The 121,039-nt window shown below is 40.4% G+C and overlaps 4 protein-coding genes across 8 annotated transcripts in view; 2 read left to right on the top strand and 2 right to left on the bottom strand.

Annotated features, from left to right (window-relative positions):
• Positions 1 to 11,889, bottom strand: part of C5H3orf38 (chromosome 5 C3orf38 homolog) — a 12,879-nt gene extending 990 nt beyond the window's left edge. Inside the window, exons 1-4 of one of the 2 annotated variants that reach the window (XM_061628072.1) lie at positions 11,374 to 11,889; positions 8,742 to 8,962; positions 5,544 to 5,777; positions 1 to 1,229 (exon numbers count right to left, since the gene is read on the bottom strand). The exon at positions 1 to 1,229 is cut by the window's left edge and continues 990 nt beyond it. In XM_061628072.1, coding sequence (XP_061484056.1) covers positions 993 to 1,229; positions 5,544 to 5,777; positions 8,742 to 8,962; positions 11,374 to 11,512 — 831 coding nt within the window. In that variant the 5' untranslated portion in view covers positions 11,513 to 11,889 and the 3' untranslated portion in view covers positions 1 to 992. Of the gene's footprint in view, positions 1,230 to 4,112; positions 5,778 to 8,741; positions 8,963 to 11,373 lie in introns of those variants that run through there. The other variant, XM_061628071.1, reaches the window with a different exon arrangement.
• Positions 11,890 to 16,323: 4,434 nt separating this feature from the next.
• ZNF654 (zinc finger protein 654) lies at positions 16,324 to 45,993 on the bottom strand. Its single transcript, XM_061628073.1, has 9 exons — positions 45,670 to 45,993; positions 36,148 to 36,293; positions 34,369 to 34,450; positions 33,230 to 33,365; positions 30,334 to 30,536; positions 28,972 to 29,111; positions 26,748 to 26,889; positions 22,818 to 25,104; positions 16,324 to 21,152 (listed from the first exon to the last, which is right to left on the bottom strand). Exons 1-9 carry the CDS (start codon positions 45,799 to 45,801, stop codon positions 21,145 to 21,147), a joined length of 3,276 nt encoding a protein of 1,091 aa, XP_061484057.1. The 5' UTR covers positions 45,802 to 45,993; the 3' UTR covers positions 16,324 to 21,144.
• A 344-nt stretch (positions 45,994 to 46,337) lies between these two features.
• CGGBP1 (CGG triplet repeat binding protein 1) lies at positions 46,338 to 61,882 on the top strand. Of its 3 annotated transcripts, XM_061628074.1 has the most exons (3): positions 46,401 to 46,546; positions 54,860 to 55,000; positions 55,452 to 61,882. In XM_061628074.1, the coding sequence occupies exons 2-3, from the start codon at positions 54,995 to 54,997 to the stop codon at positions 55,968 to 55,970; spliced, it is 525 nt and encodes a 174-aa protein (XP_061484058.1). In that variant the 5' UTR covers positions 46,401 to 46,546; positions 54,860 to 54,994; the 3' UTR covers positions 55,971 to 61,882. The 3 variants fall into 3 exon arrangements, with proteins under 3 accessions (XP_061484060.1, XP_061484058.1, XP_061484059.1); XM_061628076.1 differs by lacking the exon at positions 54,860 to 55,000 and having other exon boundaries at positions 46,338 to 46,477; XM_061628075.1 differs by lacking the exon at positions 54,860 to 55,000.
• Positions 61,883 to 66,750: 4,868 nt separating this feature from the next.
• BTLA (B and T lymphocyte associated) lies at positions 66,751 to 97,617 on the top strand. 2 transcript variants are annotated; one of them, XM_061628077.1, is made up of 5 exons: positions 66,751 to 67,086; positions 77,894 to 78,208; positions 93,322 to 93,465; positions 94,059 to 94,102; positions 95,708 to 97,617. In XM_061628077.1, exons 1-5 carry the CDS (start codon positions 67,017 to 67,019, stop codon positions 95,975 to 95,977), a joined length of 843 nt encoding a protein of 280 aa, XP_061484061.1. In that variant the 5' UTR covers positions 66,751 to 67,016; the 3' UTR covers positions 95,978 to 97,617. The 2 variants fall into 2 exon arrangements, with proteins under 2 accessions (XP_061484061.1, XP_061484062.1); XM_061628078.1 differs by lacking the exon at positions 93,322 to 93,465.
• The last annotated feature ends 23,422 nt before the right edge of the window (positions 97,618 to 121,039 follow it).

Here is a 121,039-nt window from a genome sequence, read left to right on the forward strand (position 1 = left end):
CTAAGCCTACAGGGATCCTTACTCTCAGAAATGTGTTTGTTAACAAGTCAGTTGAAATTCTGTTGCTAGCCAGCCAACCAGCCAGCCAGCCCTCTCTCCGACAGCTGTCAAGGATAACATTTCCCTGCATGACCCCAGCAACAAGGCAGGCTTTTTTTAAACTTTGTTTTATATCACAACTTGACATTATTGACCAGCTTGGGAGAGGAGCAGATTTTGGAAAAAAGCAAGGATGAGTTCACATTTTTACCAATGCCAAGTGGATTGTCTCCAACTGTTCCATTTGATAGAGGTAATTGGGCCAGAGGAAATATTCAGCCTTTGCCTTATTGATGAGCTGAGGCAACACCAGCAGTTTTTGGCTTCCAAAGAGAAGCTTTATGCTTTTCTACACATCACATCTCTTTCCGCCCCCCCTTTAGTTAGTTTTCCTCCCATTCATTTCAGCACACTAAATTTAACAAGACTTGGCAATATACGGGTAGATAATAACTCCACACCAAAGCAAGCCCATGACTTTACCTAGAGTGCACTGGAACATTTTGATTGCTTGAAATTATATATTTGGAGGTGTGGAGAACCTTTGGCCCTTCAGTGCTTGCTGAACTACAACTCCCATCAGTCCCAGCAAGCATGACCAATGGTGAGGCATGATGAGAGCTGCAATTCTGCAACATCTGGAGAGCCAAAGGCTCTCCACACCTGACATATCGGATATTAGCTTAAGGCTCCCCTCTTGTCCTTGGGATCCATACATTACCACCCATTGAGGAAATGCAGGTGTTAGTCCTTCTGCACCAGCTTTTGGAATCCCAAGGAAGGAAACAAACTCCCTCACACCATCAATCCATAGAGGTGATGGCACAACAAGGTGGTTTGTAAGACTGGCTTACTTTGCAGCCAGTTTTCCAGAAAGGCAGCACTGTAAGATGAGATGGTCCCACACTGACTGGTAATAGCACAATATAAAATATTAGATAGATGTCTTGGGTTCAAATCCTACTGAGACATTGGGCCAGTATCTCTCTCTCTCTCTCTCTCTGCGAAGGTCCGAGTGTGAAGGCAGCAGTTTTCTCCTTCCCCTCTAGTGTTGCTGAGTAAAGCGAGAGTAAGTCAGCTTCACAACCTCTCCTTGTAGTCACATCTCTGGCAGCTGACCCAATGCTGACAGGTTGTCTTCCTCTCTGCCAGTGGGGGAAATCTTGTAGTTTTTTCTCTGCTTCAAGATCCTAATCACAATAAACAGTCCATTAAGAGCAGGCTATGCAGTAAAACACCCACTTGTATGTCAAATCAGTAGCTCTTACAGTTTTGAAAGGTTAAATACACGATGACACATTTTGATAACAGAAGCCTTCCTCACCTATTGGTTCTGGTTAGAACACAGAGCAGTATTATGTAATCACTGTAACAGAAATCACATGCAATCTTCCTGCAGTGGCATGTGAATCACAGACAAGTTTCATTTTGTTGCTATCCAGACCAGCATTCTTGCTGCCTTTTATTTTGAGCATACCAGTGTGTGTTTCTGGTTCATAAAATTTGCTCTGCAAGGAATTGCAGTCTGCATCTCCCCCTGCCAACACTATATTTGTGCAACCACACCTACACACTACTCCCCACCCAAGAAAGTTAATGCAGTTTGAAGAAGGGAACAAGGAAAACCCCCAGAAATGGATCACGTAGCTGTTTCATTTCTGCTTTTACAAAATAAACAGACAAAATTAACATGGTATCTATGGCAGCAGAAACAAAGATTCCAGAAACAAAGGGCTGGGGCGGGAGGAAATCAAGGAAGGCTGCAGTCCCCAACTTCTGCTTCACCTGGTAATGCCCAGCCCGTGGTCCATGAACCAGATCCAACCCCTGAGCCAATTTTATTCGGACCTGGATATCTTTACCAAATTTTAATCAAGGTATGGTAAAACATTTGCCCAAAGTCTCACAAAAAAAAAAAAGATATTCAAATGCAACATATATATAAAATGCCTCTAGATGGCACCAATCTCATGATAAACCCTTGATCACTCAGCATAATCAGCCCCTGCTTTCCGCAAGACTTTTACTACCTCTTCTCTGGTTGAATTATGCCCTGGATTTCATGCTGTGCTGACTGATCAGCAACTCATTCAACTGACTGGGAACTCTTATGTGCCTCACTGGTGAAACTGGAACTTCCACATTCCACAGAAATTCCTACAGAATCAGTTGAGGTGCAGGTGTTTGGGTGGTCAGTCTTGCAGCTCTGAATTTTCACTTGCTTATAAGGCAGGCTGTAATCCTAACCCTACTTACCTGGGAGTATGCCTGTGAATTCAGTGACTTACTTCTGAGTAGACATGTTAGGGATGAACACTAATCAAGCAATGCTATTACAGGGCTACAGTTGTGGCCCTATGTTAAGGGAGAGCTGGCTGAATCCCATTCCACTATTATGAGAAATTGGATGAGGGGAGCAGGTCCTAAAGCTTATAGTCAGTTCATTGAACCATTTTTTTTATTTGAAATGTAGAGGGTATGAGAGATACATCTGAGGTTGGTTCATGCTGAATTTGGGGTAGAAAGAATAAGAAATTGATTATTTTGAATGAGTAAAACATTTAATGAGAGATTTTTGGTGTGCATTTTTCTTCCATAGACTTTATTGGTTTTGGAGGAATGATTTCTACATCTTTGGCACACAATTTTAGTGTGTTCGGTCAAAGAGAGTGTCTGGTATGGGCCATTATGTGTCAGTTATATTAACATGTTTGCAGATCATTTTGTTTGTGTGTGTGTATGTGGCCAATGTTAGTCCATGCTCAGCACAAACCTGTTGTGAGAGATTAAGGGGGAGGGGTTGAATGGAATGCTGGGTGGAGCAGTAGAGAGGGTCAGTTGGAACGTAAGTGTGGCTGTGTGAGGGATAGAAAAGGAGGGTGGGGAGTGGAGGAGGTTTGAGAGAGTTATTAAAGTAAAGGTCTCAACCTTCAAGAGTCCAGGCAGGTAAAGAGATTAGAAGTTAGGTGTGAAAAGACATGGGGAGAAATCATAGGAGTAAAAATAGTTTGACAGACATGGGGGACGGAGGGGGAAATATCTGAGGTGCACAGCAGCTGGATTGCTGATGGGCAGCTTTTGAAGGCACAGGATAAATTTTAGGGGACAAGTATGTGATTGTGTGTGTTTTATCGGCTGAATTGCATATGTTTCTATTACAACCTTTAAAGGCTAGGCTTGTCAACTGACCTGAAAACCCCCAGTCAGGCCTGCTCCTCCACCTTTTACAACCATACATCATTCAGAAATCAGCCACGGTAATTGTAAGACATGGTAACCAACATAACTACTAGCTAATGCCGCCCATTGTTAAAGGCAAAGCAGCAGTGGCAGCCAGTAAAAGCTGGCAACCCCAATAAAGACACAGGAGTCTGTTTAGGAAAAAAGTTGACAACCATTATTTCTAACTGTAATTAATTAAGTGGCATGTGAATTCTGGCCCTTTTAAATGATGTGTGATTTCTAATAAATGAGAATATGTCTTCCGTTTTCCCTGCATTGTTAATGATAGCAAAGCACAACTACATATTATACTGGCCTTACAAAACCTTTTTACAAAATGAAATGTCCATCTGATTTAACAAGCATTTTTTTAATTTTGTCAACTGTATATGCAGTTTACATTTTTAGTTTCAAGGATGGCTGTTAATTTTCTTTTGTTTGGAAAAGGAGCTTCTTTCTGCAAAAGGCAAAGCAAAAAAGTCTTTGCTGTATAATTTCAAAAACAGTTCAGAAAATTTCAGGATTTTCAAATGCTGCCATTCATTTGTAAAAATAGTAGATTTTAACAAAAATCTAAGTATTAAAGTCTTATTGCTAAAAGTCAGTATTGTAATCCCCACTAATCTTCCACAATAATCTCAAGTAATAAGGAAGCTACTTGAAAATTACTGGAAAAACAATGAAAGTCAGTCATACTCAGAGCAGATCCATTGAAAGCAGTGCCCTATGCCCACGGATTTCAATGGTCTACTCTTGAGTAGGACTAATGTTGGCTGTCATCCAGTTAGTTTCAGGACTGGAGCGTGCATTGAGTTAAACAAAAAATTCAAAATGAATAAAAGCAGAAGCAATTTCATAGTTATCTCAAATCAGATTCATGTTTTCTCAGTTTCACAGCTGCATGTCTTTAGTATCCATGTTGCTATGTAAATAGTCACACAAAGAACTTGTTAGACACAAGAACTTGTGTAATGGGATAGATAAAACAATTTCAAAATTCACCACAGAAAAGTGAAATTAGACTGTTTTAACAACTTACCAATGTAAATCTCTTAAATTTAGCACTGCAGCTACAATTTTAGACAAAGGACTAAATATATGTCATACTGTAAAGCTCCTACGTTGCATCCAGTTTAATAAAATCATAAACATGATATACCATCTGCAAATTAAACACTTTGTTTTGTACAACCCTGAGATTTAGAATTCATGTGAAATTTTTGTGAGTTTGTTAAATTATTTCTTTAACTTAGCAAACTGCATTGAGATCAACATTTTAATTTTAACTTAGTTTCTTTTACATAAAAACTATTAAGTGACAAGTGCAAACTAAAAAAAGCAACAGAAACAATTTTCAACTAGTAGTACACGAATGGTGTCTTTGCCATTGTTAGGGTGTCTTTAAAGTGAGAGAAGTACCCTATGATAAGAGACCCTCATAGACCCAGTGACTTGTGTTATGTAATCTTTGGCAATAAGGCGATTCCTTATTGATCCATCTCCCCTCACCCCATCCCCACTTCCAAGAGATTATCAGGAAGCTACAGTCAAAATAATGATGCTTCTTCCCTAGTTTTGCATTCTTCTCATTTGTGCTTGCTTCTTTCTGCTTACCTCCCCATGTCTCACAGTAGGATAAAGGGAAGGCAGGAGAAAGAGCAGCAAGAGGAAGAGAATCTGAGAATCGTCTCACCATTCCTCCCTTCTCTTCTGAATTGGCAAATCATGTACCAGATTGTAACTTCAGAGGACTTGATTCAGCAAACAAAGACTAGTTGCCAACCCTTTGTTTAAGCAGTACTTTGGTTTGCCATCCAAGCAGAATGTCTGACTCCAGAAACAGAAGCAAACAACTTATTTGAATGCTCATGTGTTGTATTTTCCGAGGCCCACAAAAGTTTCTCGTTCATTCTGCAGAGCGCTCAGAATTTTTGAGAGTCCACCAAGGCAAGCTCCTTGGAAACATAGAATTCCTGGAGGTCTTCTTGCTCATATTTTATGCAAGGTCTTTCTAAATGGGTCTCAGGTTCCAGGGCATTCCGGCCAACAATCTTTAGATTCACAAACTTGATTTTCCACGTATTCTCCGTAAATGGGCAGCGGATGAGTCCAAAGATTTGTTCAAAGATGCCCATGCAACAAGTATTTCTATGAACTGTGCCAGCTACTGCCACAACAACTAACCCATGTCGTGTAACTGTGCACTTCAGGCCACCAGCATTCAAGTTGGGGTTCAGGAAGAGGTATTCTTCTTTCACTAATGACAGTAATCGAAGACTCACCAATTCTGCACCAAAGTACTCTTCTATGTTTTGTTCTGAAGTGTTGTAGCAAAACTTTAAGATTACATCATCCCAAAAATGTTGTGGCCCCCATTCTTCATGTGGTTCTCCAACTAATGGGTTCTGAGAGTTCAGAATTCCAAAGAACCACTGACAAAATTCCTCTCCCAGACTGTGACACCCTTTGTCATCATCTTGTTTGTCTCCTCCTTGCTTCCCTCCCTCTTCAGATTTCTGAAAAACAAAGCCAGGACTTTTACTTTAAGTAGCAACAAAATGTACTTGATGGTTTCCATACAGTAGCATTCAGCAAAGATGAAATAGTTCCTATGAATGCCACAGGGAAGGCAACAGTGAAGACAGGTGTAATCTTTCCTTTGAAAGTATTTAAAATTGTGCATACCAAATGAAGTGGTTGTCTAAAGATGCATGGTGTAGTCACTTTATTTGGATCCACTTTATTAATAAGTGTATATTTCTGTTTCATGCAAACCAGCATAATTTATTAGCCTTGGGTGTATCAAATGCTGCACAAGTGAACTGCTCACACAGCAGGACTTCCCTTTCCTCTCCTCCCCCTTGCAGCCCCCACTGCACCCTTCAAGTCTGCTTGAGGGTTCCACAGCACAATATGGGGGGGCACATGAGGGATGAGAAGAAGGCGAAATCCTGCTATGCTAGCAGAAGTCCACTTGTGCAGTGTTAGACACAGCTCCTCGTCTGTCATAGTATAGGACCCAAACAAGCTCTAGATTTGGATTTTATTATATAGTGGTTAGAGTGTCAGTCTTGGACCTTAAACACCAATGTTCAAATCCCCAACTGAACCAAGAAGCTCAGTGGGTGGCCTTGAGTCAGTCACCTTCTCTCAGTCTTCCTTATCTCACAGGGTTGTTGTGAGGATAAAATAGAGGAGAGCAAGAACCATGTATGCTGCTTTTCAACCAGTTTGGCTCCTTTTTGCCTTGTATAGATCATATCATGAGAATCAGATAGCATATCACTGCATTTGTGAAGATTTCCAACCAAGCTCAAGTTAAAGACAAATAAAAAAAGCTCAGAAATATAATTTGGAACAAGTCTGGTATCCAGTCACCAAGACTTCTACCACCAATGTTCCATCTATCCAAATCGGATATGATTTTCCCATGACATGGACATCTATTTGAGATATTTTGGTCACTTCCACACAAAATAAGACTCCTAGTAAGATGTATACATACCTCTAAAAACCCTTCACCAGACTGTTATAGTGGGAATTTTTCAAACAGAGACTATAACTGGATGAACTGAATCAACCCCTTAACTCTGAAAATTAGGAAGTGGTAGTAACGAGAAGATATAGTGAATTCTGCACAGCCAGACCCAGTGAGGTTCCCACTGCTCTGAAAACACAAAGTGCTGAGTTTTCCAAATGTGCTAATGTAGTTCCCCTTTCACAGCACTAAAGCCACTGCAAAAGATATGAAGAATTCCACCCCCCAAATAAACAGGAAAATCTAATTTTGAAAAAAAGACTTTTTTTGCAAGCATTCCATACTGTCAAAGGTCACAGTTAAAAATATGGAACACAGTGCTGCAGGAGTCCAGTGCCTTATCATGTATGTCAAACTTCAGTTGGTAAGACAGCTGCTGCCATTTCCGGATCAGGGTAGCCTAACCACTGTTGTCCATGTACTAGTAACCTTCAGGGTGGATTGCTGTAATGAGCTCTATGTGGGGCTGCCCTTGAGGTTGGTCCGGAAGCTGCAGCTGGTGCAAAATGCAGGGGCACGACTGCTCACTGGAACAGGGTATCACCAACAACTTATGCCGCTGCTGAAAGAATTGTACTGGCTGCCCATTAGATGCTGGGCCAAGTTCAAGGTGCTGGTTTTGGTAACAAAGGCCTATACAGCTTGGCATTAGGATACCTGAAACACCTTGTTACCCCTTATATACCCAGTCGATCACTGCGCTCTGCAGGTGAGGGCCTCCTGCAAATACCATCTTGTCAGGAGGTCTGTTCCATACAACATAGGAAGCAGACCTTTAGTGTTGTGGCACTTACCCTTTGGAATTCCCTCCCCTAAAATATGAGACATGCCCAATCTCTGTTATCTTTTTAGTGTCTATTGAAGACCTTCCTTTTTCCACAAGCCTTTTAAGTAGAGATCTTATCCCAGTCTGCGTCTGTGTAGGGATTTCTTTTTAAGATGATTTATTTTTAAAATGTTTTTAAGATTTTTGTTTTTGAGATGTTTTAAGATTTTTTAGTGTTTTGTTCTTTGTTTGCCACCTTTGGCTTCTTCTGGGAGGAAGGGCAGGATAGAAGCTTTAATTAAAGGGTAAAAAGCAGGGGACTTTTTCTAAAGCTTAATTCAACTGTATTGTATTGTTTCTATGTAAGTTACTCTAGGAGCCTTATTAGTTGAAGAGTGGTGTTAAACCATAATCAGTAAACTGTGATGTCCCCCAAAGTAATAGGATAACTGCTTCTTTTCATTTCTGTAAGGTTGCTAAAGTACTAAAACATTGCAAGCCTAATGCATGAACTCAGTTCACAATTTCTCAGCATCTGTCTCACAATACTTCTCCAACAGGAGGAGAAAGAGCTACTTCCAAGTATTTGTAGGCATCAAAAAATACTTATTGATACCTGTATATTTACTTGAAAAACTACTGAAAGCCACCAAGAAGTCAGTATTTGTAAATGAACAAAGAGGACTCCAACTGAGATCAGCTTTACCAGTAACTGTGAAAATGCTCGGATAGCTCTTCTGCACGGCTGAACCTCGGAGTGAGTAGTGGGGAATGTGTAGCCCTCCAGATGTTGTGGGAGCTGGCAGGAGATGAAGAGAGCTGGAATTTAACAACTTCTGGAGGGCCACAGGTTCCCCCATCCCTACCCTAAAGCATAGATGTTTCTATAAAGGGCTTCCAACATCTGTCAACTTTCTGTGGGAAACACTTACAGATGCCTCTCGTTTGGAAACTAATTATTCTACCATCTTCAAAACAGCAACAATGTGAGGGACAGAGACAGGAATGTCCTATAGTTCTGCTACACAAAAATTCTTACCACACTACATACTTCTAACAGAGGATATGCCCCATGCTAGTCCATAGCAGAAAAGTGCAAACACAAATGTAAACAAGCAGCTAGTTACTGAAAGGAATTCACTGAAATTCTTAAACATTTGCAACCATAAACCTTACCTGTACATCAGGCTTAGCAAATTTTTGCTCTGGGGCATAATCTTTCAGCTGTTCACACCAGTACTGCTTTGCACGATCAACAAGTTGGTGCTTTTCAGAAGAAGGTGGTACTATAACTCCTTTGGCTGCCAAATACTTGAAGATTATCTCTCGAAATACCTTCTTTCTCTTCAACAGCTCTTCAGCACTTTGACTGTATAGTAAGATGGCATGTATGGCTTCTGGAAATAAAGAAAATCAGAAACAGAGATGTTGCTTGAACCCAATGGTTCCCTTGCAAGAGAAAATTGGAACTTGAGTATTAAGGTAAATCACCTGAAACCCCTTGTGATGTCCCTGTATTTTAATATCTGTAAATATGGTAAGTGCGGGTTTATTATGTGATATACAGTGACTGAGTGAGAGGGGGGAGTACACGGGCTAGAATTCTGTATGATGATTGGCTGAGTATTTGAATGGCTGAAGGTATAAATGAGAGGATGACAGTTGAGTCTGGGGGAGTTGTTGGGGAATTGTGAGAGTCGTTAGTGGAGAGTTATTTGGATGAGTTGGTTGGCAGAGTTCTGAGGGAGGCTTGGATTGTATTTGGCTGATTATTTAGGCAAATTATATATGACCAGAAACATTGTATGGAACCATATGCTTCTTAAATCTACCTTACATAATCTTGTTATTTCCTGGTGTTTATAAATAAATATTTTATTGGTTTACGAAAAGCCTGATCCTTGGCTGGGGTTGATACAGACCAGAAGGGTGGGCAGGGTAATACCAAAGGCTGGAGGGAAACAGTATCAAATGGTGGCAGCTGTGAAGAGAGAGATCTTGTAACATCATCAAGCATATAGAGCAACCCAGGGCTGTATACCTTATAGACAAAGTACAGTGGGGTTGCGGTCTGCAAGGGCACTCAGACACATAGTAACAAGAAGCCAGAAGGAAACTAAAGGCGAAGTCTCAGGCAGTATTATTTACAGGAAGTGGCTGGTAGTGTTGCCTAGCAGTGGGATCTTGTGAGATCTGTGCTAGAGTGTGTGAGAGAACAAATAAAAACCGAGATCCTGACAGGTGGTGGCCCTGGTGAGAGTATCACAGGTAGAGGCAGCTGTGGGATCGTTACACCCCTCAAAGGATGTTTTTGAGCAATTAAAGGTAAAGGTGTCCCCGCACTTGTAGTGCGAGTCGTTTCCGACTCTTAGGATGACATCTTGCAACATTTACTAGGCAGACTGTATATATGGGGTGGGATTGCCAGTTCCTTCCCCGGCCTTTCTTTACCCCCCAGCATATGCCAGGTACTCATTTTACCGACCATGGATGGATGGAAGGCTGAGTGGACCTCGACCCCTTTTACCGGAGATTCGACTTCCTCCTTCCATTGGAATCGAACTCCGGCCGTGAGCAGAGCTTCAGCTGCGTTACCGCTGCTTACCACTCTGCGCCACAGAGGGTCTTAATAGCTTACAAAATGTAGATTCTATTTGTCTACGAAAGCAATCCCTCCCTAGAAAAATTTCCCTCCACACAGTCACATCTGGAAGAGAAGGAAGACAAACTCTGGGCCAGAAGGTCTGGCTGTTTCTGTTAAAAATTTCTTCCCTCAGACTTGATGGCAGTTGGAATCCTCACAGGATTTTTTAAGGTTGAAGCATTCATGCACACAATACTTTTGCAATGATGCCCTCTTAAAATAGTACAAAATGGAAGCCCAAAAAAGGGGTGTGTGCATGCCAGTCGAACTCTGCTTGCTGTTTTAGCTGTACTTCCATGTGTCAAAGAGACAAGTCACACTTTAAGCAGAATATCAGTTTGTTTCTGTAACAGGAGAACTTGCTGCAGCAAAACAGCATACAAACTTCTGCACTTAAAAAAAATCCTGACAGTGTTTAAGAAACATTCAAAGTTACAAAGAGAAACAGAAAATACAAACTTCTTTTTAAAAAAATAAAAAATACTAAAAGCAAACAAAAACCCCAACAACCCACAAACCTACCTTCCCTTCTCTGTTGGCCTCATCCTGTCTTTTATAAATACCAAAACTGAACAAAAACAGTATCTTTTAAATGGTGATCCACTGCATATATTTTTAACACAGTCAAGCCTTTGGTAGACGTTGTAGACCACACCAGCACATGTTTGGGGCTTGTTTTTCTGCAAACAGGAGCAGGGGACCCCCCCGGGGACCCCCCCGGGGACCCCCCCCCGGTTCAGTATGGGAGAACACATGTTAAACTTTAATGATATTTCAAAAGCAGCTTGGCAACACTACGGGAGGATCTGTTTGAAGGGGAGGGAAAAAAGAAGGCAGCACAAAAAATCGTTCGGTGCCTCATGCTTCAACGCGCTGAGGTCTATAGCACCTGGTTAACAGCATTACAGCTGCTTTCAAATGAGGCGAGCCATTAGGAAACGGCTTCTAGCCCACAGCCCCAGTAAAGGAAGAACAGCTTAAGGACACATTGTCACAGCAGGACGATGGGCCCTCTTGTCAGATCTCTGCATTTACTTGGCTGAACTAGGCGGTTCCAGTCCACTGTAGCGACTCAGGAGTTCGACCTCAAGGGCCAGAAGGCGACTACTAGACCTCTACCTTTTCCATTCCTTCCCCGCCCCCACTACAGGCCCTTCCACATACCTTGGCGATTGTCTGGGTGCACAAGGCGGTTGGTCACCGTGTCCGTCAGCGCCAGCAGGTCGTCGGTATGGAGCAGTTCCAACAGCTCCCGGCAGCCGTCCCGCTCGCGCTCGGTCAACCCCGCCCCAGCCGAAGCCATGGTGATGATCGGGGCGTTACTTCTTGGAGCGCGAGACCGGGAGCTCAGGCCACCACCACCCCCCCCCGAAACCCTGGCAACCGAACGGCACAAGGCGCGGCAACGCGCTTCCGCCTCTTATGCGTTACTCTAACCAGCTTCCACCCTGCCCACTGCACTTTGGCAACTCGTTAATTCGTCGCGATAGGAGTGCGGCCTAAAGCCGTTCGGCTTAGAACGGGTACGGCGTATATTGTTCCGTCGGCTTCCCAGATCCCTTCTGGTGTAGCTTGTGCGCTCCCCGTAGTGACTTCAGTGTGACGTTGTCCTAGGGACAGTTTTTGGCGTCGGAAGGGAATGTTTCGAGGAACTCTCAACCCATTTTTCTAAATTAAGAAGAGCACTGCTACCTGTCTCCCATAATACCGCCAAAGCGCACCGAGGGAAAGCTGGTGACTAAGCCCAGTGCATTAGTAGTACAAGTGAGGCCTGCAACAAAACGTTGCAACAAGAATACTCCTGTTTAGGGTTCCAGCCACACAACCATGCCCTTTTCCCCTTAGCCACAGGCACTGTGTTCGAGTTACTGAGCATACTCAGTCCTCATTGGGCTATCCCAGCGTTTTCCTAAAAAAAGTTTTTTTGTATTTCCTTATGTTTGGGCTCATCAAGCCTAATGCTATCTCTCCCTGTGGTGTACAGATGGTGCCACACTGGCTACATAAGAATTAGCACAAAGAGAATAAGGTTGCAATCCAGTGCCCAGTTACCTGCAGTAAATCCCACTGAACTCAATGGAGCTTACTTCTGAGTAGACATTATTGGTTTGCAGCCTAAGTTTACTATCAGTACAAAGCAGGAGTGAATAACCTGCAGACCTGTTCAATTTAATTTTTTTTAACCCCAAATCTACCAGAGTACAAAAACATAGAAGTGAAGAACAGAAAGCTTCTGAGCCCAATTTTTCATTACCAGAACTTAACTCTTACAATGAAGTCCACAGCTTTGTTAGCTTTATTTTAGTTACTGCTGCTCTGTTAAACATTTGGGAGTCAGAAACCTTGACCAATCTTCTGAAATCACCCAGAGAACCACTAGCAGATTGTGAATTACCTTCTGCTCATCACTGCTATATAGGATTTGATCTCTCTTGCCCATGCCTGGATACTACACACCTCAGGTTGAGATTGAGAGTATAGCTAAATGGAAATGAACTGTCTTCAAGTCGATCCCGACTTATGGCAACCCTATGAAAAGGGTAAGTGGTATTCAGAGGGGGTTTACCATTGCCTCCCTCTGAGGCTAGTCCTCCCCAGCTGGCTAGGTCCTGCTCAGCTTGCCACAGCTGCACAAGCCAGCCCCTTCCTTGTCCGCAACTGCCAGCTGGGGGGCAACTGGGCTCCTTGGGACTATGCAGCTTGCCCACGGCTGCACAGGTGGCAGGGCATGTAACCCCTGAGCCACTCTCTGTGGGGGTGATCTTTAGCTGGCCCTTTACACCCAGGAGACATGAGCGGGGATTTGAACTCAATAGACTCGACTTCCAGCCAGGCACTCCTCTCCACTGTGCTATACCAGCTATAACGAGAGTGTAGCTAGATAGACCTAATAGTCTGTTATAGCAAAAATAAGGCTGTATTTTATTTTAGAGATTAGTAGATTTCTTATCCCCCTCTAGGATGCACACCTTAATGTGGTGAGGGGGTTTGAGAGTGTTGAAGAAGCTGAGAGCAATGCCATCAGGCGTCTACACCAAGAAGCTAGACTCCTAGCAGGGACACCCAAGGCGGAATGGTCAAAGCTGAGACACCAGACTAAGATGCATCCAAACTCAGAGGAAGACAATGGTAAACTACCTCTGAATACTTCTTACCATGAAAACCCTATGAACAGAGTATCCAAAATGCAACATGAGACAGTGCTGGAAGTTGAGACTCCCAGGTCAGAAGGCACTCAACGAGCTACTGGGGAAGGACAAGTACGAGTAGCGCTGTGACTAATGATGCAGCTGGGTCAAAGCCGAAAGGAGGCCCAGAGGATGATGCGCACAGATGCGAAAGGAGAGTCTTGAGTTGTACGGCACACACACAATAGAAACATGGAATATGAGAAGCATGAACCAGGGAAGTTAGAAATTGTCAGGAAAGAAATTAAATGTATCAACATTACAATACTTGGCGTGAGTGAATTAAAATGGAGAGGAATGGGACATTCTCAATCGGAACTACAAAATATTTTATGCAGGAAATGAGAAATTAAGAAACAGGGTTGCTTTAATAGTAAGAAGTGATGTAGCCAAAACAATTAAAAGCTATAACGCAAGGTCTGAGTGAGTTATATCAATGAGATTTAACGGGAAACCAATTAACATAACCATCATCCAAGTCTACACTCCAACGGCAAATGCAGAAGAAGAGGAATTGGAGATTTTACGCAGAAATTCAGGAAGAAATTGATCACACACCCAAACAAGATGTTCTGATAATCATGGGGGACTGGAATGCAAAAGTAGGGAACAGAGAAGAACTGGGAATTGTAGGGAAATGGGGCTTAGGAGATAGAAAGGAAGCAGGAGAAAGACTTAATGAATTCTGTGAAGCCAGTAATTTGTTTCTTCCAAACGCATTTTTTCAGCAACCAAAAAGACTGTACACATTGACATCACCAAATGGTCAATATAGGAAACAAATTGATTATATAATTAGTAACAGAAGATGGAGACGTTCCATACTTTCTGCCCTGGGCTCCTGCTGGAAGGAAGGGCGGGGTATGTATGTATGTATAAATAAATAAATACATACATACATACATACAAACCAAGAGCAGACTGTGGTACCGATCATGAACTGGTCATATTGAAAATCAGAGTAAAGCTAAAGAAGAAGAACAAAGCAATCATAATGCCAAAATACAATTTAAATAACATCCCAGAAGAATATAAAGATCAAATACGGAACAGATTTGAGGCTTTAAACTTAGTTGACAGAGAACCAAAAGAACTATGGAGTGAAGTCAGAGACATTATCAGGGAAGAATGCAAAAAGCCAATATCTCTACTTAAAAAGAAAAAAAGACCTCAACAGATGACTGAAGGACCTTTTAAAATGGTTAAAAAGAGAAGGAAAGCAAAAGGAGATAGAAACACAGTTAGAACCCTAAATGCAAGAATAAAGCGACTAGTACGTAGGGGCAAAGAGAACTATTACAATGGTTATTGTATAGAAATAGAAGAGGACAACAAAAAGGGGAGAACAAGATCTATTCCAAAAGATTAGAAAAATTAAAGGGAAATTTAAACCAAAGGTAGGGATGTTGAATAATCAACAGGGGAACACACTGACTGACCAAGATAAAATAAAAGGAAGATGGAAGCAATACACTGAAGAACTCTATAAAAGAGATGCAAGCATGACATTCATTCACGGAGGAACTGTATGATGAAGAACCAGAAATGTTAGAATGAGGTGAAAGCTGCTCTTAAACTACATGGAAGAAACAAATCACCAGGGACAGATGGCATACCAAGAGTTGCTACAAGTTACTGAGACTGAATCTGTCCAACTTTTGACAAAAGTTTGTCAAGAAATATGGAAAACTAAACAATGGCCCACAGACTGGAAGTGTTCAATATACATCCCAATTCCAAAGATAGGGGATAGCAGAGAATGCAGTAATTATCAAACTATTCCCTCCTGCTCCCCGGGTGCATTCACTATAGCTGCCCAATTTCCCTGCTTTTTAAAGTTTAATAGAAATATATGTTGGCTATGAGTATGTTCTTGCACCACAAGGGTTTTTTTGCCTATTAGTGAATTTGTTTTTTAATCTGGGAGGTAAGAAATGGGATCCTAGAGAGAAATTTTGTTTCAAAATGCTTGGAGAAAAAAATGCAGCATAAACCTATAAGCACTACATTTGGCACTATCATCAGAATAGTACAAGATATGGCCAACTTTGAAGCTACAGATATTATGACAAAATGTAGCCTGCAAAATCAAGCCATTCCTGAAGCCCATCTGAGATGCTTCTGGAAGCAATAGAACTATCAGGGCCTGACAGTTTATCAGGAGGTGGACTTCAAGATCAGGTACCTTTATCTATCCTACATGGTATGACAGGAAACCTTATTAGCATAGTTCTGGATAAGATACACAGCTAACCATCAATGCATACTCGGAAAGACCAGCTGGGGGAAAAAAGGCTGGTACATGTGGACCAATGTCTGGAGATGCAGCCAAGAACGGTATTACAGAAAAAGGATAATATAAAACTCAGGGTTTCTGTATACATATTCCTCAAAAACAAGTTCACATGATTTTAAAAAGCAGGTACAGCATTTACTTAATACAAGATTTACCCCAAAGCCTTTTTTTTTTTTGGTGCTCATGATTAGCGCCCAACAGAAAATAGCACCAAGCTACATACAGGTTCTTATTAGACTGCCAAGTCTTTTGCAGATTCCTTGGTAATATCTATGTCAATGTCAAAGCTCTATGATAGATATATCAAAAACATCTAGTGGTAGTAATTGGAGTTTTAATTTAAAAAACCCTTTGTAGTATGTTACTCATGCCAAAGTAGTAAAGAAATGGGCTACAATCACAGTGACCCAACAGATAATACCAGTACAAAGATGCTGGTAGCAGCAGAACACAGACATCACTAAGATGTGTGGCTCTGTGGCTAAGGATGTAAGAGAATCTTAAAATACAGAAGTGTCCACTATTTGCTTCCCTATGCCAAGCGAGTTATCAATGCTGCCCAAACTCTGATCAACAAAAAAGCCAGTATAACTCTACAGTCCATCGATATCATCATGCTGCTTTGACACCTGGCATGTTAGTCATCTTTACTTAAACACATATTGCTAAATGATAATTTTGTATGGGTGCTATACAAAATACAACAACATGCTAGCAATTGTATAGCCATGATGTAACTACGGTTGTCAAGTGTTTCCTAGGTAAAACCCCAGGCATCATAGAAATCATCTTTAATAACAGACAATATTTTATTGAACAATTCTATTTACAATACAAAAAGTTTTAAATGGAAATACTACTGTTGATTTATTGCAGTTTGATGGCTCAGTTTTAATTTGTATTTATATAAAATGCAAAATGAAATAATTTAACATTCAAGAAGGAAGCACAAATTTCCTTTCTTGTTGATCCTGTAATAGCTTTTACAAATTAAACTTAGGAGTCCCAAAATGCACACACTGCATTTAATCAAAGTGTTATACAGTACAAAATAAATTAAAACACACACACCCCTTTTGTTTCATCCTACCCCATGGTGTTACACAAGGAGTATTGCTGAAACTTCTTGTTATACATGATCTGAACTATACAATTTCTAGATGTTTTAACAAATATGGCTAAATAACCAGAGTACCAGTGACCTTTCCCACATATAACCTATTTCCAACTTTTTCCTACAAAACTGGTTGTAGAGGCAGGTTACCCACAAGGTAAGGTAATTAGAGTTTTACCCAACCTTTAATATGAACCAAATTTATATAGTAAAGAACTTGACATCTTTTTTAAGTCTTTCAAATCCTAAAGAAATGATTTGGAAAACACTGTCAGCTGTTGGGCTAGTGCAGAATCCATTTTAGACACTAAGAGGTATCCTGAAACTTTTTAAAAGCCCTGAAAATGGGGGGGGAGTTGACTGAATAGAGGTGCTTGAAATAGTGGAGTTTTCCATATTATGCTGAATTTAGACATTGGGCATGTTGGCCATGCAATCTGCTATTTGTCTACCTATCTGGGGCAAGTAGCAATTGTTAACTAGAGACAAAGAGCCATGAGTTCAGCAGTAATACTACCATGGCTGTGGACACCCTTGTTTTCTTGACATTTGGGCAAGGGAGAGAGAAAAAGGACCAACCCCTTTTATAGTACATTTCTCTGACTGGGAAAATAGTTCACAACAACAGTCTCTTTTCTGCTATACCTCTTGGCCAATTGTTTGGAGGTGGTATGACCCGCTGGAGAAATACAGCAGAGGGAAGGACAGGTGGGATACCATCCCTTCAGAGCTATTCTAGGATTTGTTTTTCTTTCAATTACCCTAATCCAGACACTCTTAAAATCCAGACTCTTTACATTTAGACTAAATCCATGTATGATAGCTTTAAGCACAAAAACTTCAAAAATGTACACACAAATGCTTGGTTAAGATAAGGTTCACATCTCAACAACTGTGTCATTGTAGTATTCTCATGAGCAAATAGCCACTATCTGACAATCCTTGGGGCCAAAATCTGACCCAAGTCTGAACTGGACAATGAGGCATAAGGAGAAGAAAGGGGGCAGAGAAATCTAACCACTGTAACATAAGCTTAATTTTTAAAAACAGATTGGGGATGCAATTCTCGATTTCAAAACATTCCCATTTTAGGGTGCTTGAAACTCCAAACATTCATACCTGTGTGCCAGCAGTCCCATCCCTTTTTCAATACAAACTATCATGTTTTCTTAGTACTTCAACTTATCCAAAGCCCTTGTGTGGTGGCATAGCAGAGATCAGATAAAAACTTAAAATCATATTAATTTTAAAGGTTTCTCTTAAAATTGTTTGATAGAACAGGCAAAGCAAACTGGAAATAGTAAACATTTAATAGAAGGGTTAACTTTTCCTTTTTACAAAATGTTACCTACTGCTGTTTTGACTGATCTTACACTTTAGAAAATTCATCATCAACTTCAAAAACAAGTTATTCCTGAGGGAGTCAAACTTTGAAGCAGAGCTTGGAAAAGTTACTTTTTTTGAACTACAACTCCCATCAGCCCCAGCCAGCATGGCCACTGGATTGGGCTGATGGGAGTTGTAGTTCAAAAAAGTAACTTTTCCAAGCTCTGCTTGGAGGCCCAACAGATGGCAATGCACAGCAGCAGAAGTGCATTATAGACAATTTCAAGCTGACAGACAGTTGCTGTCCATTTCCAAAAAAACCCCAGAGCAGAACTGATAAGAAAGTATCACAGCTACAATATCCACACAAACTGAAAAATTGCACTGCAAAACCCAGTTGTCTTTTAAAGCAACTTGATCATATAGTGCATAAGAAAAAGCACACCATTTAGGGAAAAAAGTGGGTTTTTTTTACAATACTCATATGCAAGTGTGAATCTCCTGAAGCAAATTTCTAGGTTTTCAAACACAATGCTCATTTCTTTCATTTAAATGTAGTTCGAGCAATGAAACTAAAACGTGGCCAACACACAAGAGTCCATGAGTACCTGAATATGAATACTCTTGAAAACTGAAACAGTGCAATAGCTACCAGTCATGATGGCTATAAATTACCCTCCAGGATCAGAGGCAGTATGCTTCTGAATTATCAGCTGCTGGGGGAAAACTTCTCGTAGGCTCTTGTTATGTTCATCAGTTATTATCTGTATTTTGACAGAAATCCAACTGAACTTAACAGAACTATTTTACAACAATTAATATTAATTTATGCCATTTATTAGAACTTTCACTTTTAAGACACTAATTATAGGAAATATTAATCTGGCAATGTTATCAAGCAGATTCCAATTAAATCACAGTTAAAGACCAGTATTTGTCAATGACTCCCATTTAATGTAAACTATTAAATGATTATGGGTACAGGAGTACAAACAGGAAAAGGTTATCTTGGATCTTTAATGTCTCAAATGGTTAAAATGCAGAGAGCCAGGTACTAGGCTTGTGCAATATTGTGTTACCTCCATGCAAAGAAATACTCGATTTTCATGATTTATACAAGTCACAGAAATCTGCTGTTGTAATTTGGACTGAATTTTTGTATTTTAGCAGTCAAGCACAGCCTTAACAATGGGCAGGATACAAACTAAGTGTTCTACAAACAGACTCCTTCCATTCCCACTGACAGAAGGGCAAAGGGCAAGGAGTAAATTTTCACCAATCTCCTGCAGCCACCTACGCTCCCCAAGAATCTGGATCGAAGCCAATAACCTCAAACGCACAGGAAGGTTAAACACATACTTTGGCGTCCACCACATCAAACCACTTATACACATAGTTAAAGGATAGCTTTAAGGTACTGCAAGTGTGTGTATATTTATTTATTTTTATTATTTATTGAATTTATATCCCATCCTTCATCCCAGAGTATGTGAGTGTGTGAGAGAGAGATCATAGTTTCATACCTTGCTCTTTAGATGGAGTTGGTGATGGATGTTTTGTGTTTAACAGAACACTGAAATATCCTTGCTCTATATATATGAATGAGGTGAAATAACTACCTGATTTCAAATTAGGACTGATCAACAAATTGAAATTGATAATTCATATACCCACCATACATTTTATTTTATTTTTTTTTAAAAAAACACAACTCCTCCCTAATAAATGTATCCAAAACATCAGGGGTTAGCAAAATACATCTTAACATTTGCACATTGGTTTCTTCTCCCAGAAAATATTCATTTGGGTACTTTTTGTATTTGAATGCTGTCTTTACATATACCATGTTAAAAGTAAGGGGAGTGTTAAAGCTTCATGTCTCAAGGCAAAATGCGAGTTGTCCTTACAGGTATTCAGTTGGCTAAAGGAACTGTGTGTCCTAAATATTTTACCACAGATTTTGTGAAGAAATACATTTTAATAATCTTAAATGACAAAAAGCAACTGTTTCATAGTGAAAATTCAGTGCTATCTTCCTATAGTGATACAATTTGAATATACTTATTTTAAAAAAACATTTATATCGTGCTCTTTATCCAAGTATAAAGTTCCTTTGCCAAGTGCTTTTATTCCTAGGATTGACTGTCTACTTTGCATCTTTTGGATCTCTACAAAAGGTATTACTATATTTTTGTTTATAGTAACACACTTTATAGAAGAAACGCCTTTAAAGGTATCAGTCATACCAACTGAAAGAGAATAACTATATCTAAAACAAAAATTAGTTTTATATTCCAATTCAAGTTCAGCTGCCTTCACATTATATGCATTTACTGTTGAGTTTTAAATGGCCTGTTTAATATCCACCCCTGTACTTATATGGATTTTCATTATGCCTGCATTCTTTGTAGATGTCCTCTATGAGTCAGATATTGAAAAGAAGAATGTTGGTGGATTTTTTAAAAGTTTACTTGTTTTTAGAATCTTTTTGTATGCCTTAATATGTTTTTACCAGGATACTGCCAAGTTCTGATCTTTTGTTACATTCATTCAGTTTCCAAGGTACAAGATAACCCAAATGCCAATGCTAAGAATAAACAACCTCTACAAACAGATCAACGTTTACTTAATTGAGTTTTTATCATGTAGACAGGCTTCCTTTGACAATGCACAGCTAGAAAGAGACATGTACCACCTGCATTTCTCTCTAGGGCAAGTTACCACTTAGTAATTAACTGCACTTCAAGCTCACACTGGAACTTCACGTGGGACCTTGTGGCTTCTAGATTACTGGTACTTTGGGGGCTTTAACATAGTTTTTCTGGACTCAAATTCTGCACAGCTCCTACTATCATTTAGATCTGACCCAACTGTACTGTGAGCAATGTCATGATTTTCTTTAATAACTTCAGACTTCTTTATAATTAAGGCCAACAAGGAAAAGCAACTGATGCAGAATACTGTAGTGTTCCACCACACTATTCTTCACTGAGAAGTCTTCCCACATTTGATCAGGCACCTGTAAAAACAGATTACATTGGTCATATTCTGTATTCTTGTTCTGTACTGGAATTCTGTTACTTAACAAGTATGGAACATAGTCTAAAAAAGTACTTCCAACTAATTGTTGCTTGGCTACATCACATTCCTAATCTGACAGCTTATATTCAGTTTTTTTTCCCCTGAACAATAAAGTGGTCTGAAATAACTAGCCACTCAGAGAAAGCAGCAAAGTTCAGAAACACACAAGCACATAAATTAAATTCAGCTAAACCCCCTATCCATCACCACTTACAGAATATTTGCACTGTTCCCAAGTCATAAAAATGTGAGTTTATATTTCATTCTTGTTCTTCTGCACTTGTTTATAGACATGCATTTATACATGTACTTCCCCTCTTTTCAGTATGTGTGGCTGTACTTATAAGAACAAAGTAAACAAGTAGTAGTCTTTCAGAATCCATGGAATTTCCCCTAGGTGGAAAATCTTTATTAAAAAATATGCAACTCTCCATTGGGCTGTGTTTAGCTAACTATAGAAAATGATTAGACACAGAAAAGGTTAACCTGAAAGTAACTATGTAGCCACAAACAGTGGATAAAAATCATTTTGTACAGAGCCTAAATATTAAAGTGATCTGTAATCTATTTTGTACTTTTTAAAATGAATGTGATTTTATTAAAGATTTTGCTGTTTACCACATTTTTTCTTACTGTTGGCAGTATAGAATTTTCTGCAAATAAGATAGTAAAGGATGCCAATACTAATGCTGTAAGTCCTGATGTAGTATGATGCAATAGTAAACCGGCCAGAAGCACCAATCATCTTGTGCTACATGTGGGTATAGTGTCCCTTAGAACACAATGCTGAAATATTATAAGCAAAGGCATGTGACAAAATGGATCCTCCCTGCTCGGGGGAGCTGCAGAGAAGACGAAGCTAATTCACATTAATGCTGGCTATCACCCATGGATGATAGTTAAGGTTAAATCTGAAACGTTACAGCCTTTTCAACAGATAGAAATAGTGAACAATGGCCATAGCTTCCACATATGCCTGATCATTCAGGAGCAGTTCAGATTGCAAGCCTGAGTTACCAAGGTTGCAGTCAGCAAGTTAATGTACTCTTTCTAGGTCACAAGGCCAGCCAGTCACCATTACCTCAGCCATTTCAATAAGCTTGTTCACTTCCAACTCCAAATACAGGCAGAGAACCAAGAGTAAAATGTCAAAATCAAAAAGAAAAACTGTCCACATCAATATGCATGGAACATCTCAAAAAGATGAGATTAACCATTTTTCTCTGGAACCTCCATGGAAGAAAGGATAGAACTACTCAAAAATATGTCTGATCAATCAATAGTTTCGTCAACACTTTAGTTAACAGCATGAAAGGCGGCTAAAATTTCAAGTGAAATTAACAGGGTGCATTTAGTTTTGTCAAGCCCCAAATATAATTCCTAAAATGAACACACAACAATTCAGTACCATTCCACATATTAAATTCAGTACCATCCCACATATTTATTTGTGTGTGTGTTTATGTACCCTTTTTAGATGCATTTCTCCTTAAATGTATGTGCTGCATTTGTTTTCAATGTTCATCTGACACTTCATTGTGTGGGTCATATCTTGTCTACTATTTTTTAGAATTGTATGTGAACCTAGTATTCCAAGACTTACTTTCATCATCTGAATCAAATCCAAAGAGTGTCCGACATTTCTTTTGTGCAAGGTGAAGCTGAAGTGCTTCTGAGTTACAGTAGGTGGTCAGGCATTTGCTGCATCTTAACCTTTCTGATTTGCTACAGGTTTTATCTTGCTCTGAATGGGCATCTACTTTATCAGTCAAAGTTTTTCTACGTTTTGGCATGCTAATGTATCGTTCATCAAGGTAACTTGGAGGCAATGGTCTAACATAAGGCTTCATTAAAATTAAGCCGTATGAAGTATTTTCTGTTATCTGATTTGGTTTGGAAGGCGACTGAGAGACTGTAGCAACACTGTTTGATGGGATATCACAACAGTTCTGTAGAACAGGTAGAATAGATCCATTTTCTGTTCTTGTTTTGTCAGTCACACTTTCTGAATCAGTGTCCACTGATGTTGAAGAAGTCTGTTCCAGTTCACCATACCCATTAACTAGTTGGTCACTAACTTTACAGTTCTCTGAATTTGGCTCTACTGCATGTATCTTTTGGTCTATCAAGTTCACAACTGTAGCAGTACCACCGCATGCATTTTCACTACCATTCTGAATTACACTATTATTATTTTTCTCACTCTGGACGTAAGTCTTTGGTTCTGTAGAATCTTTCCTTGCTTTCCATGTTGGAATTGGCAGGTCTATTACAGCTTCCTTTTCATTATTACTACTTGCTTTTTCTGGGATGGTACACTGGGATTCCAAAGTAATATCTGAAGAATTATTTTCACTGACTTCTTCAGGAGGATCAGTTTTGTTTGAATAATGCTGAGCTTCATGCTCATACAGCAATGAAAGATCGTCAAAAAGCTTACAGCACTGTGCAAAGTTACACTGAGCTTTGAAGTCACTGTGGCTTTTTATGTGCTCTGTAAGTTCAGTGGATAGCTTAAATCTCTGATTACAGTTAAAATGTAAACAAAAATAAGCATTTGGATAAACATGTTGCTTTAAATGATCAATAAAATGTTGAGAATCTAAAAATTTTCTCTGACAAAAGCGACATTTTCCTTTATTAGACTTCATTATATGTTCTTGCACCTTCAGATCAGAGGGATGAGCTTTCCGTGCATGTTTATTCATAAACCGTATCTTTTTAAAGACTCTAATACACCCATTAGCAGGACACTTGAAGTTACCTGCTTGGTCTTTAACGTCCAAGTCATTTTGAGGGCATAACACACCATTTACTTTATGAAGTACAGGCAGCTCTTTATTCAGACTGCTATCACTTTCTGGTGATCCTTCTGTAGTGGCTATTTCAGGAGTGTTATTTGAACAGATGTCACTATTTTCAATGATGTTATCCTGACAGCTAACATGATTTTCAGTCATATCCAATGCAAGTTCAGAATTTTGCATCTCCTGATCTATATTCGGTATGACAACCTCTACTTTGTTATTTTTGCAGCTTTCCAACTTCCCATTTTCGATTGCGCCACCTGTATTGGAACTGTTTGTTTCATTCACATCAGGGGTTTCCTTTTTATGACAAATAATAGCAAGGTGACGTCTTGTCATTTTCTTGATGTGATTCTTTAAGTGCTTAAGCATTACTCCTTTTTGCCTGAATTTTCTGCGACACATTACACATGAAAAACTGCCTTTTTTCTGATGAGCTTGTGCGTGCCTCACAATATGACCACCAAGAAATTCCCTGTTACATAACACACAACGGTGCCTTGGTACATTGTGATCAACCTTCGATGAACCAGGAGGTACATAGTTCTTTTTGGAATTATGACATGTTAATTGTGCTCCAGAAGGTTTCACATGGTCTAGTTCTCCATTGTTTAAATCAGCTATACAGACTTGATCACCACGCAATGCTCGACGGGTCTTCGGTACATTTGCAGAAGAATGGTCGGGGGTACGTTTACTCAAATGAACTGATGGTTTATCCCTTAGCAATGCTAAACAGTTTTGCTTGATCATCAAAAAATTCCAGAACTCAGGATCAAAAAACAATCCCTTTTTCAAAATTGGAAGCAACTCAAAACGCACACGATTCTGAACAGAACTGGTTTGTTCATTATATTCTTCATCTGCACATTTATACAGATGTTCAACAGTGTAATACGATTCCAAGGTGCGCTCAAGAAAAAAGATAGAAAGAGCACATATTCTGACAATCTCCAAATCATTTGGCAAAAAGTGAGCAATGGTTTTGTATATGAGACACTTCATTTTTGGATCATCACGGAGATCCAACTGGAGAGCACTTCCACATATTTCAACACAAATCTGCAGGCCTTCCTTGCCAACCTATGGGGAAAAAATGACAGAGTATAATCTATCAAGAGTTTTTAAACCCAGAACATAAAGGCAATCCAATTTCCTGGGATCCTTCTACACATCATATTCTACTCTTAACCGATTACAGCCGATAGTTGAATAAACTGAACAAAACAGGCCTCAATTTGCTCTCCAAATACGCAGTTCAAAAAAGCAGTGGTCTTTCAAACAAGCTTCTGTTTAGCTCCAAGAGACAGTTTTTGTCATCTTATGTTTGTAACCAATAAACTAGGAACAATCATTTTCTATTATACCAGGACTATTATAAAAAGCATTCTGTTATATAAAGCATTCTTCATCTGTACAAGCCCTTCCGACAAGGAGAATGGCTGATGTAGCTGGTCTTGCTTGAATCTAACTAGACCAATGGTCTGATTCTGAGGCAGCTTCCTATGTTTACAAATATTATAGATTTGTAAAGGAAGAGTTCTTTGCAAGTGCCAACTTGGTTGTTCCCAAAATTTCATGTTTGCCTATCTTAAGTGCAACCCTGTATGTTAGGAGGAAATCATACTTCTTTGTACTCTCATGACAGGTGTACAAATATGGGAAGGACTTCTCTCCTCCACAGTGCAATACACAATCTTCAGGGCACATGTAATTTTTGCATCTTACTGAGAGCATGCCTATATTATAGTGTATTTAAAAGAGTAATAAGCTTGTCTTTGAAATGACACTTTATGGCACAAGCAACAAGGACAACGTAGTCAAGTGACAAGTAACTGGGAAGGTGTTTTTTTGTTTTTGTTTTTTAGAAAAAATGCACTTTCACTAATAAATGCAATTTACAGAACACAAAACTAATATGCTAGATGCAGGAAAAACAGTCTTCAAAGTTTCTTTTTAAACAATACTTGATCTTATGGCCCTATACAGACATAAGTACTGCAAACCACGGTTAAGGAATACTACTTACAGAATCACAGTTAAGACATAACTGCACAATAGGATGGGAAATGATTAAAGCTAATTTTGCAAGCCAGTTCACATTAATCATAGTTTAAAGCAGTTTCCTCTCTCCTTGCAAGATGGCAACCAGGTCTCCCTGATGCTACTGTGTACATTCCCTCTGGATGTATATATAGCTCTACAAGCTAAACCACGATTTCATAATATGTTTCGAATCATTATCAGAATTAAGTTTAACAAAACAATGGTTAGCTCTAACTATGGTTAAGCTTTATGGGGAGTATCCAACTCAACAGTTCCACTAGCACAAGGACTTTAGCTGTGCAACAGAACATCCCTACTCTCGTCTCTTCCCACATGCCCCCTACTCAGCCCCTGAATCTGTCCCAGAGGGTTGGGGGAATCCCCGTATCAGATTTAGGGTCACACAGGGAGAGGACAGGGCAAGGAAATTCCACTGTGCAGCTAAAAGTGCTTGCACCAGTGCAACTGTTTAGCTGGAGAATGCCCTATGTCTGCACTGGTCCCATGTCAAATTCACACAGCTAAAACTGATTTGGATAAGCAGCATCTATGTACCATTTCCTGACATTTAAACTAAAAGTTCAATTACGCATCTGTACTCCTTGTACAATGATTATTCACAGCAGAAGTAGGATCTAGTATATCTTTAAAAAGATTGTTTGCCAGGCACAATTACTTACTTCATCCCTAATAACTTTCATGAAAGGGAAAATAACTCTTATGTTTGTAGCTATTCTTAGAAGATGGTAGCATTGATCTACAAAGACTTGTTTTGATGGATTAGATTTAAGCTGCAGTTTACTCCAAAGAAAGATTAGCTTCCTGTAAAACATAAAGCAGTTCATTAGCATAAGGTTTAAGGCAAACTATTTATACAAGCTAGGATAATAATAATAATAATAATAAAATTTTATTTAATTAGTCACCCATCTGTCCGCCTAAGCGGACACTCTGGGCGACGTACACAATATAAAAACAGTATAAAAACATATACATACAGCACATTACAATATTAACAGCAATTCATCTAACCATCCTTCAGTAATACAATATCAAAACCTAACCCACCCCAGAAATCCCATAGGCCTGCCTGAACAGCCAGGTCTTTAAAGCTTGGCGAAAAGCCATCAGGGAGGAGGCGTGATGAAGGTAAAAAGGAAGCAGGTTCCAGAGGGTGGGGGCCACGATCGAAAAGGCCCTCTCTCTGGTCCGCACCAGTCTAGCTGTTTTCACCGGCGGGACCGAGAGAAGGTCCTGTGAGGCTGATCTTGTTTGGCGGCATATTTGATGATACTGGAGGCGTTCCTTCAGATAGACTGGGCCGGAACCGTATAGGGTTTTAAAGGTTAGTACCAACACCTTGAATTGGGCCCGGAACACAACTGGCAACCAGTGTAACTCCCTCAACACTGGGGTAATATGGTCCCGGCGACGGCTCTGCTTTATTAAGCGTGCTGCCGCATTCTGTACCAGTTGTAATTTCCGGACCGTCTACAGGGGTAACCCCACGTAGAGCGCTTTACAATAGTCTAATCGAGAGGAGACCAGGGCATGTATCACTCGTGGGAGCAGATGTAAAGGAAGGTAGGGACGCAGCCTTTGTACCAGATGAAGTTGGTACCAAGCTGCCTGGCTCACTGCAGAAACTTGAGCCTCCATAGACAGCTGGGAGTCCAAAATGACCCCTAGGCTGCGGACTTGGTCTTTCAGGGGTAATTTCACCCCGTTAAGTACCAGGTCAAAATTTCCCAGCCTTCCCCTATCCCCCACTAGTAACACCTCGGTCTTGTCAGGGTTTAGCTTCAGCCTGTTCTCTCCCATCCATCCACTTACAGACTCCAGGCAATTGGACAAGGTATCCACAGCCAACTCTGGTGAGGATTTAAATGAGAGATAGAGCTGCGTGTCATCCGCATATTTGTGACACCGCAGCCCAAAACTCCTGATGATGGCTCCCAGCGGTTTCATATAAATGTTGAATAGCATGGGGGAGAGGATAGAACCCTGTGGCACACTGCAGTTGAGGGGCCAAGGGTCTGAAACCTCATCCCCCAACGCTACCCGTTGGTATCTGCTGGAGAGATAGGAACGGAACCACCGTAAAACAGTGCCTGCTATTCCCATACTAGGAACACAGTAATTACATGTAATCCAGAGTTCTAAAACATGAATATACCTGCTGTGACTTCATTTGCATTATACTATTATGTAGAGAGCTTTGCAATAAAGAAAAATAGCACTTCTGGGTCAGTCTAAGAATTCCACATGATTGCCAACAGAATCTGGGTAGAAAAAAATCTGCTTACTTCTGAAATTCAGTGCTGCAAAGTGTAACATTCTCTCCATGGTTACAAGTAAAAATTACTACCAAATATTTTTATTTAAAAGCATTGTAATTATTTGGCCCTTTTATAATTAATTCATAATGTTATTCTAGGAGCTTATGAATTCTCACATTTTAACATGTTCAAATGGAATATACTATAGAAGATTTTTTAAAGATTGAACCTCCTTATTAAATAACTTTAATTCCCACTTCCACAGGGAGGGGAATTACAGTTGCCACTAAAAACTTGAAAGCAAGTAATTCCTGGAACCAGAAGAAAAAACAATCTGCTGTCTTTAAATATGTGCAATAGTGCAAAATCTTTTCAATACCTGACTTAAGTTAATACTTTGAAGCTTGCATTTTGCAGTCAGTGAAACTGTAATATATCCTACACTGTAAGAATATCTTCACTAGCGATTCAGAAAAGGAAAGTAAAATGCACCAAGCAATGGCTAGAAGATGAAAGCTTGACTATGTATAGCTATAGAAGAAAAAAATTTACCAGTCTTTTGTATCGATATGAACCTGCAATCTGTTACCACAAAGTAATAATACTAGAGGAATAAAGTATTTACCATATGCAATACATCTCTCCTTTTTTGAGCTGTGGAATAAGGAATGATTCACAAAGGTACAAGGCTAAGGCAGTCTTCCCTTCTTTTGCAATGCTGCAGATGATTTCAACGCCATTCTTGCAATCAGTCCTCCTCAAGTGCTATACAATCAAATTGAGATGAACTGAAGTAAGACTCATAACAGAAAAGCTAACTGTTTAACAGTGATTGAAATCCTCAAACTGTTATTGGGGCTACCGCTGTCAAATATAAATGCCAAATTTATTCTGGGGTAGGACTGTGAGTGTTATTATAGTTATTTTACAATGGAAAGTATACTGAGTCAGTTTCTTTACAAAGCGTATTTGAACATTGTATGCAGCTTGCTTGACAACTTGAAACCCAACCTGAAACTTGAAATGCAGCCCAAATACACTCACTAACAAAGTTAAAAGATTAAAAAATTAACTTCATAATACTACCCTTCAATACAGAAGTGTAAGCTATCAACTCAGCAGTAAACTGAAACTTGCTCTAAACTTTATGAATTTTATTCATCCCTTCATAAAAAAATTGACTGCAATAGAGTAAAAACTGTTACCCAAGTAGTTTCATAGCACAGTGATTAAGTTGGCACCAACTATTATTTACAATTCAGAAAAACTAGGGTAATCATGCACATAGTTTGTGTACAGACAACAGCAGTTTAAAGAACTAGAGGCAGTGTTTTAGAGTCATCATTGCTTGAGATATAATTTTTTTCTGCATCAGCATGGTTTATAGACAAACTGTTTTTTAATACATTTCTATAGCGTTTCAACTCTTGGTCTTTCCAACCAAAAGAATAAACTAGTTTCAAACAGTGTGATCATCATTGTTACAGTCAACATGTGTATATTTAGTGCAACTATCAATCACAGGAAACAAGACTAGCAATTAATGTTATTCCAGCCTAGACTGCTTTGGAACGTTTTTAAAAGTGTTAATAATTAATATTTACACGGCAAAGCACCCTCTCTCATATCCCCCCCTCAAATCTCTTTTTAAAAGTTTCCCTGGATTTCACCAGAAACTGCTTGCAATTTGTCCGCATCAATTTCCCCTCTCCATTGATTTCCATATGGCCTCCACAACACAAATTCTGGACTAATAATTCCGGGGCAGGGTTAGTGCTCTGCTAATGTTAGGGAGCAGAGATCCCATTGCCCTTCAGAAATAACCTTCTGTACAAATTTTAATATTTAGTATAGAAATGTATTTTTAAAGATGATGATATGACCATCTGTCTATTCTGCTATAAGTTTTAAAATTGCGTACTATCTGTATCAAAACAAAGGTTAAACTGTATTGCTAAGCAAGACAAAATAAAGTGACTAACAGTACCTCCTGAAACAGTTGGTCTTCCAGTGGTGACATATAAAGACACATAAAAAATGCTTGATGGAAGTAAAGGTCTTTACTAATATCAGGATGATTCATGCAAGACTTGATAAGAGCCATTGCCTCTGGGATGCGTTCACAGGCAATAAGGTATCTGGCACGTAATTCAAAGAACAGTGGATTTTCAGAGCTTAAATATTTGTTAACTGGTAAAAACAAACAGAAAAACAGTTAATTATAAAAATCTTAAATTGCAAAGTAGGATAAACAAAAAGACCTACCTACAGACAGCTAATTATGCTGATATTTTTAAAATGAATTTCATGTGTTTGTGTGTTTATATTAGGAAGTAATTTTTCTTATGCTTATGTTTTTAAATATCTTGTAAGCAGAGCTTGTAAAAGTTATTTTTTGAACTACAACTCCCATCAGCCCAATCCAGTGGCCATGCTGGCTGCGGCTGATGGGAGTGGTAGTTTTAAAAAAGTAACTTTTCCAAGCTGTGCTTGTAAGTTGCTTGGAGATATTTTTGTGTAACAAGCACCTAGCAAGTTTAATAAATAATTTTCATTAAAAATAAACAAAATAAATAGAATGAGGCCAGTCTTGCGACAAAGGATTTTATACCAGCTACATGAGAAACCAGTATACAAATTCCTACGAAGCAGCATATCACCTACACTGCCACATGACTTTCTCACATTCACCCCAGTGACTATTTAATAAAAACTATTCACTAATAGGCAAAAAACCTGGCGCTTTAAGAATGCATCTATAGCCAATAGATATTTATATCAAACTTTGAAAAGCAGGGAAATTGGGCAGCTATAGTAAGTGCACCAGGGGGGCAGAAGACCTGGCCTCCTCTCTATTTTACTGCGCTACAAATTTGTCAAAATGCAAACACAATTTGGGTTGGTCTTTCACAGTCCAATCCACTTCCTGTGTAGCTTGGAAGAATTTGGTAACATGTGCCTCTGAGCATATGGTGAGTGGTGGCAACACCTGCCATCTCTAAAGATGGAAAATTACATTTTTGTATGTTTGTTGCTGTTCTTACTTCGCTTCTTTTCTGTGTTACTGCTGTTTCTATAGAGAATCTAACCTAGAAAATTAAATTTCTCTATTCATCCTCAAAATCTGTGTCAAATTTATTTTTATTAATTTCAAAGCCTTTTTATTGGTCAATGTCATATGATGGTGAAGACAGACTTTTGTGCTTTAAACTGAAGGTTATGCTCTATTTCTATTTTGGGTGCATTAACAGTTGAATCTGAAACTGCAGTTTGATGTAAAAACAGACTGATTACAATATGTTGCTATTTAAGCAATGACTCTAGCTGTTGAAAAACAAACAAACTTGGCCTGCCTAATATGCATGTTTTCAGCCTGCTATGCTTAAACTACTCCAACTAAGGAAAGGTGGGCATGGTCAATTAAAAGCATTAGAGCACACCTAGAATTTTGCTAGAATGTATTTCACCTCTCACTGTTTTATCTTGTGCAAACTGAGACACTCCTCATGTCTACTGGAAACAATTCTGCAGAATAGTCAGTGCCATTATTCCACAATTGTTTTTGGAGCTTTATTTTTTTTAGTGTTTTTGAGAGTTGCTAGGAGATGCCTTGTTCCCCGCACAGAGCTTCAATCAGAGTGGCTGACTGTTCAACCATTCTGGCCACTGGAGCTCTGTCAGGGAAATAGGAGTCTTCTCTCAGCACCCTTCACAAACTGCACTTCCCAGGATTCTTTGGGGGAAGCCATGACTGTCTAAAGTGAAATAAAGGTCTGGCGTGGGTGTAACCCCAATTAGCCAACCCTGCAGCTGTGAGTCTGCTTTTAGAACACACAGTTGATCCCTACTAAGCATGCCTGGCCTTATAACTGAGTTCCAGCCAAATTTTCTTAAATTAATTAAAAATCAGCCAGGCATTTTTTTTAACTTGTAAACTGCAGAAGATGAAGGTCAGAGTATGGGGCAAGGTCAGTAATAGGATTACAGATACTATGTGAACATGGCTGATTTTTAATTAATTTCAACAGATTATGAGAACTCTGACAGAAAAAGTCCAAAAGGGGTGTGGTTTTTTCCTCTTTTTACACTTTAAACTCTCTATTCTCTCTGACTGTTTTGTGTATTGCCATGAAAATTTAGAAGGTTGTTAAGCAAGCTTTTCTGAGTTCAGGACTATAAGTTTTGTAAGGTTTGTTTTGAAATGAGCTTATGGGAAGGATCAGAATGGCATAGGGGGGTATTTTCAATTTAGCATTGCGGAATGTGAAAAATCCATGCTGACTATAGTATGCAGCCACTCTCGTAGCTGGATACTAACTCTTTAGATTCACTCTTAATGCAACATTCATATTATAATTGCACTTCAAGCTCCCATATAAGCAAATACTTCCCAATTCACTTGGGAAAAGATCTGGAAACACAATGGGGGCAAACACATGGCATTCTTTGAACCCGTTGCTCAGGTCAGAAGCAATACATACAAAGAAAAAGCTTCACATGCATGAGCAGCCACTACGCCAGCACTAGTGTATTCATATCAGAGTTGGCTTCATACACAGACTATTTCTTTCAACCAGGCCTCTTTTAATCTCAATTAGTTTTATTCTGCTATATTATTTTACTGTGTGTGGTTTTTTGCTTTTCCATGATTGTCAGCTGCCCTGGGAGTAATGATAGAGAACGGCAGAAATTTCCATTAGAAAAAAATAAATAAATGAAATTAAAAGTTAATTCCACACTGCTATCTCCAATATAAGACCAGGTGTACAGTACATAATCCGTTAACCTGCAAATGAAGCCACAGAAAATCATGAATATATATTATGATTCAAGACAAATCTCTATGGTACTATTTTGGTCTATTGATGGAAATAACTTAGTACCTAACTCCTGAGAAACTGGCTTTGCTTTAAGAACAGCTTGTAATACAGGATCTTCCCAAGGTCCTCCATCTCTGATAATTCGAGTCACCAACTCCAAGTTAATGTTTCCATATCTGCTCAAGAGGTTCTGACATTCCTAAAAATGATATGAGCATTAAACCACTTCACGTGGACTGAACTGTTTGTTTAAATTTTCAGAAATAAATCACATATTTTAAAAGAAGTATCTGTTTTATATAAGCACTAGGTAAAATACATTTAAACCTTTAATTATTGTTTTTATTATATGATGAGTTATGGGTAATTTTTTTCATTGTTTATATTTGTATTTTCGTAAGTTAAATAAATAAGTTAACTGAGCTGCCACTAACAAATGAATGCACAATGCAGGGCATAGTGTTTGAAAGACACTGCACATGAAAATCATGCTGAAAAATGTATACCCTAGAGCAACAATGGTCAACTGAAGGCCTGTTCATCTGAAACAGCTAAACTGAGAGGTTTCTTGGACAAACGGGAAGGAAGTCAGAGTGCTGGCCAGCACTGTTCTCATGTTGCCCTTCTCAATGACCCTCCACTGCTTCTCTCAAACTTTCCTTCCCTCACCCATCCACAGGATCACAAAAATACATACATAACCAACACTTTGGCAACATCCTCTCATTGTGTTACAGAGTGATGGCGGAGATGTCAGTGACATGCTGAGATGTAAGCCCAAAGTTAGCAGTATTCTCAGTGGGTGAAAAAGCTACAAGAAAGAAGCCTGAGAATAGTACTGGCCTGGCAGAAAGGTGTGTGACTCTCAGGCTTACCTCCAACTCTTACAGCACCCTGTAAGCACCTTCTCATTTAGCACTAGAAAATTGCTTTCTGCTTCCCCAGTATGAAAAGGGGGGGGCACTGAAAGTATAAGATCCAAAGTCCCAGGTTGAAAAAGTTGGCCATCCCTGTCCTAGGGGAGTTTGGCATTAAAAGCTAATCATACTACTTGTGTGCTGTTCTTAGCATTAAATTTAACCATCACATTTTTAAATGTTAAGGTCTTTCAAAGCAGATGTCTACTTATTGCTTAAGTACCTCTGTCACATATAGTGATAAAGTGTAATAGCTTTTCCCAAAACATATGAACAACAAATTACCTGGATTGAACCCAGAATGTCTTTTAAAGGATCTTCATAGAATTCATCCTTTCCAAAGAACAGCAGCAATTCAAAAAAACTCCTAAAAATCAAAACAAGGAATCAAAAACCAGGCCTATGAATGCATATTCTTACACAGGTTTTAAGTGCAGAATCAATGTGGCCCTAGCCCCTGTGGGCTTTGCATCAAGCAAGCACCTTTAATTGCATCAGAACACAAGAGGAAGCCATTGTTGATACTAGCGCACTAGCATGTATTCTCACTGATGAACCTAATAACTATTCCAGAAGCATCCTAAATATGAAACCTGACTGGCTGAGATAAGGCTATAAATCATGGATAGGGAGCCTGTGGCCCTCCAGATGTTCTTGGACTCCAACTCCCATCAACCCCAGCCAGCATGACCAATGGTCAGGGATGACAGGAATTGTAGCTCAATATCTAAAGTCACAGAGCCCTACTTTTGTGAGAAAGTCATCCCTTCCGCTCGTTATGTACAGGTCTTATCAGTTATTAATTTAGTCTCACCAGAATTCAACTTCATAATGCCACATAACGTATAAGCCTCAGGACTGCAGAAGCAGAGAGGAGAGACTGAGTCCAATGTTACTGAACTCCAACTCCCTGTATAGTCTAGTGTGATGTTCCCAATACACATAGTAATATGTGAAGGAACCCTTATAGGAATCTGCAACAGTTTCTGGAGGAATAATGCATTTTACTATTCATTGTGGCCTTCCTGCCAGGAATGCAAGTAACGTTGAATAATTTTACAAGTCTCCACCAAGCTACTCATGGCACCAATAGCACCTCAACCAAAAGTACCAATTATGTTAATCCACAAAGATAGTTCTCTAAAACCGTAATCTCAGTCATGAGCACGTCTGGAAACCGGAAGTCCTCCTCAAAATGTTCGAGCTGGAGACTGTGGCATAATTTGAGATAGACAAGGGATTAAAAATATGAAGTTTTTCAATCTGATCACAGATGCTTTTGCCTATTATCCTAAAAGATGCTCAAAACAGGGTTATCACGGATTTTGAGCTTGTTTTTCAATTTATAATAAGCAAACACCACTGTAACACTATGGCATACTAACAATTTAGTTCCTTTTAAAAATAGTAAAGAACACAGTCCCTTCTAAAACTAGCTTTCTATTCAAAGCTCTGTTTCATGTCTTAAGTTCATAGAGAAAAGGTGATTTTCTTCTAGAGGAAGATTAATGAATAGTTTAATTAAAATGAGAATTGTTATTCAGCGATATTAGCCTTACATGTGAACACCCAGGAGCATATTGTTACAAACTACAGCCTGTGGAATGGTTATTACAGGAATAGGATTTTCACATGCTGGGAAATAATGAGATATTAGTTTTCTTCAGAACACTTAATTCAGAAAACAGTAGAATTGACAATGAATTTCTCAAGTGATGACTTGTCCAGAAAGTTAACACAGAAATCTGACAATAGGAGAAACAAAGATTTGGTTTTGAGATTGCTTGTTGCAGCTCTTCTCCAATTAACTCCCTTATTGGAAGCATGTTATGCAGTAACAAAAGAGGGCTTCGATTGTGGTGGCACCTCAGTTATGAAATACACTTTCTAAAGAGGTGGCTGGTGCCTACACTGCAGGTTAATAGATTTCTATTTCCCAAGCATTTTAATTTGTATGCCTTAGACAACTACAATTTTATCTTCTGTCAAGTTGCTGTTTATCATTTTTTACTTGCTTTTCACAATCTTGGAATTTCACGGGAGGAGTAGTAAAATAATACTTACAAGGCTAGGCTACTCAGCACATACTGTACATGCTCACATTCATCTGGGAAAGATACACATGCAGATGTGAAACAACAGAGTGCTGTCTGAAGCACTTGAAGCTGTGGCAGAGGAACCTGCCATCTTCCAGCATAGTCTTCCACAACCTATATGTGGGGTGGGGAGAAGACAGGGAGGGGAGAAAAGTACAAGTTTTATTTGGTCAGAAGTAGCACAAAGAAGAATCCCAGCAAATTGCAAAGTCATGATAATCTCTTTTGTAATATCTGGCAGATGAGCAGCCCACTGGCAGAGACAGTAAAATTACCAACAGATATTACAACTATTTAAAACAAGACAGGCAAACTGATAAACAAGGACTAGGTCTGAATTACATTGTCTGAGAACTGCTGACATAGGCACAATACAAATGAATGTGCTTCCATTCACAAACTACTGATGTTAGGGACCCCATAATTTTTGGAACAGTTCATTACTCACGTCGATATTTACATCAATGATGTGTTACCCAAATTGGCCTCTATACTATCGCATCCCCCTAGACTAGCAGGTGTCCCCCGTTTTTTACTTTTATATGCGGATGATATAGCACTAATGTCAAGGACACCCATCGGTTTAAAGCGTTTATTAGCCGCCTTAGCCTCTTTTTGTACATCAGAATTTTTAACTATAAATTATTCAAAAACCAAGGTGGTTGTTTTTTCAAAAAAGAGACCAAAACATATTTGGCGTATTAACGGCCAAATAATCGAGCAGGTAAAGAATTTTAAATATTTGGGCCTGACCTTTCAAACTTCGGGATCTTTTAAATTACAGACTAACGCAGCGATCTTAAATGCAAAAAGATCAATGAGGGCGTTATTAACTTTTTTTTATCAGTGAGGTGGCCAATCTTTTCCCTCAGCAGTTAAAATATTTCTGGTGAAAATTATCCCTCAACTTACATATGGATCCCAAATTACTGTTTCGGAGAAATTTACGATTTTAGAAACTATCCAAAACATTTTTATGAGAGCCACTCTTGCCGTTTCAACCTACATACCCAGTTTTATTTTGAGGTTAGAAACGGGACTTCAATCCATAGAATCACGTATCTGGGCTCTTAAAATAAATACATGGTTAAAATTGATTTTTGACCCAAATGGTCTTTCCCTGCTTATTTTAGTTGATGATTTTAAATCAATATGGGAAATGCTAATTTTAGAAAAAATTTCCAACTTGGGCTTCTCTGTACCAATAATCTTAGAAATGGGACTAAATCCAGCTTGAACAGCCATCTTCCAACGCATCAAGGACAACGATTTTCAACATCATTTGATGCTAGTAAGAAAACATAGATACAACCCTAGATATTTTTCTCCCATGCCCTATTTAGCTGATTTAACACTTCCCAAACATCGAAGGGCTTTTACCTTGGTGAGGATGAGCTCTCTCCCTTCTGCCCTTTTGGAGGGCAAATTTAATAAAATTTCCTATAATGAGAGAAAATGCCCCGTGGCGATGGAGAAATCGAATCTAATGTACATGTTTTATTGAGATGTCCCTTTTATCACGAGCTAAGGAAACAGCTAATTTCCCCTATTTTAGCCCCTTTTCCAGGCAGACCAGAATTTTTCTATATTGATTACCTGCTCGGAGATTACTCCCCCCAGATTACGTTTAAAGTTGCAAAATATGTTGCGGCTTCCATTTCTTCCAGGAAAGTTCAGGTCAAGGCTCAGTGAACGTTTATTTTAATATCTACCTCTTGTTGGCATATTGTATCTATATGTATGTATATATCTGGTCTATGACTGAAATAAACTATTGATTGATTGATTACTCACGTCAGTCGTGGATTCAAATTATTTTATTGACAAGTGTTACTGCTTTTATTTATATTTAAGTGATGTATACAATATAAACACGAATAAGCAGAGGGTGGCTAGCATCCAAATGAGAAATCAAAAAGAGGAGGTCAAAGACCAAGATGCTGGAAAATGGGAACTTTTATTTTTGATAAAACCCAACGCGTTTCAGCCTGTTATCTACAGGCCTTCATCAGGGGATAATAGCTTGTAAGATTATAAGACAAGCAAATCGCTTTCTGTACTGTACCAATATCAAACGTTGAAAGGCTGAAACGCGTTGGGTTTTATCAAAAATAAAAGTTCCCATTTTCCAGCATCTTGGTCTTTGACCTCCCCTTTTTGATTTTACAATATAAGTACACCACCTCATACTACTCATACTATCCATGACTTTCAGCAACAGCTAACAAGAAACATATAGCAAAGAAAGGAGAAATAAAGGACACTTAGAGAAAGCAAACCAAAAGTAGGAAGATAGAGTGAGATAGGCCACCTGAGAATTAATGGAAATATCTGAACTACAATACTTAATGTGCTTAAATGTTTGAGAACTTCCTAGCTGATCAATTACCACGTCTTCCGAAAATCTGTGCTTCAAAATCTCATTTTACCCACCTGCACAAATAATACCAATCCCTCCAATTCTAGAGAAGAAGTACTTATTTGGGGGCCCTGGTTTTAAGCAAGTTGATGTGCATCCTGGCCAGGGAAAGGGAACAAATGTGTCTGCAGGCATTTAGTAACAAGCAGTTTTTCCAGCCATCTTCCATCAAGACTGATGGACTAATAAATTCTGGGTCCGGGGGTGGGGTGGGGAGGGCATAAGAATGAATGTTTAAGGAGGGGGGCAGTGTGTGATCACAAGAGGTCATCTACATGAAGTGGCCATCGGTGCCTTATTTCAGCAACTTCCCCCTGTTCAGTTTTTACTACCTCGAGTACTTTGGTACAAGGTCTAATGGGGGAGGGGTAATCTCCATCAAGGGTGTACCGTGGAAGCTGAATAACTTGTTCAAATATGTAAAACAGTATTTAAATTAATATTGGGTGTGTCTTGCATGTACAACTCAGTCAAACATGAAATAAGCAATGTCTTAACAGCTTTTCTCCAGAGGGGGAAGAATTTGTGTTTGTCCTCAGATTCCAATGATGACAAATCAACTGTATCTAGGAGATACACTACTTTATTGTAAAATCCCTTCTTGCTCTTTACATAAACACATACCTCACACTTGCATCCTATGCTTCCTCTTTGCCCCTTAAACTATCCCTTCGATCTGCAGGTGGGTCTTTACTGTGGGATGAACAGGCCACTGTGTCCCTTAAGGATGACTGAGATCACCCTTCTCAGCAAATTATCTGCCATTTAATTATGATTCTCAAGACAAGCTGCTGTGGGAAGGATAAGAAACCCGAAGAAAAACCAGCTTCCTGACTTGTAGGCAGACGTACAAATGTTAGCTACTGTATTTGGGTCACTCCCAAGGGGACAGGATGGAGCTCATAGCAGAGCACGTGCTCTGCATGCAGAAGGTCCCAAGTTCAGTTCCTGACATATCCAGATAGGGTAGGGAAAGACCTTTGCCAGTCAATGTGTAGGCAATACTGAGATTGATGGACCAATGAACTGTATAAGGCAGTTTTTCCTTTGGAAACTGCAATGGGTGAGAGTCTATAAGCTGTGTATAATATTTCAGGCATCTGATATCAGAATGCATATATGATACATGTGCACACATGTATGGGAGGGTTCCCATGTGCTTCCTGGAAAAAAACAATAGTGCCATGACAAGTTTATTTAAAAAAGATTCCTCTCACTGAAATCATGGCTATTGCAAGGACTGGGTAGGACTGTCACCGGACAGAGCTACAATTAGGGGTGGTGGGTGGGAATCATGGAATTTTTGTGCACACTTTCCACTAACATATGCATTTTTGAAAACATTGCTTGGTTGGCGAACCAGACTGCAAAATGTGAATTTCGAAGGGTCGCTGTGTTTCTGTTCTCATATTGTTTTGGAAAGTGCGTATTTGAAAGAGTAGGCTTGAAAAGTGAACAGAATTTATCTTGCCAACCCTACCCTGGACATTCTCCTTCTTGACTAGTTCTTCATTTCCCATGATACCTAGTAACACTTCCACCAGCAGCCATTTTGTGCTCCCTTGCACCAGGGAGCATGAGCCCGGGGAAGGGGCAGAATTTCTTCCTTGTTCTTCCCTGGTTATTATTTTATAAGACTGCCCTATGAAAAATTGAGTGACACCCCCCCACACACACACAACCATATTGAAATCCCCCTGATCCTCGGTCACCAATCTGGGCTGACTACCATAAGAATGCACAGGATTACATCCAGAGTCGTGTGTATGTGGACAGCTGTTAAGATAGTATTGGCAAGATGATGGAAACATAATCAACACCAGCCAAAGTAGAGTGATTGATTGAAATACAGAATCTTGTAACTAGCAGTTAACTTCACAATTCTTATACAGTAAAGGCCTACCTCAATGATAATTTCAGAACTCAAAGGTTACAAGGTAAATAGGCTCCTGTAGTAAACTACTTACATCAAGGAAATAATTTGTTAAGAGCAGTAATAATCAGATCATTGATCATGTACACTGAAGTGTCCTGAGACTCCAAACCTCAACCCTGAAGAATACTGTCAATGAATACCATCCACCTACAAACATGAACTCAACAAGTTTGTTACTCAACATCCAAATGTAAAATCAGTATCAAAAATAGGACTGCAAGTTGCTTACACATAAGTAAGTTAGGACAACTAAAACCACCAGTCACACATCACAAGGAACAGTAAGTGTAGCCATGAAAAAAGCATGATGTTCTTTAGCTCCATTTCAGTGTTGCTTTCTTGTAGTGACACCATCTCTCCCGTCCAGTTTATGGCACTCCATTCTGTTAAAAAATGATTTTAAAAAAAACTTGACTGCAAGCTACTGCCCATCAATATGTGTATATGACATTCAGACTTCACTCAAACAAGTTAATAGCCACACACTTTTCTGTACCAAGCACACACCAAAATATGTGTTATTGAAATGTATTAAAACTGCCCATTTACACACAATATTTTTACCCTGGATATCCCGTTGTGAAAACATGCAGTGACAATTCAGTATCTTTGCATTTCATTTTTACATCGCTCAAGACCAGCCACAAACATAGTCATAGGATTGTATACAATGGAGTGCACAAAGAGCAAGTAAGCTTGCCATGTTGCCTGGTCAAAGCAGTTACCAAGTTTTTCCTAACCAAGGCCTCCACATACAAAGCAAAAGAAAAAGATACATCTTACAAGATAAAAGAGATCCTGTATGAGAAAAGAACCAAAGAAACACAGTGATTAGAGAGACATAGCATTGCCTGGTTTAAACAAAAATTGTAAGATATGAAGCCGAGAAAGAAACAACATAGGTTAAGCAGGTTTCCACTTGACACATTGATTTGGAAGTTAAAATGTTTATCAATAAAATGTTATCAATCAATAAAGTTTAGGATAGCAAATTTTAGCATGTTGACCAAATGTTTCACCAATCAAAATAATCTCTTAAGTGTGGAATAGATCAGTGGTTTCCAACCTTTGTGAGTACGGGACCCCTTTTAAAAACTCAAAAAAATTGTGACCTCCCTCCCCCCATGCTAACTGTAATTTTAGCCTCTGTTAAGTGAAAAAATGGTGCATGGCAAAATCCAAATATCCCTTTCCATAAAAAGCTCCCTGCAGACAGGGAGGTGTTGCTTTCCTTTCTTAATACAAAGTTTCATCAAACTGGTTTCCCCCTCCCCCCACACAGACACAAAGTCTGAAGAAGTACAGTCCTGTCTCCCAACACCAGTGGGTTACAGTGTTGGACTAGGATCAAGGTTCAAATCCCCATCCAGCTATGAAGCCCACCTTGTGCAACCTGGAGGAAAGGTGGGATATAAATGCAATAATTAAATAAATAAATACATTTTAGCTGCAGTATGTGGAACCCAAGCCTCAGCCAACCTGCTCAGCTTTTTAAAAATAATAATAATTAATAAAATAGCAGCAATGTGGTAATGGTGGGGATGCTAAAGGGTGAAGACAAAAGGGTAGATAGACTGAGTAGGGGTGTTAAGTGTTTTTAGGCCTTGGGGTGATCATCAGAACTGATGATTTAGTTAGTATGCACCTGGGGATGAGAGTGGAGCAGAAGACAGATCAGCACGCACACACACACAAACACACCTGCGCCCTCCTGCAAGCATCTGCAGGCATGCAGACATTTGGGCACGTGGGAGGGGGGAAGCTCTCAAGTGCTGCAGCATCTTGGAGACAGATTGGGGGGGGTGGACTGCAGGTGGAAGAAAGGGGGCACACTTAGCCTCAGAGATTGGGGGTGAGCAAGTCCTGAGCTTCCTCACTGCTCCTTGGATCTGCCTGGGTCGAAGGAGAGATATGGGCAGCTTTGCAAATAAGAGTAATTTTTAAAAGGAGATGGCAGTGAATCAGGAGCCAAGAAAGGCAGGCAGGCAGGCTGCCAGGAAGGAAGGGGAAAAGCAGCCTTTCCTTGGAGCCTTACTCCTTTTTGCTTCACGAAAAGCCCTCTCCTCTCATTCTGAGTAAGGGCGTCGAGGAGACAAGAGTCAGTGATAATAATCCCCTCCTCTTCCTGGTACCTCCACTCTCAGCCACCTTTGGCATCTGCTACATCTTTTATAGGCAGATGCCTGCCCTCTGCGTGCCTGAAAGACACTCTAGAGCTTCAGCAAAAGTCCTCCCCTCTTGTTTGGAGCAAGGGGGAGGTGTCTTCTGCAGTGGCAGGGAGGAGCAGAAAGAGTTCTGGGAGTGAAGACATTTTTTAAAAAATAATAAATAATTCCTTGATTTACTGTTCATGGACCCCTCTGGATTACGTCACAGCCCCCAGGTTGGGAACCACTGGAATGAATGACATCTCAATGCACAGAATCCAAGTGTTTGAAAGGAGAAGGAGAGTAAAACAAAGATGGGGCCAACACAGAGGTCTTCTCAGACCTATTAAAACTTTTCCTTGTGATCTAAATATCAAAAGCTCAAAAGAAAGTATTACAGAAAGGACTCTGTAAAGGGTAACAGCACTCAAGATGTAATAAGCTTGAGATTTGCAAGTCAGTTTCTATCAAGGTCTAGCCCAGGCACAGCCTTTCTACACACTTGTAAATTTTTATCTGTACACTACTGGGGGAAGGGGACAGAGACACATCTAGCATGTCCTCTCAGTAGTCAGCTTCTACCTGATCCTACAATCAAAACTTCCAACCACAAGTTACAAAACTACAGTTTACAACAATCTACAAGTCAAACATTTGAACTTCTTAGTGACATTAAATACATAGGCAATATAAACCTAAAGCTTTCTTTTGGTTATCTTTTTATGAAATACTACACAAAATGAACAGTGCAATCCTCTATATGTCTACTCAGAAGTAAGACTCACTGAGTTCACTTACTTCCAGTTAAGTTGGTACGATTACATCCTTAATAATTTCAAGGAAAAAGGATAGCAAAAGGTTTTTTTACTTGGAAACCAAATCAGTATGTTGCTATCTAATCAATTATGAATTGATATTGCCTTGTATACAAGCAAGTTCATAAAAAAGGAAACTGTAGAAGTCACATTTAGCGTCTTTGACTATTCATACTGCTTTATGTACCTAATCTCAGTAACTCTACTACAGTCCTGTAAGATACATTCGTATTGCTGTCTCCTCCATAACCATTAAGCATCAGAAGAAAAAACTACATTTTTATTTTTGGAATTGGGAACGTATTCAAATTCTGAACATGATAAACACTCAGATAGCAAACATATCAAATTTAAGCAAATAACTCATTAAAGTGATTGACTGATGGAAAAACCATCTGATTGTTTCCAGTTAGTACACACTTCATTCTTTGCTCATGGCAAGTGTTTTAACCTTCATCCAGACTGTTTACAAAATCACACTTGCCTAATTTGGGGATATATTTGGACATCAATGAGATTTCCAAAAGAAGGATAGAGTCATTTTGTACCCCTGAGACCTTTTGGGGGCAAGCACCACAAGTTTATGTACGTTGGCTCCTTCTCCATGCATATTGAGAAAAGTGAGATATTTTTGGACCCCAGGAGATTTTTTTCTTCCAGAAAGAAAATGCTAAGTGGTAACTGGCTTGGGACTTTGTGCAGGTGACAGTTTGTGACAAAACTCTGTAGGTCTACTCATGTGTAAATTACATAATGAAAGGCAGAAATTTGCCCCCAGGACTTTTTGCTGAGTTTTTTTTGGCACCCAATAGCTTTTTTTCCCCAGAAGGAAAATGGTAGGTGGTAACTGATTGAAATTTGGAGACAATGTACAGATGACAGCCTTATAGGTCTATTCATGTATAAATTACACAATGCACAGTGCACCTGGGGTTCAAATGTACCCCAGAAGACTGGATGAATGCTACAGATTCACTTGTTTTCCCAATATCAAGACAGAGAGAGAGATTTACCTAGGAGCAAGCTTCACTGAACACAGATAAACTTAGTTCCAAACATACACAGGAAAAAGCTGTTAGCGTCCTGAGACATCTTGTTGAAACACCAACCAAAGTAACATACCAAATAATTACAACCAAGCAGTCAATTAATAAAAAGGCCAGTCCACCAACCATAGTCATCCTATTCTCCATTCAACCTCCCCCCCCCCAAAAAAAACCCTTTCACGAACAACTATCAATCACAACTTCTCAACTGGGACGTTAACAAACAGCCGCCGCAATGAACACCAGTTCACTGTCACGGGCCATTTCTCTCTTTGGGTCGCATTTTCCCCCTCTCTCATGGCAAGGAAGAAGAGCAAGACGAGGCAGTTAAAGCAAAGCCTCTTTTTAAAAAGAAAGAAAAAGAAAAAAGGCCAAGAAAGACCTTCCCTCCAAGAAGGCAAGCTTGCTTACCTCCTCTTCTTCAGTACAGATCTCCCAGCCCCTCCGCTAAGAGGACCATCCAGCCCTAACCTCACGGAGACCTACACGCCAACACTGGCACCCACGGCAAGGGCAACCATACTGCCAGCGGGCTGGAGTGGCGGCAGAGGCGGGGAGATCTCCCACAGTAGCAACCACAGCTCCCAACGTGACGTTCAAGGCGCATTCAGTCGAGGGGGCAAATTAAAGGGTCACGGTCAGGGTCCGCTCCACCATGAAGAACTCCCTCCCTCAATAAGGGAACGGCAGCGGCAAACCCAGAGAGCGAGATTTATTACGAGAGAAAACTGGCCTCGGGAGAGCGACTCTTCTCCCCGCTCCCGGGCAGGAGAGAATGAAGGCGCTTTCCTGAAGTCTCCCGCCCGTGGGGGGCAAAAAGACGTAGAAAATACACTGACAGGCAAAAACAGCCACCCCACCCTCCCGCTTTGGCCAGACAGGGGCTGGAGCGTCGCCACTCCAGTGGGCTCGTCCCCTCAGTTTCGCCCCTCTGGCAGTTGCTTGAGTCCGCCCTCGCGAGAAGCCCCCTTCAACAGACGATGGGGGAGGGGGGACACCTCCAGCGTTCCACCCGCAGAAGATTCGCTGGGCAGCTTTTTCTTCTCGGCCGCTTCAGTCACTCTCTCTCCTCCACCCACCCCCCCGCGCGAGGTGTCAGCCTTGAGGGGGCGGGGCCAGCGGCTCACCTGACAGAAGCGGTAGCAATAATACTGGCTGCTCAAGACAGGGGACAAGCCGGGGGGGAGTTGCGGCCCAGCGATGGCCTCGAGTTCCTCGCCGAGTCTCTCTGACTCCTGATCGCTCTCGTCTTCCGCCATGCTGCTCCGGCCGCCCTGCGCGTACCGAGCTCTAGCTCCCTCCCCTGCCCCGATCCGCCGGATGGCCCGCCCCTCTAGCAGCGTTCCTCAATTCCGGCACCACCCCCCACGGCTCGTCCTTACTGGCGGGTTTGGTTGTCAATCAATCGCTGGTCCTGCAACCTCTGACCCTCCAGCACCTTAATTTCGGAGCAGCTCCGGTTCTTTGGCTTCTGATTGGAAATTGCGTCTCCCCATTCGCCACTGAACTTTCAGACCCACTTTTTGATTGGCAGGCGATCAGATCGATCAAGATCACTAAACTCCACCTCTGCCTATGGTGATTGGACCTGCATTTCATCCTTCAAAGTAAACATCTCCACCTTCTTCTTGTGAGTGGGCAGCGGCATCTATTGGACTTCTGTCTTTTCTCCTCAGTGACTGGTGAACGTCTGTGTCACTCACCTCATTGTGAGCCACACAGAACGGCGTTCGCTCTTCCTCCTCTCGCATCGGCTTTCTCGCTTTTTCCAGCTCCTTGATTGGCGATGGTGTTGCTAGGGAAGTAAGTCCCGCCTTCCTTGGTTGGGCCAGAGGGAGGAAAAAACTCCGTCCAGCCACCCCCCCTTCCCGTCCGTCTATTTGTCTTGCAGACGGCTCCGCCAAGTCGGCTCCGCGCCGTCGCGGGGCCTGGAAGGTGAGCGTGGAACAGATCGAAACTGCGTCCTGGCCTCCGCGGGGATAGAGCAGTCTGCTGTCAAGAGCTGTAAGAATGAGACTGGGGAGAGGTGCCCCCTTCCCATTGGGTGGGGAGGAATAAGATTAGATTGTGTGCAGCAAGGTGTGGATAAAATGGGGGGCGGGAATATTTGATAAATGGCGGGGAGGGGGGCACAGAAAATGTTGGTGAGGAGGAAACAGCGCATGAGGTGGAAGGTTACGACTAAAAGGGGGGTCCTTGCAGGGGCGGTCGGGGGGCGGAAGAAGGTGGGGGGCGCACGTTGGGAGTCGTTACTGAAATGAAGCCATCCTAGAGTAGCAATGTTACCTCGGGCGAAGAAAACGTGTATTGCAAATCATGTGTATTTCCGAATCGGAGAAATGTAATTCTCTAAGGCTCTGCTGAGAAATTGTTATTGAGGGAGGGTTTGCCGCTGTGATAGCCCAACATTCATCAAAAAACAAAAAGATGCTTGTTTTCTCGATTGGTATTATATGAAGCGTTTATTGATCCGGTGACCGTTTGTATGAGGTGCTGGCCGCGATATTGCTTAACAATTAAGTCTGCTGCATCCCATGTACACTTGAACATGCCTTGGCTTGAGTTGTAAAACTGCAATCTGATAGAAGCTTATCTGGGAGTAAGTTGTGATGTACTTATTGGGACTTACTTCTGAGTAAACTTGCAGGGGAACAGTCTATAAATTGTTTGTTCCTCCTTGCAAGAGCTTATTCTTGTGCCATCTCTTTGAGTTAGGCTAATCTAGGATATAGTGTTTTGCCCAAGGCCACCTTTCACTTTTACTGATGCCCATGTAGCATTGCCTTATTGCATGCAGACTTGAATGCTATTGTGATTCCAGGCTTCCCTCGTGGTACATGGATAAAGCACCATCTGGCTATTTTCAACAAGTTTCTAGTTCTTGTAATTCTGATGAAAATAGGGGAATGTGTGAATTGTGTTATACATGGTAAAAAGAAAAGCTGTTCCTTTTGCCAAGAAAAGTGAAAGTAAAGCTGATGTGTGAAGAGAAAAAAAGTTTACACTGATCCTTGTGATGATGATTGGCTAACACCCCCAAATACATCTGGTGTCAGCTCACATTCTGACCCTAGATTGCACCGTGAAAGTTCTATCTACAGGCCCACATGGTGAAGAGATCTCAAGCATGGACTCTCATGAAGTCCCATGATTTTTACAGCTGGATCTCTAACAACCATCATTTATTATAGTTCATTCCCTTAGGTCACCCTATTAAAACAACAACAACAATCTAGCATTTTTTGACAAAGCTGTAGCACAAAAATGTAGGTGCAGGGCATGGTTGCAGGTCCAAGGCAAGATTGCTCTTTGATTTATAGTCAGATTCTTCTCACCTGTATTTCTGCCCATCTATTATCATGGCATAACAGCTTTTTTCTGGCGACTTCCGGGAAGGGTGACTTAGCCTGTGCCTGCTCTTGAGACGGGCTCCTGCCTCAAAAGAAGCTTATTCAGATATATCAGTCAGATTTTTTCTTTTTTTGACTGATTAAACTTCTCCCGGGTAGGGAGAAACGAAGAGATTAACCTCAAAGCCTATTTTTGTTGGGACGACCAGATCTCATTAATTTATGGGACGAGGTCCAGCCGACGAAGGTGGGACGGATTTTTAACAACAAGCTCTATCTGGAAAAGCGAACGTTCATCTTATCTTCTAAGAGAGAACGCACTAACAGGCAAGCACCCTTCTTTCTATATTTTTCTTTTACTTGACTTAAATTGTTGCTGTTTAAAAGAGATTTGCCAGATTGATCGGTTTTTGACATCTCACTGGGGAGCCATAACTTCTCTCTGCTACTCACTAATTAATAGCTTATCTCTGTTTTTGTTGCAAAAAGCTGTCCTGGATTTGCATTCTAAAGATATACACAGAAGAGGGATTTCTATTCCAGATTTTTATTTTGAAGAATATTATATTGTCTGAGACTACTCTCTTTTTGGTCTATTTTATTTTGACGAATCTGTTTTCTGACGACCGCCATTAATTGTTTCGATCCTGGGAACTGCATTTTGTTTACTTAAACATGGAGAGATAAGGCTGTCTGCTCTGTTTATACTGTGATGTCACCAAGTTTGGAGTATTAACCCAATTGTTGCTGAAATAAGAAGTGGTTTTCCTATATTTTTCTTTTAAAATGGCAATTAAGAAAGTGGCTGAGAAGCTGGAAATAACTATGTTTCAGAAAATAATGGATGAGATTGAGATAACGAAACAAAACCTGCGACAGGGTTGTAAGGAGCTGAAAATTGAATTGAGTAAAATGAAGCAGGAGATTAAAGATATAGGGGTCCCTGTGAGAGAGGTGACCCTGGAAGGGGTCCCTGTGAGAGAGGAGACCCCGGAGATTGGAACAAACGTGGAACAGGAAAAAGATTTGGAGTCTATGGACTTTAGAAACAAAATTTATTGTTTGGAGACACAGGAGATTAAAGACATAGGGGTCCTTGTGAGAGAGGAGACCCTGGAGACTGGAACAGGGGTCCCTGTGAGAGAGGAGACCCTGGAGACTGGAACAGGGGTCCCTGTGAGAGAGGAGATCCCGGAGATTGGAACAAACGTGGAACAGGAACAAGATTTGGAGTCTATGGACTTTAGAAATAAAATCTATTGTTTGGAACTCAATGTTATCTCTGAAGAAATTAATGAAGATTCTAGAGATAAAGTTATCAATGGCATGGATAATCTTCTGGACTGGAATGATGTGATGGAGCCCAATATAGAGAAAATCTATGGAATTAACTGCAGCCATGTGACAATGGAAAAACTTTCAAGAGATGACCCAGTGTATTTTGAAAAAAAGAACAGAGATATGATTTTACAGCAGTATTTCAGCAACCTATTCAGAATGGATGGCAAGAAAATATTTGGGATAGAGGTAATTCCCATCAGACTCTTACTATATGACTATGGCTTTGACAGCAAGATTATTATGGAATACTGATAATGGAAGATTGGATACTGAAATTACTGGACTTAACAAGACTACTGAAGATGGAAGATGGAAAATGGAACTAATAGGGATAATAGAACAATGGCTACTGAAATTACTGAACCTAACAGATTCTGATGTGATGGATTAATTGAAATGTTTATTTTGACTATGGTTATGACAACAAGATTATCATAATTAGTAATGAGATGGATTAATCGATATGCTTATCTGGAAAAAAAAAATTGATAGATATATTTCTTAAAGAATTGAAACCTCTCTTTGACTTTTTGTGGAAAGAATAAAGTAATGTTTATGAGATTTGATGATTAAGTAAGATAACTATTGGAGGAAAGTGATTTTATAATATGACTTAAGAGACAGGATTGTTATATATTATAGACTTATAACTGATTTGATCTTTGACAAATGGGAAGTCAATATTTTACTCTTTATTTCTTATTTTTGTTTTTTTTTTCTTTTTTTCTTTTTGTTTAACTATTTTTGATTTTGTTTTTTGTCTTTGAATGTTTTATGATTTTGTCTTGTATGTTTTATGAAAACCTGAATAAAAATTATTGAAAAAAAAAATATTATCATGGCATAACAGACATCCTTGTGCACAGAGTGCAACATAACAGATCATTCATTTGTTGTTTTATAGCGTCATCATTCTGGAAAATGTAGCTGTAATCCTAGTCATTTTTACTAGGATCACAAAAATACACTGCCGGATCATAAAACACACAGCTCACGGACCACAGATTCAGCATTTTGTGGCATCTTCACAGATCATTAGATGTGTTCACATTTTTATAGGTACATAACTCACATCTGTACCCATAGTTTGCACCATCAGAAAACCTTGATCACCCAAGGTTCAATCACAGAATGTATGGTGTCAGTTCAAACAGCAGACAGCATGGTCAGTCCTCACGGTTGAGTAACTACAAGCGCCCCCAAATATCAGGAAATTGGAACAGCACTTCCAATTTTTTTAAAAAAATGTTTCCAGGCAGGTATGACGAGGAACTACTCCACAAATGTGCACTTGCCAAATCTAGGAAGGGATGCCTTGGTACGAATAGTGGGGAATGATGACATTCTGTGACTTTTGCTTTGATCCAGGGACTGGTGACCAGACTACTGTTTCTCATTAGATAAATTCTCTTTCCATTTTTAGCTTTTGGCCCACCATTCTCTCATTACATCTGGACTATTAGGATGTCACACACCACACAGAGTAATTTCCCAGTTTTGTACTAACACAGATTAAAATTCTCTCTTCACTCATAATCAGACATTGAAAGAGACGAAAAAATCTCTGTAGCCACTTTGATTATGGAAGCATGGTGTAGGTGCCTTGTTAATCTGTATTAAGTAATCTTGAGTCGCCACATTTAGAGCATGCTTAGGCAAGTGATGGGGTGGTCTTATGAATACTGCTTCTGAGCTCTTCTGGCAAATGAGCAAGAGAGACTGGAGACCTCATGTGCAGGCGGAGAGAGGGCATGAGGTCTGGAATATTCCTTCTTAATGTGGGACACGTTGCCACTGCTCTGCATCCATTTCTTTAAACGGTAACAACAGAACCGTGCACGTGTTGGAAAATATCCATTTTGTTGTCATTTTAGGTTAGTCGTAAAGGTAAGCCACAGTGGTGTTCCTCATCATGTGGTGGAGCAGTGAGCATCACCCTCTCTTTCTCACAGCATTGATGATTTCCCGTATGGATGCTCTACGCTGATGACTAATCACATGGGTACATGTGATTCTGCTCCGGTGTATTAGGACACTGGCAATTGGGCATTGGTGTGGAGCACCAACTTCATAACTGAGAGCATTTGCATAGGGGAGGGCAGGAGCACCACACTGATAACGAGAGTTGGAACAATGTGCTGGAAGTCTGGATGTACCCCAGATATTGCCCTGCAGGTGGCAAGGCAAGTGCCTAATAACAGGATTTGCTGAAGAATGCCATGTAGCTGATCTGATTGTTGCATGTAGTGGGTGAAGGTGATGCTGGTACACAGGTAAACTCACTTATTCTTTCTTTATTTTTATTACATTAATATGCCACACTTCCTCCCAAAGGAGCCCAGAGTGGCAAACACTAAAAAGTTAAAACAATACAATTAAAATAAAATAAAAATATTTCAAACAATTAAAAGCATCTTTAAAATTACATGCCCTCACAGCTAATAATTACAAGGTTGCCAGGAACAGTATCAGTGATGAAATGTCTAGGTAAACAGGAATGTTTTTAAGTTTCTTCTGAATGTTAATAGTGAGGGAGAAAGATGCACCTCACCAGGGAGGACATTACACAAACGGGGAACCGTCACTGAGAAGGCCCTGTCACAGATCAGTATCAACCAGGCAACAGCCCAGCGGCACCACCAACAGTATATCCTCTGCCAGCCTCGGGGCCCATGATAGTTGATAGTGGGGGAGGCACTCTTTTAGGTACTTGGATCCCAAGCCATGAAGGGCTTTGTACGCTAGGATTAACACCTTAAATTGGGCCTCATAGCTCACTGGCAGCCAGTGCAGTGCTTTCAGGACCAGTGCTGCATAGTCCTATTGGACTGCCTCACTTACCAGCCTAGGAGCTGAATTCTGAACTAGCTGCAGTCTCCATTTCATCTTCAAGAGCATCCTCACATATAACACATTACAGTAGTCAGGGGGAGGACACCAAGACATGGACGACTGAGGCCAAGCTATCCTGGTCCAGGAGCAGCTGTAGCTAGCGAACTGGCCCAAGCTGGTCATAAGCTCTCCTACCCACAGAAGCCACTTGAGTGACAAGCTGGAATTCAGGAGTACTCCCAAACTACAAACCTGTTCCTTCAGGGGAAGTGCAGCTCTTCCCAGAACAGGTTGCCCACCTAATTCCTGGACATGGGAACATTCCACCCACAGCACTTCCATCATACCAGGATTCAGCCTCAGTTTACTGCCCCCCATCCAGTCCATCGCTGCTTCCAGACACGGGCCTAGCACATTCACAGTCTCTCCTGATTCAGATGGAATGGAGAGAAATAGCTGCATGTCATCAACATACTGATGACACCATGCTGCAAATCCCCAGATGTCAGCACCTAACAGATAGCATAGGAAAAAGAATGTCCCCTTGGGGGAACCCACAGCTGAAAATCCATTTCTAGTATTACTTTCTGGTAACAACCCTGTAGGTAGAAGCAGAACCACCCTAATACAGTGCCTCCAATTCCCATCCCTCTGGGTCACTTCAGAAGGGACACCATGGTCAAATGATGTTGGAATCTGCTGAGATACCAATGAGCTAAGTACACCAGGAATTATGGAGTGTTTTCAGTGTGCAAGGAATCGGGGTTAGTGGTAGATGCCTTAGTTGTGCTTTTTTGATTCACAAATTTGGCAAGATAAATCATGCATAAGAAGGATGGTACCCAAGATCATCTTGACTGATGCAGCAGTGGGAGTGAGTGAGAGAGAGCTCTGTGAAACTATTTAAGAAGTGAGGAGTGGATTAAGTATTCGTAAGTTTAAGTTTGTTTGGGGAGCGGTCCTAAGTACCTCTTCAGTCTGTATTGCCTTGTGTGTTCTGTGGTGTCCTTTCACATGCAAGATAAGGCGAGATTTAAGAATGTGAGATAAAGAAATCTCCCCTCTGGCACCTGACTGCGGATGACTGTAAAAAGTGCATTTGGAGCTTGTTAAGGGAGATCATCTACGTAAATGTTGAAAAGATTACTTAGCGGTTTCTGTCAAAAGCGGAGTTGCTCCACCATGAAAATAAGTAGTGCTGTTCAGCAGGTGTTGGAGCAGGTGTTCTATTTCAGCTACAACCCAGTTTTCTTCTTCTAAAGAGAATGATGATTAAAGCAGAACTTGAAAATTCCATTGCTACTCATGTGTTGCAGGTAGGATTTGTGCCTCTGCTAATGCTGGACTCTCCTTTTATAACAGGCAGGTTAATAAAATTTAGACCACTAGGGGTCACCCTTTACCATTCAAAGAGGCATATAGCTTTTTTTGCCTTCGATACGATTATTTCATTAATTTCAGTAAAACACGTGTTGCTTCCTCAGTTCAATAAAATGCTTAGCAATTTTTAAAAAATCATATATAGTTTTGCAACTACATTTTTTTTTCTGGATCACTCAACATTTAAGCCTGTTAAATGCTTTGCTGCTTTTTTGTTGCTCTGGCGTAGCAAGAGAGAACCAAGACGGGAAGACTCCTCAAAGGTAGCTTACAAAGCAGTTCAACACATCTCTGTTCAAATGTAAGCTCCACTGGGTTCAATGGGACTTAGTCCCAAGTAAGCATGTATTGAATTGCAAGCCTTAACCTACCTTTCCATAGGCAACAGGAAGACACTTTTACTTACAGCGCAATCCTACTTTACTCATATGTATGACCTGTTGCATCCATTGGGGCTTATTGCCAGGAGAGTGTACATAAGATTGTAGCTGAGTAAATAGGATTTACTTCTGAGTAAGCCTGCGTCAAATTGTACTGGCTGTGATATCATAAATCCCAAACATTGGTTGTATAATTGATCATAATTGGAGTCTTGCAATAATCGTTTAGTAATTGTTCGTTATAATGGGGAAGCGTTTTTCTGCTTCGCAGCAGTTCTGCTTTTCCAAAATGAAAGCAAAAACCAGATCGGGTTTTCAGAGCAGTGTGAAGGCCACATCTGTGCTGTACATTTAAGCGCTTTTATACCTCTTTAAACAGTCCATAGCTTTCCCTAAAGAATTCTGGGAACTATAGTTTGTTAAGGATGCTCAGAGTTGTTAGGAGACCCTTAACGCCCCTCACAGAGCCACAATTCCCAGAGTTCTCTGGGAAGAGGGCTTGATTGTTAAATTAGCCTGAAACTGCCAAGCCCTTGCAGTCTGCCATACTGCATTGAAGTTACATAGAGTTTGCAGAAAGAGGGAATGATTACCACCATTAGTCATGCTCAGAGTAGATCCATTCAGATCAATGTGCTTAAGTCTCTTAATTTCAGTGGGTCTACCCTGACCACTGATAGAGATCACCCAGAGTTTGCTATGACATACAGGGCGCACACACATGCACACACACCCTGCTTTCTCCATGGTTGGAGCAGATCCAGTTTACATACACAGGTTTGCCGTCAAGATGGTTATCAGTATTTAATAAATTTGTATTCCACCCTCCAACTTAGAAGGTTTCCAGGGTGGTATATGAAAATATCCAACTCAATACAAAATCATAAGGCCAACAGTATAAAACAAAGATCAAAACAAAACATGGCCTTAAGTGTTTGAAATCTCAGTAAGTTGTCATGCTGGTGAAAATTAAATTTCATTTCATTCAAATGTATTAAAGTACAATGGTGTGACCTTTTCTTTCTCGACTGCAGATGGAAACAGGAGTTGGAGTTAAGCTGCTTCAGTTAGTTTAGGTTTCCAGATATGATGCTTTCAAAATTAACCTCACCTTAACAAACCTGAGCCATGTGTGGAAGTGGAGCACCTGATATAGCAGTGATAACAACATGGAAGTATGTTTTGCACCAAAAATTGCAGCCTAGCGTTCATAACTTTAGCTTTAGATTATGCATCCTATTCATGAACACGATAGCTGCAAATTACTCTACGTTGTAGTAATATTTATTCCGAAATAAATTTTGGTGGGAAGTCTCGGCCACTTAGTTGATGAAAGGTAGAAATCACAATGTCCCCCGTTCATCACTCTATAGCTTTCATTTAGTATCCTGTAACTTTATTTCTACAATCACAAAGTCTAGAAACCAATACTGCCTCCCACTACAGTTAAGTTGCATTGATTTCAGTGGAACTTAAGCATGTATTTTATTTGCTACATCTCCAAGCCTATACAACTACAGTGAGGAAGGCTGAACAGATCAGTGCATAGTAGCACAACCCTGATAAATACAACGTCGTATTTGAGAACATAAATGTAATAATATCTCTGCCTTGGTTTTTTTAAAGATCAGTTTACTGAAGTCAGCAATGGAACGATTTGATGTGAAGCCACCTCCCTCCCGGAGCCGTTCTAAAACTGCTTTGTATGTGACGCCTCAGGATCGTGTAACTGAATTTGGAAGTGAACTGTATGAAGATGGGGGGAAATTGTACTGCACGTTCTGCAATGTGGTCCTAAATCATGTTCGCAAGTCTGCAATCAATGACCATCTCAAATCCAAAACTCACACCAAGCGCAAGGGGGAGTTTGAAGAGCAAAGCGTCAGGAAGAAGCCACGAACTCTGACTGCCTCTTTGCAGTGCAACAGTGCAGCCCAAACAGAGAAGCCCAGTGTCATCCAGGACTTTGTAAAAATGTTTCTGGAAGCTAGCATTCCCCTTGAGAAGGCTGACCATCCAGCTGTGCGAGCTTTCCTCTCTCGCCATGTGAAGAATGGGAACTCCATACCCAAGGCAGACCAGCTAAGGAAAGCCTACTTGCCTGATGGGGATTCAAACCAGCTTCTCAAGTCTGAAGACCACTGAGGGGACGAGGCCACTTGGTTCTAGGTGTGGAGTATTAACAGTTGCATAGCAGTGACGTGGTTTATTTTTATATTCATGCAATGTTATGTAATGGTTTTTGTATTGTAAAAATGACAATCTATTGCAAAATGCAATGATGTATAACAAATAGTTGGTGACTCGAGTATTATAAGAGTTTGAATCTAAAATGTTGAGCTCCTGGGGACGGGCGGAGAGAAAAGATGGCAGAAAGGTGCCATTTTGTTGAGATTGTACAGTCCAGTGCTAAATGATTATTGTAGAGAAATTGTTTTGTTCCCTTTTTCTCCTTCCCCATTACCTGATAATTGCAAATAATCCAATTAGGCATGGTCAGACTCAATAATCTAATTTCTGGCTTCAACATGTATACATATATGTCTTATTTATTAGGCCCCGTATTCTCAGCATAACTATAACCTAATTCCTTACACACTGGAGTGTCAGTAATCCTGCAGGCTTGATTTCCAGTGCAGGTGTTTCCGTTCTGCTGGTTTAGACAATTATGCTGACCCTTCTTTCTGTCTCATTGTATGTGATTTACTTTCTGTCGGATCAAAATGTGTTAACTCGTGGCTGGATGTGCAAACTCTTGCACAGCTATTGGGGCTCCAGATAAACCTCCCACTGAAAGCAAAGGGTAGCATCTACAGTTGGATGCTCATTCTATTGAGCATCCCTTTTGCTTCCAGAGTTCCTGAAAGCAAGAATATATGAGATACTCTGCAGAAATAAAGGGTTAGGTTTCCCACATTCCATCAGCTTCACTACAGTTGATCAGAGGAAATTTGCAGTACTATTGAGGGTAAAGTTTTACAGTCAGCTGCCTGTAGATGGCATTGTTGTGTAAATAATGCTTCTGATAAAGAGACGTTTTGTGTTATATGCAATTTCTATTTCTTCCCAAGTTGAATTTCAAAGCTGGTTCAGATTAGATAGATTTTAAAAATCCATTTGAATACCTAACATTTATGAACTTTGCTCAGTGTCAACCTATGTAATATGATTTCCAAGAGTGAATCAAGAGTTACTGTTACCTTTTGCTTCAGTGAAATACTTTTCAAGGAGCACAGCATTCTTGGGAACTTGTAATTCATGATTAAAATATTTCTTAATGAATCAGCTAACAGCAAAGCGTGATCCCACCACAGTTAAGCACTTTTGGCTCCCACTGATTGGAATGGCAGAGTTAACCATAATTTTTCCTATTGAAAAAAATGCTTAACATTTTTAAGTATCATGCCCCAGGCATTTTGCTTTTTATCAGTGGAATTTCAAAGGAAGCACAGTGGCTTCTTACCTCTGGCCTTATTTATTTATTTATATTAACATGCAGAGCCCAATCAAATGGAGAGAAAATGAATGAGAAACTTTGCCATAGATGTTTGGTCTGAGTTAGACCATAGGCTCATTACTTTCTACTCTTTCTTGGGACTAAAAACTGAAGAAGGAGCAGTATAAGCAGTCCAAGGGCAATGCAAATCCATTGGAAGATTTTTACATAGTCTGCCATACTGCATTGAAGTTACATAGAGTTTGCGGAAAAAGGGAATGATCCATTCAAATCAGTGTGCTTAAGTCTCTTGATTTCAGTAGGTCTACCCTGACCAATGATAGAGATCACCCAGAGTTTGCTATGACATACAGGGGTTGGCATTGGTGAATGCAGCCCAGGGCCTGGAGTGTGTTTGGTTTATGAAAAAAATGTACCTTTCATATTTAAACCATGTTTAGCTCTCATATTTTTATGAAAATGTGTAGGCAGCATCTATTCTAGGTTTCCATAGATTTGGGGAGGAGCTTCTGTGTCCCCCCCAAGCTTCCCTTTCCTTTTTTCCTTGTGACACTGCAATTTTTGCCAAAGTACTCTGAATTTTTTTTGGTTTTTTTTTTTAAAAAAAACCCAAATATTCATAATTTTTCACCTGTATGGAAAACAAATACAGGGCTTTTCTTTCTTGGGCTGAACATTGTCGGCCCTGAGCTTAATTAACTTGGAGCTGAACCAAGGATTACAGCCTTAATAGTCACATCTGGAACCAAATACAGGTACTGGTATACAGTTACTGGTATACAGTACAGTATGCCTATTCTGGTATAGACTTGCTGCATGTTAGTTCTCAGATACAGAGATGCAGTACTCCAGTACAATGTTCTTGGGGGGGGGGAAGTGTTGCTCTGTTGGAACTGTGGCAGTGGTGCATCCGTTTCATAGACAGATGGGCCACTTGACTTTTCGGATTAGATCAGCTTCCTCACCATGAAGGAAGGTCATGATAATGAACTGGTATTAGAAAAATGCTGTACTTTGGTCCATAGTGAATATGCTGTCAAAAATGTACCTGGTTTAATTTCAGATTCTTTATTTAAAAAATAAACATTACTCAGTAATCTGCCTTGGTTAGGGAGGAATGAGTAGAGCAAATGAGTAGTTCCTTAAAAAAATGTTTTTCATTTTATTGTTTTTGTTTATCTACTAATACTTGTGAATTAGTTTAAATAGACCATAATGCAGTACCATCAAAATGTGTACTTCCCTGTCTTTCTCATCTGTAAGCTTCCTCTGAATGATGTCAGTAATGAAATAGATGCCTATTGTGTATGGCCATGGGAAAAGCATATACTATATTCCTGGGATTGTTTCCTTGCATTGCTTTGCTCCTTTTGTTCCTAGGGCAGCCTCATACATGAACAAGGAAGTGCCAGCAGCGCTGGATAGGTGTGTATGTGTGTAACAACACATTATCTTTTCACCCTTTCCGTTAATGTGCAGAGTGGTGACTGATGAATTCCTTGCGCTTATGAAACTTACACATCTCATCACAAAAGAGATTGGCTATCCCTGTCCTAACTGATGACCTCCAGATGCTGTTGGGCTCCAACTCCCAACATCCCTTACATGGCTAATGATCAGTGATCATGGGAGTTGTTGCCCAACAACATCTGGAGGGCACCAGGTTGGCTACCCTTGGATTAAAAAGTTCTTGTTTGGTACATTGCACCATATGCATGAAAAGACTGCGTGCATAGAGGAAGAGAAGCTGCACTATGATGCCATTGAGCCAGGTGATCGCTATCAATCATGAAAAATGTAACAATGGTGAAACACCATTGATTTCTTCTTTTTTTTCCAAGATGTAAAATCACCATTTTGACTCTGTAAATTAAAATAGTTGTTGAAAACCAGACTTCCATAAGCATCAAATGGATAGTTTAACTTCACACATATTATATTCATGTCATTTTGTGCATGTAAAAGAATTGGATGTTAATATGCTGCAGCAAACTTACTCTCTAATGTCTCATTCTCAATCTGACACTCATTTTAGCACTAAGAAAGTTCAGAAACATTTCTGACTCTCACAAAGAAGCCTTCTGTTCAATGGAGTCAAAAACAACAAAAAATGATGGATTTCAAGATTCAGATCTATGTCAGTTGACTGCATCTGAACAGCCAGATCCTAAGCATTTTACTTGGAAGCAAGTCTCATGAATTCAGCACAACTGAATGAAATGATTCATTTTCCAAAAGAATTGGACTAAATAGTAGCAACCTAGCTAGAGGATTATAATTTAATATTTTACAGATTGGTCTGAGTAGTTCCCTAAACATGATCTGGCTTTTGAATAGACTAAGGCTGCATTCTTGTGCGTGCATACTTGAAAGTAAGTTGCTAAAATGAGTGTCAGATTGAGAGAATGAGACATTAGAGCATAAGTTTGCTGCAGCATGTTAACATGTCATTCAAACTGTCAGACTGGGTTGGGAATGAAAGAGGCAGCTAATAACAGGTTGGATCCAGCCTAACAGCTTAATCTTTTTCATGCGTACTTGGAAATGAGTCCTCTTGAGCTCAGTTGGGTTTCCTCCCAAGTAAATGTGGATAGGATTGCAACCTAAATTAGTTGCACTTGGTTGCCATTGAGGTTGAAGTTCATGAGACTTAAGCCATGACTAACGTTTCACATTGAACTTAGTGGAGCAGTGGAGGTGTAGAAATGCATAAGATTGCCCTCTAAGGTTGAATCCAACCCAGTATGTTACTATTTTTCATAGTCAGCAAGACATACCTTTTAAAAGCAGGCACCCACCAAATTTCCGGACCTACATTTTTATGAACTTAAAAGGTCAAGTTTTTATCTTTATTGTTTTAATGGATTAAGGAAACCTTTCCCCTCACTAGTCCAGTTTACAATAGATGGGAAAATTGGTTCCTGACAACCAGGGGTGTTCTTACATGACTCAAAAATTTCTCAACTCCCTAAAAAAGCCTCAGTTTTTAAAAAATTATTTAGTCTATTGCAGCCATGCCAAGATAGATAGTGACATAGTTAAACTGATTTTGTGTCTCCATTATAACTTTTTTCTCTTGAGTGAAATAAGGAACAAAATAATGTGCTAATGATTACCATTTATTTATAGATATGCATTGTATGGATAATCTTGCTATCCCTTTTTGCTAATCCATCTTTGAATTTGCTGCTAGGATTTTTGTTTGTTTGCTTATGCATGTTGGATATTCATTGTCTTTATGTTTTTAAAGTTCTGTGTTAACTTTACAAAATAAACAGTTTTAAAACAAAGACTGCAAGATCATATTTGAACAGTAAAAGATACATTGTAGAACTGCTAAACAGACAGGTGGTGCTGATGACTGTCAGTTCCTGCCTTTCTCCTACTTTGTGCAGATGTAGCAGAGCAATCTAAGCCCCCCAGTCTGCCATGCAGGAGGGGGTTTGGATGGAGCGAAGGTGTCCCTCCACCCAGCCCTTCATGGCTCCACCAGAAATATTTCGGGGAAGAGGGCTGGGCTGACACAGCACCCACTGGATCCTCTGTAGACCCTGCTGCTGTCACACGATGGCAATGGGCCTGATCTAGCCCTCTTTGCGGCACCAGCCTGGGAGTGGAGGCAGCAAAGGGCGTTTCTCTTGCCACTCCACTGTCCCATCTGGCCAGTGTGAGCACTGGGGCTGTGGATGTCCATGAAGCCCTGCTGTTGCCGGCCAGGGTTTAGGAGTGCACCTTAAAATTTTGTGTCAGTGTATTGTGTCTCAGCATAATGAGCATGAAAACTAAAGCTTTGCTTCCTTGTTGAGAAGAAAGTTGATGATGGGGAACCTCTGGATGTTTTCCCCATCAGCCCAGATCATTGTCCATGTGAGCTGGGGCTGAGGGGAGTGAAGAGCCCAACGATGTCTGGAGGGCACCAGGTTGGGAGAGGATGTTGATCCTTACAGCAACCTTGCAGAGCTGGTTAGGCAGAGGAATGGTGACTGAGTCGGTGACACCTTGTGGGCTTCAAAGCCAAGTGAGGATTTGAACCCAGGTTTCCCTAGCCATGGTCTGCTATCTCACCTCATATGATCTCATAGCAGAAGCAGGAACAAACAACAAAAGATGGGCCCCAAACTAATTTCATACAATCTAAAAATCTCTGGAATTCTAAAGGATGGACTCTGCATCATCCTTTCATTGTGAATTTACCTATCACTGCAGGTGGTAAATGAGGCAGCATTTTACATGAAAGGCACTCTATTCAGGGCTTGCAAACGTTAAAGCAAGCATGTGTGCAGAAATTAAATAGCTTTGCCAATAACAAACCATACCCTGCAGAAAGTCACCACCCTGTTTCTCCCCTGCTTCCCAACTTGATTTCCTTCCAGCTAGATATTAGACTTGGCCTTCTTAAACAATGTGGACAGCTTCCAATCCATGATGCATCACAAAGGCAGGCAGGACTTGGGTCCAAACTTGATGCAACCGCTGTACTCATCACTTGAACTGCTGTGATGAGGTTGTTTTGTTAACAGCTCTGTGAGATCGTGGTGGGGATTTCCATCAGGAGGACAGCATCTTAACTTTTTTAATCTTTTAATCTGTATTTTAATTTTTGTAGTATTTATTTTGTTTTTGCTGTGCTTTTCGTTGTTTGTTTGTATATGTTTTTGTATTTTTATTATGATATATTGTATTTTATTTTGTTTGTTCACCGCCCTGAGAGCTATTTCGCTAAGGGCGGTATATAAATTGAAAAAATAAATAAATAAATAAATAAATAAATAACCTTTTCCTCTTACAGCCCTGATGAAAACCCCTCTCACCACCTCCTTGGTGGCAGCTGTTAAGTTTAGGAAGTCAAGATCCTATATGCACCTATGGAAGCTTGTTTTTCAGGACTGATAGCTGATGGGGGGGAGTTTTCATCAGGAGCATGGCAGGAGAATAAATGGTTAGCCCATGTCCTACACCTTCGACAAAACCCTCTCCCCTGCTGTAGGTGATAATTTATATAACCATGGCACTTCTCAAGTGATGAGTTTAACGTTGCATCTGTGCAGCCCTCAAGCTCATTTGCAGAGGATGAGTGCTCAAGAGACGAGAGCAAGTGGTGAGAAGAGGTAAGATGGCCACTTGCCTGTTTTCAGAGCTTTGGGGCAACCAGAAGATCACATGATCTTCAGGTTAATCCTAGTGAGTTTTTTTAACAATGCAACTTCTCAGTATAAAGGGTTGTGTCCAATGCAGATATTCCTTTGAGTAGACCCACTGAAATTAATGAGCATTGATAACAAGTCCATTCATTCCCATGGGTCTACTCTGAGTCTGATTAACAGTGGATGCAACCCAAAGTTTCACTTAGTAGCTCAATTCTCCCATAAAAAATGCTTGAAAAATTCATCTGCCACACAGAGGAAGACGCCTGCTGGATCAAATCGAGATCCATCTAACCCAATAGTTCTGTTTCCAGACATGACCAGATGCATTTGGAAAGCTTACAAGCAGGACATGGAAATCAATAGCCCCCTCCCTAGCTGTTTGTCTTCAACATCTGGAGTGACATCCTAGTCTTCATTATCATGCCAGTCCAGTCTTCTAACATAAATAATTCTGTCTGGAATTACATTATGGGACTTGGAATCACTATTCCACCTTACGTCAATAGGAACCAGGTACTTGTTGATTCAGGCCTGGATTTGGTATGGAAATTGTCTCAGTCGCCCTGTACAATGACCTGTGTTGGGAGAGAGACAAATGGAATGTGACTGCATTGATCCTCCTTGATCTTTCAGCAGCTTTCTATACCATTGACCATGTTATCCTTCTGGGGTGGCTGAGTTGACACCACATTGAAGTGGTCCTGTTCTTATTTGGATGGCCAGCTCCAGAAGGTTCTTGGGGAGCATTGTTGGGCTCCATGGGTTCTCCAGTAAGGGGTCCCAGAGGGGCTGGTTCTGTCCCCCTTGTTGTTTAACATCTACACAAAACCATTGAATGGTGACTTATGGAGATTACATGCAGCTCTATGTCTCCTTTTCATCTTCTGCAAGTGAGGCACCAGATCTGCTGAATTGGCACTTGGTTGTGATAATGGACTGGATGAGGGTCAATAAACTGAAGCTTAATCCAGGCAAGAGTGAGATGCTATTGGTGGGTAGTTCCTCTGTCTGGCTAAGTGGTGTGTGGCCTACTCTAGATGGGGGTCACACTCCCTCTGAAGGGGTAGGTTTGTAGTTTGGGGGTTCTGGTGTTGCTTGAGGCACAGGTAGCCTCAGTGGTGCCGAGTGTTTTCCATCAGCTTAGGCTGGTGGCCCAACTGCAACCATATCTGGACAGGAATAACCTGGCTAAGTAATCTATGCTCTGGTAACCTCAAGGTTGGACTATTGCAATCCCACTTTACATAGGATTGCCTTTGAAAATGGTTTGCAAGCGTCAATTAATGCAGAAAGCAGTTGCCCAGTTGCTGATGGGTTCAAGGCAGTGCATATAACACCAATCCTGTTCCAGTTATACTGGCTGCTTATACACTTCTAAGCCCAATTCAAAGTGCTGGTTTTGACCTATAAAGCTCTTTACAGCATAGGACCCCAATATCTTTTGGTATGCCTTTCCCGATATGAACCTACCCAGACGCTTAGACTTTCTGCAGCCCTTCTCCAGGTCCCCCCTCTGAGGGTTGTGACAAGGCCTTTTTAGTTGTGGTTTCCCATCTGTGGAATATGCTTGCCAGTGAGGTCCTCCTGATGCCTTCATTTATTACTTATCAGATCTTTATGTTTATTTATTTTAGACCCTGACGAAGGTCGGGTTTTGTGTGGCCGAAATGCGTTGGGCTTATTATTTTTTCAATAAATTCAATTGGAATTTTATCATCTGCGTTCCTCTCCTTCTGGCATCTTGGGGCTTCCCCCCTCCCTTCCCTCACTCTCATTACTTCAGATGCCAGCCACTTCTGCTACCCGTCTTCACTGACATCTTTTCAGCACCAGGTAGACCTGCCTTTTTTCCTAGGCATTTGATAGGCTGAGATTTTGTTGTATTTTGTTAGTATCCTGCCAAAGCTGCATGACAGTGTTTTTGTTTTATTGTTTTATTTGTATAGCATGATATTTGTTTAGTTTTTAACATTGTTGTAAGTCACTTAGAGACCTACCAGTAACAAGCAGATAATGATGATGATGATGATGATGATGATGATGATGGTGATGATGATAATAATAATAATAATTTGTAACATAGCTCAGTCCTGGATAATTTATTTTCTTATAGAAAAAGGACAAGATTTTTTGGTCAGGGATACAAAGCTATTCTACTTACAGAGACTGGAAATATCTTTACTAAGAAATTAATTTTTGATTAGTTTTCATTTTAATGGTCAAAAAGTTGGCCAATCCATTAAAGGTTAATTACTGAATAAGTTGCCAAGCTATAGTATATATATTTTTGTGACATAACATTATTTTTAAGCAAGTATATTGGATCAAGATCTAGTCAGATCTCTAGGTATGTGATTGATTCTTCCCTATGAGACTTTGAATAACCTACCCTTTATCATTATGTGATCCCAGGGCACAATACAGCACAAATGCAAAACTAAAAGCTATAAACTAAATAAACTCAAGAGGAGCAGATTAAATCATCTCAATAGCAGCAATAATGATCAAAACCCTGAACAAGGTAATTAAGCCCCCATAAAAGCTTGCTGAACAGAGTTTTCCAGTGGCACGAAAGACTGATCAGAGCTGATGCCAATCATATGTCAAGGGGGAGCGTGTTCCTTAATTAGGGAGCCATTGCAGACATCTCTTAGATGTGGGACAATGATAAAGTGGTGAAACCATAAGCTTCTAAAATAACATACGGAAAAAACTTTCAACCTGATTATTATGAAACCAAGAGCAAGCTGTGGACATGCACATTCAATCTTTCAGACCCCCCCTTTGGGTGCAGATTGCTCCCACTTTCTCCTAATTGTCTTAAAGATAGCATCTACACTAGCCCTAAACATGATTGATGTCAACCATATTTATTTGGATTTTCAAAATTAGAGGGAACCCAGCTGGCATTATCCATCATGAGAGAAAGTACATGATTCCACAGCCTGCTCCTGATTTCTTAACCACTTTGGAGTTAGCAAAGGGCAACAGTGTAGAACCATTTGAGATGTTTACTCTCAATATTATCCATAAATTATCTGGATTATGAAATCCTGTTTGGTCATGTTGTTGTATGTACAAGTGGGACATGCAACAAAATGTTGCATTGTATTCTTATTTTCTAACACAAGTATTCCTGTTTAGGGTGCCAGCCGTGCCCTCCTCCAGCAGGCCATCCCCCAACTGATAGTCAACATTCCATAGCTACTGAGCATGCACAGTCCTCATAGGTTGTGGGGGGTTGGCAAAAGAAGTTGGTTGTTCCCTTGGTGACTTTTTTTAAAAAATGTACTTCTGCAAACTTCAAGGTTCCCTCCCTCCCACTCCCCCCCGAGCACACTGATTCTTCTCTCATTTTGGCTACAGTCTCGTTGGCACTCATCTCTAGAGTCTGCTAAAATGAACTCAACAAGCCTTTTAAGCAGAGGCCTCATCCCAGTCTGCATCTGTGCTGGAATTGTTCATTAAGATGTTTTTAAAGTTTTTTAATGATGTTTCATTTTAATACATTTTAAAGATGTTTCATTTTAACATGTTTTAAAGTATTTTGTTTTCAAGATGTTTTCAAATGCTTTTAGTGTTTTTGTTTGTCACCCTGGGCTCCTTCTGGGAGGAAGGGCGGGATATAAATTTAATAAATAAATCATAATAAATAAATAATAGAATTAATAGAATAGGGATGGAAAGATCTGCCTTTTTCAGTTCTCCCAGTTTCTCATTTTTCCAGTGTTAAATTCAGTTCTCTACATTTCTACAGTGATCTGAGATTTTTTTTTTTAAATCCTCATGAAAAGTCTTCACCATTTTAGTGCAAATTTCTCCAAATAAACACGTTTTTGTGAGCAGTTTTTGTAGGCAATTTTGACAATGGTTTTTGCAAGCCGTTTCTCATTATTTCCACTCATGTATTCATTTTTATGCACACATTCCCCTAACAAATGCATTTTTGTAAATGTTGTTTAGTTGGCGAACTGCATCCCAAAATTCTAATAAATGCGAATTTCTAAGGATGGCTGTGTTTTGGTTTTCATATTGTTTCGGAAATTGCAAATTTGATAAATTCTGCTTGAAATGCGAACTGAATTGAAATTCTCACCCATCCCTATAATAGAATGAGTGATATGAATGTCCAGAAAGAAATAAGACATCAAAACAAGACCCTGCAACAATTCTTTAAAAAAATTAATTTACATTTCCAAAAAATATTTGAAGTTCCTGTTTCAAAATGTTCTGCTGCTTTCATGTGTGTGTGTTCCTCTTGGGGAAAGTATCAGAAGCAAAACAAAAACATTTTATTCAGTTCAGTTTTGAAGGCAAGAGGGTTTGAAAACTGCTGCTACCAGCAGCAGGCACTTCACAGCCATATATCTGATGAGTGAATCTAATTTGTGTGAGTGTGGCAGAGCTCTTTCCCTCCCCCTTCCATCTCCTGTCTGGTTCACCTTCTTGAGATAACAGAAACATGAGGCAATGAACCACCACAAGCTGTTTTAAGAAGTTGCTAAAACTGCACCAGAAAAACAATTCCATCCTAACAGATGATCGTTCATTTCCACAATGACCAGGCAGTGAAGACATCTCCAGGCCATGTGCACAGGTAGCCTTGCGCTGCATTGTCTCTTTCTGATGCTGATGTTGGAGAATCCATGGGCATATGGTAAGATGACTTATCAAATATGATTTTATCTATCCAAATGTCTGAAATGTGCATGAAAGCTTGTTCTAGACATTGCAGGTGGCAAGACATGGTTGTTAAGACCAGGCCACAGGTCCAGTTACGTCTGATAGCACAGAAACAGATTGTCTCTTTTAGCCTTTGAATATATAACATCAGGTTTCATCCCTGAAAGAGGAGATATAAAAAAGACAAATATTTCTGAGCCCGTGGAAGTGCCATTTTCTTCACTGAATAACCACAGCCATTCTTCACGTGGAATTGGTGTAAGGGCTTTCTGTGAGAAAAGGAGTGTGGCTTCTAGACAGACTTGATTCCTTCCCACTGCCCCGCACAGCATGACTTTTTTTTAAAAGCCCTTATTCTGGTAACTGAGTTATTTACAAACCAGTCTCATGGCACAACAAGCAGCAAAAGGCTGTTTCTGGCAAGCTTTAGGGATCTGCTATAAGATTTTTTAAAGTGGCATAACAGCACAATCATATTATCTGCTCAGATGATTGAGTTCAATGAGATTTACTGCCAGGAAAATGTTTATAGGATTGCAGCCTAAATGTTTTCACTTTACCATTAACCTGCACGCTTTATTTGTCAGCGTTTTGAGATATACATAATGTTACTATTGATTTTAATATTTTCTCTAATTATTTTAATTGTAAGTCACTTTGGAATTTTTTGATAGTGGAGTCAAGTGTAATAGAATAAAACTAAACTCTTACCTTCTTCAAAGGCACAAGAATTTGCAACGTTAGAAATCGTATCTCATCCTTCATTCTATTATATATATTCAGATCACTGTGCATGAAATATGAGCTAAAGTTGCATTTAGAATGTTTGCTATTCATGCATAGAGAATGCATATAAAGTTATTCAAATACAGGTCCAAATCAGTTTTTGTATCATGCATATGTAAAATACCAATATTTGTATTCAGATTCTGGAAAATAACTAGGAAAAATGAGAACAGATTAGGTGTGGTCTTTAATGCAAACACAATGAGGGGACCACCAGATTTATAATTTGGAAACTTTAATTTGATGTATGAGAGCCAGTGTGGCATAGTGGTTAAAGTGTTGGGCTACGATCTGGGAGATCAGGGTTTGAATCCCCACACAGCTATGAAGCTCACTGGGTGACCTAGGGCCATTCACTGCCTCTCAGCCCCAGAGGAAGGCAATTACCATGAAAACCCTATTAATAGGGTCGCCATAAGTCAGGATCGACTTGAAGGCAGTCCATTTCCTTTTCAATTTGAAGTATCAAGGCCTTTTTTGCAGAGAAAACCGTAATGAGACCCTTAATACTTGTGGGGCATTCATAATAACAAACCTCCTTTAATGAAAGCTCAATCCAAATTGCTTGGTAATATATTCTTGTGGTAGTATGAATGGAAAAATGTGTCCCAAACACAGATTATGGTGATAAGGACTACTATTGAGCAATGAAACGCTGAATTAGAATTTATAAGGAAATTTGATTTGATTAATTTAAACTCAAATTGAGACAATGTTTCCTGTCTCATGATAGGAATTAACACAGTAAAGGTAGGATGATGGTGTTATCTTCAACTACTGCTGCTGTGAATGGTCGCTCTGATTGTCTTATACATAGAATCATAGAATAGTAGAGTTGGAAGGGGCCTACAAGGCATCAAGTCCAACCCCCTGCTCAATGCAGGAATCCAAATCAAAGCATTCCTGACAGATGGCTGTCCAGCTGCCTCTTGAATGCCTCCAGTGTCGGAGAGCCCACTACCTCTCTAGGTAATTGATTCCATTGTCGTATGGAATGGTTTTACATAGAAATGACAAGACTCTTCACTGGACTTCATTTTTTTTACTGTTTTTAAAATATGTACACCCGTGCATACATCTGCCAACTGAAGGTAATGTTTCTGTCACCTAAAGAAAGCTTGTGCCCTATTTTCTTGGGGGGTGTGTGTCAATGGACCATTCCCTCCCCTTCTTTCCCCCTGAAGTCCTCTGTACCTCCAAAAATCCTTTCCCAAGAATCCAGGGAACTGCATCATATGGGGTGCAGTGGGAGGGAAAATTGCCCAAAATCGAACAGGGGAATCTCACGCTCCACAGGTGCACAATTTCAAGCAATCCCCCCCTCCCACAGCAGACCCCTATGACTAAGCCTACATTGTTCACTGGTTCTCCCTGGTCTTCTAGAGAGGTTTTGGGGAGGTGGTACAGGGGGGAGGAGAAGAAGGGAAATATCTGTTGTGCAATATTGCCTTTTATGCGATGTTAGATACAACAGGTTATGGTTGCCAAATTCCTACTCAGAGTAAACCCATTGAAATGAGTGAACCTAAGTTAGCCATATCTATTAACTTCAATGAATCAACTCTGAGAAGGACTAGAACTGTATACAACCTAACCCTTAGTGTCTAAGGGCTCTTCTAGATGACCTGTGTATTGAATATTCAACCTGATTTCTTTGCAGGGCGATTAGATGACACTGGGTATTTAATAAACATTCATTCTTATTTGTTTGTGGAGAGGTTAGATGATGTTGCATCAAAGCAAGTGTTATCCCACACTTTCCAGTGCATTTGCCCGTCACTTTCATAATTGCAAAAAGTTTGATCTTTTGAAGAAGTGGGATTGGAAGCAAAACTTCCCAGTCAACTATAATTGTGCAACTTGAATTTGCAGGGATGTGATTGCATCCCTCCTGAAAATAGCGACAGTCTGGAAGTGCCCTGTTTTAGGTTTTGCTGCCACAGACTAACATGACTACCACTATGAATGGTCTTAATAAAGTGACTTATGCTAAGAATATGGGTAGACATATTAGTGAAGAGCAAGCAGTGTTAATAAGATGAAGACATTATATTATGAAAACAGGTTAATAGCACCAATCCTGTGAATCTCAGTAAAAAAACAAACAGGACAATGAGTCCTGACTATATATTGCCATCAGAGAGGAAAGGGGGAATTAATGCAGGTTTAGGAAACTGGATACAAAGACCAATGACTCTAAAGCAAGGGGTGATGACCATAGTGCCCTCCAGATGTTGCTGGACTGTAACTTCCATCATCCCTGACTATTGGCCATGCTGGCTGGGCTGATGGAATATGGGGCCCAACAACATCTGGAAGGACACAGATCCTCCCCCCTGTAAACAATCCAAGAATGAAATTTTCTAACCGTTAATTAGAATGTAACATTCTGAAAATTTCTTTCTGCAGCTGTCTGATAAAGGGCCTGATAAATATATTGATATTTTATTGTTTTAGATCAGTTGCTTAAAATCTGGCACTCAAGGTAAAGAAGCAAAGCACCTCGTGTATTACAGGAAATGAGAGCTCTTTCTGAGACTCCTCATGTGCCTGCGGCAGCCATCGTACTGTACAAAAGAAATATACTTTTTTGAAACCAGTTCTGGGTGTGCCGTTTCAGAGCTGCATCTGGCCTCCACATTTGTTTATATATTACTTATTTATTTACATATTTACAATCCACACTTTCATAAAAAAATATATCAAGGCAGGATACAACATGTAAAAATGAAATCAGCAAAAAAATCCCCATAAAATATCATTTAAAACCCAATAAATACAGATTGGTTAAAAAGAAAAAAATCATATTGCAAAGGCCTACCTAACAATATAGTTTTCAAAAGACTTCTGAAATAAGAGAGGGATGGTTCCTGCCAAAACTCTTCTCATAAGGAATTCCACAGGGCAGGTCTTGTCACACTAAAAGCTTGGTCCCTAGTGAAGGGCAACTGAACCTCGGGGGCTTGAGAGCTACCAGAAGTGCCCTACCTATGTTTCTATGGCCACTGTGGAGCCATGGAGTAGACAAATGGGAGCTCATCTCTCCTGTAATAGTACCTATGTAAATATTTTATAGCCCATTTTATCTTCAATGGACAACAAAATATGTATGTGTACACCACTTAGAAATGCAAATGATTAAGCACTGCATAAATGTTTTAAATAAACAGCATTTGAAATGGCTCTGTAGCACCCTACAGAGAGTGTGGTGTGATGTAATAGTTAGAGCATCAGACTAGAACCAGGGAGACAGGTTCAAATCTCTATTCAGCCATGAAGATCACTTGGTGACCTGGGGCCAGCCAGTCATTGTCTCTCAACCTAACCTACCTAGCATAGAAAACCATGTGTGCGGCCTTGAGCAACATGGAGGAAAAGTAGGATATAAATATATCAAATAAATAAAATAACTTCAGGTTACAAGGCATTTTTAAAAGTAATACTTGTGTGTCCAAATGGACACTCAGTCCTAGCTTTTGGACAACCAGTGGACAGGAATGGACACATGATTTGATCAATGAACACAGTGCCAAAGTCACTCATTTTTGAGTGCTTCATATTATCAGTACTGTTCTAAGATGCAGAATGCATGTGTAACCTTACAAGCTATGGCCACCTTGGAGGATTCTTGGGTGGAAAGGGATGCTTGTCCCAGAGTGGGAGCCATAAGAGTCAGAAAAGAAGAGTCAATACCTCTTTCATCTATGGGGCAGACTAGAGGCCAAGCCCACCTTTGCAAAGCACAACAGAGCACAACACAAAGCACAACAGAGAGTGTGGTTGAAAGTGCCATCTTTCAACCACTAGGGAATCACTCAGGGGCAGGAGACGTAACTTGCTAGTTGAGCACCAGCAGTAGATTAGGCTAACTCTCTTATGGCAGAGGTTCCCTTGGTTTCATGGTTCTTGGATAGTCACTTTGCTGAGTTGTAAGGTATTATTTGTTTGACTAATGAGTGATTATCTGATCTTATTAAAAACGGGCCAGAAAAAAATATTTCATCCCATTCCCTACGTTGTTGTTTTTTCCTTTTTGTTCAGGGTTACTTTCAATGATAAGGAAGCCACAGACCTGAACTTACAAGATGTGAACAGGGTGGTTCATGACAGATGCTCTTGGAGGTCACTGATTCATAGGGTCACCATAAGTCGTAGTCGACTTGGAGGCACATAACAACAACAAACTTTCAATGATATGGGAAGACAATTTGGTGTATGTTCAGAAGCCATGCCTTAATTCCTAACAAAAGTGTTTTGGCTCAAACTGAAGATGCTTGGAGGGTCCAGAGTAGGGATGGATGAGAAATTCAGTTCAGTTTGCATTTCAAGCCGAATCTGTCAAATTTGCACTTTTCAAAACAGTATGAGAACTTAAACACAACAATGTTTATGTTAGGGGAAAGCATGCAAAATGAATGTATGAGTGAAAACTAACATATAAAAATGCATTATATGATGAGAAATGGCTTGCAAAAATGTGTACATTAGTCAAAATTGCTTTAAATGGGCTAATCAGAAAAAATCTGCACTAAAATGCTGGAGAATTTTCATGAGGATTTTTAAAATAGAAAATCACAGATTGCTGCAGAAATGTGGAGAACTGAATTTAAGATTGGAAAAATGAGAAACAGAGAACAGAAACTGACAAATCTTTCCATCCCTAATCCAGAGAGATTTTACTATTAGAGACTCAATTTGGTACTGAAATCACATTGCTCCAGCACTGAAACCCAGCACAAACTGAGCCCATACATGATCTGAGAAAAATTATATTCAGTGCATGTACAGCTTCAACTGCAAAGCCTTCCTCTTCTAAATAGATGTTGGGGGCCAGGGTGGGGGGTAGGAGAGAGAAAACCTCATTTGCAGAAAGGGTGAAGGCTCTTTTACTAAAAATATATATAAATGAAATAACACATATTTTCTTTTCAATTCTGTTTAATTCCAGAATAAGTCTCCTGTGATCTTAAAGTTCTGGTATTTTGCTAGGCTGGTAACTTGTGTAAATGCATTTATAAAGCTATTCACTAATAGGCAAAAAACCTTGCCGTTTAAGAATGTACCCATAGCCCACAGATATGTCTATCAAACTTTAAAAAGCAGGGAAATTGGGCAGCTATAGGGAATGCACTAGGGAAGCAGGAGATCTGACCCCCTCTCTGAGATATTTTACTGCCCTACAAATTTGTCAAAATGCAAACACAATTTGGGTTGGTCTTTCACAGTCCAATTCACTTCCTGTGTCGCTTGGAAGAATTTGGTAACATGTGCCCCTGAGCATATAGTGAGTGGTGGCAACAGCTGCCATCTCCAAAGATGGAGAATTACATTTTTGTATGTTTGCTTCTTTTCTGTGTTACTACTGTTTCTACAGAGAATCTAACCTAGAAAATTATATTTCTCTCATTATTCATCCTAGAAATCTGTGTCAAATTTATTTTTATTAATTTCAAAGCCTTTTTATTGGTCGATGTCATATGATGGTGAAGACAGCCTTTTTTGTTTCAAACTGGAGATTATGTTCTATTTCTATTTTGGGCTCATTAACAGTTGAATCTGAAACTACAGTTTGATGTAAAATCAGAAGGATTACAATATGTTGCTACTTAAGCAATGACTCTAGCTGTTAGAAAAACAAACTTGGCATGCCCAAGATTCATGTTTTCGGCCTGCATTGCTTAAACTACTCCATTTAAGGAAAGGAGGGCATGGTCAATTAAAAACATAGAGCACACCTAGAATTTTGCTATAATATATTTCACCTCCCACTGTTTTATCTTGTGCAAACTGAGACACATGTCTATTGGAAACTATCCTGCAGAACAGTCAGTGACATTATTCCACAATTGTTTTGGAGCTTTTTTTTAGTATTGCAAAGGGTTGCTGTAGTCCACATAAACAGAAGCAAAAGAGAATGATTTACTATAGGAAACTTCACTAAAATTGCAAAGTAAATCAAACATATTTAAAGTGATTATCTGAATGATACCAACTGTTTTAATATAGTTGCTTCCTCCCTACTAAAACAAGTTTAGCACAGCACATGTCTTGTTTCTGTTAAGTGGTCTGACTGCAGGTGTTGCCACCACTCATATGCTCAGAGGCACATGTTACCAAATTTTTCCAAGCTACACAGGAAGTGGATTGGACTGTGAAAGACTAACTCAAATTATGTTTGTATTTTTACAAATTTGTAGGGCAGTCCAATATCTCAGAGAGGAGTTCAGGTCTCCTTGCTCCCCTGGTGCATTCACTATAGCTGCCCAATTTCCCTGCTTTTTAAAAGTTTGATAGAAATATCTGTGGGCTATAGGTACATTCTTAAACCATAAGGGTTTTTTGCCTATTAGTGAATTTCCCTGCTTTTTAGTCTGGAAGGTAACAAATGGGATCCTGTGCAAGTTTGCTGAGAATGTATTGAACATTTGCATTTTTATTGAGTTCAGTGGGATTTACTCCCCTGTAATCATGCTTAGGATAGGTGAAACTGACCACAGGGGATGGGGAAAGGAGGAGGGGGATGGGAGCAGGCAGGAAGGGGGGAGGGCAGGTTTGATCATTTGCATGTTTATTGAATTCAGTGGGATTTACTCCCATGCCATCATGCTTAGGATAGGTAAAACTGACCATGGGAGAGGAGAAGGGGAAGGGAGAGTAGAGGGAAGGAGGAAGGGGGAGAGGGGAGCAGAGGAGTAGGGAAGGGGCAAAAGGGAGGTGATGGGAGGGAGGACAAGAGGGCAGGTTTGATAATTTGCATGCTTATTGAGTTCAATGGGATTCACTCCCATGAAACCATGCTTGAAAATGAAATGTACTGCCTTCAAGTCGATTCCAACTTATGGCGACCCTATGAATAGGGTTTTCATGGTAAGTGGTATTCAGAGGGGGTTTACAATTGTCTTCCTCTGAGGCTGAGAGGCAATGACTGGCCCAAGGTCGCCCAGTAAGCTTCATGGCTATGCGGGGATTTGAACCCTGGTCTCCCAGATTGTAGTACTAGGATAGGTAAAACTGACCATGGGAGAGGAGGAGGGGAGGGTGGAAGGAAGAGGAGGGGACTGGAGTGGGATGGGGAGGGGAAGGGAGGGGTGAAGGGAGGGGGAGGGAAGGGGCAAGAGGGAGGGGATAAGAGGGAGGAGGGAGGAGAAGGGCAGATTTGATCATTTTCATGTTTATTGAGTTCAGTGGGCTTTACTCCTGTGTAATCATGCTTAGGATAGGTGAAACTGACCATGGGGGAAGGACAGGGAGGGGGGAGGGCAGAGAGGAGGGAAAGGAGGAGGAGAAGAGCGAAGGAGGGGGTGGGGAGGGGAAGGGAGGGATTAAGGAAAGGAGAGGGAAGGCACAAGAGGGAGGGGATAGGAGGGAAGAGGAGGGGAGGGCAGGTTTGATCATTTGCATGCTTTTTGCCTTCAGTGGGATCATGTGCAATCATGCGTAGGATAGGTGAAACTGACCTGGGGGAGGGGAGGGGGGAGGAGGAGGGCAGGAAGGGGAGGAGATTGGGTGGATGGGCACTGGGCAGAAGGGAAGCCCGTTTCCTTTCCAAAAGGAATACATTGAAGACGATATAATTCTTTTTCAGGGTTTCCCCCACCTTTTTATTCTACAGCAGGCACATGTAGCCTCCTACCCTGGCCACATCTACATCAGACTGTTATTTCACTTTAGGCAGTCATGGCTTCTCCCAAAGAATCCTGGGAAGTGTACTTATTGAAGGGTGCTGAGAGTTGCTAGGAGATGCCCTGTTCCACTCACAGAACATCAATCAGAGCAGCTGATTGTTAAACCACTCTGGCCACTGGAGCTCTTTCAGTGGAATACTAGTCTCCCCTCATCACCCTTCACAAACTACACTTCCCAGGATTTTCTGGGAGAAGCCATGACTGTCTCACATGAAATCGAAGTCTGGTGTGGGTGTGGCCCCCTGATTAGGCAAGCCCAGCAGTTGTGAGTCTGGCTTTTAGGACATTGACAGTTGGTTCTTATTGAGCATGCCCGACATTATCATTGAGTTTAAGCTAAATTTTCTTAAATTAATTAAAAATCAGCCAGGCATTTTTTAAACTTTTAAACTGTAGAAGATGAAGGTCAGTAATAGGATTACAGGTACTCTGTGAACATGGCTGGTTTTTAATGAATTTCAACAGCTTATGAGAACTCTGACAGAAAAAAGTCCAAAAGGGGTCTGGTTGTCTTCTCTCTCTTTTTACACTTTGAACTCTCTATTCTCTCTGACTGTTTTGTATATCGGCATGAAAATTTAGAGGGTTGTTAAGCAAGCGTTTCTGAGTTCAGGACTATAAGTTTTGTAAAGTTTTGTTTTGAAGTGAATTTATGGGAAAGGTCGGAAAAAAACAAACTAGGAGTGAATATTATAGAGCCACAAGAGTGGCTGTATACTATAGTCAGCATGGATTTTTCACATTCTGCAGTGTTTTCATTTTAACATTGCAGAATGCGAAATATCCATGCTCACTATAGTATACAGCCACTCTTGTGGCTCTATAATATTCACTCCTTGCTTGTTTTTTTAGTTTGAACTTTTGCCTCTATCCAAATGTCATGCATGTACATGGTAGAGAGGTTTGGGCAAGCCATTTAAATAAAAATGGACACTCAGCAACAGTTCCTTGAAAAATGTGCTGTTAGGTTAACAACCCAACCTTAGTATGCATATTCAGTAGCAGAACTACAGATTACACAAGCAAACATGTTTCTCAAAGTACCAAAATATTTGTGCCCTAGTCCTTCAGTTCCAAAAGTAGTGTTTTTTAAAATTCATGCTTATTTTATCAGCTGTGTACACACCATACATTTAAGGCACATTTAAAGCACATTACTTCCTCCAAAGAATCCTGGGAACTGTAGTTTAAGTGTGCAAGGAACTGTAGCCTTGTGAGGGGTTAACTATAGTTCCCAGGATTCTTCGGGGGAAACTGTGTGCTTTAAATGTTAGGTTCAAGCTTCACCACAACCTTAGAGTCCGATAGCTGTCAGTGTCAGCTCAATCTCAGATTTCTCTGTTCACTGGAATAGACACAAGAGCTTTAGCAACTGAAGCTATCATGCCACTGTAGCTACCATTCCACATTCCACTCAACTGGCAACCAATACAATCCATATAAAATGATAAGAGTCAGAAGGGATCATGAAGGTCATCTAGGGATCAGTGAAGGATAGCCACAAGTGAAGCATTGATCTGTACACTTCTGTACACCTCCAGCTCTGTGGCATTTAGTGTAAACTGGTTCTAACAACACTAACTTGATGATACTGTGGTTTAAAAAAAAATCTGAACTTTGTAAATTGGATTATTTAACCATATATTCAGTTTACACCTAGTACTCTTAGGCAGCCAAAAGACACCTTCTTCTGCCAGTTTCTGTCACAAACTGGATGCAGTCAGCAGCTTCATCTTTCTAACACCATAGACTTGAACTGTACACAGGCCTAATTCAAATCTCAGTCACTCCTTTGATTCCATTTCCACCTTCTGTAGCTGCAGCTGCCTTGTGGTCAGAACCATTTTCTCCGTGACAACCTTCTCCACTTCATGCCCCATTCTCTGTAGTAGGCATTGGAAGAGGCTGTCATTAGCTGATGGTAAGGGAGCTGAAATTGTTGGGATTTAAGGGTACAGAAGGCCCCTTATAGGCTGAGAATTCCTAGGGGTGATGAAAGTTAGCTGCTCCAGCCCAAAAGCTTTCATTGTGATTGTGAAATGTATAATGCATAGGGAGAAGTAACTGTTGGCCATCCAGACTTTTGATGCCAACCTTTATAAGCATCTTGGCAGCAATTAAACCAGTAACAAATGGCTGCCATCAATATTTTATCATCAGTCATTCAACTCCTCCCATTTAAATGAGTCTTGTAGAAAGGTATTGCACAGATGGAAAGACCAATGAGACATCAAAGAAGTGATACTGCAAACAATGTTGAAATGTATGAGGTTTGCCAAGAGTAATTTCCATCCCATCTTTTTCTTGCAGGTAACAATAACTGCAACATTGCTGTCCAAAGAGGAAGCGTGCACAAAATAAATGCTGGCAATTCAGCTGCTATAGCGTGTCCAGTAGAGTATTGCAATAAGACTCCTGAAATAAATTGGTCCAGGTTCAGTGAAGTGAATCAGACATTCTTAATTTTGCATCCAGGACAAAGGCACATGATTTCATGGGCAAATGGAAACAATTTTGTTTTGAATTTTTCATCTGTTTATAAGAATGACAGTGGAAGATATCGCTGTGAAGGTACTGCAGGGGGAAAATTACTTGAGGGCCATGTAATAGAAGTCTTTGTTCAAGGTAAGCATCATAAGCAATCCAGACAATGGTGGCCTTTCTCCAGGGCATTGATTGCAGCTATCCAACCGGCACCCTGTCGCCAACATATTTCAGCCAGTGGCCAGCAGGGGTGGGCACTGTGGTTAGAAAGATGAGAAAAAATAAGCAGACAATCCAGTCATTCTCCTGGTGCTTGCTGTCCAGTGGCAGTTTGTTTTTGTTGTTGTTTTGCTCAGCATCAAAAACACAATCAAAGTTTCATCTGGACTTTGATTTCATTTCTTCTTCTATATGCATCTCTGGCATGTTCCTTTCCAGCTATCTATGCGCATCCCTCATCTCTTCTGCCTCTGATCTTTTGCTCAGCCTTTGTTGATGCCATTGGCTGAACTGCTTTGATGTCACAGTGAACCTGAGTAGGCAACATAATCTATACTGAAGTGTTTAGCTACTGTAGGAGCAGAGGGTTGTATCCAACAAAGTTAAGTTCAGAATAAACCCACTGAAAGTAATGGGCCTAAGTTTGTCATGTGCATTAATGTCAGTAGGTCTAGTCTGAGACTAACACTCGATATAATCCAGAGAATCTCCTTTGTATAGAAGGGTAACTTATACAACTGACATCATATAAATTTTAAATTCCCTCTGATTCCAGCTGACTCATAATAAACAGCATAATGTAAAATTTTGTGCATAAGCTCCCTTGAAAGCCATGCTTGGAGAAAGGCAGATATATGTGTGTGTGTGGATGGGTGTGTGTGCAGATGTAAATAAATCATTTTTGTAGAAAAAAGACCAAGGAAAACTTCCTTGGGAGACAGAATGAAAGCCTTTGGATAATATTGTCTAGCTTTGGAAACTGCTCTGTATTTCCTTTTATGAAAAAAAGAAACTGTAGAGCCATAAATGGACATCTGCTCTGAACATGGGAAAACATAACTTAGATTCATTTATATACTTTGGCCAAGGATTGAGTGAAACTATCATGTATGCTGCAGCACTGCATAACTTTGTGTCAGTGGCCTTTTGCCCATTGCAAATGCAGCTTCCCCCTTACTGCATCCAACCATTTTTACCTCCACTGGAATTCCAGCCAGAGACCAAGCATTTTTCTGGGCTCAGCCCAGTACAAAGTTGTCATACAATGCTCCCTCTCCCAGTCCCTTTGTCAGTTTTGAAAAAATGTAGAATTGATTCGAGTCTTTAACTTCTGGAATTTCCCTTCATTTAAGCTCCTTGCTTTTCCAGCTGCCTACTTTGTATTTATATCCCAAATATGGCAAGTAATATCTATTAATGAGATAGGAGTGGCAAGTTCCCTTTGGACCCTCTTTCTTGCCCCTGGGGTCTAGAGTTCTTCTATACATTCTGAAACCCAAAACATAGCTCATTTATTCACATAATGTTCTGGGGCCATAGGTTGCCAGGTCTCTAATTTTTACCTGGAGATTCTGGGTTTTTGGGGTACTCTCTGGGTCTATGGGTGAGTCACCCCAATCTCTGGATTCAGTTTTCATTTTAAAAAATTAAGTTCCTGGGTGATTTGGTTCTATACACCAAAATGTCACACACACCCCAACTTCTGTTAAATGAGCTAATAGTCAGCTGTTCGATTCCCCACCCTTTCAGGTTTTTAGCCAATAAGTGACATCAGGATTGTGATTGACAAGGGATTTGTTGAACTCCAGGCAATAACTAGAACCCATTGCAAGTCATGAAAATAACTGCCTTTTCCTGCTTGTCAGCATATCATGAGTTGAGTAAGTTTATAGCTTGCAGCATCAGCAAGAACACCTTTCTCTTTGTGCTGCACAGTAATCAAGCAGGAGATCTAGAACAGAAGATCACAGCAGGATCTTGGTAAGCCTGAACAGTAAACAATTTCAGTGATGATTATAATACAATTATAATACAATTTTATATGCAGGTTTTTTTAATTACTTGCAAAAATAACATATACATTTTATCTTTCAAATAAGTTTTGAACAGAAATTAAAAAGTGTATGTGGATCCTATGATGCCATTACAATGTGTTATACTTTTCTAATTATAAGGAGTCAAACAAGTTTAAATTTTCCTGGGCTCTGAAGAGGGCAGTTTATTTGTCTAATTCATTGCCTGTTTTGAAAACCTTCCCAATATGCAGCTTTTTAATTTGGTACTCACTTTTCTGGAAGTAAAGCTGCAATGCTAATCCCACATAACTGTGAGTAAACCCCATTGGATTCAATAGGACTTACTTTTGAGTAGACATGGTTAGGATTGTGCTGCAAATCAGTGGGACTTTTGAGTGAACACAGCAACTGACTATGTTGCAAATCTTTCTCACCCCCTATTTTTTTAATCAATTAGGCAGTGTCACTGCTTTTATTCTGCAGGAAACTAATACAGATTTTTTTTTAAAAAAAGTTCTGCAATGACCAACTGGTTTGGCAATAAACTATATGGGGTGTATGTATTTTTACATCTCCAATGTGTGTATATATGGAGTATTTCCACCAACCCTGTGAGGTAGGGTTGCTGATTGGAAACCAAGGCAGCTCCCAACAAGAAATAAATCCATTAAATAAATCCTTATATGCCCAGTTGATCACTGCGCTCTGCAGGTGAGGGCCTCCTGCAGATACCATCGTATCAGGAGGTTAGTTCTGCACAATATAGGAAGCGGACCTTTAGTGTGGCGGCACCTACTCTGTGGAATTCCCTCTTTGAATATTAGGCAGGCGCCATCTCTGCTATCTTTTCGGTGCCTTTTGATGACTTTCCTCTTTCAACAAGCCTTTCAAGGGGTGGGGGCCAAGATGGCGACTGAGTCGGTTGAATGATTACTCGGCTCCTATATTAATTTTATATCTTTGGCCATTGTGAGTTATCTAAAGTGAACGGACTCAATATAGGAGTAAGACAACTCCTCTATCTTCCCTGGGCTTTTGAAAACATCTGAAAGGAAAAGTGAGAAACCGGAGAGATAAGCTACAAAGCAGTTTATGTTGAGACCTGGAGGAGGGGAACACACAGGAACAGCAAGCTGAAAACATCGACTGCTTCTTTATTGTATCGCAAGGAAGCAAGGAAGCTCCAGTTTCTTTTCAAGTACATCTCTGTAGTGGAATAGACGTAATTCCAGCGCACATACACAGGTACTCTCTATTATCTTTTTCCCAGCGGCTCGGCACCTCACTTAATTAATATAAACATCAATGTAGCTGCAATTTCAACGGAGAGAGAAGAGTTCTAAAACACTAAACTGAATTCTTACTCGTAGGAGCACGAGAGCAGAAGTAAACCTGAACTACAAACTACATAAGGGGGTAGAAACATTTTTGTGAGTTGGAAGGAGTAATTCTACATGGACCTTTAACAGCTTTGACGTCACGACCCCCCTCGCATATTACAAACTAATTAGTCTCTCACTCCTACAAAGCCTTGACTCCTTTCTTTAACATTGCATCTGCCAAAGTATCTTTTATTGAAATCAGAACAGAGTGCTAGGAGGTGAAGAGAAATTAGTGCTGTTTAAGCATATTTCACTCTTTGAAATTCACCTGACGGGTACAAAATGGTGACCACGCGTGCTCAAAGCCGTAGTACTATAATTAACAGCTCAACTCCTAATCTAATCCAAAAATCAATATTAGACTATTGTGGGATAATTAAAAGTAATAAACCTACAGCAAAAGTAAAAGAGCAGCAGTTGGACCAAAGAACTCCAGAATTAACACCTATGGAGAGTCTGGGTTTCTTTGACAGCACCAGTTTTATAACTGAGACAGGAGATCATCTAGAAGATAGAAGAAACTCAGACAAGCATTCCTATAACGAAAGTCCAACAAACTGGTCCACTGATCCTGATTTGAGAGAAGACACTTTCCAATTTTGTAGACAAACACAACTTACAGTAAGCAAAGAAACTCTAGATTCTTTAAAGGAAAACTCAGGCAATTTAGTTTTGGGAGAAAACGAGGAAGAAACTCCTTCCTCATGGGAAATTTTAAGAGATCAATGTTTTTTAACCAAGCAGACAACGGAAAAAATTTTTCATAACATGGATAAACTGCAGCAGGAAGTCTCTGGCCTGAAAGCTACCATTGGAACTTTAGTTGCCCTTGTAGAGTTGGGAATTTTGACGATAGCCCCTCAGACAAATTTTACTATTCAAGGTTTGGAGGACACCGTGCCACAGAAAGAACAAGCAGTTAGAGATATTCGGCATAAGGAGGATTTCGACCAAAACACAACAACTCAACAACTAAAAGATATACTTGAAGACTGGAACAAGCACTCAGAGACATTCCCTTATGTTGGTAACCAAGAGCAAGCTCTCAGCAATAACGATGTTTCCATTTTAAATCTCACACCCTCCGACCCAAGACTTTTAATAATTGATAAATATTCAGATAAGGCCTCTACTCCACTGATAGTGGAAAACATGAGTTGCCCACCTAATATTTTTAAGCAAACCCTGAAAACTCCATCAGAAGAAGATGGTTCAGTCAAGTTTCACCAACAGTCTCCCCGTATGGTTCAGCAACGTAGATGGGAGGCAACCGAGGAACTCAGTGAATCATCACATCCCCTAAAATACAACTATAAAGACAATAGAAGGAAAAGGAGTAAATACAACCCTTTTTATAAGAAAAGGATTAGATCAAAGGAAAGAATACCGAATGACTTTCAAGTGATCATCCACAACTGGTTAGTGAGAAAATCAGGAGGGAGATTAAGTTCGTGGAAAGAACTCCTAACTGATATTCAATCTATATTGGGAACAGCCCTTGACATAAGAAAAGGAGTTTTTTGCAAATGTCTACCCTCTTTTGGTCAATTGGGAAGCATCGAGCTCACATTTCGGAGTTCGGAGTTAGGGTACAATTTCTGGTCCCTATTACATAGGTTTTCCAACAGAGGGCTACTATTTGAACTCATAAGAACACCAAACAAGTCCTCTCAAGGGCATCATAATATTTCCACTTGGATTCCAAAGACTGGAAGTAAAAGATGGCTGGAATATAACACTGGGGAAAATAGAGGCTGGAGGAATCAGAGATACGAGCTCCCCAAATTTGTAACGTACCCAAATAACATCAGGCTGCAAACACATACCCACAACCAGAAAAATTGGAGAACACAACACATGATCCATATTAAAGATAAATATTGGATCAAGGGTGATAATAATAAGCCCAGAGATTACTCTCCTAAAACCTCTTTGGACTATTCTAAATGACTTGATACAAAATATAAAGGGTTAAAGATAATCTCTTGGAACGTGGCAGGTTGGGAAAATAAGATGGCAGATAAAGAATTTATTGAGATGCTCCAACTATATGATATAGTCTGCTTACAGGAGACTTGGACTAATGAACTCAATTCTCCACTGCTGCGGGGTTACAAATCATTCTATCTACCAGCCACAAAGAAATTCAAGAAGGGCAGAGGTAGTGGTGGACTGGTGTCCTTCTTATCGCTGGAATTAATCGAAGAATCCCAGTTGGTTAAATTGGAATCTCAAAACAACTATCTTCTTCCAGTACAATTAAAAACAGAGACTGGAGACCCCTTCTTCTGCATAAACACATATTTTCCACCGTCTAACAACCCTGTAACCGTTACCAAGATATGGAAGGATTTAGTATCTTTACTGGAACAGATAGATCAGAAGTTCCTGCAAGCATATATTCTAATCTGCGGGGATTTTAATGCCCGAATTGGGGCAATTTCAGAAGGTTTCTTTCATCCCTTCGGTTTAGATCTGGAAGAGATCTTTCTAACTCCCCACACCTCGATGGACAGCAAATACAATCAACAAGGTCTTAAATTCTTAGAATTTATATACCATCAAAATTTATATTCGCTGCATGGGAGTCCACTGGACATAACTGAAGGTTATTATACCTATCTGAGCAATTTGGGTGCCAGTGTTATCGATCATATAATGGTTTCAGTCTCACTTTTCCCTTTAGTAAGTGCTTTTGAAATTCTTGGAAGAACAGAAAGCGATCATCTCCCCTTAGTGGTGACTTTAAATCCCTTGTTGGAACGGATGCCAATAACAGATACAACTAATCTTACCGGGGAAATGCTGGGCGAAAGGAGACTGAAATGGTCTAACAAATTAAGTAGTAACATCCAGCAAAAACTACAAAACAATTTTCTGATGAGCAGGCGACAACAATTTGGGGATAACTCAGCGAATCATATAGATATTTTCCAGCAAATAGTTACTGAACTTAGACCTTGTTTAATAACAACTAAAGATAAAAGTAAACAGATATTCCAACACGGCTGGTTTGATGCAGAGTGTAGGAAGGCTAAGAAAGTATTAAAAAAAAAAATCAGAGAATCCTGTAAGAAACCTTCAAAAGAGAAAACGGAAGAGTTAATTAAATGTAGGACGGAATATAAAAGTTTACTTAAAAATAAGAAAGGGGTATATATAAAAACTCAGTGGCAAGAATTGGAACAAACAGTAAGGGAACACAATGAAGGTAAATTCTGGGAGCTGGTTGCACGAGGATTAAAGGAAATAAGATCTACCTCGGAGGCTGCAGTCCCTGCTTCTTCCTGGATTAAGCACTTTACTAACTTATTTGGTGGTCAACCTAATGATAGTGCAGAGATTGAGATATCTAAAAACTTTGATAACTTACCTGAGTGGCATCCAGTAACTACACATGAGATAAAGACGCTTATTGCATCCTTGAAAACTAAAAAAGCACCAGGAGAAGATATGCTTCCCCCAGAACTCTTTACAGAAAATGTAGACTGGTGGATACCCATCCTGGTTGGATTATTCACCACAATCAACAGCTCTGGTCAAATGCCTCTCGGATGGAAAACAAGCATAATATTTCCAATCTATAAAAAAGGGGATAGAAATGACCCACAAAACTATCGTCCAATCAGTTTGTTAGACATCCCCTCAAAAATATATGCTCGATATTTACTGCAAAAACTAACTGATTGGCTGCAAGATAATTTGATTATCCAGGAAGAACAAGCAGGGTTTAGAAGAGGTTATAGCACGATTGACCAATGCTTTGTCTTAAATCATATTATAGCGAAATACACTAAGAACAGAAGACATCTGTATGCTGCCTTTATTGACCTCACTGCAGCTTTTGACTCAATCAACAGATCCAGACTATGGGAGAAATTACAAAGCATTGAGATGGATCGTAGACTTTTACAGTTGATTCAAGAGTTGTATAGCAACACAGAACTGAGGATCAGAATTGGCTTAAAGGGTGCATTAACTGAAGCTTTGAAAACTACACGAGGGGTGAAGCAGGGATGCATTTTGGCTCCCACTCTTTTTAATATTTATATCAATGATCTGGTCCCATGGTTAGCTCGAGTAGATTCGCCTGCACCAGCAATTAGCAATAGAAAGATTTTTATTTTAATGTATGCAGATGACTTGGTACTTATTTCTCTTTCTCGTTTGGGCCTTAAAAACCTCCTTGACTCATTCAGCACTTACTGTAAAAATGAGAATCTATTGATAAACTACTCTAAGTCTAAAATTATGGTCTTTGGCAAACGTAATCCAAGGTATAAATGGTGTTTGGATCAACAGGTCTTAGAACAAGTCCGCTCATTCAGATATTTAGGGATAGTTTTCAGCGAGTCCCTTTCGTGGAAACGGCATAGTGAGATGATTAAGCTGAAAGCAGAGAGAACAATTGGAGCCTTAATGAAATTTTATTATAATAAGGGTGGACAATTGATCGAACCTGCCTTAAAGATCTTTGGCAGTAAAGTAGTCACACAAATGCTCTATGGGGTAGAGGTATGGGGAGCAGATACGAATGTGATCACAACCCTGGAAATAGTGCAGAATAAATTCTTTAGAAAACTATACTCCTTACCCCCAGGAACACCTGCAGCTTTCTTGAGAACAGAAACTGGCTGGCCATCTATAAAGATAAAAGCTGTGTGGCTCCGCTTGAATTATTTTAAGCGAATTGCTTCTTTGATAACGGAACGTTTACCAACTTTGTGTTATAAGGAGTTAGAAAATAACCATAACTGGAAGTTAATGTCCCATAACCTCTTAAATAGCTACCATCTTCCCGAGCTAAAATATCTCGTGGACATAGAAAAAAGACACCTAAGGGACTGGCTCCTTTGGATAGACGCTAAAAGAGATCTGTGTCTAATCAAAAAATCCAGATTTTCTACTTATTTTGCATTAGTGAAAACAGAACATTTTAGAGCTTGTTATCTGACTAAATTAAGGCTAGCCCCCTTAAGAATTGCTTTCATGGAACTTCGGTTCCAAGTTATGCCTACAGCGGTACTGGATGGTCGTTATCAGAAAGTGCCATTTGAAAGAAGACTGTGTATTTGTGATCTAGGAGAGGTGGAGGATATTGTGCATTACATGTTAAGATGCCCTCTTTACGATCACCCAAGAGAGAGATTTATTAAACCTTTGTTGTCCCAGGGAAATGGGAACTCCCTGGAGGAGACCTTATATCTCCTGAGTGATGTTAACAGCTACGTGACCCACAAGGTGGCTCTTTTTGCCCTTGCGGCAAAAAAGATCAGAAAAAAAGAATTAGACTACATAGCAATTAACTGCCAGGGAGACTCTGCTTGTTAATTTTTATTATGTATATTTTCTATGTCTTTGTTTATATTCAATATTAAAGTTTTGTACAGTATTTGTCATGGCTTATGGCTAGCACAATAAACATTTTTTGACTTGACTTGAACAAGCCTTTCAAATTGAGACCTATCCCAGTCTGCATCTGTGTCAGAATTGTTTAATATGTTTTTAATAATGTTTTTAACCCCTTTTTAAAGTTGTTTTTTAAAAAAAGTTTTTAATGCTGTTTTCTTTTAATGTATTTTAAGATCTGTTTTTATGATGTTTTAAAGTGTTTTAGTGCTTTGTTTGATGCCCTGGGCTCCTGCTGGGAGGAAGGATGGGATACAAATTAAATAAATAAATAAATAAATAATAAATAAAAATCCCATAACATAAAACAAGTATAAAACAGTTGCAAAACAGCTTAAAGTGGCATGATTCTGAATTTTGGGTTGGGTGAATAAAGTTCCTTATCATTTGAGGTTGCAGTCCTGTGCACGCTTCCCTGTTTCAATAAGCCCCACTGAATACATTGGGACTTGCTTCTGAGTAAACATGCATAGGATTACACTATAAATATGTTTACCTGTTGTGTAAATAATAAACATCTTTCACAGATGCTTATGTAAATATTTCTTCATACTATGTCTTGATAAGTATCTAATTTCACACCATAGTTGTACATCACTATTTCCTCTACATTTTAAGTGTGGCCTTCTTCCTTGGGGTGGTCATGGTCCCCCTCTGTTGTTTTCACCCTGTGGGGCAGATTAGGCTGAGAGATAGTGAGTAGGCCATGGTCATCAAGTAAATTTTGTAGCTGATTTCCATTTTAAAAAATTAATTAAAACAATTTATATGCAGGCAAAGTTTATGAAGTAATGCAAATCCACACAATACATTTAAAGCACATCCAACTTGCATTTAAAGTGCATGACGTCCCCCAAAGAATCCTGGGAAGTATAATTTTCTTCTCATAGTTATAGTTCCCATCACCCTTAACAAACTACAGTTCCCATGATTCTGTGGTGGGATCCATGTGCTTCAAATGTGTGTTAAATATGCTTTAAATGAGTGGTGTGGATCTGCCCTGGGTATGCTGTGCATTATTCATTAGTGAATTGAAAAGAACAATTTTAAAAGATAATTTTTAAATGGGAAGGGCTGGAGCTCAGTTGTAGGGCACATGCTTTGCATGCAAAGGTACAGAATTTAATCTCTGGAAAAGACTGTTGCTTGAAAATCCTGGAGAACCAATGCTAGTCCATATCATCAGTAATGAGCTAGATGGTACCAAATGGCCTGAGTCACTATAAGGTAGATTCCTTTGTTCCTAAGAGAGGAAAGAGACCCAAGGGACTCCAAAATTTATTTATGTATTTTATTTACAACATTTATATACCACTTTATTGTAAAAAAAAAAAACTTCAAAGCAGTTTACAGAAAGAATTAAAACAATAAAATGATTGGCAAAAACAGTTAAAGACAGGTATTTCAAAACATTCAAAGTAATAAAACCAACGAGTTAAAAACAGATAAAAAAATTAATAGCTTCTGCATGCCTGGGTAGGCTTGCCTAAACAAAAATGTTTTCAGCAAGTGTCGAAAAGAGCACAATGGAGGTGCCTGCTTAATGTCAGTAGGCAGGGAGTTCTAAAGCGTAGGTGCTACCACACTAAAGGACTGATTTCTTACAAGAGCAGAACAAGTACTATGTGCCACCTGTAACATGGAAAGCACACCTTGAACTTGGCCTGGTCGCAAATCAGCAACCAGTACAGATTTCAGGGAGAGGTATTATGTGGTGGTAGGGTCTCACTCATGTCAGCAATTGTGCCACAGCATTCTGTACTAACAGCAGCGTCAGGCTGGGCTGCATGGGAATTTCTGTGATCTTGGCTGCCAGGATTCTTTTAGTTTTGGGTTTTGATTAGGAACCCTACCTGGTTGTAGGATGCTGAGTTTTCTGCCTTACTCATAGGAATCTTACTGTGGTTGGTATGGTATTGATTTAGGAAATCATCACTGTCTTTTGTTTTGTTTTATTAGCATTTCATTTACCTCTGACCTCATTCCGTTACATTCATAGAAGTAACAACAGTGGTTCCATGTGCTCAGCTCAACCCCCTTAAATCCACTGATGATGAACCTTGTTGGTTGCATGATGGTTTGTTTCTTGCCCATTAGTGGTAAAAAAGAATTCACATACTAGAAAGTGTGGCTGCAATTGCTGTTGTTCCCAAGCTACTGACTGTGAGGGTAGACCAAACAATGTGTGTTTTTTTTTCTCTGTCAGTCATTACTCACTGGAATTAGGTTGGCTGTCAAAGTGAGTTTATAGCAGCCCACATGGTAGGCAGGAAAAGGCAGATAATATTCTTACTCATTTCTCAAACCTCTCTCTCCAGTGAAGGGTCAAGTCTGTAAAGAAGTTTGGAACAGCCATGTTGCAAGGCAGGGGCAAGGCATTCCAGGCAGGGGGTTGCCAACCCTGCTTGGATATGGATATCTTTGCAGAGGATCTTTAGTCAAGCCTTACCAACAGCACAATCTTAACCATATCTACTCAGAAGTAAGTCCTATTGAGTTCTATGGGCCTTAGTCCCTTAGTAAGTGTGTTTAGAATTGCAGTCTTCAGGGGCATTCATCTTTACTCTTGAGTGCTCCCAACTAGCATCTCCACAACACTAGGCTCCCTTCTTCCTACAATGGTCTTCTGGTGAGTGGCCTGGCCTGAGGACACTTAAACCCTTCTTGCCAGAAGCAAGTGGACTAGATTAAATGTTCCCTGTCCAAGCTCCTGAAGCAGGTGAGAAGGAATGATCCTGTCACTTCAGCTGGACCTGGAAACACCCTCCTTTAGCTAAGATTTCTCTTAATTTCTAATCAGAGATTTTTGTTCTGTTTAAGTGGTATGCTCCAAGCAACTGTGGTTGATGTTTAATGTATCATGCTTAATGACATTACTAGGGCCCGCCCCGTGACATCACTAAGACCCACCCCTGTGACATCTCTAGGGTCAACCCCTTAAATCTCAGAATTTGGGATGCTTCTGACCTGGCAACCCTAGGCCTATACTATATCAGAACACACACACACACACTGTTTGGGTCCTACTGACAGATATGTGTTCACCTTACAAGCATGGCTTCTCTCTAGAAATTGATGGGAGGAGGAAGCTACTTGGTGGAATGGAATTAGGGGAAGAGCTGTTAGTTAGTGGTAGAGTGTCTTCCTTGCATGCAGAAGGCCCCAGGTTCAATCCCTGGCATCTCCAAGTAGTACCCCTCACCTTAAATCCTGGAGAGCCACTGGCAGTGAGTGTAGACAATTTAAAGCTAGGTAGACTAGTAGTCTGACTCAGTGTAAGGCAACATCCTATCTTCCTATGAATCAGGCTGCAGGAGAAGGATCAACCATTCGCCTCCTGGCCTGCATCTCTTCTGCTGCAAAGTGTAAATCAGGTGATCCAATAAGGGTCGATGCACATCATGCCAAATTCTGGCCCATATATCAACCTTCATTGGATCCTTTAATCCTGATTCAGTTTGGTCAGCAACAACCCAGTGGAACAAAGAGCAAAGTATGGCCAATGGAAAAGCCACAAACTCAAAACTGTAACTGAAATGAACACACCGGTTTATTATACAAAGTTTCATGGTATTATAGAAATGCTAAAATAGAATATAAAACACACACACACACACACACACTAGGAAGATCATAGGATTTTAAAAGAATTTGACAGAACTTCATAGTGTGTATATGTACATAAGCCAACTAAGTTAATGATAAGATGAGCTAAGACTACAGTAACTAAAAATATGAACCGGTAAAACTAGTACTCTCTCCTGAGGGCACTTGGAACTTACAGGAACAATGGGAGATATCTAATGTCCTGGTTCCATTAGCTCAAGGATTTATGTTCTGCAATGGAACTTCCACCCTTTCCTCCCCCACACATGCCTTGCTCCCTCCTCAAATCTGTTCCAGGGGTTTGAGAGAACCCCAGAACACATTTAGGGGCGGGGAGGAGAGGGGGAAAAGTTCTGTTGTGTACAAGCATAAATTCTTGCACTAGTGGAACAGGTTGCTTGGTGGATACAACCCAGTAGGTTTAATGCCAGTTTGAGTTGCTTGTGAAAATACAATGGACTGTATCCAGCACTGTATGAGTGGAGTTCCACTGGCAAAATGATACTTTCCCTTCCTCTCTTCTCCCTGTGTTCCCCCAAAATCTGCTCCAAAGGGATATTTGAACTTTCTCTGCATGTAAATTCAATAAGAGTCACACTGACCAGAACTTACATTTGAGCTCAAGAAATGGCCTATGTAGTTATTGCTACTGAAAACGTTACAAAATGATGCCATTAGAGACTGACATAAACCTAGCAACCCCCTGGACCAAATTTAGAGGGTGTGCAGTGAGAGGAGAAGAGGGGGAAGTTCCAGTTGTGCAAGCGGAACGGTAGTGTAGGACACATCCCACTGGAAATGGCCCACAAATGATTTATGGAACCAGATGTCTGATCTTTTAACTATGTCTGATTGTAATGCAAATCATATATTGGCCACTGAGATTACAAGTTGCTCCATTGTTCCTTGCTTTATGATATTTTGGGTTTCCAAATCTTAACTGAATTTCCCTGGATAATTGAAGAAAACACTTAAACAGAAGCACTACAGTGACAAAGAAAATATCTATTCAACACACACCAACATCATTGTTCCCTTCTTTGTGAACTAGTTGATGTGCATAGCAGCAGCATTATCAGTCATCCACCAAACAGTATGTAGCACAAAGAAGTGAAACTTGCACGCATGCCAAACTGCACATGTTGTGGCATCCAGATGACTCAAATTGGTATTTGAACTTTCTCTGCATGTAAATTCAATAAAAGAGTCACAATGACCAGAACGTACATTTGAGCTCAAGAAATGGCCTATGTAGTCATTTTTACTGAAACAAAATTATGCCATTGGAGACTGACGTAAACCTAGCAAGCAAACCTAACACTGGGCAAGTGCAACTCTTACCACAACTGCTCTCAGAAACTTCATTTTTTCAGTTCTGTAAGTCACGCTAAATGTGACTTTTGACACCCACACTTGGGATTCTTCTCTTTTTTTAAAAGTAAAAAAATAGTCATAATTACCCACCCTGCCCTCATATCTGGATTAAAACTAACATGAAAGGGGACACTTGTCCTATTTCCACCATTACATTGTTTTCCCACCAAAAATAATCTCCCTCTGAAGAGGCTAGTTTACCCCAAAAGTGCTATTTTTTTGCAAATAGCAGCTTCAGGGAAGCAATTTTCAAAAGGTCCACACTCTCCTACCCCACTCCACTCCCAATCAGGATCAGCACCCATCCCTGTGACTGCTATTGGTTTGTTTGTTTTATGAAAAAGAGGAAACGAATCTCAAGCACAGGATTCACAGATGAGTTTAACCTCACGCTTACTTTGACTCTCAGTTTCAGTTCTCTGATTGCATGCTACAGAACTGCTTGTCCCCACGCGCTCAATCATATATAATACTTTCTATAATACTTTGGGCAAGGTTTTTTCCCCCACATGATCATCCCCCTATACACTGAAAGGGAGTAAGGGCTGAGTGGGCTAGCTTACCCCCTGCTAATGTTGTGCCCACTGGAAATGCTCCCATCATCCATGCTTTTGGAGTGTGTTGAAAGGGCTCTCTGTACCTACCAATGCATATGTATAGACCTCCTCTAAATGAGAGAGAAACCTGCCTGGGCCACAGTTACCCTTCATGTGGAGTTCTGTGCACACTGCGCATATATTGGTACACTTCTAGAGCCTCTTCTGACATGCTTCAAATGCACAGATGGTGTGGTGGTGGCCACAAAGCATGTGGCTCCATTATCTCTCTCACACATCCTTTCAGTGCAGAGGGTGGGGCAGGGAAGATGTCAAGTGAACCTATCTGGTTGCTGCTATCAGGTCCCAGGTATATGATATGTGAAAGCTCCATAAGAGGATCTCCTGGCTTTTTCTTTTTAAACACTTGTAACAGTTGCAGGGGCAGACTTAACTCTGGATACTCGAGCTCTAATACCAGCTTGGGGGAGCTATTCTGGTTAAACACCCCCTCCTCAGTGCTACCCTCTATGGTTGCTTTTAACTCTTAGAAAACATTGGGATGTCTGATCACAAATTCCCTGTGTAACCTGTAGTTTGGCTTTTGTTATAGCTTCTCCAGCTTTCTAGACTGTACTAAGAACATCAAGAGACTTTAATGTATTCTCAATGACCGTTGTGAGACCATCCTTGATCAAGCAAATTACTATCATGTTGGTTATTTTCCCCCATTAAGTTAACTGATGGTGAGTCCTCCTTTGGCAAGGGGGGTTTAGCTGCTTGGTTCATTGTATGTGTTTATTGATTGATAGCTGTATTGTTATACTGAGATATATTTAACATACATCACCTAGAGGCTTTGGCATTAGGTGACTAACAATTTTTAATAAAAAGTTATAACAACAATAATATAGCTTGCAATAACATAACAGACTCTGAAGATGCTAATACTACAGCCGATCATGGAGCACCTGAAAAGAGCAAGATGATTATTTATTTGCTGATATCCGTGGGACCACTATGCCTCCTCATTTTGAGCTGCTTGGGCCTGCTGTATTTCATCAGGAGGTATCAAGGTGAACTCTCTCCAGATCTCTTCAGCCTTCCCTTCTTTCCCCTGGGCAGAGATATTCAGCTCTTTTGACTTCTACCACCCAAATGTCTTTAATTTCTCTTACTGCCAGGACCAGCCTTACCCTTAGGCAGAGTAAGGTAGTTGCCTTAAACAAATTATTCTGAGTGTCATAAAAAGGCAGCAAATTGTTATTTCTAAATTTGTTATTATTATGCCTCAAGTGTCAAACATCTTGGCCAGCCTTGGATACTGTGCACCTTGACCTGAGGGGGTGTCGGGGGGCACCATGCTGCTCTGCTTCAGGCAGCAAAGTATCTTTAACCAACTCCACATTCTATATTCTCACAACTATTCAGAAGTTTCTTTCTTCTGAAACTAATAGTCTTGGATCAAATTTATTTCAAATATTTAGTGCCTGCCTCTCTTTGTAAAAGCGGGACAGTTCAGGCTTACTAGTGAAATTTAGTAAGGATTTCCTTGATCCCCATTTTATGAGGCAGGGCACTCTCAATAGCCATATTTTTGTTTTGTACCATGAAGAAATCGCAGGAAGTTGTTTCATCAATGTACTGCAATTTTTCTTTTCCTTTCCAGTGAAAAAGAAGGATTCATCAACGTCACAAACTGAAATGAATGTGGTAGGTTTGTTTAGTGAAATGCTTATTTAATTTTTGGTGATCACTAGGGATGGGCAAAATATACCAACTTAAGTTTTTCTCAGTTTCTCACTATTTCAGCTCTCCACATTTCCACATTACTTTGCCATTTTTAAGTCCTCATGAAAATTTATCAGTTAATTTCTTTTATTATATGTGTGCAATTTTCCCTTACATAAGAACATAAGAAGAGCCTGCTGGATCAGGCCAGTGGCCCATCTAGACCAGCATCCTGTTCTCACAGTGGCCAACCAGGTGCCTGGGGGAACAGTTACACAATTTTGCAAAGTAATTTTCCCTAATCTAAATCACTTTAAGGTTATTTTCACTAATATATGCATTTTTATGGACAGTTTACTCAAGTATATTCATTTTTGTCCACATTACTTTACTGTCCACATTTTTGTCCACATTACTGGAGAACTGCACTGCAAAATTCAGAGAAGTGTGAATTACAAAGGATAATAATAATAATAATAATTTAATTTTTAATAATAATAATAATAATTTAATTTTTAGGCTGCCTATCTGGCCGGAGTCACTCTAGGCGGCGTACATATTAAATTCAATAAAATACAATAATACAGTAAATACAATAAATACAAATAATCATGGATGGCTGTGTTTCGGTTCATGCATTGTTTCAGAAAATGCAAATTAGGTCAGCTCACCTTTAAATGAGAACTGAATCAAATTAATTCCTCATCCCTAGTAATCACATGAGTTGGAGCCATAGAGATGAGTGCCCTCCTCATCATAATTCATTCCCCTTCATGAGTTGGAAGGTGACTGTGGCAGCATTCAGACATAAGGTTTATTGCATTCATTTTACTGATTATAATGGTAGCACTTCTGTCCCGATTTCTAACATTCTGTTCACCCTGCAGTGCCTGTTGCTCTATGGAACTGTTGCTTTTTGACCAATATATTCCCATATCACACTAAATTTCATTCACACCAGTGGGTGTGGTGTGACATATCAATGAACATCACTGGGCATGCTGCCACTCCCTCACCCTTTCCACACATGTGCACTTCTGTTTCTCCATGATTCACCTATGAAAACTGTGGGAAAGAACAGTATGACAGTGTGCCACACCCAATTTTGCACTTTACTCCCGTGATTCTCTGGGTTAATAGGGCTGCAAAGAGATTTTTTTCTGGAAGCAGTTAACACAGAAATGAGTGCTAGACTTCCACTAGATCCCGCGAGATTTCAGAAGTGGCTTTTACACTGTGTGAAATATCAAATAAACATTGAAATTATTAGGCAAAGAAACATCGGGACAATGGAATAAACTGCTGTCTGAATGCAGCTTCTGTCAAGCCTACTCTACTTGTGGAAAATCTTGGTTCTAAAATGTAGAGAGAGTCTCTGTGAGCACAGAAGGCTTCCCACTTCCTATAGTCACCTCTCCCTCTTCACCCTCATGAAGGGTGGTAAGAACAATGAGAAGGGGTGAAGCTAGTGTGCTCATGATTACTACAATATCAGAACAACTGAAGTGGACCAATGTGTTATGTCTTCCTGACACAAATCTATTGCACTCTTACATTAATATATTATCCTCTCTCTTTTCCCCCCAGCTGGGTAGTAATACAGATGCCCATTGCAGTGATGCCGCACCTTGCTTGCTACAGCTTCCAGATGGCAATGTTGCCTATAGCAATCGAGGCAATTGCTGGAAGGCCACTAGGGCAGCATCAAATCCTACATGCGATGAATGTGTCTCCAATACCCACCAGATCTTTCCTCCAGAAAAGGATACCCTTATTTATGCAACATTGAGCCATGGAGCACCTTTTCAGAGAGATGAATGCTCTGTAGAATATGCCAACATTGTGCTGAAGAACTAAGTGTGAACAACTGCTTGGTGATTAGCACCATATTGTGTTTTCCACTATGGCTCCACAAGCTTTCTCACAAGCTCCACTCTGATCATTACTTAGTGCATGTGTACCACACAATCAAATCCTACTAGGAGCATTTTGTTCATTTATAGATGGTATTGATTTTTCTGGATTGTTAAAATGAGTCTCATGCTAATTTTATCAATTCTGTTTTATAAGTTTCTGTGCAAATTCTGGTTTCCACATACCTTGACCTAATCAAACCATACTACTGATGATTACATAAATAGTCTAGCACTCTATTACTCAATCTCTTCAGCAAAGAAAACAAATAGTTCATCTGCATCCTACAATCCTACTTAGCTTTCAATAGAATCAGATGGTGAAAGCTTAACAATATCCACAACAAAAAGGACCTATTATTTGGAGAAACTGCACCTTCTAACATTTTTGTTTGTAGTTCCAGTTCACTACAAGACCACGGGAGATTCTCTGTGCGCTTCCAGACTGTCACTGTGTTCAAGTGGGATTCAATCACATGCCAGCAAATTCAGGTCATACAATTAAAGCTGATGTGGAGCTCTTGCACAACAAACCCCCTTCCCCAACAGACCTTCCCCACAAACAAATGAGAATGCATGGTCATTGAATAGCCAAAGTTGTCTAATCTCCCTACAAACAAATCAGAATGAGAATGCTCAACGAACTAGTTGTTTGGAAGCACCCTCAGTGAGAAGAATGAATGTATAAATTTTCAACTACATGAAAACCAAATGAGCAGATCTTTAATCATGTATTTAATTGATCTCCCCCCCCTCAAGAATTGATATCACTGAATGGTATTATCTAGGTAATCCAAACAAAAGGAAAGACGCAAGTCAAAACATTGGGCAAATAAATTATAGGGATAATGGATCAACTACTGTATACATTATAGTAATTATCTACACTAGGAATGAACTGGAAAATAAACATATGTATATAATAAATTATGGATTGACAGATACATGAATGTTATTCACTGTTAGTGCAGATGCTGAAATGGCTGCCATCATAGTACATGAACTGTCCCCCTTAATATACTACTATGTGCTGCTGCTGCTCTAAAAACACTCTAGCTCCTGAGCCCAGAACAGCTGGACACCACACTCAGAATCAATGTCTCAGAATTGGAAAAATAGGTGAGTGAAAGCCAAAGTAATGAAGGTATCTGGGAGTAGCATGTCCTGGCTAAGTTGACTCTAGGATGTAAAAAGGCATCATTTTCTGCTCTGCCCTGTATTTGTTGCATGCAGCACTGTTCCCATTCTGTTGCAGCTCACCTTCCACCAAAAACTACATCATTCATCTCACTGTCCACCGCAGCAAAAGTACATACCTGCCCAACATACCATATCTAATTTTCATAATTAATTCCATAAGATACATTGTCATTATGTTATTCTACCCCATTTGTTTCAGTGCAAAGGAATTGCAATGCAAATGGGGGCAGGGGGAACATAATCAATTACATATCAATTTTGGACTGAAAGCAACAACAACAGTGAATACTGATCATATTTGCTGGATTGATTTCCATTCTAGATAAGGGACGAATAAATGAACATTGGCAATTTCTGCTCCCATTTCCATCCGAATTCTCCAACATCCCTAGTTGACTCTGGGCACATTGAAAATGCTTGCTGGATCAGAGAGCTATATGCTGTTCTCAGGTCAAAACTTGGCTATGATTCTGCCATGTCCACCAGTAGTCTTAACATATCCAGTACTATCACCCAGTACAGTGAATGTCAGGACTGAGCTGTAGGCAGGCATCAGAGATGAATTAGGAGACACATACAAAAGGACTTTGGGGAGGGGACTGGATCTAGTTACCCACCCCTGCTTTAGAGAGACCATACACACATTTAGAAAATGTTGCCTCCTATATGAAATAGTGGGCAGCTGACTTAGCATATCTCTCATGTTCTCCTTGGTACACAAAGGAAAATCCCTCCTTCCCATTCTCATTGCTTCTGTTCCTGGACCCCCTTGAAATGGCTCCGAAAAGAGTAAGGTTTCTGCATTAGTATTTTCATAATTAAACCATTACTTGCTATAGATATGTGCAGGTGGACTCATAGGGAACACCTGCATAATCATCTGAGACTCAGAGTGGGTCGAGTAATATGATGGGCGACAGCTCATGCAAGTGGTCCTCCATTATGCAATAGTATATTACCATCATCATCATCATCATTTATTAAAATTTATAACCCACCCTTCCTCCCAAGTGTCTGCTGGTGCAATGGACCATTGGTGGGATAACAGAACACCTATTGAAGCATGGGATTAGATGCCCTAACTAAGAACCCTATCTTCACTACCTTTTGTTCTCTTTGTTCTGATTATCATTGATGGCATAAAGGGGGTGGTAAAGTTGAGCAAATTCGTGGAGGACAAGGCTATCAAGGGCTAGTGGTCACAGTGTCTGTATATACTTTCAGGTTCAGAGGTCATATATCAGTGAAGGCCAGCTGCTGAGGAACAACAACAGAAGGGTATTGCTCTCATGTCCTGCTTGTAGCCTTCTCAAAAGGCATCTAAGGCTGCACACCATACATTTGCTGTTGTTGTTAATCATAATCGTAATCAGAGCTGGCCCCAGGCATGCCGGGGCCCTTGGGCATCAGCTTCCCCCGGGCCCTGGTGTGTGTGTGTGCGCACGGCCCCCACCTACCTGTCGCCTGTCTTTTAGCATTGCCATTAACCAAGATGGTGGCCACGGTTCCCTAAGGGGATGAAGCCTCTGCCACCATCTTGGTTGATGGCATGTGTGCGTGCTATGCACGCACATCTCTGCCATCAACCAAGATGGCGGCAGGGGCTTCAGCACCTTGGGGAAACCTTGGCTGCCATCTTCATTAAGGGCAATGTTAAAAGGCAGGAGACAGGTAAGTGGGGCATGGGAATGGCGGGCAGCAGAAGCTCCTGCTCTGTGATCTGCTGCTGCTGCTGCGGATTGTGGAAGGTGAGCAGAGGAGCCTCTCAGGGGGCCCTGTAGCTCCAGGGACCCTCAGGCCAGTGCCCCACCTGGCCGCCCTTTAGAATCGGCCCTGATCATAATCCACCCTTCCACCCAGTAGGAGTCCAGGGCGGCAAACAAAAATGTTAAAAATACTCTAAAATCTTAAAAAACAGACTTTAAAATACATTAAAACAAAACATCTTTAAAAAATCTTTAAAAACATCTTTTAAAATAAAAAAAACATTAGAAACATCTTAAAAAGCAATTCCAACACAGATGCAGACTGGGATAAGGTCTGTACTTAAAAGGCTTGTTAAAAGAGGAAGGTCTTCAATAGGTGCCAAAAAAACCACAGAGATTGTGCCTGTCTAATACTTAAGGGAAGGGAATTCCAAAAGGTAGGTGCCACAACACTAAAGGTCCGCTACCAGGGCCGGTTCTAAAGGGTGGTCAGGTGGGGCACTGGCCCAACGGCCCCTGGAGCTACAGGAGGCCCTCCGCTCTACTTCCACGATTCGTGGCAGCATCCATGGACCGCCATCCCTCCACTATCTCCCCGCTTTACCTACCTTTCTGTTGTTTTTTGCGGCACGCAGATTTGCCATCAATTAAGATGGCGGCCGAGGTTTCCTTAAGGGGCTGAAGCCTCTGCTGCCGTCTTTGCTGATGGCATGCATGCGTGCTACACATGTGTGTTGCTGCCATCAATAAAGATGGCGGCAGAGGCTTCAGCCCCTTAGGGAAACCTCAGCTGCCATCTTGATTGATGGCAGACCTGCGCGCGCCGCAAAAAACAACAGAAAGGTAGGTGAAGTGTGGGGCTAGCAGGGGGATGGCAGGAGGCGTGGAAGTTCCTGTCTTGTGGTCCACGGATGCTTAAGTTCCGCGGATCGTAGAGGGGGAGTGGAGGGACCCAGGGCAGGCTGGTACCCAGGGGCCCCGGCATGCCTGGGGCCGGCCCTGTCCACTACCTGTGTGGAACAGATCTCCTGATAAGATGGTATCTTGAGGAGGCCCTCACCTGCAGAGTGCAGTGACTGACTGGGTATATAAGGGGTAAGACAATATTTCAGGTTTGTTAAGGGTGCTGGGAATTGTAGCTCTGCATGGGGTAAACTACAATTCCCATTGTTCTTTGGGGAAGTAATGTATTTTAAATGCACTTTAAATGTATGGTATGTATGCAGCCCAACAGACCACTGTGGCAAACTAGGATGAAAGACTAGAATAGCTCTTTGGTCTGATCCGACAGGAATCTTCTTATGTTCCATTTAACAGTTGCCTATCCCATCTTTCTGATCTATTGTCCAAATAGGATAGCCAGATGAAGAAGAGGATAGGGCTCCTGCACTTTTATTAGTTTGTGAAGGAGATGGCATTGCCATTGGTATCACTTGCATGCAGAAGCCCTCTCTGCTTTTTCATCTGGCCATCTTTTGTCCAAGGCAGCTTACTCTATGCAACCCAAGAAACAAACCACAAACAACATTAACTCTGAGAGTGATAAAATCAAGAAATCAAAAATGGATCATAAAACCAGCAGTAAAACTCAAGCAGGGAAAAATAAAAACGGGTATTAGCTAAAGCATGAAAATGAGTAGTTATAGGTGACTCTGGGAAGGACATTCCTCTGAAAAGGCCCAGTCAACAGATGCCATCTGTGAAATATCCAATGGTGAGGCCCCCAGATTACCAAAGTAGAAGGATATCAGTACACGGGATGCTGTTTTGACAAAATGCCAAAGGGTATCTGATAATCAGATGAAATGAAAACTCATGTAATCATTTCAGAATGCTTTCACTTGAAAGGGCACACAGTGTCTCTCAGGAAGTAGAAGAGCCTAAAGATCTAGAGAATCAGTTTAATGAACATATTGCTCTACATTGATACATTGTAAGAACAACAGGAAACACTCCAGCATCTCGCCACGAAACAGACTAACTGCAGAGGAAAGAGTGCTGCACACAGATAAGAGTGGGTTGGTGCCGTTGACAAAAGGATGTGAAACTCCATGCAGCTCAGATCAGATATAGTTTTGAGTGGAAAAAATGAAAATGATAGGGTAATGTATGATGACGATAATGGCTTCCTCCTGGGGAAGAAAATATTTCTAGGCCATCTGTGTTCAGTAACCTCTAAAAGATCAGTTATATTCCACCAGTTAGTCACTGGCTGCTGGCAATGGATATTGGGGTCACCACAAAGGCTAAGCAATGCTAAGTGAGAGGTGCTAAAAGGCACATGGGAAATTGATTTCAGGCCAATGGGTGAGTTGGCAGGTACAGATTATATAGAAAGACAAAGTATCAGCAAGTCCCCTTATTAAAAAAGAAAATGATGACTTGCATGTTTTACCAATCCAAAGTTGAAGGTCTGGGGTGGAGTAAGAGTTGTGAGTGGATGAACCTTTGCGTTTGACTCAAAATAAACAATTATCCAAAGTATTTAACAAACTATTATAGCTATATTTAAGGAGGCAAGGTTGGTCAGGTGGACAGATTTGGTAATTGCAATCTGATTTTTGCTATGATGTCTGTTGGCTACCATGGGGCCATAAACTGTTGCTGCCAAATGCTAGGTCTATAGGGTTCTGCTAAATATCATGTATTTATCCATTTGCTTATTTCTGTACCTTCTGTACATTTCTGTACCTTCCTCCAAAGAGTTGAGATACTATATGGTTTCATCACCAACCCTGTGGAATAGGTTAGGTTGAGAGATAGTGACTGGCTGCATGCCACCAAGTGAGCTTCACGGTTCATGGTTAAAAAGCCCTGTTCCCTGGTGCTGACACGAGTGTTCAGTGGTCAGGTGAAAGGTCCTATGCATGTACAGGTGTAGATGCTCAGAGTTCCTCCAAGCAAGGGATGAACCTGATTAGCCTAGGACTCCCTTCATGTGGAGGAGTTGTACGCTATATATTGGTATGTATGTAGGTATCCTCTACACAGCTACCAAATGCACAACCAGTGGAGGATGTGGGCACTGCACATTAGGGATTTGGGCAGGGTTTGTAGCACAACCCACTCCAGAGCTCCTTCAAACATGAGAGGTTTTGAGTGAACCCCCTGCAGACATTGAACCTCTGTATGGACACTGTACCTCTTTGGTTCCTTCTTTGTGTATTATTTCATTTCATGACTTGTTTGCCACAGGTGAGGTATAATTCCACCCACCCAGCCCCCACTCCAAGTAATGTAATAATGATTTTAGATGCTGTTTTAAAGAATTTGGAATCTTGCCTGGCTTTGGTTTTTAATATCTGTTTTGCTATTTTAATGTTATTTTTTGTTCCATTTTCCCACTGGTTATTTTTTAAAATTTATTGTTGAATTGTTAGCCCTTGGGATTGAAGAGGGAGACAGAAATGTGTGTATGTATGGAGTTTCAATAAATTCATCTAAATGTGCATGTTTGCACTGAGTTTTCTTCAATTAATTAAATCTGCAAGAATTTGCATGTGGGTAAAGACAAGATTTCTGGAGCAGAAAAATCACACGTTCTTTGTTGTGAGATGATGCATGCATGTGGTGTAGCAGGCATCACCATCTTAGAAGAAGAGGAATTTCTTCTGTGTGTCAGAAAAGAAAGGGTACCTCCTTTTATAAAGATGCTTCCAAACTATCATTTTTAAAGGCACTTGTATTAAAAAAAGAAGTACATATGTGCTACCCAGTTAATCAGGGGCACATTCATAATTGATTAAATTTCATTTCTTGAATCTAACCAGGTAAACAGTGCAGCCCTAGAAGAAATCAGTCCTTTGACATTTATATAGTTACACACACACAGAAAGAGAGAGAGAGAAAGAGAGAGATCTAATCATGTTTTTCTACAGAGATGAATATTCTGGATCTTCCTAAGCTCAAAAATATGACACAAAAATTAGGGAGAATGTAACTGTGATATGATCTGAAACCAAAATACTGTTTGAAAGGATCTATCTTTGCAAACAATTTTGCAGAATTTTTTTTTTTACCCTGTTGAGTAAAGCAGGCTCATAGTTATGTAAATTCATTCCCAAGTAACATATTACCATGAACTGTTGTTTCAGTGGGGCTTTTGAGGCAGGACATTTTTCCTTTATGATTATAATTATGGTGTCATTTTTTTCATGATGATGGTGTAGGTTATTTGTGTTTGTGACTTGTCCTCTTCTTGTGATTTTAGTACCATTACTTAGCAGAATAGTTAATGACAAATGCTGCTGATTTCTGAAAATCCTCTGAGATCAGCCTGAAATCAAGGGGTAGTACTGTCACAGCACCTGTTATGTATCAGATGGGGATTCCCAGCTAGATCAGGTGAAATGACATAGTTTTGTCTGCAGCATATGGTGGTAAAATTAGATTCTTTAATTAAAAGGCTTGAGGGAGGATGCATAAAAAATTATTTGGGTAGTGGAGGCTGACTGGCAAAGACAGCGATATACTACCAGGAGCAATAGTGTCATGCAGGGTCCCTTTATGATAATCCCACCACACCCCCTTACAGCCACACCCCTTTTCCATTTTCCATCTCCCTTACTCTCCATGTCCTCGCTGACTCCACATTCCATAACAACAGACATCCCTAGGAGCTAATCAGCATGAAAGGGGAGTCTTGTGTTAGCTACTGAGAAGAGTCTTCTCAATGTCTGACTCACCTTCTTGCACTCTAATTGGCTGCAATCAGCATGACAGGAAAAGGACTCAATGACTAACACACTCCCCTTTCATACTGATTAGCTCATACATAGAGGCCTGGTTGGGACCCTGCTATCAAAAAAGTAATGGGTTTATGACCCCTCACGACCAGGAGTAGCTGCCCTCCTCATTTCCTTTCTTTTAAAACATTGGCTGGCTAGTGCTTCAGCAAACAGAAGGGCTAGTGGTCACTTTTCCCTTCCCCACAATGCCCTCTTGGAATGATCTTATGTTGTAATATCTTTACAATGGAGCATGGTTGTGGGATGGCAGCCCCCAGGACTAGCTACCAATAGGAACTCTGATGTCATGTGCAATGATTCTTTAGAGTGAAAAGTTTCTGAACAGTGGTGGGTAATCTGATCAGTTGTTTCCAGGAAGTCCTGAAGGTAAAGCCTCACATATTTATGGCACTTTGAGACCAGTAAAAGCCAGCCTTCTTCCTAAAACAGACTATTGTTAGGAGCGAACGTGAAATCCACTCCATCTTTGATGTCATTAGTCTCTGTGGATAGCCAGAACATTGCTAAGAGGCTAGTTCCACCTTCTTAATGATTTTACACCTACACGTTTTCTGGACAGTTAGCCTTTGCAGTTATGGGACGAAATAAAACACAGAGACATCAGCTTGGGTTGAACAAGGGCCACTTTATTAAATTATAGCAAGAAAAAACCCAATTTAAAGTGACCTGCAGAGGGAAGCCTAGGTGCGGGAACTGTCTATGAGCAAGTAGCTTGCCAAACAGCTCTCGGGCAACCAGCCCCTGTTGGGGTAAGGGCAAGCCTATCTGCTTACCCCTTACCCTGACCACACCTTGTAGGTGAGTAGGGGGGGCCTTCCCACGTCGTCCCTGTGATGTTCCTGTATTAATGTATATATGGTAAGTGCTGTTTGTAGAAGATACATGGTAAGTGGAACGAAAGAGGAGGGGGGAGTAAATGAGCAGTAGAATGCTGGATGATTGGCTGAGTGTTTGAATGGCTGGGAGTATAAATGGAAGAATGACAGTTGAATCTGGGGGGAGAATCTGTGGTGAATCTGGGTGGACATTGCTGGGTTGTTTGAGAAGTGTTTGGTGGTGTTTGGAGATGGATGTCAGAAGCGTGTGGAGAAAGAGAGAGTGGGAGTTCTAGTTCATGATAAGTCAAGTATCACAGAAATAGATAAAACCATATGCTTATGTGCCTTTATAAAGTAATCTTGTTATCTCTGTTATTTAATAAAAACTATATTTGGTTTACCAAAGGCCTGATCCTTGGCTGGGGTTTCACAGACCAGAAGGGAGGGTAAGGTAATGACCAAGGCTGAAGGGAAACAGTAACAAATGGTGGCAGCGGTGAAGAGGAGATTATAACATTCATAAGTATCTAGAGCAACCCTGAGTTATGAGTTATCTGCAGTGATACAAGGGGGTTGGGGACAGCTTAAGCACGCAGTCACAGAGGTAACCTGATTGAGAGAGACTCAGGCAGAGTCTCTGGGGATACTGGTTATAGGATGTGACTGGTGGTGCTGCCTAGCAGGGGGATCTGGTGAGGTCTATGCTAGAGCGGAGAGAGAAACCATAAAAAAGGACAGTCCGGACTGGTGGAGTCCCTGGTGGTGCCTAGTGACAGGCAGTAGCCACGAGCAGGTAGGAACCTGACAGGGAGAGCCAGGGAAGGGTGTCACAGTCCCCACCTGGGGCCGAATAACCCCTGGGTAGATGAGATGAGTTGGCCCCAAAAGCAGCCCATATCCTGTCCTCGAGCCACATAGCCGTGACAGACAGGCCTCCGGAACTGCCAATCACCTCCAAAGGTGCCTAAGGGGGCCACCTAGCTGTCCTTAACTATTCCCTTCCCGCACCTTTCCGCTACCAGTGCTATAACGAACTGCCCTAAAAGGGGCATTAACCTTTCTTAATGTCAAGTAGCCAATTAGCCAAAACCACCTAGTAATAACAACGCCCCTAACCTGATTCCCTTCCACTCTCATAGTGTGGAGCAGGCAAAAAACCTGCCCGCCAACAAGGGTGGGCAGGATAAAAATTCCTACTCGGCCCCGAAGCAACCCCTAGGCACACCATAAAAGAGGGAGGGCAGGGTGGGAGTCGCGCTGCAAGAGAAAGATAGGAGGGGCTGCTGGGCTTAAATAAGCACAGCAGCTCTGCCCCTAATCTCTGCTGCGTTGTGCTCGCGTCATAGACGCGACGCACGACTTTGCCCTCATTTAAGATGGAGGCAGCAGCTTCGTCCCGATCTGCAATTGTGCCCAGCCTGCCAGCTACGCGGTAAGCAGGGCGTTATTTGTGGAAAAAAAAGATTTAACTTCAAAATGTATGTTGGGAATGGGAAACAAAAGACACGATATCTGTCTGTTGCAAACCTACCCAAGGAATGCCCTGATCACAAACACTCTGGGTGGTATTATTATTATTATTATTATTATTATAACCTGCCATTCACCATAAGGTCCTAGGGCAGATCACAACAATTTCAAATACAACATTAAGAACAGTTTAAAATAAATTACAATCACAAGAATATGGTGGGTCCTCTTGGAAAAGTTACTTTTTTAAACTACAACTCCCATCAGCCCCAGTCAGCATGGCCACTGGATTGGGCTGATGGGAGTTGTAGTTCAAAAAAGTAACTTTTCCAAGCTTAACATATACATTAAAGAGGAAAGCACAAAAGCAGGACTATAGCTGAACGTCAGAAAGACTAAAGTAATGACAACAGAAGACCAATGTAACTTTACAGTTGACAATGAAGACATTGAACTTGTCAAGGATTATCAATACCTTGGCATACTCCTTAACCAAAATGGAGATAATAGTCAAGAAATCAGAAGAAGGCTAGGACTGGGGAGAGCAGCTGTGAGAGAACTAGAAAAGGTCCTCAAATGCAAAGATGTATCACTGAACACTAAAGTTAGGATCATTCAGACCATGGTATTTCCGATCTCTATGTATGGATGTGAAAGTTGGACAGTGAAAAAAGCAGACAAGAGAAAAATCAACTCATTTGAAATGTGGTGTTGGAGGAGAGCTTTGCGCATACCATAGACTGCGAAAAAGACAAATAATTGGGTGTTAGAACAAATCAAACCAGAACTATCACTGGAAGCTAAAATGATGAAACTGAGCTTATCATACTTTGGACACATCATGAGAAGACATGATTCACTAGAAAAGACAATAATCCTGGGAAAAACAGAAGGGAGTAGAAAAAGAGGAAGGCCAAACAAGAGATGGATTGATTCCATAAAGGAAGCCCCAGACCTGAACTTACAAGATCTGAACAGGGTGGTTCATGACAGATGCTCTTGGAGGTCGCTGATTCATAGGGTCGCTATAAGTCGCAGTCGACTTGGAGGCACATAACAAAAAGAACATCAAAGGTCAGGCTAAAAAGGTGCATCTTTAGCATATGATGGAAGTTGGAACTGTATAGTGAAGATGCCTGATGCACCTTTGTTGCTGGGGAGGGAATTCCACAATTTAGGAATGCCCTGTCCCTAGGCCACCCCCCCCGAGCTTCTGAGGGTGGAGGAACTACCAAAAGGGCCCCTCCTCTGCTGATCTTAACACTTTAGAGCAGCCTTTTTCAACCACTGTGCCTCCAGATGTTGTTGGACCACAACTCCCATCAGCCTCAGCCAGCATTGCCAATGGTCAGGAAAGATGGGAGTTGTGGTCCAACAACATCTGGAGGCACACTGATTGGGAAAGGCTGCTTTAGAGAGTCTGTAACAGTAGTGCAGTGGCAAATTCAGAAGTGCAGGGTTTCTTCATGATAGTCAAGTCACGCCTTCTCACAGCCATGCCCCATTCTAAGATTACACAAACTTCTAAGATTATACAATAAAATGAGCTTTCAGTCTCTTACTTTGTTTAGAGTTCTGCTGAGTGATATATGCAGGATGAGGGTGTGTCTTGCTGAGGTTCAGCAAGAAGAAGACAATGAGAGCTTCCATAAGTCTTTTCTCAGTGGCTACAATACTCTCTAGTCTTTTCATGCTGATTGGTCCATGGGACACTGAAGACATAGGGACCCTGCTCCCAAAAAAGTAAGGGGACAACTACACACCTGGTCTGTAGATAGGAATTTAAAAATTAATATGAACACCTTGTATTAGGCCTGGAAACAAAGTGGCAACCAATGCAGCTGTTTTAAGTCCTACATCCAAACATAGGGCTTCACCACTCTCCCTTGCTATTCATATAGGATCCCTGGTCAGTGAATGTGTACTTGCCCTGACCCAAGGATTTTCAATGATTTTTTTCAAGAAATATTGGGCTGGCATTTTTGGAAAGAAACTAGTCTCAGGTAGGGTTGCCAGGTCCATGGCCTGAGACTGATCCTGTATCTTTAGCAGAAGAGAAAGTCAGCCAAGTGCAGGTGTTCTTGCAACTCTGTAATGGGAAAAACCACAAGGTGGAATTCTCCCTTCCCCCTCCACAACTTTTAAAGATACAGAAGACCTCTTGGAGGCCAGGCCTGGCAACGAAGAGGTCTTCTGTACCTTTAAAAGTTGTGCAAGGGAAAAGGAGAATTCCACCTTGTGGTTTTTCCCATTACAGAGTTGAAAGAACACCTGTACTTGGCTGACTTTCTCTTCTCCTAAAGATACAGGATCGGTCTCAGGCCAAGAACCTGGCAACCCTAGTCTCAGGACACCCTGCTTTTCTGCTTCATCAGCAGATCTAACCCAGGAACTCAAATGTTTACATTATGCTTCTTTTTATATTGCTGAAATAAATTCCTAAAAAAAACCACCTTGCATGATTGTACTATATGTATTACATCCCAGTCTGAAACCAAGCCTCTTTCATATATTAATCAAAGCCAATCAAAGACTGCTTTATTTGGCTGCCTTTGGGACCTGTGGCTTAGCTTGTACACACCCTTCCCCAATCTGGTATCCTCAAGATGCTTTGGACTACAACTTCCATCCAGCTGATGTAAAGTAACAGCAAAAGGGAGCGTGGTAACTTTTGTAGAAAGACTATCTTCTGATTTGTGATATGCAGCACATTCCTGTGCATGGTGGATTCAGAAGTAGATCCTACTGACTTCAATGGGACAAACAGTGCAATCCTAAACATGCTTACTCAGAGGTAAATTCTATTGTGATTAATGAGGTTTACTTCCTAGTAAGTGTGATTAGAATTGCAGCTTTACTCTCAGTCAAGTATACACAGAATTGTAGCTTTACAGAATGATCCTATGTTTGACTCAGAAGTTAAGCTCAATGGGGTTTACTTCCAGGTGAATTTGTATCAGATAAGCCTTCTATGTCATTTTATTGTTAAAGATAAAAGCATTTAAGCCGGTATCAGTCCTTCAGTGTAGCCACTGATGAAAGTGTCCTTCCATCCCACCAAGAGTATCGCTTTTTATGGGTTCATCAGTTTACTATGGTCATTTGTATTATATGCATTTTGTGGACCACACAAATGATTACATGCAGTTGCTGAATCCCAGCTTGGGGACTGCCTATCATTTAAAGCAGGGGTGGGAAATATTTTACTTTTATTTACTTTGCATTTCTTCTGGGCCACCTTCCAGGGGTCACATCCTGGTGGTAGGCTGGCCCAGAGGCCAAAGTGGGCATGCTCAGAGGCAAATGTGGTAGAGCAACAAACATTCTACACTCTCTCATACACCCTTCTCTATCCTCCATCCAGGCAAGCAAAGAAGCATTGTTGGAGTTTAAGGACACACTCCAGCTGGCAAAAACACTTAAGGAGAGTGCAAAGCAGAGCTAGAGAGGAGTATGGTCTGAGGTGAGTGGATGTGCCTTGGGAAAGTCCTGAGGGTCAGATAAAGATATCTGGAGGGCTGTGCTAGGCTTCTGGGCCTGATGTTCCCCGTCCCTGACTTAAAGCGGTTGGAAGCAGTGACAGTATATGCAACAGCATTGCTTCTGACTCCATTACTCCAGGGCCTTTTGCCCATCCTCCTTTCCTCCTTCTTGTGGGGTGCATCAAGAATCCTATTTGCTGCAGGAGGCAAGAGAAGACTAGGAGCTTTGGAACACTACAAATAGGAGGAGGCATTCTACTCTTTTCTTTGACTCTTTGTTATTGGAGATGCCACAGTTCTCATATCATTCTTGAAAGGAGGATCACCAAGGACAGCAAGCATTCAGCTGTCCAGATGTGGGGGCTAGAAGCAGGAGAACTAATGTAGTGTTGACCTCCCTGAAACTTGAAAATGAAGTTTTGCACCATGCCAAATTGTTTCTTGGAGGTGTTGTTAGTACTTGAGAGCACTAGGTGGCAGATGATAGCACTGATCCAATTAGAAGCAGCTCATGTCACGCTTTTTTATGAGTCTAAAAATAGACACTACTGAATTTACCCGCCACGCTATTCCTGTATGTGTTTACTATACGAGTCGTTTTGTCCCTTTATTGCTCCACTTCAGCTTTAAAACCTCCAATAAACACTGGAAATCCTGCTGCCTGTCCTCCTTTCAGCTTTTGAGATTCCACCAAAGATTGCCCACAAACATTATAGCCATAATGACTAGATCTGCTTTTTTAAACACTTACATACTGAGTAGTAAAATTATCAGAATGTTGAATTCTTCACTCATCACCACATTTTTTTATATCATCCTCATCCCCATCCTCATTTACACTTATATATCCCATGCTTCTTCTAAGGACCTCAGTGTGAGCTACATGGTCCTCCCATCCTTTCATCCACATAATAACCCTGCAAAGTAGGCTAGATCAGAGCTTGGAAAGCTCATTTAAAAAAGGAACTAGTTCTAGTTCAACATAATCAAAAAGGAACGAATTCTAAAACGGAACTAATTCACATTCATCCCTTTAACTAATGAAGTAGTTCAGCTCACATTCTGTTCACAATTCAAGTCAAGTTCATCCAAATTAATCCTTGGCTTTTAAAAGCATTTACAAGCTGCTGTGCTGAAATGTAACATATACTCAAGAGGACTGTGAATTGTTTCACCCCCCAACAAATATGTTCTTTAAGCTTAAACGCCCAAACAGACTAAAGAGTACCACATGTAAGAGAATGAACTTGAAGATGAATTAGAAATCATCAAAGTTCTACTGCAAAACATACTAAATTCATTCAGTTCACCCAGCTGTTATGCGAATTACTTTCAGGTGTAGTTCAGGGATTTTTGAACCAATTCCGTGAACGTCATTAGACCAAGCCAGTTCATGCCAAACATTCAGTTAGATGGAGGTTTAATAGTGGTTCGGATTACACCCCCACATGCACTGAAAGAATGCATGAGGCAATCCATGGGCTTGCAGTGATCCCAGTACCAATGCATGCAGAGGCCATGCCGCCACACTAGTGTATGGCCAGAATGTGAAGGCCTCCAACTAGGTGTGTACTTATGGGCAGAGCTTGGAAAAGTTACTTTTTTGAACTACAACTCCCATCAGCCCAGTCCAGTGGCCATGCTGGCTGGGGCTGATGGGAGTTGTAGTTCAAAAAAGTAACTTTTCCAAGCTCTGCTTATGGCTCCAGATGGGAATGGATGCTCTGCTGGAGAACTAAAGCACCCACCACTGCCTTCATTCCCACCATCTCCCTTCAGTCCTATCCCAGACAAGTTTTGCGGTCCTTGGGTATATAGGAAAAGGGGAAGGTGGTAATGGAGGTGGCTTGTGCTGTGAAAACCTCCAATAATATTGTGTGAGCTTGCATGGAGTGCATTGGAGGAGGGAATGTGGGCTGTGTTCTCTTCTGGGCAACCTCCGGGGACACACACATGCCAGTTGTGGGTAAGGCCAGAGGCAAAAGCAGGCAGAGCAACAATGTGATTTTTACCTTTGTACCCCTCTACCCTCTATCTGTCTATCTAGACAAACAAGAAGCATTATCAGAATTGAAAAACACATTCTAGCCTGGCAAAGGCAAACACTAAAAGGGGGTGCAAAGGAGGGCTGCTGAGGGGTGTGATCCAGGAAGGTGTGTGGCTGGAGGATATTTCTGAGGGCCAGTTAGAGAGGTCTGCATTTGGACCTTGAGCCCTGAGGTTCTCCATCCCAGTTGTACATGGTGTAATTCATCTCTGCCTGGTAATCAAATGTGGTTGGCTAAAGATTATTGGACTTTGTAAGTGTAGTTTCAATCATGGAGGGTGTGTGTGGTCAGTGGTAGTCCTACTCAGAGTAGACCCACTGAAGTTAACTGACATGACTACTTGAGGTTCATTCATTTCAATGGGCCTACTCTGAATAGGACTCAGTTGAAAATAACCCATGAGGTCCATATTAGTAGAGATGTGACTGACCACCCACTGTCATGGAAGTAGGTACGTTCTACTCCAGGTGCAAGTCTTCAAATTTGTCCTCAAATAAAGGGGACATTGCTGGGATAAGGGACCAAACCCACCCAGGAAGGATGGGTATGATACTTCTAGAGCAGGGATAGGGAACCATTTGCCCTCCAGATGTTGATGGACTCCAACTCCCATCAGCCCTGACTAGGAAGGACAAGTGGCCAGGGATTGTGGGAGTTATAGTCCAGCAAGATCTGGAGGGCCAAAGCTTCCTCACCCCTGCGCTAGAGCATGTCAAAATGCTACAGTGTTAGGAACTAGCTGTTATATGTTTATGGATCCTGTGTTCACAAGTGTATATGAAGCACCAAGGGTTTGTTTGCTTGATTGATTGTATTGCTGTATCTACGTTTCCCACATTCAGTGCCAAAATAATCCAACAAACTCTCAAGATTTCCATGACGGATACCCAAAAACAGTTTAACCAAGCTGATTAAAAAAAACTTACGATAAAGAAATCCACTAAAATCCCCAGAGTTGGTAACTTTATAAAGTCCTGCGCTGTTAATGCCCAGTCTGACACAATTAGTCATCAGATTTTCCTTTATCCTTATAAAATATTTTCCACATTTCAAAACATTAATGTACCTAGAAATCTAAGAAGCAGAAATATATTATGCATTAAAAGTCTTGAAAGTCGGCCTTAATGTATATCTTTAATGTGTTAATAAATATGAAATAAAAAATTCCTAATAGATTCTCATTTTGTTTAAATCTTCTCCATAGGAAAACCACACACAGACACACTTATTAGAAGGCAGGACATAAATAAATTTTTGTACAAGTTCTTCAGTGAACACCCACGTGGACTGTGAAGAGCACTGAACGGCTATCTCCACACTGATTGAATAGGATGGCAACATAAGTAAGTGTGAAGTGTGAAAGGGTTGTATTCAAATTAGCACTAAGGCAATTGTTCCATCAGTCCAAGGATTTCTCCTTGCGTAATAGAACTATCTCCCTCTTTCTAGCCGCTTACCCCCTAAATCTGTTCTGGGTTTTCCCCCAACCATACAGACCAGGGGACAGCACGGGGCACATGCAGGGGGAGGAGGGGGGAGCCCTACTGCACTAGCACTAACTCTCGTGCTAGGGCAAAAAGTTAGTTGAATGTTACCCTAAATATGTATGAACAAATGCATGTTGGGGCAAAAAAAATCTAACTTACATTATGCACTGATTGTTCTGAACTGGCAGTGATTAATCAGGAAAGGGATCTTGGGGAGGGGGATTGTAGTAGATGAAAGCATTCACTTGGTGTGTGTCAGGTAGGAAAATAGCAAAACTATACTAGGATGATTAGGTAAAGGAGCAAAAATAAAATTGCCAGGATTGTGATGCCTCCATATAAATCTATGTTACCAGACTCGCTTGAGGTTACACGCATCTGAACCTATAAATGTTTCTATATTTAATGAGTAAGTCCCTTAGGAACAATGGGTGACTGAAGAATTTAGGACCTATCTGTACCATACATATTAGCCACGGCTTCCTGCAGAGAATCCTGGGAACTGTAGCTTGTGAAGGGTGCTGAGAGTTGTTAGGAGACCCCTATTCTCCTCACAGAGTTACAATTCCCAGAGTGGTTTAACAGTCAATCTCTGGGAATAGTAGCTCCATTTGGGGAACAGGGAGAAGCTACGGCTTTTTAAAGTAGTATAATTGTGCTTTAAATATATAGTGCAGATGGAGCCTAAGACAGAATGTCATTTGTATATACCCTGCAAGCAAATCAGGATGATTACAGGATGAATGCTCATTGTTGTATAACCTACTTGCAAGCCAACCAGAATGAATGCTCAGTAAAGACTGGATGTATTCTCACCACTGTGTAAGCTTTGTGCAAGCAAATAGTATGAATGCTGAATAAACAGGTCAACTTCAGGAGCCTTATCTCCAACTTTCAAGAACATGGCTCTTAGTAGGGCTGTGGCAAGACTTATATCATTGGTTTGCCTGATGTTGGCCCTCCAAAATGGAAGTGCCATTCCTTGTCTGTGTGGGCGCTACAGAAGGACAAGGGGAAAAGAAGAAAAAAGTAAAGAGGGATCAGAGTTTGTTTGTTTGTTTGTTTTTTTACAATAATTTTTATTCAAATTTTCATAAAACATACAAAACAAAATCATAAAACATTCAAAGACAAAAAACAAAACAAAACAAAAATGATTAAACAAAAAAATAAAAAGTTGACTTCCCATTTGTCGCAGATCAAATCAGTTGTAGGTCTACAATATATAACAATCCTGTCTCTTAAATTATATTATAAAATCACTTTCCTCCAGTAGTTATCTTAATTAATCATCAAATCTCATAAACATTACTTTATTCTTTCCACAAAAAGTCAAAGAGAGGTTTCAATTCTTTAAGAAATATATCTATCAATTTTTCTCCAAATAAACATGTCGATTAATCCATCTCATTAATAATAATAATAATCTTATTGTCATAACCATAGTCTAAATAAACATATCGATTAATCCATCTCATCAAAATCTGTTAGGTCCAATAATTTCAATAGCCATTATTCCATTATCCATATTAATTCCATCTTCCATCTTCAATAGTCCTGTTAAGTCCAGTAATTTCAGTGTCCAATCTTCCATTATCAGTATTCCATAATAATCTTGCTGTCATAGCCATAGTCATATAATAAGAGTCTGATGGGAATTTCCTCTATCCCAAATATTTTCTTGCCATCAATTCTGAATAAGTTGCTGAAATATTGTTGTAAAGTCATATCTGTGTTCTTCTTTTTTACAAAATGCACTGGCTCATCTCTTGAGAGTTTTTCCATTGTCACATGGCTGCAGTTAATTCCATAGATTTTCTCTATATCAAGCTCCATCACGTCATTCCAGTCCAGAAGATTATCCAAGCCATTGATAACTTTATCTCTAATATCTTCATTAATTTCTTCAGAGATAAAGTTAAATTCCAAACAGTAGATTTTATTTCTAATATCCATAAACTCCAGATCTTTTTCCAATTCCACATTTGTTCCAATCTCCAGGGCTTGTATCTTCCCTTTATTTTTTCTTTTCTCATCTCTGATCTCATTCTCCTCTCTCACAGGATCCCCTATTTCTTTAAGCTCCTGCATCATTTTGCTCAGTTTAATACTGCCCTGTCGCAGGGTTTGTTTCGTTATCTCAATCTCATCCGTTATTTTCTGAAACATAATTACTTCCAGATTCTCAGCCACTTTCTTGATTGCCATTTTTAAAACCACGAAAACAAAACAAAACAAAAATAAAGAAGAACCACTTCTTATTTCAGCAACAATTGGGTTAATATTCCAGGCTTGATGACATCACAGTATAAACAGAGCAGCCTGCCTTATCTCTCTATGTTCAAGAACACAAAACAAATTTAGTTCCCAGCATCAAAACAGTTAGTGGCGTCGTGAAGAAGCAGATTCGTCAAAATAAAATAGACCAAAAAGTGAATAGTCCCAGACAATATAATGTTCCTCGGAATAGAAATCCCTCTTCTGTTTATATCTTTAGAATGCACTTCCAGGACAGCTTTTTGCAATAGAAACAGAGATAAGCTGTTAATTTTGTGAATAACAGAGAAGAGTTATAGCCCACCCAGAAGTTCTTTAAAGCTGATTCATTTGACAAATTTCTTTTTGCTGCAACAATTTAAACCAAGTAAAAAAAATAATAGAAAGAAGGGTGCTTGCCTGTTAGTCTGTTTTCTCTTTGAAGAAAAGATAAACGTATCGCATTAATCAGATAGAGCTTGTTCGGAAGTCCGTCCGGCATTGCTGGCTGGACCTTTTCTCATAAATTAATGAAATCCAGTCCTCCCAACAAAAACAGGCTTTTGAGGTTGATCTCTACGTTTCTCCCTGCCCGGGAGAAATTTCATCAGTCAAAAAAAAAAATGTTCTGACTGATTTATATCTGAATAAGCTTCTTTTGAGGCGGGAGCCCGTCTCAAAAGCAGGCACAAGCGAAGTCACCCTTCCCGGAAGTCAAGAGGGATCAGAGTTTGGAAGATTACTTTTAAAAAGTAATAAATTACAGTTACAGTTACATGGCCCCCCCAAAGTAGTAATTGCTGTTACAATTACAATTGCTCTGAAAGTAACTGATTACTTTACTTTTACTCAAAAGTAATTGCTACAATTACATTTTAATTACCTTTTTAAAAAAAAATTGCCTACAAGGTGCTGGCCTTGGCTGCTGCACATCTGAGTAGCCTAAAACAACATTAAAAATAAGCACACACACACAGAGGGTAGTAGTATATATTTTTTGATCCATAAGATTAACAGAATGGCATAACAGAATCTCACATCCCCTCACCCCACCCCCAGCAATGATGATACCCCAACACACATATTTTTGTATATACATATTGCCTCCACCTCTTTTCTCCTTCCACTCCTGTCAATTTTTAAACAATTGTTTTGTCCACCCCGTCTCACTCTCCACCTCCTCCCTCGTCGCCTCCCAAGCACCCATAGAGCATGAAGAACAACGCTGCACAGAAGCCCAATTTGAAGCACATGATTTTTATTCATAAATCAGAGGAGCAGAAGACTTCCCCTGCTCCCCCCCCCAAGTAATGCGCCAAAGTAATGCTGGAAACATTACAATTACTCCTCAAAAGTAATGAAGTTACTACTCGTTCTATTACCAGCAAAATGTAATGAAGTTACCCATTTGTTACTTGTAACTAGTTACTTCCAAGCTCTCAGAGGGATGATTTATATGAATACGAATATTAAATTGAACAGCTTCATTTCAGTTGGGGTGGGAACTAATGGGTATGGAGAAGCTTCACAGGTTTGAGGAGGGATCTGAAGGAAGAGAGGGTTACTTCCAAGTAAATGTGGTTAGGATCAGGCCATATAAGAACATAAGAACATAAGAAGAGACTGCTGGATCAGGCCAGTAGCCCATCTAGTCCAGCATCCTGTTCTCACAGTGGCCAACCAGGTGCCTGGGGGAAGCCCGCAAGCAGGACTTGAGTGCAAGAACACTCTCCCCTCCTGCGGCTTCCAGCAACTGGTTTTCAGAAGCATGCTGGCTCTGACTAGGGTGGCACAGCACAGCCATCATGGCTAGTAGCCATTGATAGCCCTGTCCTCCATGAATTTGTCTAATCTTCTTTTAAAGCCATCCAAGCTGGTGGCCATTACTGCATCTTGTGGGAGCAAATTCCATAGTTTAACTATGCGCTGAGTAAAGAAGTACTTCCTTTTGTTTGTCCTGAATCTTCCAACATTCAGCTTCTTTGAATATCCACGAGTTCTAGTATTATGAGAGAGGGAGAAGAACTTTTCTCTATCCACTTTCTCAATGCCATGCATAATTTTATACACTTCTACCATGTCTCCTCTAACCTGCCTTTTCTCTAAACTAAAAAGCCCCAAATGCTGCAACCTTTCCTCATAAGGGAGTCACTCCATCCCCTTGATCATTTTGGTTGCCCTCTTCTGAACCTTTTCCAACTCTATAATGTCCTTTTTGAGATGAGGCGACCAGAACTGTACACAGTATTCCAAATGCGGCCGCACCATAGATTTATACAACGGCATTATGATATCGGGTGTTTTATTTTCAATACCTTTCCTTGTTATCCCTAGCATGGAATTTGCCTTTTTCACAGCTGCTGCACACTGGGTTGACATTTTCATTGTGCTGTCCACTACAACCCCGAGGTCTCTCTCCTGGTCGGCCACCGCCAGTTCAGACCCCATGTGAAATTCAGATTTTTTGCTCCAATATGCATAATTTTACACTTGTTTATGTTGAATTGCATTTGCCATTTTCCTGCCCATTCACTCAGTTTGGAGAGGTCTTTTTGGAGCTCTTTGCATTCCCTTTTTGTATTAACAACCCTGAACAATTTAGTATCGTCAGCAAACTTGGAAACTTCTCAGTGAACTTGTATACTTCTCAGTGAAGGAATCCAGTGCTAATTCTCCATTTGTCATGAAACAGTAGTAGGTATGTATGGGATTGTACTGTAAAACATGCAAAAGAAATGTTGAAAAAGCCATGAGATGACAGCTGTAACATTAAACTGCTGTACACGAACTGGAGAACATTCTTCTGAAATCTGATATATTGATTCATTCCACTGTTGCAAGGGGGAGTGTTTTTCCCATGACTTGCTACCATTCTAAAAATGGAAATGGCAATACTCAGGAACATAAGATTAGAAACACCCATCTTAGAGTTTTGGAAATTAATCACAGATTTAGTTTGATCTTTTAAGTTCCAATAATAATACAACTGTTATTTCTTCATATTTTATGTGTGTCATAGAAAGAGTCATGCCCTATGCTCATTTACTTGGAATATGTCTTATTAACCTCAGTGGTAATTTCTTCTGGATAAACATAAGTAGGAGTGAGTCGCTTCTGAAAAGGAGCCAATATGAGTGCAAATCTCCCATGACCTTTTGTAGCTGGAATCAGTGTAAAAAGTGCTGGGGAAAACTCAGCATTCTCAGTTTGGAAGAAAACAATCTGAAGGGCATCAATATGAAATCCAGGCTTGGAATATTAACTCCTTTGTTGCTGGAAAAAGAAATAAATTGCTCTTTGCTTGAGAATAGTGGCTATATTGGAAATTGAAGGGGTTTTTTTTGGTCTTAAGAATGACAATCAAGAAAGCAGCTGAGACCCTGGATGTACAGGAAGGGGTTCTCTCTTTAAACATGTTTCAGAAAATAATGGATGAGATTAAGATAACGAAACAAGAATTGAGACAGAGCAGACAAGAGATGAAAATTGAATTTGGCAAAATGAAACAGGAGCTGAAAGAAATAAAGGACTCTACGAGAAAAGAAGATATAACTGGACAAGCAACAGGAAATGAAAGAAAAATTAAAGGGAAGGTGCAAGTCCTGGAGATTGGAATAGATATATCAAATGTGGAATTTGAAAAAGATTTGGACTTTATAGCTGTGATGGATCCTAGTGACAAAGATTATTGCTTGGAATTCAGCGCTGTCTCTGAAGGAATTGGTGAAGATATCAGAGATAAATTTATCAATGTTTCAAAAAAATTTCTGGACTGGAATGATCTGATGGAACCTGAGATAGAGAAAGTTTATAGAATTAATTCCAGATATGTGACAATGGAAAAACTCTCAAGAGATGTGCTAGTGCACCCCGTAAAAAAGAACAGAGATATGACTTTACAACAGATATTTCAGTAACACAGTCAGAGTTGATGGCAAGAAAATATTTGTGATGAAGGAAATTCCTATCAGACTCTTACTATATGACTATGACAGCAGAATTATGTGTGCAAGGATGGACGATGGAAGATGGAACTAACACTGATAAAGGAAGAATAGCTGTTGAAACTACTGTATTTATTAGACTTGAATAGATGGATTAATTGACATGTCTATTTGGAGAAAAATCGATAGAAATATTTCTCAAGAACTGGAAACCTCTCTTTGACTTTTTGTGGAAAAAATAAAATGATATAATGTTAATGAGATTTAATGATTAACCAAGATAACCACTGGAGGAAAGTGATTTTGTAATATATTAAGGGACAGGTTTGTTATATACTATAGACCTATAGCTGATTTAAGACAAATCGGAAGTCAATATTTTTATTGTATTAGTTATTAATTTGTTCTTTTTCTTTTTCTTTTGTTTTGTTTTAGAAATCTGAATAAAAATTTATATTAAAAAAATATATGAAATCCATGCATTTTAGTGTTAGGGTGAACAAAAGGACTACTAGGACTGTTCGTATTTCATTTTTACACTTTGTGCAACCACTGGATAACCTCACGAAAGAGGCAAAACCGTTACTCACACCAGAAGGGTAGCTTTTTACAACCATTTTTTTTAAAAAAATTGTAAATAAAAAGATGTGCTAAGAAGCCATTCTGTAACACACTTGTTCCCAAAGTATGTGCAAGGCACATTAATGTGCTGTGACAGAATTGCCTGTGTGCCATGAGGAGAAAATATATATAATTAAAGACTGTGAATCTAAAACACCACCTACAGAGTAGGGTGCCTGCTACGTATGTGCAGCTGTCAGAACTTACCCTGGTGAAGTCCAAAAAAGGGGGCATTCTGTGGATGTGTTGGGGACAGGATAGGGAAAGGAGTGACTTGCATCAAACCTTATTCAGCTTGGTCATGTGACCTAGCAAGCCAATGGAACTTAGCTGACAAAAAGGGCCAGTCAAATTCCGCCAATTCCTCCCGAATGGAATTTGGCATAGGGATAACTTACTATTGGCTTTTTATTGAGGGCATGTAAGGCTCTACTAGGTGTCTGCTACACACCTAGTAAGCCACTCCCTGTTTTTGAACACATAAAGGCTGGGTCTTAACCCAGCACAAGCTTGTCACTATTTTGTGGCATTTTGATTGGTTCTAATAAACATATTGCCAAAGTATGGATTTTGGTATTATCCTATGATTCCCAGCCACATCAGATTGTTGGGTTTCTTTCAGTGCAAGTTCGTTGTCCATGCATATGACAAAGAGGCTCCAACAGCCTGCAAAGCAAACTCCTCTCAGAATCCTCTGTGGCATGCCAGATTCCTAGGTGTACAGTAGACACGTCAGTTGACGTATGGTGTTATGTCTGAAAAATTCATTTCCAGACCTCTTAAACTGCAAGTGTGCAAATCTAAATGCAAAATATTGTCCTGCTGTGATGAATCATTTTCACTCCTTTGCAAACTAAATGGGCGACTTTGCAAATGATTATCTTCAAATCTAGGTGAGGAAATGGAAACTTAATTTCAGCAAAGTTCTCATCTTCCTGTCTTTCTCATATCAATTCATTTAGCATAGCTAAACTAATTTGAAGGGGAAAGGCTACCAGCTTACACCTTGAGCACCAGATTGTGTATACTGAATGGGAAGATAGCTATTGCTGTTGGGATATAGTTGTGCTGGGTTTTATCTTCTTTATTCCTAATTTGATGAGCATCCTAACACTGGCATGTGGAGTATACATTCTCCAAAAAGTTTTTAAAACTAAACCACAAAACGGCAGAGAGGTGGCTGTGGTTTAGCGTCTCTCTCTCTCTGTTGACTATCCCACCTCACT

Source organism: Rhineura floridana, chromosome 5, assembly GCF_030035675.1.
Source record: "Rhineura floridana isolate rRhiFlo1 chromosome 5, rRhiFlo1.hap2, whole genome shotgun sequence".
Lineage (NCBI taxonomy): Eukaryota > Metazoa > Chordata > Lepidosauria > Squamata > Rhineuridae > Rhineura > Rhineura floridana.

Coding starts and splice junctions, on each gene's coding strand:
- ZNF654 (XM_061628073.1), bottom strand. CDS start 45,801: ATGGCGGAAGACGAGAGCGATCAGGAGTCAGAGAGACTCGGCGAGGAA. Junction 30,537..33,229: donor GCCAGTTTCTCAGGAGTTAG/GTACTAAGTTAT, acceptor TGTTTTTACCAG/TTAACAAATATTTAAGCTCT. Junction 26,890..28,971: donor GGAGAGATGTATTGCATATG/GTAAATACTTTA, acceptor TATGTTTTACAG/GAAGCTAATCTTTCTTTGGA.
- BTLA (XM_061628077.1), top strand. CDS start 67,017: ATGTGCACAGGTAGCCTTGCGCTGCATTGTCTCTTTCTGATGCTGATG. Junction 67,087..77,893: donor GGAGAATCCATGGGCATATG/GTAAGATGACTT, acceptor TTTTTCTTGCAG/GTAACAATAACTGCAACATT. Junction 93,466..94,058: donor TTTCATCAGGAGGTATCAAG/GTGAACTCTCTC, acceptor TTTCCTTTCCAG/TGAAAAAGAAGGATTCATCA.